At 42.7% G+C, this 144,179-nt stretch overlaps 2 protein-coding genes across 2 annotated transcripts; both read left to right on the top strand.

Moving 5' to 3' along the window:
• Positions 1-32,135: 32,135 nt before the first annotated feature.
• On the top strand, positions 32,136-95,284 carry LOC124550702. The gene is made up of 5 exons (XM_047125425.1): positions 32,136-32,245; positions 39,640-39,690; positions 64,227-65,217; positions 94,030-95,125; positions 95,244-95,284. The coding sequence occupies exons 1-5, from the start codon at positions 32,136-32,138 to the stop codon at positions 95,282-95,284; spliced, it is 2,289 nt and encodes a 762-aa protein (XP_046981381.1).
• LOC124551000 lies at positions 95,105-120,660 on the top strand. The gene is made up of 3 exons (XM_047125836.1): positions 95,105-96,087; positions 106,677-106,773; positions 119,527-120,660. The coding sequence occupies exons 1-3, from the start codon at positions 95,329-95,331 to the stop codon at positions 119,574-119,576; spliced, it is 906 nt and encodes a 301-aa protein (XP_046981792.1). The 5' UTR covers positions 95,105-95,328; the 3' UTR covers positions 119,577-120,660.
• The last annotated feature ends 23,519 nt before the right edge of the window (positions 120,661-144,179 follow it).

The following is a 144,179-nucleotide window of genomic DNA, read 5'->3' as shown; positions in this document are numbered from 1 at the left end:
CCTCGTACATTCCAGTATCCTCATTTTGCTTTTGTTGATGTTCATCTTACATCCTCCTTTCAAGACACTGTCTATTCCATTCATGTGCTCTCAAAGTCCTTTGCTGTCTCTGACAGAATTACAAAATCATCGGCAAACTTCAAAGTTTTAATTTCTTCTGCCAGAACTTTAAATGCTGCTCCAAATCTTTGTTGGGTTTCCTTTACTGCTTGCTCAGTCTACAGATTGAATAACATCGGGGACAGGCTACAACCCTGTCTCACTCCCTTCTCAAGCACTGCTTCCCTTTCATGCCCCTCGACTCTTATAACTGCCTTCTGTTTTCTGCACAAGTTGTAAACAGCATTTCGCTCCCTTTATTGTACCCCTGCTACCATCAGAATTTCATAAAGTTTTCCAGTCAACATTGCCGAAAGCTTTCTCCAAGTCTACAGATGATATAAACATAGGTCTGTTTTTCCTTAACCTATCTTCTAAGATAAGTCATTGGGTCAGTAGTGCCTCGCTTGTTCCTTACATTTCACTGAAATTCAAACCCATCTTCCTCTGAGGCCGGCTTCTACCAGTTTTTTTCCATTCTTCTGTACAGAATTCGTGTTTGTAATTTGCAACCATGACTTACTAAAATGATACTTCGAAATTTCCACGCCAGTGCTTCCTTTGGACCTGGAATTATTTTAAGAGTATACAATTAAGAATTGACGGCATGTTCAAAAATGTTCAAATGTGTGTGAAATATTATGGGACTTGACTGCTAAGGTCATCCGTCCCTAAGCTTACACACTACTTAACCTAATTTATCCTAAGGACAAACACACACACCATGCCCGAGGGAGGACTCGAACCTTCGCTGGGACCAGCCGCACAGTCCATGACGATGGCCTGTCTTGCATATAAACTCACCGAAAGCTATAAAAACACAACTGGAAACAAACATCAATTCACTTAAAACTCGCTCTCCAAATCAAGCTAAAATGGCTGTTCAGCATCCCTTCCACTCAGAGTCCCTACATGTCACTACAATAGCCTCTCCGTTTTACAAAGCAGGAAAATCCCATTGTGCCCCAGCATCCCTTTCTGCTCCAGATTCCCCTACTGTTTGCAGCAAGCCACCACGGGCCATTTGCCTGCGTACCCCTCGAGTGACGTCACAACAAGTACTCTGTATTTCTTGTTGGCTCTGAGGTAAACTTGGCTAACAAGGGTTCCATAAAGGAAGCCGGAATGCGGAATGCACCCCACCCCACCCCACCCCATCCCACCTCCCAACCCCAGCTGAATTGGAGCTGATTGCTTGTACGAAATTATTATGAGGTGTGACAATAAAGCAATGAGACTGATTTTCTTTGCAAGACGTGGCAACCCTGCACACCTGCGTAGGCACAATATCTTTGACCTTGGTCTATAAGCTGCATCTAGTCAAAGTGGCACATCGATGCAACTGCTCAGTCGCAAGTTGTGCTGTAATAAGTTAACATGTGTTTGTGTCTCTCGTCACGGAAATGGAACTACATAATTTTGCGCAACGATATAGCATCAAATTGGGTAAAAACGCGACGAAAACTTACGCTAAGCTTCAAAAGCCTTCTGGAGAGGTGGTTATGTCAAGAGCTCAAGTTTTTCGTTGGCATAAAATGTTTAGTGAAGGCAGAACGAATATTGAGGATGAAGACCGCAGTGGACGACTATGCATGCTTGTGTGCTGCTTTGATTCCAAGGGAATTGGTCATAAAGAGTGGGCAAATAGTTAACCAATATTACTACAAAGGAATTTTAGAAAGACTTTTTAAAAGAATTCTTTGTGTCCATGCCAACATTACTGATAATTGGATTCTGCATCCGATAATGTGCCATCCCATACTGCTCTGTCAGTACAGCAATTTTTCATCTCAAAACAAATTTCAGTACTGCCACAGGCACCTTATTCACCAGATATCCCTCCGTGCGACTTCTTTCTATTTCCAAGAGTCAAAATGGCGGTCAAGGGACACCATGTTCAAACAGCACAAGATGTCCAAAAAGTTGTAATGGGGGTCTTGCAGGATATTACAGAAGATGACTTCCAGAAATGTTACCATCAATGGCAGAAGTGCTGGAAAAAGTGTGTGCAATCGGAAGGGAACTAATTTGAAGGAGACAACACTAAACTTGACTAAAATGGTAAGCAACATTTTTTTTCACATAAGTCTCCTTACTTTATCGTCGCACCTCGTGTAATTCATTTTGTCTGTATAAGAAGCTTAGGTGATCGACATAGTGTTTAAGACAGATTTCCCTTTTATGGAATATGCACGGTCCAATCACATTAACATGACTGCCGCCTCTGTTCGACGTCAACGCGCAGGAACCACTCGAGCCGGCCGAGCAGTTCTAGGCGCTACAGTTTGGAACCGCGCGACCTCTACGGTCGCACGTTCGAATCCTGCCTCGGGCATGGATGTGTGTGATGTCCTTAGGTTAGCTAGGTTTAAGTAGTTCTAAGTTCTAGGGGACTGATGACCTCAGAAGTTAAGTCCCATAGTACTCAGAGCCATTTGAACCACTGGAAGATGGTAGGTGGCAGCACTAGCAGTGGAGGGTATATAAAGCATGTCTGGGAAATGTTTTCGTGGCATTTTCTGGGTTATCCCGTCATCTGTCCTTGGGGACTATGTCCACCCATACACGAAGTTTGTTTTTCCTGGACAAGGTGGCATCTACCAGCAGGACAATACAACAGCTTGTAGTGTACGTGTGTTGTTTGAAGAGCAGCAGGACGAGTTTACTGTACTCCCCTGGCAACCAAACTCCCCATATTTAAACCCACTGAGAATCTGTGGGACTACATCTATCGTGCAATGGATTCTCAACCGAGAGACCTAGCGCAGCTGGCCATGGTGCTGGAATTTGCATGGCCCCACATCCCTGTCAGTACCTTCCAGACCCCCTTTAGCTCTCTTCCCCGATGCGAAGCTTGGTTTTCCAGGTTTCTGACAGATAGTCACATTAATGTGACTGGATAGTGTAGACTTCATTAGCACTTTGAGCCATATAGACACTTTAAAGACTAAAACACAAAGTAGTAATATTACACTCTCATATTTGGTTTCTATTTCGTTGAAAAACTGCTCACAGCTTTCGAGATCATCGACAGATAATTTAAGACTGAAGATAGTCCACAATACATGAGCGTGAGAGTTTCTGTTTACAAAGCAATGTGACGATATTTTGATTTTTCCTGATCATGGAAACACCATCTTGTTGCACACCCTTAGTTCATCTGAGGTCATCAGTCCCCTAGAACTTAGAACTACTTAAACGTAACTAACCTAAGGACATCACACACCTCCATGCCCGAGGGAGGATTCGAACTGCGACCGTAGCGGTCGCGCGGTTCGAGGCTGCAGCGCCTAGAACCGCTCGGGGGCACCGAGCCGGCGGAACGGCTTCCAACTAACGCAGATCTGTACTTCCCGATCAACAGTATCCGGACACATAGTAGTATACATTAATGTTGGCTTTGTCCTCACTTCACCTTTATTACTGCTTGAAATCTACTGGAGACACATTCAGTGAGCAGTCCGAATCTTTGTGGAGGAATAGCAGTCTATTCTTCGCCAAGAGCTGAAACCAGAGAAGATAGTGATGGTGAAAGCTGTGTATAGATCGTATTAGGCGTTCTGGCCCATTCCAAAAGTGGTCCATTGAGTTCATGTCGGAGCTCTGGGCAAACCAGAATATTTCAGGAATTGTATGACAAAACAGACATCACACACTCATATAACTGATTCACCTCGATGGGCAATTAATCCACAACCTTCAGTGTGAATGTTCATTTACGTTCGACCTTCAGTGGCGATCTAAAATTAGCGAGCATGGAGGAAACGGAGACTATGTGGCAATGTGAGCGTGTAGAGGTAGTCTACACATTTGTGATAAACACTGCGTCTGAATGACGCAATGGTTAATGTAGCTGCCTAGTAAGCGAGAGATCCTGGGTTCGAGTCCTGGTCCGGCACGCGTTTTCATTCCACTCCGCTGATTCTGCATAAGGTTCTGATGCAGTTGGTATAATTAATTCCTTACCCTTATTATCATTCCCCACTCCCTCCCCAATTTACATAACATTTAAGGAATGTTATTGTCGACAATTTATTGGCTCAACGATGCAGCTTTATGACAATATGCGTTGTCGTGCTAAACAAACAGTAATCACTTCCGAACTGCTCCCCTACTGTACATAATACTGCAAAATGTCTTCACATCCTTCCGCATTTAGAGTTCCTTAAATGCAGTAAGAGGACCACATTGTCACGTATATGCAACCTGAGCTATCAGCAATAAAAAATTTAACCTGCATAACACTGTGTGCACGTTGTATGAGTGTCAGTTTCACTGTTCTTTAAGCCCTCAACAGATCGTTCTATGAAAAACTTAAAACTAACATTTGGATAAGCTACCTCACTGCGTATTTGAATATGAAAATACAAGTGATACAGAATCTGGCTTGTGCAACGGAATTTACTGGACTCGAGTACGTGACAAGTTGCGGTGTGCCAGTGTCTCTGTTTTGGCCCTACGTTTTGAACTTACCTCTTTAGATGACTGCCTTTCTCCACGTGGTTTACAGCAATTCGCAGCAGCAGTGCCTAAACCTTATTGTTACTAAGAATGAATTTAGTAAAAAGGAGCTTGCTAGGGTCCTGTTAACTACTGAACAACTTTTGAGAAGGGAGTTCATTAATTAAGTCTATTTAAAACTTCAGAATCATAGAAGTGTGATGTTTTTATGGGACAATCGTGAAGAAGTATTAATAATGACAATGACATACGTATCAATAATGACTGAGTGCCAGATTAACAAATTATTTCAATTTCAAAGTTACATTAACATTTAATAACCACAGCATATTTACTTATTAATTATATGTGGAGAATTATTATTATTATTTGGAGGATTAGGAGGCTTCTTTCACTGACAAGCAAAAAATAGGATTATTGCAAACTCGGACTAACAATCACGAATCTAACCCTGCAGTCGCTTCTGCGCTATGCTTGCGAATTTTACCTTGAATTCCATCTTCAAGCGTGGTTGAGCCATCTAAGCCTCTCCTGGCTATACAAACGAAATCCGGCCTTGAGTGTGGTAAGAGCTGCGTGACACGTCTTCTGTCCCCGAGCTCTCGACCGACACTACTACGTAGACTCTCGCAGACAGACCTCGTCCCACAACAATGCTTAGAATGGCGCTGCCATGTTTCACGCTCAGATTGTTACTATCGATATCTGGGTTCTTACACAATGCAAAGAACAGTGTTCTACATCTACATGGATACTCTGCAAATCACATTTAAGTGTCTGGCAGAGGGTTCATCGAACCACCTTCACAATTCTTTATTAGTCCTATCTCGGATAGTGCCCGGAAAGAATGAACACCTATATCTTTCCGTACGAGCTCTCATTTCCCTTATTTTATCGTGGTGATCGTTCCTCTCTATGTAGGCCGGTGTGAACAAAATATTTTCGCATTCGGAGGAGAAAGCTATTGATTGGAATTTCCTGAGAAGATTCCGTCACAACGAAAAGCCTTTCTTTTAATGATTTCCAGCCCAAATCCTGTATCATTTCTGTGACTCTCTCTCCCATATTTCGCGATAGTGCAGAACGTGCTGCCTTTCTTTGAACTTGTTCGATGTACTCCGTCAGTCCCACCTGGTAAGGATCCCACACTGCGCAGCAGTATTCTAAAACAGGACGGACAAGCGTAGTGTAGGCAGTCTTTTTAGATCTGTTACATTTCCTAAGTGTCCTGCCAATAAAATGCAGTCTTTAACCAGCCTTCCCCACAACATTTTCTGTGTGTTCCTTCCAATTTAAGTTGTTCGTGATTGTAATACCTAGGTATTTAGTTGAATTTACGGCCTTTAGATTAGACTGATTTATCGTGTAACCGAAGTTTAATGAGTTCCTTCTAGCACTCATGTGGATGACCTTACACTTTTCGTTATTTAGGGTCAACTGCCACTTTTCGTACCATTCAGATATTTTTTCTAAATCGTTTTGCAGTTTGTTTTGATCTTCTGATGACTTTATTAGTCGATAAACGACAGCGTCATCTGCAAACAACCGAAGACGGCTGCTCAGATTGTCTCCCAAATCGTTCATATAGATAAGGAACAGCAAAGAGCCTATAACACTACCTTGGGGAACGCCAGAAATCACTTCTGTTTTACTCCATGACTTTCCATCTATTACTACGAATTGTGACCTCTCACAGGAAATCACGAATCCAGTCACATAACTGAGACGATATTCCATAAGCACGCAATTTCGCTACAAGCCGCTTGTGTGGTACAGTGTCAAAAGCCTTCCGGAAATCCAGAAATACGGAATCGATCTGAAATCCCTTGTCAATAGCACTCAACACTTCATGTGAATAAAGAACTGGTTGTGTTTCACAGGAACGATGTTTTCTAAACCCATGTTGGCTGTGTGTGTCAATAGACCGTTTTCTTCGAGGTAATTCATAATGTTCGAACACAATATATGTTCCATAATCCTGCTACACATCGACGTTAATGATATGGGCCTGTAATTTAGTGGATTATTCATACTACCTTTCTTGAGTGTTGGTGTGACCTGTGCAACTTTCCAGTCTCTGGGTACGGATCTTTCGTCAAGCGACTATATTGTTTTCAATGTAACGGAGAGTTATGACACACTCCTTACAACATCCTAACCACTAAATGCTTCTCCCCTCCATACCGCAACACCACCGTACCTCACTGTTGCCACTACACATGACGGAAGGTAACGTGCTCAAGGCATTCTTCCATCGGATTTCTAGAGGGTACAGCGTGATTCATCACTCCACATCGTTTCTTTCCAGTAATCCACTGTCTAGTGTCTTCGCTCGTTTGTACCACCTCAAGCGTCGCTTAATATCGACTACAGAAATGTATGTCACATCAGCAGCTGCCCGAACATTGACCCCTTTCCTTTTTAACGCCCTACGCACAGTCACTGTGACTTCTTGACTTATGGTAGCACTTTGGAACTCGGCTGGTTTCATGCGATTTCTTACAACCAGTTTCCGCAGTACTCGACGATCGCTGTCCGTTAACACATGAGATCCGTCTGGTCTCCGCTTAGCTATAGTCGTTACTTCGCCTTTCCATTTCACAGTTACGTCGTCAGCGGTCGACTTGGGCAGCTGTTGAGGGTGAAAAGTATTTAAACCGACAAACTCTGGGAGGTTGTAGGGGACATCAAAACAAATATTTTGACCTAATGTCATTTTTTCCTATGAGGATTATTTAAACCAGCGGAGGCCGTATTAAGCTCTTCAGTTGTAGGCAACTGCTGTCCACCAGTGTAGTAGTGCATTGTCTCTGTTTACTAATGCAGCGATACACCTGGAGTGAATACACTGATATGGTTGGTGCGTACTACGTAGCGCACCACAGCGGACGAACTGCACAGCCGGTTTATCAACAACAATATCCTAATCGCCGTGTCCCGCATCATACCACCTTTGCTGCTGTGTATCAACGCCTGCGTGAGACCGGGCCATTTAGCAGATTACCTGGACAGGGACGCCGTCGCACGGTAAGAACGGTGCAATTTGAGGAAGCTGTCTTGCAGCATGTGGAGCGGAATCCTTCAATCAGCACTCGGGCAATTGCACCTAACAATGGGACCAATCAGCCGAATGTAAGAACAGTTCTTCGAGACCAGTTGTTACGTCCATTTCACATACAGCGTGTCCACAACATGGAACCAGTTGATTATCCACCCAGAGCACAGTTTTCGCAGTGGTACCTGAAACAGTGTGAAATGCATCCTACATTGCCATCCTCTGTGTTGTTTAACAGTGAAACAACGTTCGGGCGTGATGGAGTCTTCAACATATGTTTGGAGTGAGGATAACCCACATGCCACAGTTACTAGCGCTCATCAAGTGCGGTTCTTCGTTAATGTGTGGGTCGGTGTTGTTGGGGACTGCTTAACTGGGCCGTATCTGCTACCTAGGCCATTAAATGGCAGGCACTATTACAATTTTCTCGCTAGAGCATTGACAGAATTGCTGGAAGACGTCCCGCTCCCTACAAGACAACGCATGTGGTTCCAACATGACGGGACGCCGGCACATTTCAGTCGTCGTGTGCGTCGATTCCTGGACCGACGGTTCCCAGAAACGTGGATTGGCAGAGGTGGTCCTGTACCATGGCCTGCTCGATCCCCAGAAATGCCCCCTTTGGACTTTTTTGTGTGGGGAGAGATGTGCAACCTTGTTTACGCAACTCCTGTTGCATCAGAAGAGGATCTGGTTGCCCGGATAGTAGCAGCAGCAGGAACAATTCAGGATACTCCTGAGGTTTTTGCCCGTGTCAGACAGAACATGATCCGACGGTGTAACCTTCGTTTACGTGTCAATGGAGGCATTTTTGAAAATCTACTGTAATTGAAATATTGGGCTGTATTAATGTGTTGTCCCTTGGTCATAAAAAAACGGAAAAGTGTTTGTTGGTTTAATTAATTTGCCGCCAGAGAAATCTTCCTCTATCGGTTTAAATACTCCTCATAGGGAAAAATGACATTAGGGAAAATATTTGTTTTCATGTCCTCTACAACCTCCCAGAGTTTGTCGGTTTAAATACTTTTCACCCTGTAGAAGGGCTTAAACGTCTGATGGATTTGTTACTCGGGCTACATCCAATTACTACTACTCGACATTCGGGGTCAGTGAGCTCTCCAGACAGACCCATTCTGCTGTCACTGCTTCTCCACTGACAACACAACACTGCCCGCATCCTTTCATACTTACTCTTGTGACGTCTAGTGGCCGGTTCAGCATTACACAGAGTTGCCCAGATACTTTTGATCAGATAGCGTGTATCTACAGTCCTGGAAATGGAAAATAGAACACATTGACACCGGTGTGTCAGACCCACCATACTTGCTCCGGACACTGCGAGAGGGCTGTACAAGCAATGATCACACGCACGGCACAGCGGACACACCAGGAACCGCGCTGTTGGCCGTCGAATGGCGCTAGCTGCGCAGCATTTGTGCACCGCCGCCGTCAGTGTCAGCCAGTTTGCCGTGGCATACGGAGCTCCATCGCAGTCTTTAACACTGGTAGCATGCCGCGACAGCGTGGACGTGAACCGTATGTGCAGTTGACGGACTTTGAGCGAGGGCGTATAGGGGGCATGCGGGAGGCCGGGTGGACGTACCGCCGAATTGCTCAACACGTGGGGCGTGAGGTCTCCACAGTACATCGATGTTGTCGCCAGTGGTCGGCGGAAGGTGCACGTGCCCGTCGACCTGGGACCGGACCGCAGCGACGCACGGATGCACGCCAAGACCGTAGGATCCTACGCAGTGCCGTAGGGGACCGCACCGCCACTTCCCAGCAAATTAGGGACACTGTTGCTCCTGGGGTATCGGCGAGGACCATTCGCAACTGTCTCCATGAAGCTGGGCTACGTTCCCGCACACCGTTAGGCCGTCTTCCGTTCACGCCCCAACATCGTGCAGCCCGCCTCCAGTGGTGTCGCGACAGGCGTGAATGGAGGGACGAATGGAGACGTGTCGTCTTCAGCGATGAGAGTCGCTTCTGCCTTGGTGCCAATGATGGTCGTATGCGTGTTTGGCGCCGTGCAGGTGAGTGCCACAATCAGGACTGCATACGACCGAGGCACACAGGGCCAACACCCGGCATCATGGTGTGGGGAGCGATCTCCTACACTGGCCGTACACCACTGGTGATCGTCGAGGGGACACTGAATAGTGCACGGTACATCCAAACCGTCATCGAACCCATCGTTCTACCATTCCTAGACCGGCAAGGGAACTTGCTGTTCCAACAGGACAATGCACGTCCGCATGTATCCCGTGCCACCCAACGTGCTCTAGAAGGTGTAAGTCAACTACCCTGGCCAGCAAGATCTCCGGATCTGTCCCCCATTGAGCATGTTTGGGACTGGATGAAGCGTCGCCTCACGCGGTCTGCACGTCCAGCACGAACGCTGGTCCAACTGAGGCGCCAGGTGGAAATGGCATGGCAAGCCGCTCCACAGGACTACATCCAGCATCTCTACGATCGTCTCCATGGGAGAATAGCAGCCTGCATTGCTGCGAAAGGTGGATATACACTGTACTAGTGCCGACATTGTGCATGCTCTGCTGCCTGTGTCTATGTGCCTGTGGTTCTGTCAGTGTGATCATGTGATGTATCTGACCCCAGGAATGTGTCAATAAAGTTTCCCCTTCCTGGGACAATGAATTCACGGTGTTCTTATTTCAATTTCCAGGAGTGTATAAGAAAAAGATAAATCTCAGTGCTTCTCTCTCGGTCCAAACAGGCCTCGGGAGGCCCAACGGTACCGACCGGCAGCCATGTCAACCTCAGCCCACTGTCGTTACTCGACGCGGATATGGAGGGGTATGTGGTCAGCACACCGCCCTCCTGGGCGAATGTCAGTTTCAAGACCGGAGCCGCTACTCCTCAGTCAAGTAGCTCCTCACTTCGCCTCACAAGGGCTGAGTGCACCCTGCGAACAGTGCTCGGCAGACCGGATGGTCACCCATCCGAGTGCTAGCCCAGCCCGACAGCGCTTAACTTCGGTGATCTGACGGGAACGAGTGTCACCACTGCAGTGCTACAGTTTGGCAAAAAGAATAATTCGATAATTATGTACTGCATGTTTTAGACCCCAAGGATATGACTCCGGCTCTTGAGCTTTATTAACAATTTGTGTTATTCTGCTTTTCGTACAGAACAGAACGTAGTCGTAATATAGTCAAGTATGAGTCAGTTTCTAAAGAAACACTTAAAAATATTTTTTAAAAGAATTTTTGACAATTCTTTTTTGTGGTCTCTTTAATATTGAGCGGACGATTTGGATGGGAATCGGTTAATGAAAAGGGGACATACAATTCAGGGTTTATTTCCCCAAAACAATTAATTAATTGTAATAAATTACACTGTGGCTCACAAATTACAGTGACACAAACAAATCAAGCTGCTTACAATACGAGGTAATAAAAGGTTATATGCCATAGGTGAACAGAGAAACTTCAAAATTGTTTACAATTTGATACATTAACAAATAATCATTGTGCATTAAACTACATACTTTCACCTAATACAGTTAAATTTTATAATGTGAAGCACAAATGTATAATTTACAATTAAATTTTCACTCGAAGTTACTCCTTCCTATACCTTCTTTAAAAGAGTGATAAAATTTCCAAAAGGTGTCTCATTTTAAAATGCCCTAAAACCCTTAACACAACGACACGTACACATTCAAACTCTAGCCAACACGGGCCGCTTTCCGGTCAAAACATGTTGCGACTGCGGCAGCGGGCAAACTTACATAAGTAATAAAAGAAACAGGGCATCTAGCAATCTTACCAAAATCAGTTTACACGAAGGAGGAAGAAGAGGGGGGGGGGGGGCATAATAAATACCATACGCAAGTGCACTTGCCAAACCTACTACTAAACTACAGTATAAAAGGATCTCAATTAATGACAAATCCGAGATAGGCCCCCGGCAATATTGCACCTGAGCGCTAGTAGCCAAAATAAGATTGACAGATACCAAAGGTCTGATATCATCTTAGGGCTAAGTGGCACAACAAATAAATGAGTAAAAGAACAAGCAAATGGCAATGCCCAGTAATTTAAATAAAAATAAGTAAGCACAAGACTAAAAGCAATTGCTAGCAACTTAACAAGCACACATTAAAATATCAGACTGCTGCCACATCACAAAACGGAACAGGCGCGCGCGCGCAGACCGCAGCAAGCCAGAAAACCAATAACGCACACTTCAGCAACCGAGCCAGCCTGACCACAGTAATTTCCACTCAGAATCAGGGCGCGTGAGCACACCGGGTCCACGCAAAACACACACTGCCAAATAAGTCCCACCAACAGATACGGCTGCCCCCCCGGGCGGGAAAACGGAGGCGACGACCGGGTACACACCAGCAGAAAACTCGACACCTAGACTCCGGCCAAAACGGAATCACGCAGAAAATATAAAAAAACAGCTGAAGTAAGGTGAAACGAACTCCGCCACGCAGACCGGACAGCAGAGCAAACACACAGAAAGCCTGCCCTGCAGTCCTTACAACTCCCGGGTGCGGAAACCCAAGCGATATCGTGGCACCCTTTTCAGAGGCGGAGAACCTCGAGCGATCGCGTGCAGGGATCCATCAGTTGTCCACTAAAGCACGTCACCAACACGCCACACCGCCCAACGGCCAAATCGAAGAGGCCCGCCAACAACGAGACCACACCCCCGTGCCGGGGCGGGAGGCAAAACACCACCAGCTCGGTGCGAATCCAACTGGCGAGCCGAGCGCGCGCGGCCCCCCGCGAAAAACGCTCCAGAGGGCAGCAGCCGCCTGAGCGCCTGCGCGGGCCGAACCGGACGGAAACAAATAAAAGTCGCCATCGATAGTGCCGGATACGCAACGCGCCAGAGAAATGGCACAAATATGAATAACTCTAATGCTTGTAATCAAATGAAACTATACGGTTCCATAGACTTTTTAAGGTCTCAAACCATCTATGATGTATACATGCACACTAAAGTGATGAGTGAAAATTTTTACCAAGGCCTGGATTCGAACCAGGGTGTCATGCTCATTAGGCAGATGGGCCAACCACTTCGACACCCTGGCGCAGTAGCTTTGCACAACTGCACAGACTACCCTAGCATGCCTCCCTCCTCAGCCCAAATTTCCACTCATGCCTCAGCCCACTTTGTACTCCTCCTAAACTCGAACAGCTGTACTGGAATAGCACATCATCATCGAACGAAACAGGTGATCCTACCAGAAATCCAGGCATAGGTGCTTTTAATCAAACGGAACTGTGTGGGTCCAGACATGTATTAAAGTCTCAGACATCTGTGACGTACAGGGTGTCCCAAAATAATGTATACACTTTTTGATACTCAATATATCTCTAATTAAACGAGACAGAAATGCAGCTTTTGTCGGTAATTATTCAGGAGGCAATGAAAAACATAGCAAAACTTTCTTTTCTTCCAGGATTGTAAACATGCTGTTATTGTTGGCTCAAAGGAAATGCCTGCTAAAGTGTTACTGGAAAGCAGAGAATGTGAGTGAGATATGATGTTGTTGGAGGGCTGAATTTGGAACACCATCACCACCAAGGGTGACATTTGCAAGAATCTGAGATACGTTTATCAGAGGAACAGTACAAGATTTGAAGAAGGGACATCGCGGAAGAAATGGGTTTCAGCAGACAATGAAAGGGTTGATGTAGTCATCCAGGCATAGACGCAATCCCGAATTAATCTGTAAGACAATGCTCTAGTGAAACTGGGACCCGCAAATGCAGTGTTCTTAGAATTCGGTGGGCTCAGAAACTGAAGCCTTTACATTCCAAGACTTTTCTATGCTCTTAACGAGGATGATCCCAATAGGTGAAGTGAATTTCGTGAATGGTTCGTTAAGAGATTCGAAGAACAACAACATTTCCACAATCTAATTCTTCGCTCAGATGAAGTGACCTTTTTACTTAATGGAACAATTCACTACCATAATTATGTGCACTGGAACGGTGAAAATCCACACGTAACAGGGGAAAGACATGTTAATCTACCAGGAGTATGAGTCTAGTGTAGTCTGTCTGCTGGAAGGTTAACTGGGCTGTACTATTTTGGAAATAATGTCACAGGTACTTCGAAATGTTGCATATCATAGCTCCTCGTCTTAATGACTTTTCTGAAAATGAAGATTATTGCTTTCAGCAGAGTGGTGGACCACATCACTTTCACATTGATGTGAAGGTATTTGTCAGTTGTTAATTCCCTGCAAGATGGATAGGACAAAGAGGGAGTGTGGAGTTTCCAGCTTGATCCCCTGGCTTAACTCCTCTAGACTTCTGCCTGTGGGGTGCTCTCAAGAACACAGTTTACAATGCAAGGCCACAAACACTGGATAATCTTGGAGAGCAAATTGAGGAGGCCTGTGATGCTATTCCATTAGGAGCAATGCAGTTGGCATGTCACTCTAAGTCATTGTCGTTGGTGTACTGCGGCTGGAGGAGGCCATTTTGAATATTTACCACCTTCAATTGGACCTTAAGGTACACCACAAACACTGTACTGTGTTTCTATCTCCTTTAATTAAAGTGATATTCATTTTCAAAATGTGTATACATCATTTTGGGACGCCCTGTGTATGGACAGACTGCTTATGTACATCACAGATATTTGAGATTTGAAAAGGTCTCTCGAACCACGCAGATTAAAAGCACCTATGCCTGGGTTTCAGGTAGGATCCCCAGTTTCGTCCACTGCTGAGATACTATTCCAATACAGTTGGAGAGCCTCTGCGACCTGTTCGAGTTTATGAGGAATACGGGGTGGGCTGAGGCGTGAATAGGGATTTGGATTGGAGAGGGGGGGGAGGGAGGCGTGCTGGGGAATTCCATGCATCTGTGCAAAGACACTGTGCCAGGGCAGCGCATCTGCCTAGTGAGCAGGACACCCGGGCTCGAACCCCGGCCTTGGTACAAATATTCATTCATTACTTCAGTCTGCATATACGCATCATGTAATGCTCGTGATACCAGCGAAACGTAACAAACTTCTCCCATGTATGCCAAGTGGAAAGAAAAGGACCCTAAAGTAATTCCTGTGGGCTCCATTCATGATTTATCCCCCAACTCATGAAAATTTTCACTCCTTTCAACATTGTTTGGATTATTCAGCACAGGTTTTTCAATTTTTTTTTGTTATATCTGATTCAGAGCCGTTCTTTCCAATGCCATCAAGTCCATAAAACTTGCACATTTCTAGGAGAGTACCTAGATCCATACAATCAGATGCTTTGGATACTTCATAGAGGACACCAACGGATGATATTTGCTATTAAGGCTTGTAGTATTTGACAAGCAAAGATTTTGTTTTTGTTGTTGTTTTCCTTCCAAAGACTGGTTTGATGCAGCTCTCCACGCTACTGCATCCGGTGTGAGGCTCTTCATCTCCGAATAACTTCTGCAACCTACACCTTTCTGAATCAGCTTACTGTATTCACCTCTGGTGTTCCTCTACAGTTTTTACCCCGCATACTTCTCTCCAGTACTAAACTGGTAATCCCTTGATGTCTCATAAGGAACCCCTTGCGTGCGAGGAAAGGCTAACGATGTTTGCAGCATTCGACGCCCCACGTATTGTCCACCGTGCAACCACAATATTGGCTGCCAATGGTAACAGCGTGTGGGACTGGAGGTATCCAGTGGTGAGACAGCTTGGGGCTACAGACCATAGTCGAACTGCTTAATCGACGAGTAACTCACAACAGTGGTACATTGTTAGTGGTGGTGATAGAAAGCAGAGTAATAGCAACGTTAAACAAAGCAAAGATTACATTGTATCTACAACAGTTGCCGAAGGACCCTAAGGAGTGAGAAAGAAGTGGCAGATGAAATACTAGCGTTTCTGCAAGATGAGTCAGTGGAATGCGTGGTTTCGTATACGCTCCACTGTGCAGACGATGTAGGTACCCGGGATAGATTGGAAAGGACTGTTTATGGACGACCTGACCCACCAACCACTCTGAGGGCTCTACGCCGAATCGCCATTGAGGGGTGGGACAATCTGTACCAACAATACCTTGATGAACTTGTGGATAGTATGCATCAATGCAAGAGGACGTGCTACTGTATATTAGAGGTACTTGTCTGTACAACAATCTGGACTACCACCACTGAAGGTCTCGCTATATGGTGGTACAACACGCAAAGTGTGGTTTTCATGAGCAATAAAAAGGGCGGAAATGATTATGTTTATCTCTGTTCCAATTTTCTGTACAGGTTCCGGGACTCTCGGAACTGAGGTGATGCAAAACGTTTTTTGATGTGTGTATTTCAGACTGTAATGGTACTTGAATTACGTAACCATTACGGCACCTCACCTCACCTCATCCTCTCGATACCAGCAATATTGTACTGTGTTTCTGTAAAATAGTTAACATATTTCTGTGACAACATTCAGATTTGATTTCATTAATGTAGAGGTTCTTCGATACATCGATATGTATATATTGCAATGATATTATTCTTATGTGTATTCTTTCTTTTGTCACTATGATATTTGACGTACTTGTAACTCTGATTTTTGGGCGCGTAAGCGGTTGTTAGAGTAAAGCTTTGGTCGTCATGTTAAAAAGACGCAAATTTTAGTCAATTAATGAAATGTGAACTTTAACAGTGAGGAAGATATTTTCAAGTATGTTTTATGTAGTGAAGTGGTGTTTTGGGACGAGTTACGTGATATTGCAACAAAAATAATAAAAAAGAAGTGTAACTTAAATTCGGAGTGCTGATTACATTTTTACATCACCATTGTCCTAACTTGCAAAAGATTAATCTTCAAGAATGGCTTATGAAACACACCTACAAAACTTTTGAATATCGCAGAATAACACCTAGGCCTCTTTGCATCCGAGCTTGGAATCGTCACTACCTATATTTCCGACGATTGAGCCATGAGTTCACAACGAGACCAGCGTGGGAAACACGAAAAGATGAGTGCCTAGTTTATCCATTATTTCAAGAAATGACTTTATTAACTGTGCTCTAATGACACCTGCCACATAATATAACTTTGTTGTTGCCCGAAAATGCAATATTTAGCAGCGTGAGCAACTCTACAATCATAATTAATTTTTGATCTTTGTTGTGGTAGGGTTGTTAGAAGACGAGCTTAATAATTCTTGACTCCGCATTTAAACGCATGCAAGCTGTCACGAAGTTAGAATCTATAGAGGGTATCTTTTCAGTTACGTAAGGTAAGGTTACCAATTGTGGCCCCCTTTTTATTATCCACGTCTAAAGCCATCAGACTACTTGTACAAAGAAGAGGACATGTTTCGTTAAACAGCCAAGTAGTTAACAACTTGTGATAAAGGCAACTTCTGTAACACCTCTACGAAGAACGTAGAAAATGCACTGAGGAGACTATGGTCATGGGATACAGCTTAATATCGTGTCGGACCACCTTTTGCCCGACGTAGTGAACGGAAATGATCGTATGGCGTCCTTGGCCGGGAGCTCCCAGATGGGAAGTTTGGCTGCCAAGTGCAGGTCTTATTGAGAGCGAAACCACATTGGGCGACCTGCGAGTCGAGAATGGGGATGAAATGATGGTGAGGGCAGCATAACATCCAGTCCCTGAGGGGTGAAAATCTCCCTCCCCAGTCGGGAATTGAACCCGTGACCCCATGTGTAGCAATCCAATGCAGTGACCATTCAGCTAATGGGGCAGACGACCGACGTAGTGCAGCAACCCAATGTGGGATGGAGTGCCGGCCATAGTGGCCGTGCGGTTCTAGGCGCTACAGTCTGGTGCCGAGCGACCGCTACGGTCGCAGGTTCGAATCCTGCCTCGGTCATGGATGTATGTGATGTCCTTACGTTAGTTAGGTTTAAGTAGTTCTAAGTTCTAGGCGACTGATGACCTCAGAAGTTAAGTCGCTTAATGCTCAGAGCCATTTATTTGGGATGGAGTAAACAAGTTGTTGGAAGTCCCCTGCAGAAATATTCAGCTACGGTGCCTCTATAGCCGTCCATAATTGCGAAAATGTTGCCAGAACAGGATTTTGTGCACACACTGAAATCTCTATTATGTCTCGTAAATGTTCGATGGGATTCATGCTGGGCGAAGTGGGTGGTCAAATCATTCGCCCGAACAGTCCTGAATGTTCTTCGAACCAATAGTGAGCAACTGAGACCTGGTGACATTTCCCATTCTCATCCATAAAAATTCTACCTTTGTTTGGAAACGTGAAGTCTCATGGCTGTATATGGTCTCAAAGTAGCCGAATGTCGCTGAGGACGCAGTCCATTCCATGTAAACACAGCCCACAACATTATAGAGCCACCTCCAGCTCACAGAGTGCCTTGTTGACAACCCGGGTCTGTGGCTTCATGGGATCTGCACTGCACTCGAACCCTACCATCAGTTCTTACCAGCTTAAATCGGGTGTCATCTGACCAGGTCACAGTTTTCCAGTGTGTATGGTCCAACTGATATGTTCACGAACCCAGGAGGGGTACTACAGGTGATGTTCGTGCTGTTCACAGACGCACTTGCGTCGATCATGTGCTCCCATAGCCCATTAACGCCAAATTTCACTGCACTGCCTGCGGGATGCGTTTTTGTACGTCGCGCATTGATTTCTGCGGTTATTTCAGGCAGTGTTGCTTGTCTGTTACCACTGACAACTTTACGCAAACTACTCTGCTCTCGGGCGTTGAGTGTGGTGGGAGGTGATGCCTGAAATTTGGTATTCTCGGCATGCTCTTAGCACTGTGAATCTCGGAATATTGAATTCCCCAACGATTTCAATCTGTATATTGAGCAAGCAGTGAAGGAAACAAAAGAAAAATTTGGAGTAGAAATTAAAATCCATGGAGAAGAAATAAAAACTTTGAGGTTCGCCGATGGCATTGTAATTCTGTCAGAGACAGCAAAGGGCTTGGAAGAGCAGTTGAACGGAATGGATAGTGTCTTGAAAGGAGGATATAAGATGAACATCAAGAAAAGCAAAACGAGGATAATGGAATGTAGTAGATTTAATGCGGGTGATGGTGAGGGAATTAGATTAGGAAATGAGACACTTAAAGTAGTAAAGGAGTTTTGCTATTTGGGGAGCAAAATAACTAATGACGGTCGAAGTAGAGAGGATATAAAATGTAGACTGGCAATGGCAAGGTAAGCGTTTCTGAAGAAGAGAAATTTATTAACATCGAGTATTGATTTAAGTGTCAGGAAGTCGTTTCCGAAAGTATTTGTATGGAGTTTGGCCATGTATGGAAGTGAAGCATGTACGATAAATAGTTTAGACAAGAAGAGAATAGAAGCTTTGGAAATGTGGTGCTACAGAAGAATGCTGAAGATTAGATGGGTAGATCACATAACTAATGAGGAGGTATTGAATAGAATTGGGGAGAAGAGGAGTTTGTGGCACAACTAGACCAGATGTAGGGATCGGTTGGTAGGACATGTTCTGAGGCATCAGGGGATCACCAGTTTAGGATTGGAGGGCATGGTAGAGGGTAAAAATCGTAGAGGGAGACCAAGAGATGAATACACTAAGCAGATTCAGAAGGATGTAGGTTGCAGTAGGTACTGGGAGATGAAGCAGCTTGCACAGGATAGAGTAGCATGGAGAGCTGTATTAAACCAGTCTCAGGACTGAAGACGACAACAACAACGCAACGATTTCCGAAATGGAATGTCCTATGCGTCTAGCTCCACCTACCATTCCTCTTGCAGAGTCTATTGATCCCCGTCAAGCGGCCACAATCATGTCGGAAACGTTTACATATTAATCACCTGATTGCAAATGACAGCTGCGTCAAAACACTGACCTTGTGTGCGCGGTACCACCGCTCTCTTTATATGTGGATATCGCTATTCGATGACATTTGTCACCTTTTTTGTAAAATTGTTTTAGAAAGTTTGCATGGCGTGCACCTCGATGCTGCCATCGCAGCGCGTCGCCTACCGGCAGAAAGTCGGCCGACAGGGGCGGCCTCCCCTTCCGAGCCAATGAATGAACTCTCCCAGCGCTTTGGACAAAAGTTGGCCACTGCGCATCGCCCACCACATCCTGGGCGGAATCTACGTTATTGATTTCTCGTGGACCAAGCACGGAGGCGAGCTTTCGCGAAGTGTGGCAGACGAGCCGGCTAGTGCGATTTCACAAGTCCGTTGCAGGTCACGTATTTCTCGTGGGGCCCCGTAGGGCTTGCGTACAGTAAGTAGGTCCAAACGGATGTGTGTTACAGTAGTTGCGTTGATACGAAGAGCCTTACACTGAATAGACTGGCGTGAAGAGATGCTTCATTATTCGGACTGAACAAGACAACAACAATAGATAGCTGTTCAGATGCATTTTATCGTATTGGACACACCAGTTTTCGACATCATAAACACACTACAATAACGAGCAGTGTGTTTTGAACTGACGAAGTAAATCGTCGGATAATTGTTAGAGGGTAGCAGGAGCACATACACACGTAAACAGGGTTGCAGAAGTAGAACGTGGCAATTTATAAGGAAGATCAGCGTTGGCCGTAATATTGGTTTATTCACAGCAAAATCGATTTTCAATCACATAGTGATCATCTTCAGTGCTGTGGTGTACAAATTAAACTCATAGGCACTGGTGTCAAGTTATTATCAGTAACCAAAGCTAAGAAACGATCAATTATTGTGATCGTTTCTTAGCTTTGGTTACTGATGATAACTTGACACCAGTGCCTATGAGTTTAATTTGTACACCACAGCACTGGAGATAATCACTATGTGATTGAAAATCAATTTTGCTCTCAATAAACCATCAATATTACGACCAACGCTGACCTTCCTTGTATTTTCACTTATATGGTCGTTGTGCACACAGCACTCTATGGAGTCGCCAAACAGTAGAACATTCCGTAACCACACCCACACACAACAATAAGTAAACGGAGGACGTGTATGTGTACATTTTATCTATTAAGGAAAGACAGGAAGACAGCAATCAGTCGCAATCGCTCTGGTTTTTTATTATTCTTGCATATCCAGATTTCAATGCTAAAATACAATGAAACTACAAAATCAGAACTGATTTACATAAACAGTAACTAAAACACACAGCATTAGATGATTTACCATCCAACAAATTCGTAACAGTGCACATCGCCATATGACATCACTCGTGTGCAGGCAAGGGAAACTGAGTCGTTAATTTTTTGAAAACATAGTTGTGTGGAGATAACAGCAATTAATTTACTTATAATCAATTATTCAAAATACAGTCACAATGGCATTATTTACTTTGCCGCCAACCGGTTTCAACGCGCGATCGCGGGTTGAAACCGCTTGGCGGCAAAGTAAATAATGCGACTGTGACTGCCATTTTTAATGATGGAACTGAGTCTTTGTTTAAAAGTACAGCAGTCTCAGATTACGTCGTATAAGCAACGTTCTCTGTACTACAAAATAACTAACCCATTTACATCCCAATACAGTAGTTCAAAACCATTTTTTAAATAAATAAAGTCAGCAAGTGTATTGTATACCACATTTAAAACACACCAAGAAATGCCGATTTGCTATGTGTTTGTTCATATATTAGTGGTGAAGCGATCCTCCAAATCTTATGCAGATGTTCAGTAATAGATTCGTACAACTGTCCTGCATAGAGCTGTTACATCACATTAGAAATAAAAATTAAAAATGCCTTTGAAGATCGTCTTGATAAAATACAGCTACATACCAATCTGAAATTCGTCAAAAGCTAAAATTAAGCCTAGTCGCTCGTATCGTACTGGTTAAGCGGTCCACAGAACAATTCGTGTAATAGAAGCACAAAAAAAAACTTAATACAAATCGTTTTTATGAAACTCTGTTAACATTATAGTAAAATACTGGAGATCAACATAACAAGGCTAATTTAACAGAGTACATTTACTAAAAACATACAGACGTCCTCGACTGGCGTAAATTTCTTACGTAACGTAGAGCTTAGCTTCAATTGCCATACGCTGCTTGCAAAGAACAATACGAGTATAACAAGTTTCCTTATATGTAGCCATTAAGACTAATAACTGAACAGTGTTCTACTTGTTTAATGGTAAAACCTTTATAATATTGGTTAATACCTACAAAACGGAAGATGAAACGGACCGCTGATCATAATAAGCCTTATTCTCACGTACTATCGTGCCTGGTGTTGTCGTATTACAGGCAGGTCAAAATTCTCATAATAGTTTCCGCCTGGGTCGTTAAGGGCAGATTCATTGATCTCGCGGAGTAGATAGAGATATACTGTCATCTGAGGCCATCTGGCGCTCACCTGCTCAGTGAATAGGTGTTGCTACAGAGCAGCCGGTTTTGGTAGCTCTTCGACGGTCTCGTGCGTCAACTATAATACGGTTATTTTTTATTTTTAGCAGGTATGTCTCATGAGGCATTATAAACAATAATGTTCTTCATTTTAATATTGTCGGGTAGTTTAATGCATGTTCGTTTCCTTGTTTGTAGGGACTGTCTTGTCTGTACACTGTCAGTGTTGCGACGCAGATATTTTTTTTTTTTTTTTTTTTTTTGTGACATATGAGTGGAAGGTTTAGTTTGTGCCTGTTAGGCTAGTTTCAGTATTTGCGGTTTTCTCCGTGTCTGTTGTAATTCCGGACCGTACACGTCTAGCAATCGTAGGGCTTGGAGCTTTTCAAAAATGTTTTTGTCATGTCTTCCATGCAGAGTTTTCTGTGGTTCTCGTGATTCTTTTTTCCATCTACAGTGGTGGAAATATTTATTGAGTCACCTATTACACTTAACAATTTTTGTAACAATCATTGAATAACTGAGCTTAATTTGCCTGATTTGTATCAGAAATTAATATACACATAATCTTGGTCAATTTGTTTTTATTCTTAATTTTTGTTTCTATAAAAATATTTGCTTTTTATAATTTAACACCACCTTGAGAAATGAGTGTAAATGGATATGTCAGCTATTTTGTTTACTATTCTGAAGTATGAATACTAATGTTGAAAGAAACACTGCATATTAATGTTGTAACATGACACTGATGAATCTTATTGTTCGTATTGCCTCATATGAACACACTGTTGCATTTAATACTTTGTTGCTCCACCACGCGCCTTAACCACCGCTTGGGATCGTGAAGGCATTCAAAGAATTAACTTTTCAATGTATTCCTGACTCAGTTCATGAAACCACACATGCACAAGGGTCTCCAACAGATGCCATTTATTCTGTGGCTTCTTTTTGGTGATAGTATTTCCCATAACCTTCCAGCAGTTCTCAATAGGATTGAGATCGGGGCTGTTTCCAGGCTACTCTAATATTCGAACCCCATTTTGTCGAAGGAAAGACTTTACCTGAAATGTAGAAGTACATGATAATTAATCAAGAAAGGAATCTGCTTCGTGTTTGGTACAAATATTAGTCATAGGACTCACCTTCAAAGCTCTATGGCAGGGAGCGGAGTCGTCCTGAAAAATGCCATTGGAAACATCTCCAAACTGGTCTCCAACGTTGGCATAAGCTTCCTTTCAAGGATGCTTATGTAGGCATCTGCGTTGACACTGCCATTAATGAAGTCCGTAGATACTACGCCGTGACTGGAAATTATCCCCCAGATCATCTGTCCTTGTGGGTGTTTGATTGTATGCGTTATGCATGATGGCAAAAATTCTTCACCTTTTCTTTGACGCACGAACACTTTTTCATCTGAGCCATGCAGATTAAATTTGGAATCGTCTGAAAAGATTACTTCGTTCCACATCTCTGGTGTCCATGTCGCATGTGCCTTTGCCAATTGTAGTCGCTGTTTTCGCATTATCTTGGTCAATAAAGGCTTCCCTCTAGGACGACGGGCTGAGAGTCCAGCCTCCAGTAGTCTATTTCTTACAGTCCTAATGGTTACTGAGATGTCCCACATTTCCTCCCAATCTCGCTTTAGTTCGGCTGATAACAGGCGACGATCGTTGAGCGAAAGCCTTTTCAATACCCTGTCCTATTTGGCAGTAGACGCCGTTTTCCGACCTCTTCCTTCCTCACGATCAACATTTCCTTTTTCCCTGTATTTTTTCAGTTACCTCAAAATCGTGGACTGATTAAATCCTGTCTTAGAGGCTATCTCTTTGGTGCTGAGACCAACAAAAAATGGTTCTGAGCACTATGCGACTTAACTTATGAGGTCATCAATCGCCTAGAACTTAGAACCAATTAAACCTAACAAACCTAAGGACATCACACACATCCATGCCAGAGGCAGGATTCGAACCTGCGACCGTAGCGGTCGCTCGGTTCCAGGCTGTAGCGCCTAGAACCGCACGGCCACTCCGGCCGGCTGAGACCAACAGACGAATAAGCAAGTATATCAGCTTTCTTTTCTGCCGTTAATTCAACTGAGTTACCCATTTTCTCACTGCAAAGTCTCAACTCAAAATGGCAGAAGAAACACTGGTTTCATTGTGAAACCAAACTACGACAACAAAGAGTTCTGTACTGTTGGAAAACATGCGTGAAGAAGTCAGATTATTAAGGCAAGAATATGTCAACACAGTTTAGCAACAATGGGACTGGGATAACCTGAAGCAAACTGCTGCAAAAGACAAAAAGACGAAGTAATTCATGATGATGCAATAAATATTTCCACCACTGTACATCTACGTAGATACTCCGCCAGCCACCGTACCGGGCCTGGCGAAGGGTACCACATAACACCAACAGTAATTTCCTTTCCTGTTCCACTTGCGAATAGAGCGAGGGAAAAACGACTTTCTACAAGCGTCCGTAGGAGCTGCACTTTCTCTCGTCTTACCTTCGTTGCCCTTTCACGAAATGTACCTTGGCGACAGTAGAATCGATCAGTAATCTGCCTCAAATGCCGATTCTTTAAATTTCCTCAGTAGTGCCTCGAGAAAGGACCGTCGCCTTTAAAATAGTTGAAATGGCTCTGAGCACTGTGCGACTTAACATCTTTTAGGTCATCAGTCCCCTAGACTTAGAACTACTTAAACCTAAGGACATCACACACATCCATGCCCGAGGCAGGATTCGAACCTGCGACCGTAGCAGCAGCGCGGTTCCGGACTGAAGCGCCTAGAACCGCTCGGCCACAACGGCCGGCGCGTCGCCTTCCATCCATGGATTCCCATTTGGGCTCACGAAGCATTTCGGCAATGCTTGCTGATCGACTCTGCCGGTAACAAATGCAGTAACGCACCCCTGATTACTTCGGCGTCTTCCTTTGATCCGACCTGGTGGGGATCCCAGACACCCGAACAGTACTCAGGAATGGGTGACACTAGCGTCCTACACGCCGTCTCCTTTATAAATGAGCTACAATTCCACAAAATTCTCCCAATAAAAATGAATTCGATTATTCGCCTTCCCTATTACCAACCTCACGTGCTCATTCCATTTCATGTCGCTTTGCAACGTTACACCTAGATATTCACACGAAGTGATTGTGTCATGCAGTGCATTATTAATGCATTCGACGGTTAGAGGACGATTTTTCTTACGGGGTTGAACCGTCGTCCTCCTGAATGGGATTAAAGTGTGCAAACCACTGCGCCACCTCGCTCGATATGGCCTGATTGGTTAACTTCAATGATAATTAACTCGGAAACTGTGCAACGTATCGACTTTTTCTTAAGAATTATTTCTCAGCACAACGTACTCTGCGAAATCCTTACACGCTTTCTACACTTTCTGACCACACGTTGTTGTCCTTGAGTCAATGTGGCAGGATACAAAAATTGTTACGAAATTTTAACTCTGGATAGCTGATTGCTGTTGTTGTTGTTGTTGTTGTTGTTGTGGTCTTCAGTCTTGAGACTGGTTTGATGCAGCTCTCCATGCTACTCTATCCTGCGCAGGCTTCATCATCTCCCAGTACGTACTGCAGCCTACATCCTTCTGAATCTGCTTAGTGTATTCATCTCTTGGTCTCCCTCTACCACTTTTACCGTTCACACTGCCCTCCAGTACTAAATTGGTGATCCCTTGATGCCTCAGAACATGTCCTACCAACCGATCCCTTCTTCTAGTCAAGAATTCGCGTTAGTATTTTGCAGCTGTGACTTATTAAACTGATAGTTTGGTAATTTTCACATCTGTCAACACCTGCTTTCTTTGGGATTGGATTATTACGTTCTTCTTGAAGTCTGAGGGAATTTCGCCTGTCTCATACATCTTGCTCCCCAGATGGAAGAGTTAGTCAAGGCTGTCAGTAGTTCTAATGGAATATTGTCTACTCCCGGGGCCTTGTTTCGACTCAGGTCTTTCAGTGCTCTGTCAAACTCCACACGCAGTATCATATCTCCCATTTCATCTTCAGCTACCTCCTCCTTCCATTTCTAGAATATTGTCCTCAAGAACATCGCCCCTGTATAGACCCTCTATATACTCCTTCCACCTTTCTGCTTTCCCTTCTTTGCTTAGAACTGGGTTTCCATCTGACATTCATGCAAGTGGTTCTCCTTTCTCCAAAGGTCTCTCTAATTTTCCTGTAGGCAGTATCTATCTTACTCCTCGAGAGATAAGCCTCTACATCCTTACATTTGTCCTCTAGCCATATCCCTGCTTAGCCATTTTGCACTTCCTGTCGATCTCATTTTTGAGACGTTTGTATTCCTTTCTGTCTGCTTCACTTATTGCATTTTTTTTTTTTTTTTTTTTTTTTTTTTTTTTTTTTTTTTTTTTTTTTTTTTTGCTCCTTCCATCAATTAAAGTCAGTATTTCTTCTGTTACTCAAGACTTTCTACTAGCCCTCGTCTTTTTACCTACTTGATCCTCTGCTGCCTTCACTATTTCATCCCTCAAAGCTACCCATTCTTCTTCTACTGTATTTCTTTCCCCAATTCCTGTCAATTGTTCCCTTATGCTCTCCCTGAAACTCTGTACAACCTCTGGTTGTTTCAGTTTATCCAGGTCCATCTCCTTAAATTCCCACCTTTTTGCAGTTTCTCCAGTTTTAATCTACAGTTCATAACCAATAGATTGTGGTCAGAGTCCACATCTGCCCCTGGAAATGTCTTACAATTTAAAATCTGGTTCCGAAATCTCTGTCTTACCATTATATAATCTATCTGAAACCTTTTAAAATCTCCAGGGTTCTTCCATTTATACAACCTTCTTTCATGATTCTTGAACCAAGTGTTAGCTATGATTAAGTATGCTCTGTGCAAAATTCTACCAGACGGCTTCCTCTTCCATTTCTCTCCCCCAATCCATATTCACCCGCTATATTTCCTTCTCTCTCTTTTCCTACTCTCGAATTCCAGTCACCCATGACTATTAAGTTTTCGTCTCCCTTCACTACCTGAATAATTTCTTTTATCTCATCATAATTTTCCTCAATTTCTTCATCATCTGCAGAGCTAGTTGGCATATAAACTTGTACTACTGTAGTAGGCATAAGCTTCGTGTCTATCTTGGCCACAATAATGCGTTCACTATGCTGTTTGTAGTAGCTTCCCCGCACTCCTATTTTCCTATTCATTATTAAAGCTACTCCTGCATTACCCGTATTTGATTTTGTATTTATGATCCTGTATTCGCCTGACCAAAAGTCTTGTTCCTCCTGCCACCGAACTTCACTAATTCCCACTATATCTAACTTCAACCTATCCATTTCCCTTTTTAAATTTTCTAACCTACCTGCCCGATTAAGGGATCTGACATTCCACGCTCCGATCCGTAGAACGCCAGTTTTCTTTCTCTTGATAACGTCGTCCTCTTGAGTAGTCCCCGCCCGAAGATCCGAATGGGGGACTATTTTACCTCCGGAATATTTTACCCAAGAGGACGCCAGTGGTTTAAACACTGGACTCCCATTCGGGAGGACGACGGTTCAAATCCGCGTTCGGCCTTCCTGATTTAGGTTTTCCGTGATTTCCCTAAATCCCTTCAGGCAAATGCCGAGATAGTTCTTTTGAGAGGACACTGCCGACTTCCTTCCATAACCCGATGGGACCTCGCTGTGTGGTCCCCTCCTCCGAATCAACCAACCAACCAACCAACGATGCCGTACCGCCCGCAAATTAAAGCGGCTCGCCAGATACAATTAGTGTCTGTTGTTCTTGTTCTGTCGACTGCTGTGGGAGTCAGCACCGACACAAACAAGGAAGGACAGAAGTTGCGATAGCCGGTAGCTGGAATCCAAAATGATCTTATACATAGCACTTTAAGATTTACTGATAACTTTATTTCTCCAAAGAAAATGAATAAATTTAACTTCTCTTGGTTTCTGAGCATCCTACGTGCAGCTACTTATACAGACTATTACCTTGCAGAACGCAGGCTAAGTAACACCTTCCTATTACTCATAAGGAGAAGGCACGACGTTGGGATCACAGATTTAACTTCAAACTTTGTACACCATTAAGGGGAACAGGGGACTACACCGTGTTTCAGGTCGAAAAAAACCGATTTTCGGTTTTCATCATATTTCGATAGATTAAGGTTTTATTTAAGTACTCTGAAAATGATTTTGCTGAAAAAAATTTTTCGATCTTTTAAAGAGCGTTTTCCTAGCACGTTTGTTTATGTGCACGCCCACTTTTGTCACCCACTGGCAAGTTTAAACCATATAGAGATGCCATTATTAGCAAAACAGAATGTGTAGGCCATGTTCAAAAACGTTTGGGAACAAGGCTGTGAAAACTAACTGTTGATACGAGAGGAAAATAATTGTTGTTGTTGTGGTCTTCAGTCCGCAGACTGGCTTGATGCAGCTCTCCATGCTACTCAATCCTGTTAAAGTTTCTTCATCTCCCAGTACCTACTGCAGCCTACATCCTTCTGAATCTGCTTAGTGTATTCATCTCTTGGTCTCCCTCTACGATTTTTACCCTCCACGCTGCCCTCCAGTACCAAATTGGTGATCCCTTGATGCCTCAGAACATGTCCTACCAACCGATCCCTTCTTCTAGTCAAGTTGTGCCACAAACTCCTCTTCTCCCCAATTCTGTTCAGTACCTCCTCATTAGTTATATGATCTACCCATCTGGTCTTCAGCGTTCTTCTGTAGCACCATATTTCGAAAGCTTCTATTCTCTTCTTGTCTAAACTATTTATCGTCCATGCTTCACTTCCATACATAGCTACACTCCATACAAATACTTTCAGAAACGACTTCCTGACACTTAAATCAATACTCGATGTTAACAAATTTCTCTTCTTCAGAAACGCTTTCGTTGCCATTGCCAGTCTACATTTTATATCCTCTCTACTTCGACCATCATCAGTTATTTTGCTCCCCAAATAGCAAAACTCGTTTACTACTTTAAGTGTCTCATTTCCTAATCTAATTCCCTCAGCATCACCCCACTTAATTAGACTACATTCCATTATCCTCGTTTTGCTTTTGTTAATGTTCATCTTATACCCTCCTTTCAAGATACTGTCCATTCCGTTAAACTGCTCTTCCAAGTCTTTTGCTGTCTCTGACAGAATTACAATGCCATCGGCGAACCTCAAAGTTTTTATTTCTTCTCCATGGATTTTAATACCTACTCCGAATTTTTCTTTTGTTTCCTTCACTGCTTGCTCAATATACAGATTGAATAACATCGGGGAGAGGCTGCAACCCTGTCTCGCTCCCTTCCCAACCACCGCTTCCCTTTCGTGTCCCTCTGATTTCTGTACAAATTGTAAATAGGCTTTCGCTCCCTGTATTTTACCCCTGCCACCTTCAGAATTTGAAAGAGAGTATTCCAGTCAACATTATCAAACGCTTTCTCTAAGTCTACAAATGCTAGGAACGTAGGTTTGCCTTTCCTTAATCTAGCTTCTAAGATAGGTCGTAGGGTCAGTCTTGCCTCACGTGTTCCAACATTTCTACGGAATCCAAACTTATCTTCCCCAAGGTCAGCTTCTACCAGTTTTTCCATTCGTCTGTAAAGAATTCGTGTTAGTATTTTGCAGCTGTGACTTATTAAACTGATAGTTCGGTAATTTTCACATCTGTCAACACCTGCTTACTTTGGGATTGGAATTACTAAATTCTTCTTGAAGTCTGAGGGAATTTCGCCTGTCTCATACATCTTACTCACCAGATAGTAGAGTTCTGTTAGGCCTGGCTCCCCCAAGGCTGTCAGTACTTCTAATGGAATGTTGTTTACTCCTGGGGCCTTGTTTCGACTTAGGTCTTTCAGTGCTCTGTCAAACTCTTCACGCAGTATCATATCTCCTATTTCATGTTCATCTACCTCCTCTTTCATTTCCATAATATTGTCTTCAAGAACATCGCCCTTGTATAGACCTTCTATATACTCCTTCCACCTTTCTGCTTTCCCTTCTTTGCTTAGAACTGGGTTTCCATCTGAGCTCTTGATATTCATGCAAGTGGTTCTCTTTTCTCCAAAGGTCTCTTTAATTTTCCTGTAGGCAGTATCTATCTTACCCCTCGAGAGATAAGCCTCTACATCCTTACATTTGTCCTCTAGCCATCCCTGCTTAGCCATTTTGCACTTCCTGTCGATCCCATTTTTGAGACGTTTGTATTCCTTTTTGCCTGCTTCACTTACTGCATTTTTGTATTTTGTCCTTTCATCAAGTAAATTCAGTATCTCTTCTGTTACCCAAAGATTTCTACTAGCCCTCGTCTTTTTACCTACTTGATCCTCTGCTGCCTTCACTATTTCATTCCTCAAAGCTACCCATTCTTCTTCTACTGTATTTCTTTCCCCAATTCCTGTCAATTGTTCCCTTATGCTCTCCCTGAAACTCTGTACAACCTCTGGTTGTTTCAGTTTATCCAGGTCCCATCTCCTTAAATTCCCACCTTTTTGCAGTTTCTTCAGTTTTAATCTACAGTTCATAACCAATAGATTGTGGTCAGAGTCCACATCTGCCCCTGGAAATGTCTTACAATTTAAAATCTGGTTCCGAAATCTCTGTCTTACCATTATATAATCTATCTGAAACCTTTTAAAATCTCCAGGGTTCTTCCATGTATACAACCTTCTTTCATGATTCTTGAACCAAGTGTTAGCTATGATTAAGTTATGCTCTGTGCAAAATTCTACCAGACGGCTTCCTCTTCCATTTCTCTCCCCCAATCCATATTCACCCACTATGTTTCCTTCTCTCTCTTTTCCTACTCTCGAATTCCAGTCACCCATGACTATTAAGTTTTCGTCTCCCTTCACTACCTGAATAATTTCTTTTATCTCATCATATATTTCCTCAATTTCTTCATCATCTGCAGAGCTAGTTGGCATATAAACTGGTACTACTGTAGTAGGCATAAGCTTCGTGTCTATCTTGGCCACAATAATGCGTTCACTATGCTGTTTGTAGTAGCTTACCCACACTCCTATTTTCCTATTCATTATTAAAGCTACTCCTGCATTACCCGTATTTGATTTTGTATTTATGATCCTGTATTCGCCTGACCAAAAGTCTTGTTCCTCCTGCCACCGAACTTCACTAATTCCCACTATATCTAACTACAACCTATCCATTTCCCTTTTTAGATTTTCTAACCTACCTGCCCGATTAAGGGATCTGACATTCCACGCTCCGATCCGTAGAACGCCAGTTTTCTTTCTCTTGATAACGTCGTCCTCTTGAGTAGTCCCCGCCTGGAGATCCGAATGGGGGACTATTTTACCTCCGGAATATTTTACCCAAGAGGACGCCATCATCATTTAATCATACAGTAAAGCTGCATACCCTCGGGAAAAATTACGGCTGTAGTTTCCCCCTTACTTTCAGCCACTTGCAGTACGAAAACAGCAAGACCGTTTTGGTTAGTGTTACAGGGCCAGATCAGTCAATCATCCAGACTGTTGCCCCTGCAACTATTGAAAAGGCTGCTGCCCCTCTTCATGAACCACACGTTTGTCTTGCCTCTCAACAGATACCCCTCAGTTGTGGTTGCACCTACGATACGGCTATCTGTATCGTTGAGGCGCGCAAGCCTCCCCACCAATGGCAAGGTTCATGGGGGGGGGGGGGGGGGGGGGGGGGAATAATTAGAAGATGGAAAATTGTTGACCGGACAGGATCGGTTAACTGAAACTGAAACAGAAAACTTGCACGTATACTATGGGCAGGCAATTAGGAGAAATAAAGCAAATCTGGAGGCAATGAAGAGAGATGTTTTGGGCCATGTTCTTCCATAAGCCCTCTACTGAAGATAAGCCATGTCATGGATTGTGTCCAACAGGAGAAAATTCGTGGTGCAAATACAATAGGGCTCAGGCAACTAGAGAATCTTATTCTCACCAGCATTCTCTTCCTGCTGCTGTTATTACAGCAATTAAACCTATTTTCAGAGACTTGGCTCATCCTGACTTCTAAGGAAATGTCTTCATGGGCAGACACAGAAACCAAATTAATGTTTCAACAGCATAATTTGGAACTGGCTTCCTAAAACTGTATTTGTAGGCATGCATACAATGAAACTAGGAGTTCATGATGCTGTTATTACAGTCAGTTGTGGTAATATTGGAAAGTGTTGGGTACTGAAAAAGCTGGGAATTAATCATGGTGAAAATGTGAAAATATGATCACTGGGCTGCAACATTGCGATAAAATGAGGATAGCCGATGTAGACATGTCTGCATCTAATATGGCTAAGAAAGCAAAACAAACATCCAAGAAGGTGAACAAGAAGCTGGAAGACCTGCTAGAGGCCGAAGATGGGCCATCATATGCAGCAGGACAGTTTTAATTAACTGTAAGTTACAAATTTCAAAACTTTTTTCTTTAAAGTCAGTTTCCCACAAACTAAAATTTTCAGTACATATGCCCCATTATATCAGAATCTATCATAGATAAAAGAAGAAATTTTCAGAGTGTCTGCATAACATAAAAAGGCACCTCTGGTACCACATTCATTAATATTCCCCATTAGGAAGTCCACAAAAAATATCTACAGAAAAAACTTACTTTTTTAAATTTATTAACAAAAAATATTATTTCTTAAAAACTATAAAACGGATTAGGTAGATTGTAGTACAGTTGATTCTATTAGCATTATGTAACATACAGTAAAAATATTGAGGCCCTGGATCCAAGAGATTTTTCAGAAAAAGGTCAAATACTTGCTTAAATTAACATGGGTTAGATAGGCAGAGTCTGGTCCCCTTAAAATAACATAACGTGCAACCAGTAAGGTGAACTACTCTGGCAATTCCGAGAAAACAACAAGAGAAGTTTTTGGCGTCTGTTATATAACTGATCTATTTGTGCATAAATGCCGGACGTTAGGGTTCATGGTGGTCAAGTGGTCAGCATTCGAGACACGGTAAGACGAAAGTGTATGATATGACGGTTTGACCCCCGTTCAAAGCTTCATTTTTGTTGTACGAGAGTAAAAACTGTAATATTCAAAGAATTTGTACTTACGCTACGTTAGCAAAGTCTGCTACGCAGGTTGACTGCCAAATGGGGCCTGCCTATGTGTCTGGAGCTCGAAGAGTCTAGGTGCAAAGTTACAATTACCTAACCAGATTGCATGTGTAAGGAATTTCGCAAATCGGAACAGGTATACATCTTTCACAAAACTGTATGCGTGTCTTCATTTACATGTCGATATGAAACTTCCTGGCAGATTAAAACTGTGTGCCCGACCGAGACTCGAACTCGGGACCTTTGCCTTCTCGGTCGGGCACACAGTTTTAATCTGCCATGAAGTTTCATATCAGCGCACACTCCGCTGCAGAGTGAAAATCTCATTCTGGATACATGTCGATAGTTATATCTACGTTTGTTCTAATAATTAAATTTAATTGAAAATCGTAAGCAGTAAAATAACATGAAATTCACTAAAACTTCATGCAAACACACGTGCCTTTTTACCTATATTACCACTGAAAGCAGGCGTTGACAGATGTGAAAATTACCGAACTATCAGTTTAATAAGTCACGGCTGCAAAATACTAATGCGAATTCTTTACAGACCAATGGAAAGACTGGTAGAAGCCGACCTCGGGGAAGATCAGTTTGGATTCCGTAGAAATATCGGAACACATGAGGCAATACTGACCCTACGACTTATCTTAGGAGCTAGATTAGGGAAAGGCAAATCTACGTTTCTAGCATTTGTAGACTTAGAGAAAGCTTTTTACAATGTTGACTGGAATACTCTCTTTCAAATTCTGAAGGTGGCAAGGGTAAAATACAGGGAGCGAAAGGCTATTTACAATTTGTACAGAAACCAGATCGCAGTTATAAGAGACGAGGGGCATTAAAGGGAAGCAGTGGTTGGGAAGGGAGTGAGACAGGGTTGTAGTCTCTCCCAAATGTTATTCAATCTATATATTGAGTAAGCAGTGAAGGAAACAAAAGAAAAGTTCGGAGTAGGTATTAAAATCCATGGAGATTAAATAAAAACTTGGACAATAACTGGTTTGGACAAGAAGAGAATAGAAGCTTTCGAAATGTGGTGCTACAGAATAATGCTGAAGAGTAGATGCTGAAGATTAGATGGGTAGATCACATAACTAATGAGGAGGTATTGAATAAGATTGGGGAGAAGAGAAGCTTGTGGCACAACTTGACTAGAAGAAGGGATTGGTTGGTAGGACATGTTCTGAGGCATCAAGGGATCACCAATTTAGTATTGGAGGGCAGCGTGGAGGGTAAAAATCATAGAGGGAGACCATGAGAGGAATACACTAAGCAGATTCTGAAGGATGTAGGTTGCAGTATTTACTGGGAGATGAAGAAGCTTGCACAGGATATGGTAGCATGGAGAGCTGCATCAAACCAATCTCAGGACTGAAGACAACAACAACAACAACAACAACAACACTGAAATTGTAACACTTACATCGATTAGGAGTAGGTTTATTTATGTAACAAGGTATCTGCAATTTATGAAGTGTGCATTCTGTGTTCTTTGAACTCCTTGATGCATTGCAAGAAAATTAGAGTTTTCTAATGTATATAGGGAAAAAGCAAAAGTATATGTTGAAATTTTGGATTATTTTAGTATGAATATGTTTATGAAAAAAAGTATGTTCGTTAGAAGCTGGTTCATGCGTACGGCACTTGTATTTGTAACATGTAAACGCTGTTGGGAAGCCCACCGCAACGAAAGTGGCGTGGCGCGATGTAAAATGTGGGCTTGGCGGTCGAACTGAGCGGCCTTTGTGTGAACGGCACGCAGTGTGTGGCTAACCTCAGCACGGTACACCTCGACGGTGCTAAGAGAGGCAATTGGAAGCTATGTTAGAAGGGATTTCCCTCGTATGTGGATCTGGCTGTTATTTGGTATTCACGTAATAATGTTGGAGATTTTAAAGACCATTCGCACTTCATGATCCGCGAGCACAGTTAGCCACCTTTTCGCCTGCCACTAATCTTCGCCACAGCTTCACAGGCTTCATACCTTCAATTACGCAATGTACATGGGTATGGACCAGTTATTTTGTTTGTTTCTTCAATAACAGTCTCATAAAACGTCAATTCACTTTCGAAACCATAACTTCGATCCTGATCACGAACTTCTGTGGGGTCCTCATCTAGGTGCAACTAAAACCTAGTATCCTGACTTAAATGAACAGTTCTTGCATTCACGTGTCGGAAAGTGGTTTTTGTCTAAAGTAGAAGGAGTAACAAAAGTTATACTAAGAGTAACATTTGGATGCTTTATTAATGAACTACTCCAAGTGAAATTGTTAAGGTAGGAGATTTAAGTACAAAAATTCAAAGATTAATTAATAGGAAAGTGAAAACCTTAATTTTTTAAAAAGCTAAAACCACAAAAGTGAAGTTGGATAGGCTTTTGCTAAAGTATCCTTAGTTTATTATAAAATATAGTTTTGTAGGATTGTAGTGCAAGATCGTGTAAATATTGTTGCCAAGAATACCTGCTTCATAGGTGATTAAAGTTAAAGTACATATAAATCTTTAATGAACAGATATACAGTGGTACTGTTAGAAGTGAAGCTATGCATATTTTCAAAGACAGTGTGGTTTTGATACCAATCATGAATGATTCCTTTTGAAGTTAATTAAGCCTAGTGTTGTATTTTATTACCTTGCAAACTAATTTAAGTGAATGATTAGCTTTTAGAGTTAGTTTTTAGTATTGCAATAATTAAAGATCCTTGGCTAGTGAAACTATACCAGTTTATGGGTCCCCATCATACTCTCGACCTATTAGGAAGAAATTGAACTATTACTGTTACTAAGGAAAACTGCTATATGCAGAGGAGCTTAAACAGTGTATTTAAGATGTTATTCAATTTCATTTGCGTTATTTATGTTAGTCAAGATAGAAGCCCCTCATGGCCAAAATTAGTTATGTACTTCATGCAGTGATGTTTCAGTATTTTGATTAAGTAATGCTAATGAGTGTGGCGATCAGTAGTATGAGCTCAGTGCAATTTTGCTCCCCACAATTTACTGGTGTCTGTGTTGTAGGTAACTGCTCCTTCACACGGTAGAGATTGCTCTGTATCAGTTTGTATCCTGTTTGCTATTCAAAGGGAAATCTCAAGAAATGTAACTTCAATGACTAATTTCCAATTTTCTCAAATGTATATTTACAAATTAATGTGTCTAATTAGGCTGGAGACCATTCATTTTTTTCACTCATTTATGATTTTCCCACTTCTGTTAACTCCCAAGGTTAGAGCCCGTTTGGTGTTTTTGTTAACTTCACAAATTTCGAAATTATATTCTGATGATATGAGATGAACATCAACAAAAGCAAAATGAGGATAATGGAATGTAGTCAACTCGGGTGATGCTGAGGAAATTAGATTAGGAAATTACACACTTAAAGTAGTAAAGGAGTTTTGCTATTTGGGGAGCAAAACAACTGATGATGGTCGAAATAGAGAGGATATAAAATACAGACTGGCAATGGCAGGGAAAGCGTTCCTGAAGAAGAGAAATTTGTTAACATCGAGTATTGATTTAAGTGTCAGGAAGTCGTTCCTGAAAGTATTTGTATGGAGTGTAGCCATGTATGGAAGTGAAACATAGACGATAAATAGTTTGGACAAGGAGAAAATAGAAGCTTTCTAAATGTGGTGCTACAGAAGAATGCTGAAGATTTGATGGGTAGATCACATAACTAATGAGGAGGTATTGAATAGAATTGGGGAGAAGAGGAGTTTGTGGCACAACTTGACTAGAAGAAGGATCGGTTGGCAGGACATGTTCTGAGGCATCAAGGGGTCACCAATTTAATATTGGAGGGCAGTGTGGAGGGTAAATACACTAAGCAGATTCAGAATGATGTAGGCTGCAGTACGTACTGGGAGATGAAACAGCTTACACAGGATAGATTAGCATGGAGAGCTGCATCAAACCAGTCTCAGGACTGAAGACCACAACAATTACAAAAGTGGTTCAAATGGCTCTGAGTGCTATGGGACTTAACATCTGAGGTCATCATTCCCCTAGAACTTAGAAATACTTAAACCTAACCTAACCTAAGGACATCACACACATCCATGCCCAAGGCAGGATTCAAACCTGCGACCGTAACAGTCATGCGGTTCCAGACTGTAGTGCCTAGAACCGCTCGTCCATCACGGCCGACACAACAACAACAACAACAACAACAGCAACAACAACAACAGTCTGATACCCTTTTCCACTAGACACACACACACACACACACACACACACACACACACACACACACACACACACACACACAGAGTCGAACTTTGAAATCTTGTCAGAGGGTAACATTAACATGTTTCATGGCACGTTAGTGTTATAAAATGTCATATAAATTAAATAATATGATCAGTGGTGCAAAAAGATATATATTAGTAATGAGTGGGATTCAAACCATCACCATATACACGTCCATTATACGAAGCTCGATCGCTAACCACTTGGCCACTACGAAGCACCTGCGCACAGACACATCCGCTACATAACAGACATGTAGAACGTCTCTTGCGATTTTCTCGTAATTGCCGGAGTAGTGCATCTTACTTCATGCATGTTATGTTGTTTTATTGACCTACCAAAGGTGTACATAGTTTAAAGTCAATCTGTGATCCCAACGCCATGGCCTCCGCTTGCCAACACTGACGCTCTCGAAGTCTGCGACTGAACTGGGCTGACCAGCGACGGGCGGCTGGTTAAGTCACTGTTGAGAGGGGGCGCTGAGCTCTGTCTTCCCGGAGGTGTGGCACTGCCTGCTCTTTCCACTGGCGTGCGGGTCAGCGCCTTCTCGATGACGTTTCGCGGCGCTGCGCTGCTCGGTGCGCAGTTGGTGCTTTAGAACTGCGCAGTTCTCGTAGCATAGAAGACAGCACAAGGTGCGGCGGTGCGGTTCTTTCCGTCCCTTTGCGACGGACCTGCACCTACCTGTGAACATTCTCAGCAGATCATCAGTAGGAAAGCCGAGTGAAACCTGCTGTACTTCGACGTGAACCAGTCTGCAATTTAAGCCACTAATCTACGTTTCGGGAGAAAGTTTTCACACAAATGAGAGTTTGGAAATTTTGTCCTCAATTAATATATTGTGAAACTTAGGTGAACAAGTATCACTGCCAAGCCTGTGCTAGTCTTAACACAGTCACTCATAATCCCTTTCACTCACGTTAGCAAGTTTATGGTGTTGCATTTCCCGAAAACGTAATAGCTACAAAAATACTGATTGTTTTAGATCGATAATGCTCGCCAAACATTAGGTCTGTCGGTACCTAATGCAGTCACAGTTTTTAGCCACCGACCTGCTCAATACGCCACACAGAATATGTCTTTTCTCGTCACAAAATTCGCTTAAAAATTCCGGAATTTCTACACACACTTAGGAATAATTATGCTGTCACTTTCCAACACTTTTGATGTGTGAAACACTGCTAGATCCGGCAACTTATTTCTATCGGAACTACTACTACTATACACGTCCGATCTGTTTCGTGGATAGGCTTCGACTCTTCTCAAGAATACTCTGTCTTCCCTACCAGTAGAGAAAAGCGCGCGATATTGCTTTACCATTGGTCAGTTTACTCAACAGCCAATAGCAAACCAACATTCTCCCGCGTCAGTCCGCGCTTTTCATCAATAACTTTTTACCGACATAATTATCTAATATGCTGAAGTTTTGCTTATGCATAAAGTTATTTACTATTGTTATTTATACCTGAATTAACTTTCCCTTTGCCATAAACATACTTTACAAATCTATTCCACAGAAATCCCCCTTATCCATATCCATACTTCTTCGAAATATTCCCACACTAAATCCTACTACATAACTCTTTAAAAAATCATCTTCATATTAACCTTAAACCACACTCACGCATCATTCATACTGCTAAAACACATTTATAACATTTTACATACACAAAAAGACATAACAACACTTTACGAAAATACTAGAACAGTTTATGAAAAACATTCTATTACATTAGTGCTCTCTAGTGGGCACAATCGAAACTAAATCAGTCCTCTATCCAATACTGTCCTCTATCGGCTGATACATAAGCTACGTGCGCATCCAGTCTTACGTCACCATCTGTCACTATCCAATTCTGAGACACATCTCCCACTTAACCGCCTCCAAGGCAGGATCGGTATACGGCGCTACGCCTCAAAGGGACTGCTCAGCCTTTGGCCCAGGTTCAATCCTCACTATTCTGCCGTGTCCAATTCTTGCATCACTCTCTTTTACAGTTTTAGGATACCAAACAAAGCACACGTTTGGCGACATCGTCTATGACGGGCTGCTTAAATTTTGCACACGCAAGAACCCGATTGGCTAACTTCGGTGCTAATTAACTGGGAGATGGCGCAACGCATCAAACGTTTTTCCTAACAAATATTTATCAGTAGGACCTACCGTGCAACACCATTGCAAGCTATTCAGTCTGTTCCTGACCACCCTGTACAGAAAATAACGGCTGTTCTATTCACTTCACTGGGCACAGCTGACGACACCCTTGTCTCTGATTGTCTCTCTCTCCTTTTTGGGTGGTAAAACGATTTCCTATGAAGTAGTTTAGCAATAACTTGTTATAATGTGTACCTAAAATTACCTTGTCTTAGTGAGATGTTAATATGTGACCAAGGACATGACTTAGTAAGATGTAACAACTCTGTAGGAATCTAACTGCTCAATTTCTTGTTTTCAGGATGTTCTCGCTTGAGAGTGTACTGGATGCTCTTCCATTGTTTGATGAAGAGTAAGTATCATAGCTGTGCGCAGTTAATATTTAGTTGCAGAAACATCCACCACCTTGGTTAGCAGAAACAGGCTAAGCAAAACTATTTTCCTACCTTTCTTAACATTCCTTGCCATATTCGTAGTCATAGTTGCTATCACAGCCTTATGGCCACCGTCATTTTCCTCTACGTTAAGTTATTTGGCTATCTTTGGTCCGTATTTGTTTCCGCGAATCGGACTCATCAAAGTATGGCAAGGCGTCAAATCGGAGAAAAAGACTGTTCATAAGTTTCTGCATGTTGCACATATTCAAGTAAACGCGCTCATAGTGGAAGTTGCTAGTGAGGAGGATAAAGAGAAACTTTTGAATAATCAAAAATTAAATGCAGTCGTTAAGTGTGAGCCACCTAGAAAAAGAAACCCTTTAGTAATATTATACGATGTACCTACGGTTATGACCAATGAGGAGCTACATGAGACAGTCAGATCACAAAATTTCGATGACATCAATGAGCAAGAATTCAAAAACTCCTTTAAGCTGAAATTTAAAACGGGACCTCGAGATCGCGATGTGGTACACCACGTGGCCGAGGTCTCTCCGCAATTATGGAAACGAATTAGAGCAATGGGCAGACTATATGTAGGCTTTCATGCCATTAACACCAGGGACTATATCGTGGTACCTCGATGCCATAACTGCGGCGACCTGGACCACATTCTGAGGCACTGCACCAGGGGGTCGGCTTGCTCCAGGTGCGGTGAGAAGGGCCACAACCGCAAGGAATGTAAAACAACGGGGGTCTGCATTCCGTGTAAAAATCGTGGGAAGAAATCCTGCGGTGCCACGGGACGGAACTGCCCCACTTGCCGGATGCTAGAACAACGCCTGATCTCGAGAATTGACTATGGCTGAGCAGAGCGCAGCTAACAGGATGCTCAAACACAAGTCCCCGAGTAAAAGAAGGAGGGATGCTGTGAGGGCTAATAAATTTAAGGAATTTCTAAGGTCGCTTTCGGGCACCTCAAACATCATGACAGTTGAGAGGGAAATTCAAACAGATCCCTTTATGGTGGATAGATGCATGCAAACTGATTCTCCGGATAGAAACACAGCTCCCCCTTCCCCAAACCGGGGGAAAAGGCCGAACAACAACCTTCAACGGCAGAAGCATCCTGTAGTGGTGGCGGCCTCCCTGGCCCCTACACACGAAGCTGTACAAACCAAACAACCTCTCCAAGAAAGTACAGTTACTAGCACCAGTACCAACCCAACTGAGGCAGATACCCCAGTAATCAGGCTACCGCCTGTAGATCCGATGAGGGTATATCCCAACATAGAATTTACAATGCAACTGGCAAGACTGGAGCAGCCGGCTATCCTGACCACTGCCTTACGACATGTGGTCCGGGTAGGCCACGAGGACGGAAGAAAAGTCACCTTCTCAGTAATGGAGGCTGTGGACAGGATACAATTAAAGTCGGTGAACCTTCCCACCGACTTCGGGGCCCTGCGAGACTTACTTAAGAAAGTGTTTGACAGACGAGGGGAGAAATTCGACTTAAATGACATTTACACTCAAGCAGTCCTAGCTCACGGTCGAATCGCTTTTGATTGGAGCAAGACTTGGCCTGACGATAGAATGCACACTTACTTCCCATAATGACAAAATTAACTGTTGGACAGTTGAATACGCATAACAGCAGACTTGTGATGCAGGAGCTCCGAAGAGAGGTGGAGGAGAAGAGGCTTGACGTACTCTGCTTGCAGGAGCCGTACTCTCAAGCTGGAAAACTCTCATTCGCAGCCGCTACATGGCAGATAGCTAGCAGTGGGGAAGCCCCCAAAGCGGCAATTGTCATAACCAACCAGTCTCTAAGAGTAACAACACTTGCACAGTTTTCTACCACTCACTGCAACGTCGTGGAGGTACAGGCCCCCATGGGAATTATAACCTTTATAAACATGTACTTCCAATACGGGCACAACATTGAGCAACATCTGGATCACCTGACCAGAGTAGCCACGGCGTTGCGAGGTCGCAAACTGGTCATAACAGCAGATATAAACGCAAAATCCCCCCTGTGGTACAGTGGCACAAGAGATGAAAATGGTGAAAAAGTAGAGGAAATGATTATGGCTCTACAACTTGTGGTTGCAAATAGACCTGGCAACCCCCCCACTTACGCAGCGGGAGGGGGGCGCGGTACTAATATAGATGTAACGCTAGTTACGCCAAATTCTGCCAACATCATTCAGAATTGGGAAGTCAAGGAGAACGCGACAACAAGCGACCATAATCTTATAATGTTCAGCTTAGGAAATGGAGGTTGTCACTGGGCTGCAGGGTGTGAGTTGCAACTGAATTTCAAGAGAGCTGACTGGGAGAGACTAGCGGGAGAGTGCGACATTCCTCCATTGCCAGAAGGTGATGCACAACAGGACCTGGACATAGACAAGCGGGCCGAAGAACTGGTAGGTGCAGTAACCAGAGCGGTCAAGGCAGCTGTTCCAACCAGGAGGAGAGCCATGGCGGCCTCCCCGTCACCATGGTCAGCTGAACTTCAGGAAATGCGTCAGTCTGTCAGAAGGCTGAGGAGGCACTACCAGCGCAGTGTCGTCTGGTGGGAAAAACAACGATGGTTACAACTATACCGGGAGGCTAAAGATAGATTCCAGAAAGAACTAAAAGAAGTCAGACTACGTAGTTGGGAAAGATTTGTGCTAGACCAGCTGGCCCTGGATCCATGGGGAATACCCTACAAACTAGTGAGGGAAAAGATCCGGTCCCCAATGATGTTATCAACAGTCAGGTGCGGGGATGGGATGACAGAGTCCTGGCAGGAGACTGCTGAGGTTCTTCTCCGGTCCCTGCTGCCTGACGACGATGAGGCCAGCGACACGGAGGGACAGTCCCAGTTACGAAATCAAGATCTGGATAGAGTTGCTAACAACAGGGCAGTCTACCCCTTCTCTGAAGAGGAAGTGGCTGGCCACATTAAAGCATTGAAAACAGGTAAAGCCCCCGGCCCAGACGGCATTGTGGCGGAGGTGGTGCAGTTCCTGGCACCTCAACTGGTGGCACCACTAACCCAGTTATACAACGAATGCCTAAGACAGGAAAAATTCCCGAAAATCTGGAAAGAGGCAAACGTTGTTATAATCAAAAAGGGACCTAACAAGGACCCAGCGGATGTTAAGTCTTATAGGCCAATTTGCCTACTGAACATCCTCGGGAAATTATTCGAAAAATTGCTAGCTGACAGACTGACTGCACACCGAGTGCTGTGTGGGATGAGTGGCAGGCAGTTCGGCTTCAGGCCGGGGCGATCGGCAACTGATGCGATCGCTCTAGCGGCTGAGGTCTGTGACTCTACCCCACACAAGTACGTTGTTGGCATCATGGTTGACATCAGTGGCGCCTTTGACACCCTGTGGTGGCCTTCGCTCTTCTCCTGCTTGCGGGAGAAGGAGTGTCCAGGGTCGCTATATGGTTGCCTGAGGAGCTATTGTGAAGGGCGGGAGGTCTGGCTATCATCCCCTAGCGGCAGAGTAGGAAAATCCATAACTAAGGGATGTCCCCAGGGCTCCGTACTAGGTCCCCTGTTCTGGGACATCCATATGGAACCGCTTTTAGACAGTTTGGAACAGAGTGAAGAAGTGCTAGAGGTGATAGCCTACGCGGATGACCTCCTCTTGCTGGTCGGCGGCCGAAGCCGCGAGGACATTGAACCAAAAATAGACAGAGCGATGACCAAATTACAACTGCGGTGCACAAATACTAAGATGACGATCTCACCGACCAAATCGACGTACTTATTACTGAAGGGACAGCTGGCGAGGAACCCTACAGTTAGAATCGGAGGCTCACCAGTAATAAGACGACAAGAGACCCGCTACCTGGGCGTCATCATCGATGAAAGGTGGAACTTTGGAAAGCACATTGAGTCCGTATCCCAAAAAGCATTGCAATTATTAAACAATCTTACCTCAATAGGTCATAAACGATTTCATCTTCCACCACATCTAATCAAGTTGTATCACAATAGTATATTAACATCAGTAGTGGGTTACGGATCGGGAGTCTGGGCACATAGGCTCACAAGGGTGGTGCCTGCCATGGCAGTGAGAAGAGTACAAAGAAACATGCTTATAAGATCCATAGGGGCGTATAGAACTTCTCCAGGAAGTGCACTCTTAGTAATAATGGGGCTCTGTCCTTTAGACATCAAAATTCGAGAACAAGCAGCTTGGTACTGGGTCAAGAAGGGGAACAACGCGAAAACAGAGAACATCATGGGAATACTGGTAATAGATAGGAGAGAAATACGTAGGAGGGGCGAGGACCTATGGCAACGGTCTTGGGAAACAGAAGAAACTGGCAGAAGAACATTTGGGTTCTTGCCAGATGTAAAAGAAAGGCTAGGGATGAAGTACTTTGAGCCAACGCGGGATCTAATACACTTTCTCACTGGACATGGGCCCTACCCGACATACTTGTGTCGGTTTGGGAAAAAGGCTACACCCGAGTGTGACTGTGGAGCTTCGGAGGGCACTCCCGACCATGTGGTTTACGAGTGCCCCCTTTTCGATGATGTAGCAATGACACTAAGACAACAACTTCCACACAATAACACATATGACCTATTAAGACACGAAGAAACTTTCGACACTTTAAACAAATTGGCAGACGAGGTGTCACGAAAGGTATTGACGGCATACTTTACTGACTTTCATGATTAAGGCATACACCAAATGTGTCCCATTACGAGATACATAAGGGTCGTTTACGATTAGAGACACTTACCGAACGTGACCAATTACCCTCATCCTATACCGCCTGTACGTGGACTGGTCGACTTCTTAGTTGCAACCCGCCACGTGCAGGACTAGGGGGATCAGGGTACACCAATAAAGACCAAAGCACCGGAATTGACGTAGGTTTAGTAGTAGTTGTAGCTCTAGATATAGATATTAAGCTAGGAACCTGCAGCGACAAACGGTCTTGGCCAGCCCAGTGTCAGGGGCACGCTCATCGGGATTAGCTCGATGAGCAGGGCCTAAAGCAGTAGGTTTATATCTATGCTGACACACCTGTAACGCTGCAGGCAGTTAGGAATTAACTAGTAGGAAGATATTAATAATTAGTATGTAGAATTTAGCTGTAGTCTGCCTATTATCCTCTAGTATTCTGTCTGTAGCTCACAATAATTAACATAGCATAATATAATAATAAGAATAAATAGCTGCTGAAACACTTAACATATGTAGATCAGTTATGACCCATTAATCACTAAGGTAGTGGGTTCCTTTGTATAAATATTACTGTTGAATAAAGAATTAAAAAAAAAAAAAAAAAAAAAAAAAAAACGCGCTCATTGGTGATCATATCTCGTAGATTTACATAAACAACATACGAGACAATCTGAGCAGCCCTCCTAGATTGTCTGCAGATGACGCTGTCATTTACCGTGTTTTAAAGTCATAAAATGGTCAAAAGTATGTGCGAAATGATTTATACAAAATATCTGTTTGGTGAGAAAAGTGGCAATTGACTCTAAATAATGAAAAGTATGACTACATCCACATGGGTACTAAAAGTGATGGGCTAAATTTAGGTCACACGATAAATCATACAAATCTAATGGCTATAAATTCAACTATATACGAAGGTAATCCCAAAAGTAAGGTCTCCTATTTTTTTGTAAGTACATAGGCCTGTTAATTTCTACAATGGTTTACATCACTTTACAGCTTGAACATTTAGCTATTTTTCGACCTAATCTCCATTTCTGTCGATGCATTTTATAGCACTGTGACAGTTTTTGTAATCCCATGTCATACCAGCTCGCCGCCATGCTGTTAAAAAAAATTATGAACCTCTTCTTTCACCTCATCATCGGAACTGAATTGCTTTCCGGTCAAATGTTCTTTTAACCTAGGGAACAGGTGAGAGTCACGGGGCGCCAAGTCAGGATTATAGAGTAGGTGGGTGATTATGTTCCAGTGAAACTGTTGCAGGAGAGCAACGGTTTGCCGATCGATGTGTGGGCGAGCGTTGTCATGGAGAATGTGTACGCCCTTGCTCAACATTCTTCTTCTCCGGTTCTGAATTACCCGTTTGAGTTTTTTCAGAGTCTCACAGTACCTGTCAGCGTTAACTGTGGTCCCAGTGGCCATAAAGTCGACCAACAATCCCATTTCCGATCCCAAAAAACGGTTGTCATGACTTTACCGGCAGACTGTGTTTGTTTGAATTTTCGCGGTTTTGGCGAAGAAGGATGCCGCCACTGGCGTGATTGTTGCTTGGTCTCAGGTGTAAAGTGGTATGCCCACGTTTCGTCACCCGTGACAATTGAGTCCAGAAAGTTGTCCTGCTCGGGTGCAAGGCGGTGAAGAAATGCGCGGGAAGCATCAACTCGTGGCCGCGTGTGGTCCTCAGTCAGCATGCGTGGCACCCATCTTGCGCACACCTTCCGGTAGTTCAATGTTTCCGTTAAAATTCTGTGAGCGGTGCTTCGGGAAACCTCAGGAACCGACGTGCAGAGATCATCCAGGGTGATCCGCCGATCTTCACGCACGCTTTGCTCAACCTTCAACACTGTCTCCTCAGAAATTGACGGTCTCCCGCTTCTTTATTGGTCGTGAATTTCGGTCCGACCAGCTGCAAACTCTCTGCACCACTTACGAACATTTTTGACATCCATGCACGACTCACCATACACTTCCGTCAATTGGCGATGGTTTTCGATCGGTGCAATGCCCTTTGCGTTCAAAAACCGAATAACTGTGCGCAATTCGCACTTGGCGGCAACATCCAAGGGGAGCTCCATTCTCAACGGCTGCCAAGCCAAGACTGAACGCCTCAGCGCGGCATGCGGATGTTTACACACAGCGCGTGAAGCACTCTTCATAACAGTGTGACCAACTGCCACACAGAGGAGACCTTACTTTTGGTAGTACCTTCGTACTTAGTTATTACAGTTACAAATAACCTAAACTGGAATGATCACGTAGATAACGTTGTGGGGAAAACAAACCAAAGATCTCAGTTTATTGGCAGAACACTTAGAAAGTGCAGTAGCACTACTTCTGGAAAAGCTTTTCTGCCCTCTTGAAACTATTGCTGAACGCTGTTGGATCCGAATTGGATGGGACTAGTGGAGCACACAGGAAAAGTTCAAAGAAGTGCGACTCGTTTTGTATTACTGCGAAAGTGGGGGTGGAGGGGGGGGGGAGGGATAGTGCCAGGCCATGGTATGTGGTGGCAATCGTTAAAACAAAGGCGTTTCTTCCCGTGAAAATTTCAATCACCAATTTTCTCTTCCGATTACGAAAACACTATGTTGGTACCCACCTACATTGGGAGAAATGATCATCGTGATAAAATATGAGAAATCCGAACTGTCACAGAAAGATTTAAGTGGTCGTTTTTCCCGCGCGTCTTTAGAGAGTGGAACGGTAGAGAAATAGCTTCTAGATGGTTCAATGAACCCTCTGCCAGGCACTTACAGAGTAATCGCGTAGATGTAGATGTGGATGTTTGCTATGTTGCACTCACTGGTCCAAATAGTCCCAGACATTTTCTGCGGGATGAAGATCGGTTCATATAGTATGACAGTCGAAATGCGCTAGCGCGTTTGAGTGGTGGTCAAACCAGGATCGTGTGTTTGTGTGCTGCCCTGTGAACATGGATTACTTTACCTTGGCAAATGGGAGTATCCAAAGCATATATGCTATCGATCAAAAGCATTTTGCAGAGACAATAAATTCGGAAAACAAATTCTTTAGGAGAAAATTGAAATGAAAGAACTTAATTATCAAATCTTTATAATGTGTACTTTACACTTATCAGTCAGAACGTCATGACTACTTACCTAGTATCTACACTGCTGGCCATTAAAATTACTACATCAAGAAATGCAGGTGATAAACGGGTATTCATTGGATAAATATATTATACTAGAACTGACATGTGATTACATTTTCACACAATTTGGGTGCATAGATCCTCAGAAATCAGTACCCAGAACAACCACCTCTTGCCGTAATAACGGCCTTGATACGCCTGGGCATTGAGTCAAACAGAGCTTGGATGGAGTGTACAGGTACAGCTGCCCATGCAGCTTTAACACGATACCACAGTTCATCAAGAGTAGTGACTGGCGTATTGTGACGAGCCAGTTGCTCGGCCACCATTTACCAGACGTTTTCAGTTGGTGAGAGATCTGGAGAACGTGCTGGCCAGGGGAGCAGTCGAACATTTTCCGCATCCAGAAACGCCCGTACAGCTCCTGCAACATACGGTCGTGCATTATCCTGTTGAAATGTAGGGTTTCGAAGGGATCGAATGAAGGGTAGAGCCACGGGTCGTAACACATCTGAAATGTAACGTTCACTGTTCAAAGTGCCGTCAATGCGAACAAGAGGTGACCGAGACGTGTAACCAACGGCACCCCATACCATCACGCTGAGTGATACGCCAGTATGGCGATGACGAATACACGCTTCCAATGTGCGTTCACCGCGATGTCGCCAAACACGGATGCGACCATCTTGATGCTGTAAACAGAACCAGGATTCATCCGAAACAATGACGTTTTGCCACTCGTGCACCCAGGTTCGTCGTAGGCGCTCCTGTCTGTGATGCAGCGTCTAGGGTAACCGCAGCCACGGTCTCAGAGCTGATAGTCCATGCTGCTGCAAACGTCGTCGAACTGTTCGTGCAGATGGTTGTTGTCTTGCAAACGTCCCCATCTATTGACACAGAGACCGAGACGTGGCTGCACGATCCGTTACAGTCATGCGGATAAGATGACTGTCATCTCGACTGCTAGTGATACGAGGCCGTTGGGATCCAGCAGAGCGTTCCGTGTTACCCTCCTGAACCCAACGATTCCATATTCTGCTAACAGTCATTGGATCTCGACCAACGCGAGCAGCAATGTCGCGATACGATAAACCGCAATCGCGATAGGCTACAATTCGACCTTTATCAAAGTCGGAAACGCGATGGTACGCATTTCTCCTCCTTACACGAGGCATCACAACAACGTTTCGCCAGGCAACGCCAGTCAACTGCTGTTTGTGTATGAGAAATCGGTTGGAAACGTTCCTCACTTCAGCACGTTGTAGGTGTCGCCACCAGCGCCAACCTTGTGTGAATCGTCTGAAAAGCTAATTATTTATATATCATAGCATCTTCTTCCTGTCGAATAAATTTCGCGTCTGTAGCGGGTCATCTTTGTGGTGTAGCAATTTTAGTGGCCAATAGTGTACATAAACCTGTTCAAGCGATAGCAGCAACACCTGGCGAGGAATGACTGCTGGTCAGACACACACATGGTGCACGTAGTGTCCGTGTGTAGAATGGGGTAGGCCCGCTCTCTATCTGAGTCTGACCGGGTGCAGATTGAGATGGTCAGGAGGCTCGGCACGGGCATTTTGGAAACTGCACAATATGTCGGGTGTTGAAAGAGTGCTGTGGTGAGTGTCTTCAACCTGTCACGAAATGAAGGTGAAACCATGACCATACGTCGTGGGGGTCGGAAGCCCATCCCTCATTACAGATGTCTGACGCCATAGGCTGGGCAGACTGGTAAAACAAGCCAGGCGGTGAACTGTAGTGAAACTAACATCAGAATTTAATGTTGGGCAGAGTGCAAGTGTGTCTGAACACACAGAGCACCAAATACTCCTAATGACGGGCCTCTGCATCCCATGCATCAATGTTTTCCACGACATCGGCCACTTGAAATGGACACGTTACCACCGGCACTGGATGCTGGCACAGTGGCAGAGCGTTGTACGGTCTCGTGAATCTCAATACCTTCTTTAGCACGCCAATGGGACGGCGCGAATATGTGGTCTTCCAGGAGAACTGCTCTTCGACACCTGTACTGCGAGACAGAGACGAGCTGGTGGTGACTACATTATGCTCTGCAAAACATTAATATGGACATCCATGGGGTTCAGTGAAGCTCGTGCAATGCACCATGATGACCAAGGAGTATCGTACACTGGTTGCAGACCACGAACCCGCCTTCATGACGATTATGTTTCCCAATGGCAGTGGCATTTTTCAAGATAGAATGCGCCGTGTCACAAGGCCAGGAGTGTGGTGGAGTGTTCGAGGAACACAGTGGTGAGATCCAACTGATATGCTGGATCCCCAACTCGCCAGATCTGAACCCGACCGAACTCATCTGGGATGTGATTGAACGTGTCGTCAGATCTCATCGCCCCCCCCCCCCTCCCCCAGAATTTACAGGAATTGGGTGACTTGTATGTATGTCCAGATGTGGTGTTTACTTCCTCCAGCGATGTAACAAGGCCTGACTGGTTCCACGCCATGACGCCTGTCTGCTGTTATCCATGCTAAAGGTCTTCATACTTGCTATTAGGTAGCTGGTCATAATGTTCTGGCTGATCACTGCATTTCCTTAAACGTATTATACAATTCTAATCTTTGCATCAATAATAAACACAAATGAACAAATTGCATAGGGTGTTAAGTGTTTTGCTGAAAGTAAACAGAAGCAATACAATAATGATGTCTTCAGCCAGGACATTCTTCGTTGCATAGACCTTTGCTTGTATTACTGCACCTGGATGGCATAGAACCCTCGAGTTTGACCAATCATCCGAGAGGAATCTTCTTCCATTGCTCACAAAATTCATTATAGAAGACTTCCTTGTTGGCTCACCCCAAAGAGGAGTAGCAGTAGCAGCAGCAGCAGCAGCAACTTTATTCGTCCATAGATCTTTTTTCTTCTTGCAAGGATATAGGACATGTCAAAGTATTTACAAATTTAGATCAACTTAAAATAAGCTAATTCGTATACACACATATTTACAGACTTCTAGTTAGAGACAATCATTAGATTTACTCCTGGTATACAATACTTATTTTACAAATAACTTACTAAATAATGTAATGCCACATTGTTCACTTACATCTCACTATCAGTGTCACTGCACACACTATACATACATTGTTTCATAACACTTCACACACACACACACACACACACACACACACACACACACACACACACACGCGCGCGCGCGCGCGCGCGCGCGCGCGCGCGCGCGCGCGCGCGCGCGCGCGCGCGCGCGCGCGCGCTCTCGCTCTCTCTCTCTCGATCGCACACTCTCTCTCTCTCTGTGTGTGTGTGTGTGTGTGTGTGTGTGTGTGTGTGTGTGTGTGTGTGTGTGAAGTGTTATGAAACAATGTATGTATAGTGTGTGCAGTGACACTCTCGCGCTCTCTCTCTCGATCGCACACTCTCTCGCTCACACTCTCTCGCTCACACTCACACTTTCAAAAATACTGAAACCACGTATTTGCTTATTACTATCCAAGAAATCAAACACTAATTTTCATAGATGTAGCTTTAAAATGCTTTAGTAGTTCTTAAATAATGATTTATTTGAAAAAACTAATTTACCCCTTTGTGTTTGAACCTCCAAGAATGCTGAAACACGTATTTTTTTTTAAATTTCTGATTGAGAAACTAAATGCCAATTTCGTGTAGTTCTAGCTTCAAAATTGCCTTAATAGCGACATATTTTCCAAAACCCTTCCATCCCCTGTTTCACACCTTATGAGTGTAACTTCGAACAATCCCTTCTTAAACGATATCCATGTGCTCTCCAAATTTCAAGTTCCTACCCTTAGCGGTTTGAGCTGGGCGATGATGAGACAGTAAATCAGTGTGCCCCTATTTAACCTCCTTAGGAGGTTCAATTTCCAAAAATACTGAAATGCGTAATTTTTATTTCTAACAGAGAAGCCAAATTCATTTAGCTTCAAAAATACTTGCATCATGAAATATTTCAATAAAAATTCGCATCCTCTTTTTCACCCCCCTGGGGTTAAATTTCCAAAAACAGTGAAACACACGTTTTTTTATTTCTAACTGAGAAGCCAAATTCAAATTTTCATTGATTTATCTTTGAAAATGATTTCCTAATTAAATATTTTTATAAAACGTTTAGCCCCCCACTCTATTTCACCCCTTTAAAAATACGGTAGTAGTACTTTAATAATGATTCATTTGCAGAAAAAACATCCAGGCACTATTTCACCATCATTGTTGTTTAATATCCAAAACTGCTGAAACACGTGTTTCTTTATTTCCTCACCGAGAAACCAAATACAGATTTTCGTAGGTCTAGCTTCAAAATTGCGTTAATAGCGACGTATTTCAAAAAACCTCTCATCCCCTTTTGCACACCCATTGGTGTGGAATGTCGAAAAATCCCTTGTTAAACGATGCCTGTAGCACAAGACCAGCACCCTCTCCATATTTCTTTCCTTAGCTGTTTGTGTTGAGGGATGATGAGTCACTCAGCCGGGACAATGTTTTTTGTATACAGGGTGTTTCGTAATTCATATTATTCACTTCTATAGGTTGTATAGGGGACTTATTGTTAGTACATCATGTTTTACGTAGGAACCCATGTCCGTAAAAGTCATCCAATGACGCTGTAGAGCGTCAAAGTTATAAGTGGCGCCGGTGCCTGTAATTCTGTAATGATGTTACAAACCACCTGAGATGATGGGGAGGGGTAAGTGTGTCCAGCTGAGGCAAGGATCTTTGCACCGGAGTACTGTCGCTGTTGTTGCTAAGACTGTGGTGTAGGCAACTTTCAGAGGTGGTAGTATGGACTAGCGAAGATCAACAAGTGCTCATAGTTCCACAAGTATGCATTTTATGGACATTTTTGTCTGTTTTGGTCGATACTGCCACCTCTGAAAGTTGCCTGCCCTGCAATATAACGCAACAATAGTACCAGTACATGTATACCATTGTCAGAGGTCTCAGAGCAGTTTTCGCTTATAACTTTCGACTCGTTCGTTTCCGGTAGAGAAATCCTTTCCTCAAACTGATATATTTATCCTTCTCCATCATCCTAGAAAGTTTGTGACATCATAAAGGAATCACCGTGTATCTACAAGAATTTACAGGCGCCGGTGCCTATAACTTTGACCCTCTGTGGCATCGTCGGATGACGTTTCCGGACATGGGTTCCTATGTAAAACTTAATCTACTGAGTCGCCTCTACAGTATGTAGAAGTGTGTAACACTAATTTTCAAACGCCTTGTGTGTAGATCAGCATGTTAGAAGTACAGAGCATACAATTAAGGAAAGGAATTTAATCAGTATAATCGGTTTTTACATTGGTTGACCGGAAATTGGCCACATCAAGTGCATTCCGTGTCGCCCCCATCGGGTCTGTCACGGTGCATGTTGCTGGAGATGCAGAGAGTAGATGACTGTTATTCTGAGTAGCACCACACTGATTCCACAGGAATGCCCCGCTTCTGCAGTTTGGTCTTGCATCTTGTGGTACTAGCGCGAAGCCTGTTGAGAGATTTCTCTGTTGTCCGATTCTTTGAGTGACCAGGAGGGAGCCCTTCTTTCGAAACCATCGATTTCTCCAAATGTTGATGTTTCACCAGCCACTTTGAGACCCTTGGTTGCTGTGGTGTTCCTGTAAGAGCATCAACAATTGACCAAAAGTTCTTTCTTGGTTTCAGTAGAGGATGTGCTGCCGGCCGGCCATACAAAGGGTGGACTTCGGTAGTCGTAGCCTTGCTTTTCTCGCAGCTAGCAGCTATATCGACACTAATCTCAGTAGGGGCTATGCCTACGTTGTAGGTCTTAAGAGGGGGGAACCACATTAGGAGGCTGTTTCACACTAATTTTTTGGGATTTTTTTGGGTGGGAAGAATTAATTAGAATTTAAACAAATTTTGACATCATTCATTCGTATTTCGAAAAGTTTTCGTGAATTTTTTTGAATAATTTCAGCCAAAAATAACAAAGTTGCGCTGTGATGTCCGTTGAAGGTTGTGAGTATAGCTCTCCAATTGCGTGCAGTGTAGCCATTCCGATTTTCATCTGAAATCAAAAATGTTTTGATTTTAGATTAATAACTTATTTCTTAAGAATATGAACCTCAGTGCAGGTGAAAATAATGAAAATTAAAAATTTTGCAGGCGTTGGAACAACTATATTTTCACAATTTCTTTCTCTAATTATGCGAAGAAAAATACCCTTAAATCATGCTATCATCTCACAAGTTGGTTCATATAATTCGTAATTTTATAAAGAATCATACTGTCAATTTTCAAATGATCGGTTCTATACTCTTTGAGTTAGACTGCTCGCAAATGTGGAGAGAGTCATTTCGAGATAAACGCGTTTGAAAAATAAATTCTCAGAAGCTAGAAATTCAAGGAAGTTAACAATGGTGTAAAAGGCTTACCAATTAATCTGCGATTCCAGCACCGTATAGTAATCCTTCTTCCTCACAGGCTCCGTTTTGCACTTGCAGTAGTGCCTTCCGAGCTTTGCGACATTCCTTCGATTCCAATGAACTACGTCGATTCTGGCGGCTCACGCGCTGGTTTTCGATTTGTTCGGCGTAATTGAGTCTTTGCGTGCCTACTACAATTCCTGCCTCGTACATGACCATCACAAGGGGTTAATTTCCCTCACTGAATAAGCCCGCTGCTAAATATGGTGCCAATTCAACGACTTTTAGCCCGGAGTGAAAGTGTTTAGGAGCTAATCGCCAAATAGTGGAATTAAAACTTTCATTCGCATTTTGTGTTTGGTCACCTAACCATCTCTCCAGTAATTCATTCCTTGATAATTCTTCGTATATTTGAAGAATTTCGAGCTTGTACCCGATGTGCACTCGGTTCTATGCTCATAAAATCTAAACGAATGCTAATTTCGCTTTGAAATTTTGACAGAGTATTCTTGGATAGTTAAGCTAACAATTTATGCAATAAAAAAATCGTATTTTTTTTAACCTCCTGATGTGGTTTCCCCCCTTAAACAACCCGTGGTAATGCGGCAGCCCTCACTAAGGGCAACATATATGTTCCTAGCGTGGTTGGACCTGTACCGAGCTGAACATGCATATTCAGCACTGGACTAACACACTCTTTGCACAACAGTTTTTAGCATGGATAGGGACTGCAACTGCTGTGTTCGGATGCAGGCTGAGTTGGCATCCCTTCGCTCCCAGCTTCAGGCAGTGTTGGCTTCGGTCACACAGCTTGAGGCTGTTGCCAATGGGCATCACTGTGGGGGTCCGGATGGGGGTTTGTCGGGGACAGCCAGCTCGTCCCACGCATCCCCTGATCGGGCTACGACTGTGGCTGCCCGGGATACTGCCCACATTGAGGCTGATCCCTCACCTGTGGTAGAGTGGGAGGTCATCTTGAGGTGTGGCAGGGGGCGAAAGACATTCCGGAGGGCTGAATGGAAGGCCTTTCCAGTTTGTCTGACAAACCAGTTTCAGGCGCTGTCTCAGGCTGATACTGATCTTTGGCCGGACATGGCTGCTTGTCCTGTTCCAGAGGTTGCCCCTCAGTCTGCAAGATCTGGGCGGTCACAGAGGGTGGGCTTACTGGTAGTTGGGAGCTCCAACGTCAGGCGCGTAATGGGGCCCCTTAGGGATATGGCAGCAAGAGAGGGGAAGAAAACCAATGTGCACTCCGTGTGCATACTGGGGGGAGTCATTCCAGATGTCGAAAGGGTCCTTCCGGATGCCATGAAGGGTACAGGGTGCACCCATCTGCAGGTGGTCGCTCATGTCGGCACCAATGATGTGTGTCGCTATGAATCGGAGGAAATCCTCTCTGGCTTCCGGCGGCTATCTGATTTGGTGAAGACTGCCAGTCTCGCTAGCGGGATGAAAGCACAGCTCACCATCTGAAGCATCGTCGACAGGACTGACTGCAGACCTTTGGTACAGAGCCAAGCGGAGGGTCTGAATCAGAGACTGAGACGGTTCTGCGACCATGTGGGCTGCAGATTCCTCGACTTGCGCTATAGGGTGGATAGGTCAGGAGTCCACTACACGCAGCAAGCGGCTTTTTTAGGTTAGATGGCCTCGGGCAAGTACAGAATGGGCAACAGCCTCAAAGGGTGCGGGGCAAAGTCAGGAAATGCGGGGACCAAGCAGCAATCGGTATTGTAATTGTAAAATGTCGAAGCTGCGTTGGTAAAGTACCGGAACTTCAAGCGCTGATAGAAAGCACCGAAGCTGAAATCGTTATAGGTGCAGAAAGCTGGCTGAAGCCAGAGATAAATTCTGCCGAAATTTTTACAAAGGCACATGCGGTGTTTAGAAAGGATAGATTGCATGCAACCGGTGGTGGCGTGTTTGTCGCTGTTAGTAGTAGTTTATCCTGTAGTGAAGTAGAAGTGGATAGTTCCTGTGAATTATTATGGGTGGAGGTTACACTCAACAACCGAGCTAGGTTAATAATTGGCTCCTTTTACCGACCTCCCGACTCAGCAGGATTAGTGGCAGAACAACTGCGAGAAAATTTGGAATAAATTTCACATAAATGTTCTCAGCATGTTCTAGTCTTAGGTGGAGATTTCAATTTACCAGGTATAGACTGGGACACTGAGATGTTTAGGACGGGTGGTAGGGACAGAGCATCGAGTGACATTATACTGAGTGCACTATCCGAAAATTACCTTGAGCAATTAAACAGAGAACCGACTCGTGGAGATAACATCTTGGACCTACTGATAGCCGGCCGCGGTGGTCGAGTGTTTCTAGGCGCGCAGTCCAGAACTGCGGGACTGCTACGGTCGCAGGTTCGAATCCTGCCTCGGGCATGGATGTGTGTGATGTCCTTAGGTTAGTTAGGTTTAAGTAGTTCTAAGTTCTAGGAGACTGATGACCACAAAATGTAAGTTCCATAGTGCTCAGAGCCATTTGAACCATTTTAAACCTACTGATAACAAACAGACCCAAACTTTTCGACTCTGTAAGTGCAGAACAGGGAATCAGTGATCATAATATCTCTGAATATGGAAGTTAATAGGAATATAAAAAAAGGGAGAAAGGTTTATCTGTTTAGCAAGAGTAATAGAAGGCAGATTTCAGACTACCTAACAGATCAAAACGAAAATTTCTGTTCAGACACTGACAATGTTGAGTGTTTACGGAAAAAGTTCAAGGCAATTGTTAAATGCGTTTTAGACAGGTACGTGCCGAGTAAAACTGTGAGGGACGGGAGAAACCCACCGTGGTTCAACAACAAAGTTAGGAAACTACTGCGAAAGCAAAGAGAGCTTCAAGTTTAAACGCAGCCAAAACCTCTCAGACAAACAGAAGCTAAACGATGTCAAAGTTAGCGTAAGGAGGGCTATGCGTGAAGCGTTCAGTGAATTCGAAAGTAAAATTCTATGTACCGACGTGACAGAAAATCTTAGGAAGTTCTGGTCTTACGTTAAATCAGTAAGTGGCTCGAAACAGCATATCCAGACACTCCAGGATGATGATGGCATTGAAACAGAGGATGTCACGCGTAAAGCTGAAATACTAAACACCTTTTTCCAAAGCTGTTTCACAGAGGAAGACCGCACTGCAGTTCCTTCTCTAAATCCTCGCACAAACGAAAAAATGGCTGACATGGAAATAAGTGTCCAAGGAATAGAAAAGCAACTGGAATCACTCAGCAGAGGAAAGTCCACTGGACCTGACGGGATACCAATTCGATTCTACACAGAGTACGCGAAAGAACTTGCCCCCCTTCTAACAGCCGTGTACCGCAAGTCTCTAGAGGAACGGAGGGTTCGAAATCATTGGAAAAGAGCACACGTAGTCCCAGTCTTCAAGAAGAGTCGTCGAGCAGATGCGCAAAACTATAGACCTATATCTCTGACATCGATCTGTTGTAGAATTTTAGAACATGTTTTTTGCTCGAGTATCATGTCGTTTTTGGAAACCCAGAATCTACTCTGTAGGAATCAACATGGATTCCGGAAACAGCGATCGCGTGAAACCCAACTCGCTTTATTTGTTCATGAGACCCAGAAAATATTAGATGCAGGCTCCCAGGTAGATGCTTTTTTCCTTGACTTCCGGAAGGCGTTCGATACAGTTCCGCACTGTCGCCTGATAAACAAAGTAAGAGCCTACGGAATATCAGACCAGCTGTGTGGCTGGATTGAAGAATTTTTAGCAAACAGAACACAGCATGTTGTTATCAATGGAGAGATGTCTACATACGTTAAAGTAACCTCTGGCGTGCCACAGGGGAGTGTTATGGGACCATTGCTTTTCACAATATATATAAATGACCCAGTAGATAGTGTCGGACGTTCCATGCGGCTTTTCGCGGATGATGCTGTAGTATACAGAGAAGTTGCAGCATTAGAAAATTGTAGCGAAATGCAGGAAGATCTGCAGCGGATAGGCACTTGGTGCAGGGAGTGGCAACTGACAAATGTAATGTATTGCGAATACATAGAAAGAAGGATCCCTTATTGTATGATTACATGATAGCGGAACAAACACTGGTAGCAGTTACTTCTGTAAAATACCTGGGAGTATGCGTGCGGAACGATGTGAAGTGGAATGATCATATAAAATTAATTGTTGGTAAGGCGGGTACCGGGTTGAGATTCATCAGGAGAGTCCTTAGAAAATGTAGTCCATCAACAAAGGAGGTGGCTTACAAAACACTCGTTCGACCTATACTCGAGTATTGCTCATCAGTGTGGGATCCGTACCAGATCGGGTTGACGGAAGAGATAGAGAAGATCCAAAGAAGAGCTGCGCGTTTCGTCACAGGGTTATTTGGTAACCGTGATAGCGTTACGAAGATGTTTAGCAAACTCAAGTGGCAGACTCTGCAAGAGAGGCGCTCTGCTTCGCGGTGTAGCTTGCTCGCCAGGTTTCGAGAGGGTGCGTTTCTGGATGATATATCGAATATATTGCTTCCCCCTACTTATACCTCCCGAGGAGATCACGAATGTAAAATCAGAGAGATTCGAGCGCGCACGGAGGCTTTCAGACAGTCGTTCTTCCCGCGAACCATACGCGACTGGAACAGAAAAGAGAGGTAATGACAGTGGCACGTAAAGTGCCCCCCGCCACACGCCGTTGGGTGGCTTGCGGAGTATAAATGAAAATGTAGATGTAGATATAGCTTCCCATATGGTAACTGTCAGTTTCTGCACTGCGTTGTTTCTGGCAGACACTTTCTGTTTAACGTTTAATCAGTTTGTTATATGTAAGCGTACGGTCTGGAGTCACTCTCAGATATTTCGGAGTTGGACTGTATCCAAGAGCATTTCCTTCGCCAAAGATTTGAAGGGTTTTAGCTGCTTGTTTGTTCCTGATGTGGAATATACACGTCTGAGTTTTGGCAGGATTCGTTTTCAGGTGATTTTCATTATAATACGTACAGGGCGAATCACCTAAGACTTCCGCCGGAAATATTGCGGAAATAGAAGATGCTATAGATGGGCAGATTTCACAGTCATAGGCTCTTATTGTTAGCCAATCAACATACTGTTATAATGATTAGAAGGGGTATTTGTGTGTAAACATATATTTTCTAAATGGAACAATGCCTATTGACATTAATAAACTAAGAGTATGGTAAAATATGTCAGTGGTGTTTGAGATCTCGTATTTTGAAAAGCTCCCACACTGAGACTTGTAGAGTATCTGTGGCAGCAAAGAAAAACTCACGTGCATGCACGAATTACGTGGATTCTGACTAGTAACGAGGCAACTGGCCATTGCAGGTTGTACTCAAAATGACCATCGGCAGCGACAACACGCTCTTCCAATGTGGTATAGAATTACTGCTGCACACGTGATAGCATTTTAAGGGAGACATCCGAACAGGCTGCAGCAATAAGTCACTGCATATCACCGGGTGTAGTTGGTATGCCCTTGTGGATAGCGTCTTTCAGCTTCCCCATAGAAAAGTGTAAAGGCGTCAAATACAGGGCACGGGCCGACCAAGGTACAGGTCCTCTGCATCCAATCCAACGATTTAATTCCTGGAGACATGTTGTAGCAGTTGGTGCTGTACGGGCTGGACAGCCATCATGTTGGTACCACAGTTCTTCCTAATGTACAGAGGAACATCTTCTAGAACCCGTGGAAGACGGTCTTTTAGGAGGTTGTGGTACTTGTGTGCAATCAGTGTTCAGTCTACGAAAAGCGGACCTATGAGCTGATGGTTCACTATGCCATACTACACGTTTACAGTCTATGCATGCTGAAGTTCAACCTGATGAAGCCAATGGGGATTGTCAAGAGACCAGTGCTGCATGTTTCCGCAGTTTACGTTGCCATGATTGGTAAATGTGGTTTCATCAATAAGCAAGATATGTGATAATCTGGATTTGCTAACAACCTTTCCCTATTGCGTATTATATATATTAAAAAGTTCTGGTATATAGTGTATATGTCTCTAAACGTTTATTACAGTTAAGTCTAAAAATTTGAAATAAATCTGGAAAGTACATACCGAGACTTTTGGTAACAATGGTTTACTTTTATATATTAGATTACATATTTACATATTATATGTATTCAAAATATACAGATATTAAAGAAGTAGGTACCTAAAAACACGCCTGTATTATAATTCAGCGTTGTGTAAAAATTTCGAAGTAATCGCCAAGAACGTTCGGAGCGTAGCGATTTTGAACAAACCAACATTTGCACTTTTATAACGTTTCCCCTTTTATAATATATATACCAGATGGCGTTCCATTGGCTCTATAAAATGCTTGAATATTAAAGTACAATGATGTGTCAAAATTTCAGTGCAATCCATCAAAAAGTATCGGAGATCCGAGATTCTGAAGAAATGAACATCTACATTTGTACTTACATAGAAAATGTAGATGTTCTTAACCGCGAATCTCCAAAAGTGTTTGTCCAATTACTTCGAAATTTTGAGACAATGTTCCAGTGGTATACAAGTGTTTTTATTTACCTATTTTCTAAATGTAACACATGAATCCATATAAATTTAATAATAGGGATACATTGTTACAAAAGATCTGAAAAAAGTTACACATAAATATGTTGTACATCATATATTAAAGAATTAGGTGACTAGAAACACACCCATATTAGAATTTAACTTTGTGTTAAAATTCGAAAACAGCTGGTAAATTATTTGCAATGATTGATTTGCTAATGAAATTACATCGGGAAAAATAGCGTACGCTATTTAAAAATATTGTGGACAATTAAAAAAAAAAAAGTACACGGAAGGTTTGAACACGTACCGCCATCGTGGTAGCTATGAAACAGCGTCTATGCTACACTCTCTTGGTCAAGATACAATTAACGTTACGAACATAGCAGGTAGGCATAAAACTTCACCAACGATTTTTATGGCTAGAGGCCATAGCATGAAAAGTTGTTAGCCATGTACTTAGGATATGTCCCTCTACAACGAATCTAAGATTCATCAAACTCTGTGATTAACAGGATTCATGGTCCCCTTGTTAGTAATATACAGAGTGGAGCAAAAATCTGGATACACCCCTAAAAAGTCGAACAGTGTGCGGAATCATAGTGGCGTCTGGTAAGGAGTTTCTGTAAGCAGGTGCGCAACTTAAAGGAGCTATGGCGACAGTGGTGACCATCTTGGAATCGGCCATCTTGGATTTGGGTTACATGTTTCACATGGGAAGGGGGTCACGTGGCACATCATTTTCAGCTGTCTCTTTCTCAGGAATACGCATGTGAAATCTGTTTAAAGACTTCTTTATGATCTGTTGAAGTTTAGGACACCTTTAAGAATCGGTGTTACAGCTGCGGTCAATATGCCCTCAATTGCGTGGACACACAATCGGAGTTTTTTTGCCAGTCCTGCTGCACAAGTCGCAGTATCTGTGGTTCAACAGGACGTCTCCTCAATACGCTGGAAAAGATGGGCTACATTGTTGATGTTTATCTCATACACGTTTGATTTCAAATGTCGTCACAGATAAAAGCTAAAAGGTGTAAGACCAGGGGACCATGGTGGCCATTGATAGGACTCCTCCTACCTATCCAGTGACCTCGAAACTGTTCATCCACACCCAGAAACTGTTCATCCAGGAACTGTTCATCCAGGAACTGTTCATCCAGGAACTGTTCATCCAGGAACTGTTCATCCAGGAACTGTTCATCCAGGAACTGTTCATCCAGGAACTGTTCATCCAGGAACTGTTCATCCAGGAACTGTTCATCCAGAAACTGTTCATCCAGAAACTGTTCATCCAGAAACTGTGTAACATCATAGCATAGTGGGGAGGTGTACCGTCTTGTTGGAAGAAGGTTGGGAAATCACCCTGCGGATTCAACGGCGTTAGTAACACTTAATCACAGATTGTGTTAAGATACGTCTCCCCATTCAAGGTTCCATCAATGAACACCAGACACACATTCTGGTGTCCAAGATCTCACACCAAACCATCACTTTGTCACCATCAGCACCTTTACAGGGATCCACCCACCAGGGTTTGCATCTGACAAGTAACGATGATTCTGTTTTTTTACTTCTCCTTGCACATAAAAATTAGCTTTGTCATTGAACAACACCTGTCGGAAGAAGTCTGGATTCCTGTTACACTGATCCAGAGCCCATTCTGCAAACTGCGATCGCTGTTCAGGGTCATCGTCTGAGAGATGATGTTGCAGCTATAAATTGTACAGGTTCCATTGGTGTGTGTACAACACATGCAGGATTGAACACTGATACAGTGGATATTTCTGAGACAATGCCACAATTGCTGTTGCAGTCTCCTCTTCAGTGGCTGTTTTTTGGACGTCCATTGTATGTCTTGTCCGTCACAGAACATGTCACATATAATTTGTCCAATAACTTGGGTACTGTCATATGCGAAGCGTCATGTCTCTCAGGACGCCAGGCATTGAAGTTGGCAGCAATCATTCTAGTACTTCGTCCATCACCCATTAACACAATTTCAATGCATTGCTTCAGTGTGTCATTGGGGATCGCCTGCAACGGTAAACAGAACTGAATACCTCCTTGCAATTTAAATCTTTAACAGGTCATAATTCCTACAGAAATAAAGATACCTTAAAACAGATTTCGTATTGTATTCCTGAGAAAGAAGCAGTTCAAAATAATGTGCCACGTGGCCCCATTCCCATCTGAAACACGTAATCCAAATACTTATGGCGGAATTCTACACTACTGGCCATTAAAATTGCTACACCAAGAAGAAATGCAGATGATAAACGCGTATTCATCGGACAAATATATTATACTACAACTGATATGTGATTATATTTTTCACGTAATTTGCGAGCATAGATCCTGAGAAATCAGTACCCGGAACAACCACCTCTGGCCGTAATAACGGCATCGGTACGCCTGGGCATTGAGTCAAACAGAGTTTGGATGGCGTGTACAGGTACAGCTGCCCATGCAGCTTCAACACGATACCACAGTTCATCAAGAGTAGTGACTGCCATATTTTGACGAGCTAATTGCTCGTCCACCATTGGCCAGACGTTTTCAATTGGTGAGAGATCTGGAGAATGTGCTGGCCAGGGCAGCAGGCGAACATTTTCTGTATCCAGAAAGGCCTGTACAGGACCTGCTGAAATGTAGGGTTTCGTAGGGATCGAATAAAGGGTAGAGCCACGTGTCACAACACATCTGAAATGTAACGTCCACTGTTCAAAGTGGCGTCAATGCGAACAAGAGGTGACACACATGTGACCAATGGCACCCCATACCATCACGCCGAGTGATACGCCAGTATGGTGATGACGAATACACGCTTCCAATGCTGGTTCACCGCGATGTCGCCAAACACGGATGCGACCATCATCATGCTGTAAACAGAACCTAGATTCATCCGAAAAAATGACGTTTTGCCATTCGTGCACTCAGGTTCGTCGTTGAGTACAACATCGCAGACGCTCCTGTCTGTGAAGCAGCGTCAAGGGTAACCGCAGCCACGGTCTCAGAGCTGATAGTCCATGTTGCTGCAAACGTCGTCGAACTGTTCGTGCAGATGGTTGTTGTTTTGCAAACGTCCCCATCTGTTGACTCAGGGATCGAGACGTGGCTGCACGATCCCTTACAGCCATGCGGATAAGATGCTTGTTATCTCGACTGCTAGTGATACGAGGCCGTTGGGATCCAGCACGGCGTTCCGTATTACCCTCCTGAACCCACCGATTCCGTATTCTGCTAACAGTCATTGGATCTCGTCCAACGCGAGCAGCAATGTCGCGATACGATAAACCGCAATCGCGATAGGCTACAATCCGACCTTTATCAAAGTCGGAAACGTGATGGTACGCTTTTCTCCTCCTTACACGAGGCATCACAACAACGTTTCACCAGGCAACGCTGGTCAACTGCTGTTTGTGTATGAGAAATCAGTCGGAAACTTTCCTCATGTCAGCACGTTGTAGGTGTCGCCACCGGCGCCAACCTTGTGCGAATGCTGTGAAAACCTAATCATTTGCATATCACAGCATCTTCTTCCTGTCGGTTAAATTTCGCGTCTGTAGCACGTCATCTTCGTAGTGTAGCAATTTTAATGGTCAGTAGTGTAGATGGTCAGCATAGCTACTGTAGGATGCGCTCCCACCAATAGAAACCCCATACCATACGCTATTATGACTCCACACACCGTTCGACTTTTACAGGGGTGTATCCAGAAATTAACCTCCGCGTGCAGATCAGTATTATAGTGTTATCAGTTGTATTTGTCGTTTACAGGGAGACATCACTGAAGTATTCCAAAGGAGCACGAAGGAAAGGCGACGGCTTCCGCTACGAAGAGATGGTCATTGCGCTGGTCTTCCTCCGCTGCCTCAGGAAGCGGCTCCCCGACTTCGAGGTGACGTCCGACAACTGCTATGCGGGCAGGTTTGACGACATTGTCGTTACGTGGAGGGGAGACCGTCACAGGTACGCCTTGCTCGTGCAGCTGAAGCACAAAACGTCGACAGAATACGAAAAGATCAAAAAGGGCCATCTGTTTTCGACGAGTGATAACAAAAAACTCGATTTCAACATTCCGAAGTACCACGAATCTTTCAGAAGTGTTAAAAAGAATCTAAACGGCGGTCAGTACGCCCTGGTGCTCCTAACTAACGTCCCACTGCACGATAATGCCTTGGGATTCTTTACGGAGCGGCGGACGACCTCCGTCTTGGGGGCGGATCTCCTTGAGGCTGGTGGCAGAGTTTATACGCTCGACACCAGAGCAGTTGCTGGGTTTGACCCCGATTTCATGGAACATTTTTTCATGTTCTGTAATCAAAAGGGCGTCAACGAAATAACGGACGACATATGCGCAGAGCTCGTACACCTACTGGGGCCTACGGACAGCTACGAGAGATTGTGCGAAGAACTGTGCAGGTGTGTCATGGAGTGGAAAGATATGCCGAGCGAAGAGCAAGAGAGCCTTAATGGTAGCTGGACCAAATGGCGAGATATTGTTCGCCAGCACAGAGTGACCAAGATCAACGACTGCGATCGCTTGACAACGAGGCTGAAGTTCCGCAGTGTGGAAGGTGTTCGCCGGTACGTGGACAGTGCCAACCCCGCCTGCGTGAGACCTCTGTCGGCTGACACCATGGCTCTGACAGTCACTAAGGTCCACCAAGCAATACACCCGGAAACACACATCATGGTGAACGTCAAACGATTCAGGGAGTCACAATTGGGTGTTCTTCGATGGTGGGGTCCCTCCTGCAGATGGCTGGTGAGTAAAGCTGTATTGATTGATTGATTGATTGATTTTGATTGAGTTTGATTGATTTTGATTGATTGAGTTTGATTGATTTTGATTGATTGAGTTTTATTGATTGATTGATTGATTGAGATTGATTGATTGATTGATTCATTCATTCATTCATCATGTCTCAAAATGCAGCACTTAAAAACGGGATTTTTCCAGGGCTCATGCCTTGTGTTCTTTGGTGATAGAACTGTAGGGTCAAGAGTTTTGGATAGCCCTTGGACTAGGGACCATTTGTGTGCCCAATAGAAGGATAGTCTCACTGTAACTAACTTACAATACAGTGTCAGTTTTTGAATATTAGCCGGTCGTTGTGGCCGAGTGGTTCTAGGTGCATGTCTGGAACCGCGCGACCACTACGGTCGTAGGTTCGAATCCTGCCTTGGGCATGGATCTACGTGATGTCGTTAGGTTAGTTAGGTTTAAGTAGTTCTAAGTTCTAGGGGACTGATGACCTCACATGTTAAGTCCCATAGTGCTGAGAGCCATTTGAACCATTTTTTTTAAATATTACGCACTTCCTTCAGTTTTGGCAAATGGATCAAATCGTTTGCGTCTTTTTGCGTGAGATGTGGTCTGCGGTGCGCCTTATGGCGGTTGTGATGGTACCATTTAGTTCATGAGCGGTTCCTGTAAAAACCCGAAAAAGCTTTTTTTATCTTTTTTCGCTGTCAGCAGCGGATACAGTATCTAAATAACTAATCGCAGAAAATTTCTCACATTTTAACAGTATGTTCTCTAGCCATTTATGTAGAAGTACCATCTTTCCGTTTTCAAAAATCTTTATCCATTATCCACAAACATCCCATAAACATAATTTTTGAGTACCAAAACAGAGCAGTGGTTTCCAAGACAACTATGCACAGTAAATGCCAGAAATGTTTACTACATATATCCCTAAGACCCAGATCACGACCAACCTTGAAAATTTTCTTGATGCTTTTATCGGTTTCCGAGATGCGGAGATTCAAAGTTACCCTACTTGTACTCGTAAGCCACACACGAAAATCCTGAGTGAGGCGAACTCTAAGTAACAATTGCTCAAAATTTATTTACTAGGTCTACAACTTTGCTTCCTCCTTTTTTTCTCGAAGTTCGGTGCTTTATTGTGAAAAACTTACAAAAAAATTATGATTCATAGTGCTGCCCATTACTGGCCACTACATTCTCCCATCTTTCGGATAGCATACGAATCCCGTGGGGATCCATGAATCGATTCAATTTTGCACTTGTTCACATGTTAGGAAGTGCTGGTGTGCCAGACCGTATGCCACTGATCGGAAAAGGTGGGAGTCAGAGAGAGCAACGTATGGAGAATACGGCGGGAGACATACGGCTTCTCATCTCAGCGTTTCCATTTATATTTTGAGGTGTTTTGTTACATGGGGTCGAGCACTGATCTGCTGCAAAATTACCTTTACGTGTCTATCGCTGTATTGTGGCAGTTTGTGTTTCAGTGCTGGGCTCTAACGCATCAATTGCTTTCGATAATGATGTTCTATGACTGTCTTTTTCGGTTTCAGTAGCTACGAAAACGTTCTGTCTTCCACTGCCATGCCCGTCTTCGACATCAGAAACACCGTTCTTAAGGCGTTGAAAACATTATCTCCACGTTCTTGCACTAATAATTCCCTCACCATTCGTCTTACCCTGCATTGTAAGAGCCACAGCCATAGATTTCTTCATGTTAAAGCAGAAAATTAAAACTTCCCGCAAATGGTGAGAAATGAGCACGTAAGTTGACGTACTTAATCGAGAATAACCTTCTGATGCAATCACAAATCGACTAATACTTTTATGCCATTATGTTTACAGATGTCTAAGCTTATTGTATTTCACCTATGATCAACCACCAAAATCCCACTTGCCGCTACTGCCGTCTGTTGCAAAACGGCGGAAGCAAAGTTGTAGACCTAATAAAATAATTGCTCAGATTTTAACGGTACGTTTTCTAGGCATTTATCTAAAAGTTCCATGTTCCCACTTTCAAAAATCTTTATCCATTATCGAAAAACATCCTAAAACCTGGCTTTTGGGTGCCAAACCGAGCCCCAGGTTCCAATACGGCTGTACACAGAAAATGGCTGAAATGTTGACGACATGTATCCCTAAGGTCCCGGTCTCGGACAGCCATGAATATTTTCTTGATGTCTTTACCAGTTTCCGAGATACGGAGGTTCAAAGTTACCCTTCTTGTATGCGCAATATACACACGTAAAATCCGGAGTGAGGGGAAAACGTACTTTATAAAGTGGCGTAGCACGGAGAAATATGCTGTAAAGTGTTTCTATTATCATCAGAAGTATTCTAGAAATCCCATGTCGTTATAGTACTGAAGTACATGTAATGATTTTGTGCACGTAAGCTCTGGTCTGACGTGTAAAATTAGTTCTGCGTTATTTCACTTTCACGAAAGGAAACTATCAAAATTTTAATGACCCATAAAGTTCTTTTCTGAGTGAGATGCTCTGCTGTGGCAGGCAAAAGAAGGGAACCAGCGGAAAAATGACCCTATCGGAGTTCAAAGAAAGCAAATATGCTCCTGTTTGTTAAAACACTGTCTGAAAAGTTGGGTACCAGGTGCCTAATTCTACCATCCTCAACACCTTTAAAAGTTTTCCCAAAAATTTCGGCATGCGAACATATTCACACTCCTTCTAACATGTAACTCACGTACCACTCACACAAGCTCCCCCAACTGCAACTCGCTCACACCCACTAGTCCATCGCTGTAAGGCTCTCAAACCCATCCACTCCCACCTGTCCTTTCTCAGCCCAACTCACTATCATTACCTCTTTGTATCTCTTCTTGCATCTCTCTTCGGTCCCGGGTTCGATCCCCGCCACTGCCTAAATTTTGATAAATAATCAGCATTGGCGGCCGAAGTCTTCCGGCATAAGAAGTCAGCCTCATTTTGCCAACGGCCTTGTCAAAGAGGGCGGAGGAGCGGATAGAGGTTCAGGGCACTCTCTTGTCCTATGGGTGGGAAATTGCCCCTAAAGGCGGAAGAATCAGCAATGATCAACGACATGAGGATGCAGAAGGCAATGGAAACCACTGCATTAAAGACAAGTAACGTGTATCCACAGGACATGTGGCCTGTAATTGAAGAAGTGTCATGATGATCTCTCCATTGGAAAAAGATTCCGGAATAGCCCCCCATTCGGATCTCCGGGAGGGGACTGCCAAGGGGGAGGTTACCATGAGAAAAAGATTGAATAATCAACGAAAGGATAACGTTCTACGAGTCGGGGCGTGGAATGTCAGAAGCTTGAACGTGGTAGGGAAACTAGAAAATTTGAAAAGGGAAATGCAAAGGCTCAATCTAGATATAGTAGGGGTCAGTGAAGTGAAGTGGAAGGAAGACAAGGATTTCTGGTCAGATGAGTATCGGGTAATATCAACAGCAGCAGAAAATGGTATAACAGGTGTAGGATTCGTTATGAATAGGAAGGTAGGGCAGAGGGTGTGTTACTGTGAACAGTTCAGTGACCGGGTTGTTCTAATCAGAATCGACAGCAGACCAACACCGACAACGATAGTTCAGGTATACATGCCGACGTCGCAAGCTGAAGATGAACAGATAGAGAAAGTGTATCAGGATATTGAAAGGGTAGTGCAGTATGTAAAGGGGAACGAAAAACTAATAGTCATGGGCGACTGGAATGCAGTTGTAGGGGAAGGAGTAGAAGAAAAGGTTGCAGGAGAATATGGGCTTGGGACGAGGAATGAAAGAGGAGAAAGACCAATTGAGTTCTGTAACAAGTTTCAGCTAGTAATAGCGAATACCCTGCTCAAGAATCACAAGAGGAGGAGGTATACTTGGAAAAGGCCGGGAGATACGGGAAGATTTCAATTAGATTACATCATGGTCAGACAGAGATTCCGAAATCAGATACTGGATTGAAAGGCGTACCCAGGAGCAGATATAGACTCAGATCAGAATACAGTAGTGATGAAGAGTAGGCTGAAGTTCAAGACATTAGTCAGGAAGAATCAATACGCAATAAAGTGGGATACGGAAGTACTAAGGAATGACGAGATACGTTTGAAGTTCTCTAACGCTATAGATACAGCAATAAGGAATAGCGCAGTAGGCAGTACAGTTGAAGAGGAATGGACATCTCTAAAAAGGGCCATCACAGAAGTTGGGAAGGAAAACATAGGTACAAAGAAGGTAGCTGCGAAGAAACCATGGGTAACAGAAGAAATACTTCAGTTGATTGATGAAAGGAGGAAGTACAAACATGTTCCGGGAAAATCAGGAATGCAGAAATACAAGTCGCTGAGGAATGAAATAAATAGGAAGTGCAGGGAAGCTAAGACGAAATGGCTGCAGGAAAAATGTGAAGACATCGAAAAAGATATGATTGTCGGAAGGACAGACTCAGCATACAGGAAAGTCAAAACAACCTTTGGTGACATTAAAAGCAACGGTGGTAACATTAAGAGTGCAACGGGAATTCCACTGTTAAATGCAGAGGAGAGAGCAGATAGGTGGAAAGAATACATTGAAAGCCTCTATGAGGGTGAAGATTTGTCTGATGTGATAGAAGAAGAAACAGGAGTCGATTAAGAAGAGATAGGGGATCCATTATTAGAATCTGAATTTAAAAGAGCTTTGGAGGACTTACGGTCAAATAAGGCAGAAGGGATAGATAACATTCCATCAGAATTTCTAAAATCGTTGGGGAAAGTGGCAACAAAACGACTATTCACGTTGGTGTGTAGAATATATGAGTCTGGCGATATACCATCTGACTTTCGGAAAAGCATCATCCACACAATTCCGAAGACGGCAAGAGCTGACAAGTGCGAGAATTATCGCACAATCAGCTTAATAGCTCATGCATCGAAGCTGCTTACAAGAATAATATACAGAAGAATGGAAAAGAAAATTGAGAATGCGCTAGGTGACGATCAGTTTGGCTGTAGGAAAAGTAAAGGGACGAGAGAGGCAATTCTGGCGTTACGGCTAATAATGGAAGCAAGGCTAAAGAAAAATCAAGACACTTTCATAGGATTTGTCGACCTGGAAAAAGCGTTCGACAATATAAAATGGTGCAAGCTGTTAGAGATTCTGAAAAAAGTAGGAGTAAGCTATAGGGAGAGACGGGTCATATACAATATGTACAACAACCAAGAGGGAATAATAAGAGTGGACGATCAAGAACGAAGTGCTCGTATTAAGAAGGGTGTAAGACAAGGCTGTAGCCTTTCGCCCCTACTCTTCAATCTGTGCATCGAGGAAGCAATGATGGAAATAAAAGAAAGGTTCAGGAGCGGAATTAAAATACAAGGTGAAAGGATATCAATGATACCATTCGCAGATGACATTGCTATCCTGAGTGAAAGTGAAGAAGAATTAAATGATCTGCTGAACGGAATGAACAGTCTAATGAGTACATAGTATGGTTTGAGAGTAAATCGGAGAAAGACGAAGGTAATGAGAAGTAGTAGAAATGAGAACAGCGAGAAGCTTAACATCAGGATTGATGGTCACGAAGTCAATGAAGTTAAGGAATTCTGCTGCCTAGGCAGTAAAATAACCAATGACGGACGGAGCAAGGAGGACATCAAAAGCAGACTCGCTATGGCAAAAAAGGCATTTCTGGCCAAGAGAAGTCTACTAATATCAAATACCGGCCTTAATTTGAGGAAGAAATTCCTGAGGATGTACGTCTGGAGTACAGCATTGTATGATAGTGAAACATGGACTGTGGGAAAACCGGAACAGAAGAGAATCGGAGCATTTGAGATGTGGTGCTATAGACGAATGTTGAAAATTAGGTGGACTGATAAGGTAAGGAATGAGGAGGTTCTACGCAGAATCGGAGAGGAAAGGAATATGTGGAAAACACTGATAAGGAGAAGGGACAGGATGATAGGACATCTGCTAAGACATGAGGGAATGACTTCCATGGTACTAGAGGGAGCTGTAGAGGGCAAAAACTGTAGAGGAAGACAGAGATTGGAATACGTCAAGCAAATAATTGAGGACGTAGGTTGCAAGTGCTACTCTGAGATGAAGAGGTTAGCACAGGAAAGGAATTCGTGGAGGGCCGCATAAAACCAGTCAGTAGACTGATGACAAAAAAAAAAAAAACTCTGCATTACTGCCACCTATCACCTATTGCACAGCCAGTCTTTTTCGTTCTGTCCTAGTACTGCTGTCTCCTCTCACCATGTCTCCCTCTTGATCTCCCTTACTATCATTTCATACAGTCCTTCCCACTGCTCACTGCTTCTGTCCCTTTTCGTTGCCACTCTCTCTCTGTTCCTCGTTGTCACTGTCAGTCTCTCTCTCTCTCTCTCTCTCTCTCTCTCTCTCTCTCTCTCACACACACACACACACACACACACACACACACACACACACACACACACACACACACTACCTCAGCCTCTCGCCCACTTCCTCTTTCTCCTTATTCTACATCTACATCCATACTCCGCAAGCCACCTGACGGTGTGTGGCGGAGGGTACCTTGAGTACCTCTATCGGTTCTCTCTTCTATTCCAATCTCGTATTGTTCGTGGAAAGAAAGATAGTCGGTATGCATCTGTGTGGGCTCTAATCTATCTGATTTTATCCTCATGGTCTCTTCGCGAGATATATGTAGGAGGGAGCAATATACTGCTTGACTCCTCGGTGAAGGTATGTTCTCGAAACTTCAACAAAAGCCCGTACCGAGCTACTGAGCGTCTCTCTTGCATAATAGTAATCGTCCACTGGATTTTATCTATCATCTCCATAACGCTTTCGCGATTACTAAATGATCCTGTAACGAAGCGCGCTGCTCTCCTTTGGATCTTCTCTATCTCTTCTATCAACCCTATCTGGTACGGATCCCACACCGGTGAGCAGTTTCAAGCAGTGGGCGAACAACTGTACTGTAACCTACTTCCTTTGTTTTCGGACTGTATTTCCTTAGGATTCTTCCTATGAATCTGTCTGGCGTCTGATTTACAGCGACGACTAATTTTGTATGGTCATTCCATTTTAAACCACTCCTAATGCCTACTCCCAGATAATATATGGAATTAACTGCTTCCAGTTGCTGACCTGCTACACTGTAGCTAAATGATAAAGGATCTTTCTTTCTATGTATTCGCAGCACAATACACTTGTCTACACTGAGATTCAATAGCCATTCCCTGCACCATGCGTCAATTCGTTACAGATCCTCCTGCATTTCAGTTCAATTTTCCATTGCTACAACCACTCGATATACTACAGCATCATCCGCAAAAAGCCTCAGTGAACGTCCGATGTTATCCACAAGGTCATTTATATATATATTGTGAGTAGCAACGGTCCTACAACACTCCCCTGCGGCACACCTGAAATCACTCTTACTTTGGAAGGCTTCTCTCCATTGAGAATGAAATGCTGCGTTCTTTTATCTAGGAACTCTTCAATCCAATCACACAATTGGTCTGATAGTCCATATGCTCTTACTTACTTCATTAAACGACTGTGGGGAACTGTATCAAACGCCTTGCGGAAGTCAAGAAACAAGGCATCTACCTGGGAACCCGTGTCTATGGCCCTCTGAGTCTCGTCGACGAATAGCGCGAGCTGGGCTTCACACTATCGTCTTCTTCGAAATCCATGCTGATTCCTAGATTTCTAGTCTCCAGAAAAGTCATTATACTCGAACATAATACGTGTTCCTAAATTCTACAACTGATCAACGTTAGAGATATAGGTCTATACTTCTGCACATCTGTTCGACGTCCCTTCTTGGAAACGGGGATGACCTGTGCCCTTTTCCAATCCTTTGGAACGCTCCGCTCTTCTAGAGACCTACGGTACACTGCTGCAAGAAGGGAGGCAAGTTTCTTCGCGTACTCTGTGTAAAATCTAACTGATATCCCCTCAGGTCCAGCGGCCTTTCCTCTTTCGAGTGAATTTAATTGTTTTTCTATCCCTCTGTCATCTATTTCTGTATCTACCATTTTGTCATCTGTGCGACAATCTAGAGAAGGAACTACAGTGCAGTCTTTCTCTGTGAAACAGTTTTGTTAAGACATTTAGTATTTCGGCATTTAGTCTGTCATCCTCTGTTTCAGTACCAATTTTGTCACAGAGTGTCTGGACATTTTGTTTTGATCCACCTACCGCTTTGACATAAGACCAAAATTTCTTAGGATTTTCTGCCAAGTCAGTATATAGAACTTTACTTTCGAATTCGTTGAACGCCTCTTGCATAGCCCTCCGCACACTACATTTCGCTTCGCGTAATTTTTGTTTGTCTACTAGGCTTTGGCTATGTTTATGTTTCCTGTGAAGTTCCCGTTGCTTCCGTAGCAGTTTTCTAACTCGGTTGTTGTACCACGGCGGCTCTTTTCCATCTCTTACGATCTTGCTTGGCACATATTCATCTAATGCATATTGTACAATGGTTTTCAACTTCGTGCACTGTTCCTCAACACTATCTGTACTTGAGATAAAACTTTTGTGTTGAGCTTTTTGTCACTTTTGCTAAACAGAAAAAATCTTCCTATGTTTTTTAATATTTCTATTTACGGCTGAAATCACCGATGATATAACCGCTTTATGGTCGCTGATTCCCTGTACTACGTTGTTTCAAATAGTTCGGGCCTGTTCGTCACCAGAAGGTCTAATATGTTATTCCTCCCCCTTTGAGACTGTCTTCCTACACTCTTTCCCTCGCACTGTTCTTTCAGTGTCAACTATGCTCCCCTACCACTATCTTCCTTTTTTTCTGTCATATTGTCATTATCTTCTTCGCTTTTTCTATATCACAACCACTGTCTCAAATCTTCCAGTAATTAGTGATTTCCTGTCTCTTTCCCACTGCTACTGTCTCCCCTTTCAGCATAAAAAAACGCGAATATGTTCGCGGGCCAAAATTTTTGGGAAAATTTTTAAAGGTGTTGAGGAGGGTAGAATGAGGCAGCCGGTACGCCACATTTCAGCCAGAGTCTTCTAAGATGGAGTGTACTGGTCTTTTTCCTTCTGGTACCACCAAGAGAAGAATCTTGAGGGATGTGGAAGGCGAACACACATCGATTAACAAAAGACAAGCAAATCATACAAATATACTGAATATCTCATTCACAAAAATCTACTACTAGAATGCCTCATGCTTGGAATAGTTATGACAACTAAATGTAACCTAGCAAATTAGCAGAAATGCTGCTACTTTGCAAATAGATGCTCTTTTCTCAGTTGTAACTAAAATACTACTGGCTGTGTTCTATTGATACCTCAGTACACTGGCGCAAAAAGATCGCAACACCCTAAAATAATTAATGTATGGAATGAAATTTCGAGACTAAATTTGTTTAGGTAAATATATTTGATTGCAAGATCACAGGTTAACATAAGCTGAGATAAGCCATTGAAATTTTGAAATGCTGGTGGAACCGAATTTTGAATGCAAGCCTGCGAACGTGTTTGCATTGTGTTGGACAGGTGTCACGTGTTAGTTTGTGGGATGGAGTTCTAGGCCTGTTGCGGTTAGTTGGTCGATAGAGGGACGAGTAATGCTGTTTGTGGATGATGCTGGAATTGTTGTCCGATGATGTCCCATACTTGCTCGATTGAAGGCAGATCTGGTGATCGATCAGGCCAATGCAACATGTGTCGACCCTCGGTAGAGCATGTTGGATTACAACAGACGTATGTGCACGAGCGTTTCCTGTTGGAAAAGACACTCTGGAATACTGTTCATGAGTGACGCCACAACAGCTCGAATTACCAAACTGACGTACAAATTCCCAGTCAGAGTGCATGGGACAACCAAGAGAGTGCTCCTTGTGTAGGTGTAGGTCCAGAGTGTCTAGCACACAGACAGGTTGGTTGCAGCTCTGAGCTGGCCTCCTCCTAGCCAACACACGAACATCACTGGCACGGGAGGAGAACACGCTTTCATCAGCAAACACCAACAGACCTCCACTCTGCCCTCCAATGAGCTCTCACTTGACATCAGTGAAGTCGCAGATGGCAGTGGTCTGGGATCGTACGCTACAGGGCGTCTGGCTCGGAGCTGTCCTTGAAGTAACTGATTTGTAACACTTCCCTGTGTCACTGCGCACCGCTCGGATTTCTGCAGCAGGTGCAATACGATGTGCCAGAGCCATACGCTGAACACGACGGCCTTCCCTCTCGGCAGTGTCATCTGGCCGTGCGGGATCCGGTCTTCTTGCGACTGTACAATCTCGTGACCACAACTGCTAGCAATCGTGTACAGTAGTTATATTCCTGCCAAGTCTTTCTGCAATATCACGGAAAAAAATCCAGATTTTCGTAGTCCTATTACACGAACTAGTTCAAACTCTTGTGAGGTGTTGATATTGGTCTCCTTGTCACCTTGAAGATATTCTTGACTAACGTCAACTCACCATGTCCAATCTCAAAGGAAACCAACGCTCACGACAGTCACAGTATATTCTGGGTGATCAAAAAAGTCAGTATAAATTTGAAAACTTAATAAACCACAGAATAATGTAGATAGAGAGGTAAAAAGTGACACACATGCTTGGAATGACATGGGGTTTTATTAGAACAAAAAAAAAAAAAACTCCCCATATTGCTAGACGCGTGAAAGATCTCTTGCACGCGTCGTTTGGTGGTGATCGTGTGCTCAGCCGCCACTTTCGTCATGCTTGGCCTCCCAGGTCCCCAGACCTCAGTCCGTGCGATTATTGGCTTTGGGGTTACCTGAAGTCGCAAGTGTATCGTGATCGACCGACATCTCTAGGGATGCTGAAAGACAACATCCGACACCAATGCCTCACCATAACACCGGACATGCTTGACAGTGCTGTTCACAACATTATACCTCGACTACAGCTATTGTTGATGAATGATGGTGGACATATTGAGCATTCCCTGTAAAGAACATCAGCTTTGCTTTGTCTTACTTTGTTATGCTAATTATTGCTATTCTGATCAGATGAAGCGCCATCTGTCGGACATTTTTTAAACTTTTGTATTTTTTTGGTTCTAATAAAACCCCATGTCATTCCAAGCATGTGTGTCAATTTGTACCTCTCTCTCTACGTTATTCCGTGATTTATTCAGTTTTCAAGTTTATACTGACTTTTTGATCACCCGGTATTTATAGCAAACCTGATTTGCATCCTTATAGTGGCGGCACTGGCGCCACTCTTATGCGACTAACACGAAATCTGAATAGACATCACCTTCCAGATGTAGAAACAACGCCCACCAACTTTCGTTTGTGTCACACAACTCCTTGCATTTTAGGAATATTTTCCGTCATAGTATTTACTTGATAACGGTGTTAGTTTTCTGAGAACCTGTAACAACACCGGTCTGTATAAAACACACTATACCTATCAATTACTTTTACAATTTTTGTATCCCACCTGGTAGGTGGCGCGTGCGTCTGCTCCTGTAAACTGAATGGTAGGCCGAATGTAGGAAGTGAGTAGGAGCGGGTGAGGTAGAACTCTCGGTACCGCAGTTTCAATTTAAGTCACCTTTACTTTAGCAAGATGATGAATACATGACTTTACACTGAGGAGCACGTAGGTGCGACTCCGGATGTCTCAAACCTCACAGAAGTTACACAGGCAAAATCTGTAATGGCTAGCCCCCGATGAAGTATAAGCTAAGTTGCTTGGTCGTCTACTCGGAATCAGATGGGCAGAATCTGGAGCGGCGCTCGTAGAGCCGCACAGCGCCGGCTACAGGGCGCTGTCTTTGTCGGTGTCGTAGTGCCAACATACGAACTTGCACCTACACAGTGGCATCGTAGCTATCGATACCACAATAATTATCATTGCCTTTTGCCACATAGTCAATATAACTTTTCAGTCCTTTAACCTACATAATCTGAGCTGCTTATATTGCTTTTGTTCTGAATCCCTAGAGTGGTCGGTAGAAATTTTCGTTGTCCATTTTCGCTACTTTAGCAGGTCTCTTCAAATCTGAGTATATCGTCAACTTCGTATCTTGTTTTATCCACCTGATGTACTGAAGTCTCTATTCCTTGAGTATTCTTCCCAGGTATTTGACCTTCAATTAATTTCACAATGAACGATAATGTGTGTACATTGATAAGCCAAAACATTATGATCACAGCCTGCCGTGACGTTGGATGCCGCCAGGTGCCGTTGCGCGAACGTGACGCGATAACAAAACTGAGTGACTGGAGCAGACACGGATGGGGGATCACCCTACTGAAGATGTCGTTGTGCTCTTTAGTCCTGAGACTGGTTTCATGCAGCTCTCCATGCTACTCTATCCTGTACAAGCTTCTTCATCTCCAAGTACCTACTGCAGCTTACATCCTTCTGAATCTGCTTAGTGTATTCATCTCTTGGTCTCCCTCTACGATTTTTACCCTCCACGCTGCTCTCCAGTACTAAATTGGTGATCCCTTGATGCCTCAGAACATGTCCTACCAACCGATCCCTTCATCTAGTCAAGTTGTGCCACAAACCCCTCTTCTCCCCAATCCTATTCAGCACCTCCTCATTAGTTACGTGATCTACCCATCTAATCTTCAGCATTCTTCTGTAGCACCACATTTCAATAGATTCTATTCTCTTTTTGTCTAAGCTATTTACCGTTCACGTTTCACTTCCATACATGGCTACACTCCATACAAGTACTTTCAGAAACAACTTCCTGACACTTAAATCTATACTCGATGTTAACAAATTTCTCTTCTTCAGAAACGCTTACTTTGCCATTGCCAGTCTACATTCTATATCCTCTCTACTTCGACCATCATCAGTTATCTTGCTCCCCAAATAGCAAAACTCCTTCACTACTTTAATTGTCTCATTACCTAATCTAATTCCCTCGGAATCACCCGACTTAATTCGAATATATTCCATTATCCTCGTTTTGCTTTTGTTGATGTTCATCTTATATCCTCCTTTCAAGACACTGTCCCTTCCGTTCAACTGCTCTTCCAAGTCCTGTGCTGTCTCTGACAGAAGTACAATGTCATCAGCGAACCTCAAAGTTTTTATTTCTTCTCCATTGATTTTAATGCCTACTCCGAATTTTTCTTTTGTTTCCCTTACTGCTTGCTCAATATACAGATTGAATAGCATCGGGGAGAGGCTACAACCCTGTCTCACTCCCTTCACAACCGCTGCTTCCCTTTTATGTAGCTCGATTCTTATAACTGCCATCTACTGAAGATATGGTCTGCAAATGGGGAAATCCATTGAGATAAGCGACTTTGACCAAGTGCAGATTATCATTACGCAAACCTTGTGGACGAGTGTCTCGAAAACGGAGAAGCTGGTCGAATGATCACGTGCTACTGTCGTGAGCATCTACGGAAAGAGGTAGAAAGACAGAGATGCTACTACCAGGTGCTAAATGGTTGGACGTGTGCAACGCTTCACAGAGCGTCTGCTCTGTAACGTAGGATAGAGTGTGATCTGTGACATCATTGCCAAAAGAGCACAATGCTGGTGCAGGCACGAGTGTTTTGGAGCACACCGTTCATCGTACATTGTTGAACATGAAGTTCTGTGGCACACTTGATGTACAATATTTAACAATCATTTTCATTTTCTGAGCATTGCTGGTGAATTAAATAAACGTTTAGTTTCTACAGGAAATCATATAAATTAGCAAATGCCTTTCCGAGATTGACGTCTGAAATACTCCTCTGTGATACAGACAAGAGGGAGATTGAGTCAATAATTAAATCACTGAAGACATCATGGTTATGATGGAGTGTCTAGCAGAATATTAAAGAACTGTGCTGCATATGTTAGCCCTGTATTTAGCCATATTTGTAATTTTTCCTTTATGATTGGTCAGTTTCCTGAGTGATTAAAGTACGCAGTAGTGAAGCCGCTTTATAAAAAGGGAGAAAGGGATAATGTAGATAATTTTAGACCTATTTCTATGCCATCAGTGTTTGCAAACGTTATCGAAAAGGCTGTGTATGTAAGGTTAATTGATCATTTTATATCACACGATTTGCTATCAAATGTACAGTTCGGTTTTAGAAGTCGTTTGATAACTGAAAATGCTATATTCTTTTCTCTGTGAGGTACTGGATGGGCTAAACAAAAAGTTTCGAACGCTTGGCGTATTTTTTAACAAACGCATTTGACTGTGTTGATCTCACAATATTGCTCCAGAAGTTGGACCATTACGGAATAAGGGGAGTAGCTCACAATTGGTTCACCTCTTACTTTAGCAACAGGCAGCAAAAGGTCATTATTCACAGTGTTGATAAAGGCTGTGATGTGGGATCTGAGTGGGGTACTGTCAAGTGGGGGGTGCCCCAGGGATCAATGTTGGGACCACTCCTGTTCCTTATTTATATAAATGATATGCCCTCTAGTATTATGGGTAACTCTAAAATATTTCTGTTTGCTGATGACACTAGCTTGGTAGTAAAGGATTTTGTGTGCAACATTGACTCGGTTTCAAATAGTGCAGTACATGACCTCAGTTCATGGCTTGTGCAAAATAAACTAAAGTTAAATCACAGTAAGACTCAGTTTTTACAGTTTAATTCAACAAAACCTGACGTTTTAATCTCTCAGAACGGGCGTATGATTAGTGAAACTGAGCAGTTCAAATTTCTAGGTGCTCAGATAGTAAGCTTTCGTGGAAAGCCCACGTTCAAGATCTTGTTCTAAGACTCAATACTTCTATTTTCACTATTCGAACGGTATCATTAGTGAGTGATACTTCGACACGTAAATTAGTCTACTTTGCTTATTTTCATTCACTTATGTCGTATGGTATTATGTTTTGGGGTAACTCTTCACATTCTAGAAGGATATTTTTGGTTCATAAACGTGCGGTTCGGCCAATAAGTATTTAAGCTAACATTTTTTGGTATTGTAAGTTCTTCTTGTTGTTGTATCCTGTTTTAACATGTCCAATTCTACATTTACTCTCTTAGCAAGATCTACAATCCTGTATTATTCTACTATGCACGTACTTAAAACTGGAAAACCGGTGACTTGCTTCAGATTCTCTCCATCTTGAAGTAGGTTTGCTGCTACAAGTATTTCGTTTTTTTTTTTTTTTTTAATCGTATTGACCAACTAGGATCAGTTCCTCTTCTTCCTTCGTTGTTGTTTTCCTATTTTTTCCAATATTCCCTCATTTTCTCCCCATGAAGGCTCTTCCTTTCTTCCGTCCACGTTGTTCTCGATTTTTTATTTCTTCTACTTTGAAAGCCAAATTCAGTATTTTGTTTTTAAAACGGTTTCTTTCTGCTACTTCTGATTCTTTGAAGTTGTTTCTTTCAAGATCTTTTCTTAATTCTGTAATCCATGTTATTGTCGATTTCTTCTTCCAGAAATATAGGAGTATTTGTTTTGTTAGTCTATTTCCATCCATTCCGTATTATTATTATTTCTTTCCTTTCTCAGACCTTATGTCTGGTTAAAAATGGAAAGTGATGCGTACCTTGATCAAGCATGACTTCCTTTTAACTGTGTGGTATATGTTACATTACATTTAGGAACTTTGGGGTAATTGAACATGTATCAATAATTACAGATTTCTGTAGCTGTATATATACGTTTGGATGCAGCTGTATTGCGTTGATGTACTGGTGGATATTGTGTGGTATGACTACTGTAGTTGATAGTATAATTGGTATGATGTCAACTTTATCCTGATGCCACATGTCCTTGACTTCCTCAGCCAGTTGGATGTATTTTTCAATTTTTTCTCCTGTTTTCTTCTGTATATTTGTTGTATTGGGTATGGATATTTCGATTAGTTGTGTTAATTTCTTCTTTTTATTGGTGAGTATGATGTCAGGTTTGTTATGTGGTGTTGTTTTATCTGTTATAATGGTTCTGTTCCAGTATAATTTGTATTCATCATTCTCCACTACATTTTGTTGTGCACACTTGTATGTGGGAACGTGTTGTTTTATTAGTTTATGTTGTATGGCAAGCTGTTGATGTATTATTTTTGCGACCATGTCATGTCTTCTGGGGTATTCTGTATTTGCTAGTATTGTACACCCACTTGTGATTTGATCTACTGTTTCTATTTGTTGTTTGCAAAGTCTGCATTTATCTGTTGTGGTATTGGGATCTATAATAATATGCTTGCTGTAATATCTGGTGTTTATTGTTTGATCCTGTATTGCAATCATGAATCCTTCTGTCTCACTGTATATATTGCCTTTTCTTAGCCAAGTGTTGGATGCGTCTTGATTGATGTGTGGCTGTGTTAGATGATACGGGTGCTTGCCATGTAGTGTTTCCTTTTTCCAATTTACTTTCTTTGTATCTGTTGATGTTATGTGATCTAAAGGGTTATAGAAGTGGTTATGAAATTGCAATGGTGTAGCCGATGTATTTATATGAGTGATTGCTTTGTGTATTTTGCTAGTTTCTGCTCGTTCTAGAAAGAATTTTCTTAAATTGTCTACCTGTCCATAATGTAGGTTTTTTATGTCGATAAATCCCCTTCCTCCTTCCTTTCTGCTTAATGTGAATCTTTCTGTTCCTGAATGTATGTGATGTATTCTATATTTGTGGCATTGTGATTGTGTAAGTGTATTGAGCGCTTCGAGGTCTGTGTTTTTTGAAATTACTTGTCTAAAACTGAGAAATAAAACAGATGAACAGTTATTGCTAGGTGATATGGCTCATTCCATCATTATTTAGGAACATGTAGTTCTTCACTGGCCGTAAATCGTCTACTCCAGTCAATGACCATTTCAGTTGTACCAGAAGATCCAGCCCATCCCATTATTTGGGAACATGAAGTCTATAACTGGCTGAAAATCATCTACTACAGTCAATGACCAGTTCAGCTGGACCAGAAGACCCAGTCCATTCCATGCAAACATGGGCCACACTGTTATAGGGCCACCACCAGCTTACACAGTGCCTTGTTGTCAACCTGAGACCATGCCTTCGTGAGGTCTGCGCCACACTTGAACCCAACCATCAGTTGTTACCAAGAGAAAACGAGGCTCACCTCACTGGGCCAGGGTTTCAAGTCGTCTAGGGTCCTACCAATATGGTCACGAGCCATGGAGAATCACTGCAGGTGATTTCGTACTGTTAGCAAAGGCACTCGCTATGGTCGTCTGCTGCCATAGTACATCAACGCTGCACTCTCCTAACGGATACGTTCGTCGAACGCCCCACATTGATTTCTGCGGCTATTTCACGCAGTGTTGCTTGTCTGTTAGCACTGACAACTCTACAGAGACGCCACTGCTCACTGTCGTCATGCGTTTCCATGGTGAGAGGTAATACCTGACATTTGGTATTCTCAGCACTCTCTTGACACGGTGGACCTTTGGATATTGAATTCCCTAGAAATTTTCAGAATGGAATGTCCCATATACCTAGCTCCAACTACCATTCCACATCCATAGTCTGTTAATTCCTGTCGTGTGGTGATAATCACGTCGGAAAGCTTTTCACATGACTCACCTGAGCACAAATGACAGCTTCCGCCAATGCACTGTCCCTTTATACTTTGCGGTTACTTTTATTTAGAAGGAGTGACCCATGAGGAAACTCTTCAGTTTCGATTTGAAAGCGCGTGGATTACTGCTAAGATTTTTGAATTCCAGTAGCAGCTTACTGAAAGTGGGTGCAGCAGTATACTGCACACCTCCTTGCATAAGAGTTAAGGAAGTCCGATCCAAATGCAGGTTTCATTTCTGCCGAGTATTAACCGAGTGAAAGCTGCTTATTCTTGGGAATAAACTAATATTTGTAACAAGAAACGACAATAAGGAATATACATATTGAGAGGCCAATGTCAAAATACCCAGACTCGTGAACAGAGGTCGACAAGAGGTCCGTGAACTCACACCACTTATTGCCCGAACCGCACGTTTCTGAGCCAAAAATATCCTCTAGAGTTACCCCAAAACATAATACCATAAGACATAAGTGAATGAAAATAAGCAAAGTAGACTAATTTACGTGTCGAAGTATCACTCACTTTTGATACCATTCGAATAGTGAAAATGGCAGTATTAAGTCTTAGAACAAGATCCTGAACGTGGGCTTTCCACGACAGCTTACTATCTATCTGAACACCTAGAAATTGGAACTGTTCAGTTTCACCAATCACATGCCTGTTCTGTGAGATTAAAACGTCAGGTTTTGTTGAATTGTGTGTTAGAAACTGTAAAAACTGAGTTTAACTTTAGTTCATTTTGCACAAGCCATGAACTGAGGTCATGTACTGCACTATTTGAAATCGAGTCAATGTTGCACACAAAATTCTTTACTACCAAGCTAGTGTCATCAGCAAACAGAAATATTTTAGAGTTACCCATAATACTAGAGGGCATATCATTTATATAAATAAGGAACAGGAGCGGCCCCAACATTGATCCCTGGGGCACCCCCCCCCCCCCACTTGATAGTACCCCACTCAGATCCCACATCACAGCCGTTATCAACACTGTGAATAATGACCTTTTACTGCCTGTTGCTAAAGTAAGAGGTGAACCAATTGTGAGCTACTCCCCTTATTCCGTAATGGTCGAACTTCTAGAGCAATATTGTGAGATCAACACAGTCAAATGCCTTAGTTAAATCAAAGAATACGCCAAGCGTTCGAAACTTTTTGTTTAGCCCATCCAGTACCTCACAGAGAAAAGAGAATGTAGCATTTTCAGTTGTTAAATGTCTTCTAAAGCCGAACTGTACATTTGATACTACCGCCATTTTTATGTGTGCATATCGCTAGCCCATGACTTTTGGCACTCAGCGAGTTTTGAGGCAGTGTAATTCACAGTGTGTAAATTACTCAGACCATAATCTATTCTTTCAGTATTTCAGAATGAAAGCACTCTGTGACCTCCAACACACATTGCACATAATTCCATTTCTCCCATCAAGGATAGATCCCTGGCTGCACCGGTAAACAAGCCCAGGTCTTCCGCATGGCAGTTAGCTGCACTGACCACTGAGCCAACAGAGGACGACTCTAAGGGAGTCCTAACTCCAAGAAATTATTTTTTTGAGTAGGTAATAATATGTGGGGGAAAGATGATTGCAATTGCTCCCAGCCATACAGAGTTACGTCGTACATATCAACGCCTTCCTGCCATCATACACACCCCTAGTGTTAAATATCATCAAGACCACCATCAGTCGGAGTAGTGAGTGTGGAAGACTGTGGATTGGACACTAACACATTGCTCAAAAGAACTGGTGGAGCACGACACACCGTGATAGTTGTTCCATCTTCTCTCGACCTAACAGTAGAGAGAGCTGTGTCAATAGTGGTGTGACCAGCTACAACACTTGACACAGGAGAGGCACCGTGCCATCTTTTCAGATGAATACCAGTCCTGTATACACCAATACAGTGAATATATCCTTGTGTGGATGCTCCAAAGAGAAGAAAGGTTGTCAGATAGCATCTGTCATTGCTATACATGTCCAACATATGGCGTGCCTGTGTGGGATGTCATTTGATACACAAAAAGATCACCTCTGCTTTGCATAGCCAGTAATTTGAACAGCGGCGGTGGCTGTACCATATTTCTAAGGTCTCTGATCTTTCAATAAGATCAAACATAATCACATGTTGCCCATTCCATTCCAACAACTTTGATATAGGGGGAGTTCGAGTATAGTCTTCGTCAGCATGCTCTCCAGGTCTCCCACCCATTGAAAACAAATGGTCGTTAGTTACAAAGAAACTGGTACACCACCACTCACCAGTCACTATGATGGAGTAACGTACAAGAATGTATCCTCCAAACTCAATTCAAGTCAATGACCACAAGGGTTAACATCATGGGTGTTGCCAGAGATGGCAGCCCTATACAGTATATGTGGCATCCTGTATACCCTGAAATCACCTACAAACACACTCTAAGACAAATAAAAGAACGCACCACGAAGGAATTATCTGAAGAAAGAATTATCCAAATAGGACAGACTTCAGTAGATGTGATAATCAAATGACAGTTTCAGAAAATCTGGATGATAAATTCAAGAGAAAAATCTTCAGAAATTGAGCAATTAAATGATGTAGTGCACCACCTCTGATCCTTATGCAGGCAGTTATTCGGCTTGACATTGCTTGACGGAGTTGCTGCATGTCCTCCTCAAGGATATCATGCAAATTTGTATCCATTTTCCACGTTAATCAAAATGCCGAGCTGGGGCCGTGCCCATAATGCTCCAAAGTTCTCGAATAGGGAGGGATCCGGTGACCCTACTCGCCAAGGTAGGATTTGGTAACCTCAAAGAAAAGCAGTAGACACTCTCTGCGTGTGCGGGTGGACAGTTTCCTGCTGAAATGTAAGCCCAGGATAGCTGATCATGAATAGGTACAAAACGGGGAGTAGAATATCGTCGACGTACCATGTGCTGTAAGAGTGCCACAGATGTCAACCAAAGGGGTTCTGCTACGAAAAGAAATGGCACCCAAAACCATCACTCCTGGTTGTCAGACTGTATGGTGGGTGACAATCAGGTTGATATCCCACTGCTGTGTGAGGCGTCACCAGACACATCTTCACTAGTCACTGGGGCTCAATTCAAAAGGGGACTCATCAGTCAAGTGAATTCTACTCAAGTGAATGAGATTCCAGGCCGAAGACATATCTTGAGACACCCCAAACAGCGGCGGAATACCAGCCTGACTGTTGCTTGCCATATGGCCTAACAACCAGGAGTAGTGGTTAAGAGCAGGGCCCCTTTGGTTGACATTCGTGGCACCATTACTGCACATCGGTACGTCGACGATATTCTCTGCCCCATTTTGGTGCCCTTCATGGTATGCTACCTTGGGCTTACATTTCAGCAAGGTAATGCACGTCTGCCCATGGCGAAAGTATCTACTGGTTGTCTTCGTGCTTGCCAAACCCCACCTTCCCCAACAAGATCGCCGGATCTCTCTCCAATTGAGAACGTTTGGAGCATTATGTGCAGAGCTCTCCAACCAGCTCGGGATTTCGACGATGTGACACGTCCATTGGGCAGAATTAGGAACGATATCCCTCAGGTGCACATCCAACTTTTCTATCTAATCGATTACGTGCTTGCATGAGGATCAGAGATAAACCAATGCATTAGTAACTTCTCAATTTGTGAAGCTCTTTCTCTTGAATAAATCATCCAGTTTTTTCTGAAATTTTAATCATTTGTTGGTTCGTAGTGTTATATATTGATTATTCCTGGCTACTGTAGTGTTATCTTGAAGCTGTGAGAAAGGAGGACAGGCTCTCAAAGGTCAGAAGCAGAGACGATGCTGAGGGCAGACGAAACTAGGAGAGATGTTACATGAAGTAAACCGTAAGGGGAGAGCCTTGCGGAAATGCAGACGCCCCCAGACGCGGTCCCAGGGTGCTAGTTACTCTCCAAGGAATTAACATGTAACTTCATATGTCGTCTAGACGCTGTGGTAGGTTGCCACCGTACAACTTTGTAACCAACAGGCACGTACTAGCGTATAAAGCCAGCTGCATACCAGTCCTGAGAACAGCAACGTCAGTAGGCTCACGGGGGTTAGAAAGAGAGCGGGGCTAAATGACGTTTAATAATAATAATAATAATAATAATAATGTTGCAAGCCTTATTTGGCAGAGCAGTTACGTTTAGCTTTCAGCTGAACAGTGTTGATACCAAATACGAACTTAGTGCAACTGCATTAACATCTCCGCCTCAGGAGCAGTAGAGAGGACCTAACTAAACCGTGATTGGCAGGCGCCTCCAAGAGACTTGCGGGATTCGCTGGGTGGCTTTAAGTGGGAAAAACAGTGCACCCACGCGACTCTTTAAAACCCGTAGATTCCGCATTTTGGCAGAGTTCTCAGTCAGACGATCTGGGCGCCGAATCCGCGTCCGTCGACTCCAGCCTCGGTCCAGCTCAGCGTAAGTCTGCGCTCTCTCTCTCTCTCTCTCTCTCTCTCTCTCTCTCTCTCTCTCTCTCTCTCTCTGAGTGCCTCAGTGAACAGTGTCACATTCAGTATGTTTTGTTTTGCAACTCAGATGTTGCCTTAAGATGCTGCTAGTGTTTGCTACTGTGGTTAGGATCCACTCCTGGGACTTCTGCACTGGCTTCTGTTGTAACAGTGTTATTCATGCTTTTTCTAACCCTAGAACTAGCCTCCGGTGTATTAGTTAGCCCTGTTTGGAATAAACAAATATTTCAAACAAAACCCTGTTTGTCAAATAATCTCCACAACGAGTTCCCTACCAAGTCTCACCGCTTGCATTTCTAGTAAATGCCTGTACCAGTGTTGGCTCAGATAGAAGAAAACAATAAAATGCCTTCTCTTTGAATTATTGTTCTGCCTTCTGCTCTGTACCGCTCGGGAGCGCAGACTGACCAGTAACCCCTTTTCTCCCTCTCCCACATATGCCAGGACACGACATTAGATTATTCATGTACATCACATCTGCCGATTTCCGCACTGTTCGGATAATTTGCTTGTAATGCGATCTTTCTTTTTTGTCTTAGAGTGCACAGTCTCGTACTTTTCCTACTAAACGACAGCAATGTAGTTCGTATTCGATTATTTTTAGATATCGCTCCTTCGCAGTCCCATCCGACCTCTAAGGTTCAAATGGTTCAAATGGCTCTGAGCACTACAGGACTTAACTTCTGTGGTCATCAGTCCCCTAGAACTTAGAACTACTTAAACCTAACTAACCTAAGGACATCACACACATCCATGCCTGAGGCAGGATTCGAACCGGCGCCCGTAGCGGTCGCGCGATTCGAGACTGTAGCGCCTAGAACCGCTCGGCCACTCCGGCCGGCTACCTCTAAGGGTGCAAGAGGTGTCTTCCCCCTAATAATATTTTTCCACGTAAACTCACATACAGGTTTAAGAAAAAACGAGGTGTCCCATGTTCTTAAAGGAGACTGTACACGTCAAATCTAGCATAAAATATCAACAAACATATGTTCAGATAGAAATACTTCTTGAGGTACAGGCTATTCTGTTCTTTGCTAGTTAGCTATCAGTTAATACCACAGGAAATGCTCAACAGGGTTGTCACTCAGTCTTAGACATCATTCAGCTGTCTTTATCAAAGGATCATGAACTCTAGCGAACTTGTAGCTGACTTCAGATTTTGTCACGTGCTCCTCTGTAATCTTTGCGTGTTGTTGATGAATCTGAAACGCACTAATACTTTTGAATGTTTCCACGGCCAGAAAAGTAGGGTATTCTTGGTCAGGTGAACCTGGAGACCATTTTACGAGACCTTATTAACAGTCCGTTGTCCATCGAACTTTTGTGTTAAGCACCGTCTTATGACACATAGAAGATGGAGTGGTACCCCTTCCTGCGTAAACCACATATGTCGTATTTCTACAAGGATGACATTCTTCAATGGCATGGGTGATCTGTGAAGCAGAAACTGATAATAAACAGCGCCCGTTAATTCACGCAAAAAGTGTTAGTATATCTAAGACTGTCACCAGCAGTTCGTGCTAACACATTGGGCAAACCTGATACCTTGCTTCTATAAGGGGCTGTCAAATGAAAACTAGAGAGATGGAAAAAAATAAGTTAATTGTCAATTGTTTCAAAAGTGGTCGCCATAACGGTTAATACATTTTTTCCAATGTGAGACAATATGGTCAGTGCCTTCACGGCAGCCGGCCGTTGTGTCCGACCGGTTCTAGGCGCTTCAGTCCAGAACCGCGCTGCTGCTATGGTCGCAGGTTCGAATCCTGCCTCGAGCATGGATGTGTGTGATGTCCTTAGGTTAGTTAGGTTTAAGTAGTTCTAAGTCGAGGGGACTGATGACCTCCGATGTTAAGTCCCATAGTGCTTAGAGCCATTTGAACCTCCACAGGAAAATGTCTCCTTTGCCTAGGGAACCATGATTGTATCCTGGCGTCCCCCTCTTCATCCAAAGCAAATCGACGGCCGCAAATGTCTTTCTTCAGGGCTCCAAAAATATGGAAACCGCATGGTGAGGGATGGGGTCTGTATAGAGGTTGTTTAAGGGCTTCCCAGTGAGACTTCAACAGCCTAGCTGAAACAGCCTTGACAACAACTGGACAGACATTTATCCTGCAACAGAATGATGGCTGCTATCTGTCAACATTCCTAGGCATTTGGACTTGATGGCGCACTTCAGTTTCTGCAAAGTGTCGACGCACCGTTGTGCGTTGATTGTGGTGGCTTGTCCCAGAAAGGCGATGAGCAGCTAATCGATGGACGGCATTATTGTGTTGAGGGATAATTCCTGCTCACTTGTTGCAAATGATGTTTCGACTACACTGTAGACGTTTCGCTGGAAAGGCCTTATACAGCTTCCATACAGTCTGTATCTGTCTCCATACGATTTCCAAATTTTGGAGTCTTGTCAAGTTGCTTCAGACAAAGAGATGCTTGCCTGGGTATAATCATCGTTCCATAGCCAACCCCAAACATTTCTCTATGAAAGCATTGACTGCCTTGACTCACAGTGAGATTAATTATTAATAGTTATGACGATTACTTTTGAAACAGTAAACAGTTTATTCTTTTCCATCTGGCTTGTTTGTATTTGACTATTCGTTATACGAGATGTGTTCAAAAAGTATTTCAACTCATTTTTTTCTAAAACTGCTTGGTTTTATTCAGGATACCAATATACCACATTATTCCCGGATCTTTTGGCAACAAAAACCTATATTCCATCATCAAACTCGGTGTGATGCTGTGGTCTTATGCCACCTTACTGGAACATCCTGTATACCTGCATGGTACTTTTCTGTTCGTCGCCGTAGGAACCAAAGTTTTCCTGCTTCAATAACCTCTCCGTCACCATTATGCTGCTACCCATCGAGTGCACCCTTCATTTGTCCAAACAGATGGAAAATTGGAAATGAGCGTTTGGCGTCATTGCCTGGGAGGCCCCTTGTGGGGCAGGTCCGGCCGCCTTGGTGCAGGTCTTATTACATTCGACGCCATATTGGGCGACCTGCGCACTGGATGGGGATGAAATGATGACGAAGACAACACAACTGTTTGCTCAAATAAAATAGCAATTGGAAATTTAGACAGCTAAAAGATGTTTTGGTTCAAATGGCTCTGAGCACTATGGGACTCAACTGCTGAGGTCATTAGTCCCCTAGAACTTAGAACTAGTTAAACCTAACTAACCTAAGGACATCACAAACATCCATGCCCGAGGCAGGATTCGAACCTGCGACCGTAGCGGTCTTGCGGTTCCAGACTGCAGCGCCTTTAACCGCACGGCCACTTCGGCCGGCAAAGATGTTTTGATTCGATGTTCTACGGGTAGACTTTGTCTGCTTAAAAATGTACAAGAAATCGATACTTATTCACAGAGAAGAGAAGGCTGTCAATAATGGAAACTTAAAATGTGGTGTGACAATTTACTTTCAAACTTTTCCCTTCTGATGGAGAATCTTACATGTGGACAACACCAAGGGAAATGTGCAATCTTGGAATGGCTTCTTCCAGTTGATGCACAATGGTAACGTGTTACGCAACAATGGTAAACCGAGAGGCCCATATGGAGTATTGCAAACGACGTCCTCAATGCTGCATTCTAAATGAATAAATGCTCTGCAGGTCCTTACAGCTGCTTACAGACTAAGGATCATCACAAGGACAAGGGACAGTTGGTAGACCTCGCACACTTCACATGTCAGAGGTGGACAAGTGTATGTTATGACAGATGGAATATGACCCTGAAACAAGTGTGTGAAGAACTGGAGTTGTTGAAGACATCAAACACACTCCTGTGTGGCCGATTCTGGATACGCGATTTCCTTACCGATAGCTCTAACACAGCGTGTGCAAGTCCTCAGGCCACAAGACCGCCATGCCAAGCGACAGTCCTGGCAATGGACACGAAGATCACCGTTCGCAAAGAGTGTGCAATTCGTGAATGAGAAGACATTGACATACTATTAGCCAATGAATTACAACGACCTTGAATGATCAGAGGCAAATCACTGAGTGATTATACGGGGGATGTTCAGTAAGTAATGCAACACACTTTCTTCTCGGCCAATTTCGCTTGAAAAAATGCATAATTTGTTGTGGGACATCGTGGAGTATTCCCGTTCCAGTTCCTATAGTTTCACAAATTTCCGTTATGTGGCAGGACTACACGTAGCCTTCAAAATGGCGTCCGTAACGTGGGTGTGTTCCAAGCAGAAACCTGTCATTGTGTTTCGTTTGCTGGGAAACGAGAGCATCACATACAATTGTAGCACTTGCAGAATGTCTATGGAGACCAGACAGTGAACAAAAGCATGGTGAGTCGTTGGGCGAGGCATCTCTCATCATTGCAACAAGTTTGTGTAAACATTTCTGCTGTCCGACATGCCAGATGGCCACATACAGCCCCAAAAAATTGATAGAAGATCTTCAGCGTGTTCGTCGGCACAAAAATACAAACTGCTCCTCCATGACAATGTAAGGTCTCACACAAGTTTGTGCAAACTTGGACTGTTCTTCCTCAATCACCCAACTGGCCGGATCCTACACCTTTCGAATTCCACCTGTTTGTCCGCCATGATAGCTGAATGGTCAGCATGACGGACTGCCGTCCTAAGGGGCCCAGGTTCGATTCCCAGCTGGGTCGGGAATTTTCTCCATGCAGGGCGACGAACACGCTGAAGTTCTTTTATCAATTTTTTGGGGCTGTATGTGGCCATCTGGCATGTGGGACAACGGAAATGTCTCTTGTTGCAATGATGACAGATTGACAGATGCCTTGCCCAACAACTCTCCGTGTTCGTCGCCCTGCGTGGAGAAAATTCCCGACCCAGCTGGGAATCGCACCCGGGCCCCTTAGGACGGCAGTCCGTCATGCTGACCATTCAGCTATCATGGCGAGCAAACAGGTGGAATTCGAAAGGTGTAGCATCCGGCAAGTTGGGTGATTGAGGAAGAACAGTCCAAGTTTGCACAAACTTGTGTGAGACCTTACATTGTCATGGAGGAGCAGTTTGTATTTTTGTGCCGACGAACAAGCTGAAGTTCTTTTATCAATTTTTTGGGGCTGTGTGCGGCCATCTGGCATGTCGGACAGCAGAAGTGTTTACACAAACTTGTTGCAATGATGAGAGATGCATCGCCCAACGACTCACCATGCTTTTGTTCACTGTCTGGTCTCCATAGACATTCTGCAGGTGCTACAACTGTGTGTGATGCTCTGGTTTTCCACCAAATGAAACACAATGACAGCTTTCTGCTTGGAACACACCCATGTTATGGATGCCATTTTGAACGCTATGTGTAGTCCTGCCACATATCAGAAATTTGTGAAACTATAGGGACGGGAACGGGAATACTCCACAATTTCCCACAACAAACTGTGCAATTTTTTTTCAAGCGGAACTGGCTGAGAAAAAAACTGTGTTGCATTAGTTATTGAACATCCCTCGTATAATTTCTCAGTGATTTGCTTATGACCATTCACGGTCGTTGTGGTAATCCATTGCCTCACAGTACGTCAATGTCTTCTCATCCATTAATTGAACACTCTTTGTGGATGGCGATCTTTGTGTCCATTGCCAGGACTGCTGGACATGGCGCTCTTGTGGCCTGAGGACTTGAACACGCTGTGTTAGTGATATCGGTAAGGAAATCGCGTATCCAGAATCGGCCACACAGGAATGTGTTTGATGTCTTCATCAGCTCCATTTCTTCACACACTTCTTTCAGGGTCATATTCCATCTGTCATAGCATACACTTGTCCACCTCTGACACGTAAAATGTGCGAGGTCTACCAACAATTCCTTGTCCTTGTGATGATCCTTAGTCTGTAAGCAGCTGTAAGGACCTGCTCAACATTTACTCAGTTAGAATGCAGCATTGAAGATGTAGATTGCAATGCACCGTATGGGCCACTCAATTACCGGTGTTGCCTAACACGTTACTACTGCGCATCAACTGGAAGAAGCTGTGCCATTTCTCTGGCGTGTTGCGTATCCGGCACTATCGATAGCGACTTTTATTTTTGTTTCCGTCTGGCGCTATCGATAGCGCCGGATACGCAACGCGCCAGAGAAATGGCACAGAAGCCATTCCAGGATTGCATATTTCCCATGGTGTTGTCCACATGTAAGATTCCCCGTCAGAGGGGAAAAGTGTGAAAGTTTCCATTATTGACAGCCTGTGCCCTTAGAACATCGAATCAAAATATCTTTTAGCTATCTAAATTTCCAGTTCTTGTTCTATTTGAACAATCAGTTTCGGCGACATGTTACGTCATTTTCAGACCTTCTGATCAATGTGTAGGAAGATTTCAAACTCTGATCCAGTCAAAATGGGGACCAACATTGAATGACTGGTAGTTGTAGATTTAGGACACAGTTATCCCTTCGTTTGTGATGGGAATCTTCCTACACGTCACTCAGAGGGTCTGAAGATGGCGTAATATAGGCCTAGCGCCAAAACTGGTTGCTCAATAAAATAACAATTGGAGATGTAGACGTTTGAAAGGTGTTTTGATTCAACATTCTGAGCTGAACAGCTGAGGTCCCACATACATCTATATAAAGACCGACATACAAAGTTTTCAGTGCTCACTGAGTGCTGTCACGATAACAAAAGTAGTAGTCCTTGGTCTGGCTAGATATTAGGTTGTGGCATCATCTGAACGAGCACCATCAATTTTCCATTGTTGTAGGTCCATAAAATTACTCACAGCAAAAGCTCAGCCCAGCATCACTAGCGAGTTGCACTTCCTGGGGTGTTGCAATACAGGAGGAAACCAAAAGAAAATGTTAGTGTGTAGCTTACTAGTACTGAGCTTGAAGTGGTTTTACTATGGTGATGATATTATTTAGTACACTCACTGTATATGTTCTAATGATTTTTATGTCCATGTTATCTAGGTTCTCGTAGACGATGATCAAGAGGAAAGAAGACAATCCCTTAACTTGCTTAACAAGATGAGACGGCAGCTAGAAGGTGGCCGTCGTCTGATTGTTGTGTCAATGAGAGAAGAGGCATCTTTCCAGGACTCATTCCGGTGTGCTGACGTCAGCGATGAGAGCTGGGACGATCTCCTGCTTACAAAAATCAGGCTCAATGGGGCTAAGCGTAAACGCCAGCTAGGCGAGCTTGTGTCGAATACAGCAGAGCTCCAGAACCTGTTGAAACACAGGTTATCCTGCTTGATCGCACTCGCAAGGAACTCAGGCTGTGTGAAGCTGGGCCAAACATTCGAGCCCCCATCAGAAAACTATGTGCCAAGGCAGTTGGTTACACAACAGTACGTGAAGGACGAATTCTTCTCATCCCTGGCTGTGAGAGATGTATGTATTGCAGATAATAGTACCTGTCGGATACTTTTAGAGAAACTGGGCTACCTTATGAAGAATTACAAATTGTGCACCTTTGGGGAATTGGAGAAATACCTTGCTTTGCACATGTCAATGCCCATTTTGGCTAAAACTGAAAGTATTGATATTATCGCCCTTGAAAGGATATGCAGAAAATACAAAGGGCTACATATGTTTGCAGTAAAGCACACTGAACGTGGGTGGAATGTACAGTACTTCCTTGCTGGAAGTGGTAGGATCCGACACTATGTCAGAGAGCAGACAGTACAGCTCCTGGAAGCACTGGATGCTTTCAATAACAAGATAATTGTCGAAGGCAGACCTGGGATTGGCAAGTCAACAATGCTGTTGCGTCTAGCTACAGAAGTGAAACAAAGTAACCCAAGCAGCTGGGTTGTACAGATAGATCTGAGAGAATGCTACGAAAAGTTTGAGAAGCATATGAGTGCTGAGGAAGTCGGGGAACTTTTCCTGCAGAGTGTGATGTTCAATGAAGGGGAACTGGCTGAGCTGGAGTTCACCTTGCTCCAGCACTGTCTTCAGAATTACAAAAACATGGTGTGTCTGGTGGATAACTTCGAGGAAGTGGGTCCAGACTATGCAGAGGTGTTTCTTCAAGCTCTGAGGCTTGTATCACCCAACCGAGGCAAACTGGTGGTGACGACACGGCCGGCTGCTGCAAGGTTGTTGGAAGATCACCTGGGATCACTGGCGCACTTGCTCCCCGCTTTCAGTGATAGCCAACTCCAGAAATACCTTGACAGGTTTCGACCTAGAGCGCTCAGATGGAGATTCGACGGCTTAGCGACACCACTCAAGGATCTACTGAGAATCCCACTGTTTGCCGAAATGTACAGAGACCTGATGGAGGTCGGAACAGAGTCACATGACACTGTGGCCTTTTGTGAAGTCTTTTTCCACTACAAGTTTGGAAAACTGTATGTAGAAAACTTTGGGGACAAGCTGTCTGACCCTGGAAAGAGGAAGGAAGTGAAAATGTTATGGAGGTGCCACGAGGCCAAGCTCAAGCGTTTAGCAGGATTACTTCTGGTGCGAAACAAAGAAATCCTTCAGTCACTTATACAGTCATCTGGGGGTGACAGTGTTGTAAAAGCTGGAATGGTGCATCAGTTGACCGGTGAGAAACTGCTGTTCGAGCATAGGACATTTGCGGAATATTTCCTTGCAAAGTGGTGTTTCTCAGATGCTAGCCGAAAGGCGTGTGCAGCAGTGTACAGTACCGCTCAGTCGGGGAGGAACTTGGAGTTTTTTGTGGAGGTTTTTGACCGCATGGCGAGTCGGGGACGACACCTGCTAAGTTTGTTGCTAGATGGTGATGAGAGAAGAGTGAGAGCGTTGCTGCAGGCAGGTGTGGGACTGGAAGAGAGGGACATTTGGGGGCGCAATGCACTTCACATTGCAGCTGCCCAAGGAGTCAAAGCATCACTGCTGCGACTCTTGTGCCAGAAGATAAAGGCAGCTCTGGCTGAGGAGGACGGACTCCTACACTGGACACCACTGCAGTATGCAGCTAACAGGGGCCACTGGGACACAGTGGAAACCCTGCTACAGGCTGGTGCTGATCTGAACCAGTTGGTCAACATTCAGGTAAATACCATCACTGTACAAAATAAAATGCTCAAAAAGAAAATGTTTTACATTACCCTCATGATATTTATTTATTTATTTATTTTTCAAGGTTTTCAGAAATGAATGTAACCAGTCACCTTTCGATTTTTATTGTGCTATTTCTGGTTTACATTTGCTTAGTAACTCATGATTTGATGGTAGATTTCTTATAAATATTCTATAGTGTTAAGCCTTGCGCCGGTTGAGGCACAATGAGAACACTGCACAGGTAAACAGATACTGGCAGAAGTAAAGCTGTGAGTACCGGGCGTGAGTCGTGCTTCGGTAGCTCAGATGGTAGAGCACTTGACCGCGAAAGGCAAAGGTCCCAAGTTCGAGTCTCGGTCGGGCACACAGTTTTAATCTGCCAGGAAGTTTCATATCAGCGCACACTCCGCTGCAGAGTGAAACTCTCATTCTGGAATGTAGAATAGTTTTATTTACAAGTACATACATGAAAATTCACCTTCGTTGGAGAAAAATTAATCACTACAATGGTTTTGGAAAGTTCATGATTAGCAGTTAGAGTTTGTGCTGAATGTCGTAAGTCATAATGATGAAACAGTCAAGATTAAATATTCACTTGGAAGTAGAACAAAATAACATAGTGAAGTGCGATGGCTGGACAAAGTTCCTAGTCGTCACCAACACGGACATCAAGTGCTGGTGATGGTGAAGGCAGATACTGGCAGCTCTTTCAGTCGACAGTGGCTGGTGCAGCAGTTTGTTGTATGTAATGAAGGACATGATCGACTCTGATTCAAGAACTGTGGGTACGGTCAATTCCTGGTCCTGAACTCAATGTAAGATGCCTCAGAGCAGCTTTGCACCTCCTAAATGCCCAAGTTGTGTCAAGATACTATAGGAATTATTTGTGAAAATGTGGCTCACAGAGGCAAATGGGTGTACAGGCCAACAACTTCTGCTGGTGCATTCACTGCCATCTGCTGCCCTAGGCAGCATGCATGATTGAATGATTCAAGCTCTGTGATCTGCTGACTTAATCCCTTTGAGGTTAAACCGCTGGTACGCCACTGATGTGAGAACGGTTACTGGTCTGTTGGGCATACAGTCCTCCCTCCCCCCTCCTCCCCATCATGGAAGGACAAGAGGGTATGACACATGTCAGTATCTAAGGAACCTGGAGACTACATTGCCCACCCGTGGAACTGGTGAACCCTGTTGGCTGAGATAGATGTCTATTGGTGTTGGTGTCTGGACTGTGGATGGATTGTCCTTACCAGAAGCCAAAGGATATGGACCCTTTGGCTGCTGCAGTTGTGCTGTGTTGTACAAGGTCCCAGGACGGGGGATGTCCGACTCTGGAACAAAGGATCAAGACAATCCACTGCTAGGAGGCATTGCTGTTTTCCATGAGCTCGCCTGGTTGACATACTGGTGACAAATGAAGCCATTATGTAGTTGTTTGTACTTTCACCTTAGCCTGTCCTAGTAAATGGATGACAACTGCAGAGGCCCATTGGTGACGATTTTTGGAGGAACCAACTGCCAGTTGTCATCTTCAACGGAATAATGGTAGCTTTGGGACTGCAGATGGAGAGACAGAGTTCTCACAGGATGGAGGATGTAGAGTTTGGACCAGTGCTGCCATCCATGGGGCTTTTTAGCGAGACTGATGCTGTCCTAAGAGTTGGAACAGTAAGATGTGAAAAACAGAGTAAGTGTTTCATCTAAATCATTATGGCAGTTCAACTTTGTTAACTATGACTTGAATGTGTGAAAAAAAAGTTCCAATAATCCATTAGATGCTGGATCAAAAGTACTGTGTGCACTAGGGCGATGTCATTGGAAGAACAAAAACAGTAAATTTGAAACATGAGAACAGAGCTCCTTGTCAGTAACAATGATTTCTGGGAGACTTTCTCTGGAGAAGAACCATGCAAGAAGCTAGACTATCTCTGCTGAGGACATTGAAGACATCCAAAAAACATTGGGGAATCTGGTTCCTGCACCAAACAGATAAACCATGAATAACCAAAGAGGGGCCTTTAGAGTCTAAAGGGAGTCACGACCAGGGCACTGAAGCAACCGGGCAAGGGAAATATCTGCTCCTGCTTGCTTTAACATGTCTCGCATGTTGGCATCATGTTGGCATTATTGGCATTGATCCCTTGCCAATACACATTTTGATGGCCAGCCTCTACATGGGCACTATTCCCCAGTGACCCAAATGTATGGGACAGGATGCAGTGACAATGGGCAGATAGGATCTCAATGTGAGTGTGTCCCTTTCCTCCTTGCAACAAGAGGACTCCATTCATGGGTGGAGAACTCATCACACCTAAGCCAGAATGCTAGGACTTCCAGACGATCCAATTGTTTCCAATCTGGCAGCCCTCCTCATTGCACCAGATGAAGTAACCTGGAGGTAACTCAGCATTGGCATGTTGAGCTGTCGAGCAGTGTCTGATGTCATATGAGCAGCTAGACAAAAACAATGCCCATAGCTGAAGGTGATGCACCAATTTGGTCACAATATTGGAGTCTGCCATGAATAACAGTGAAAGAGGTTTATGGTCTGTCAAGAATGTGAAACATTGGACATGTGCTGTGGAATTTGTGGGTTGTGAACACAATAGCCAGGGCCTTGTTTACTGTTTGACTGGAATTATATTGAGCATGTGTCAGAGTTTCGGATATGAATGCAATTAGATGTTCCACATATCTACTGCATGTGATAACACTGTGTTCTAACTGTAATCAGTAGCATCAACTACTGCAATTAGTGGTTTTGATGGCTCTTAGGTCAGAGGCTTGTTGGCTGGAGCAGGGCTTGTTTGGCATCTCAGAAGGCTGCATCACAGGTGGGTGTCCAATTCCACTTCACATTTTTGTATAACAAACAATGGAGCAGTTCTGCTATGACACCAGCGTGTTGCGCTAATTATTAAGTTGTCCAAGCACAGATCATAGTTACACAAAGTCCTTTGAGACTGAAACTTGCTTTAAGGCTTGAACATACTGTGGTATAGGTCATATCCCTGAAGCCTGGTAATGTGACCAAGACAGGCCACCCGAGGCACAATAAAATGACATTAATCTGCGACACTTAAGACTGACTTGTTGAAGAACAACAAAAAGGTCATCAAGGTTGACCGCCAGCTCCTAGGAGCTTTTGCCAGTGATTAGAATGTCATAAAGTTACTTTGCTGTGCCAGATACATCCCATGTCAACTGTTCCAAGTACAACTGAAAAATAATTGGAGAACTGACAATGGCAAAAAGAAGCTGTTGTATTGGAATAGTCCAAACAGTGTGTTAATGACTAGAATTCTCTGTGATGCCTCATCCATTGGGTGCTGAAGGTAAACCAAGCATCCCACAAATCAATCTTGGCAAAAATACTGCTACCTGCGAGTGGTGCCATTATGTAATCTACTTTTGGAATTGGGCAGGCATTAGTGACAGGCTGTGTGTTAAGTGTAGCCTTAAGGTCACTGTAAATTTGAAGTGACCCATGTGGCTTTTCCATATGACTCATAGGAGTTGTGCAGACTGTTCATGACTGTGGTGAGAATGCCTTCCTTCTGGATGCACCGTAGTTTCAACTGTAGCTTATCCCGGAGAGTGAATGGAACATTCTGTACTTTGAAGAAGTGAGCCTCAAAATGAGTGATGCTGGTGGTAGGACTAGAAGAAACTATCTTGGAGCATAAGACACAGATTGTTGGAGCTGAATGGAACTCCACTGGGACTATGATGACTTCCACTATGAGAATCAAGAAATAATAAGACAAGGGAGTACAGCATGGATATGTAAAATGTCTGGAGCATAGATATCAGGCACCTCCTCAACTCCAGGGGAAGGGATTCCATGCGAGAGTGATCTACATTCATCTAGAAGGAAGAAGTTCACAACCTCTTGTCGACCCCTGTTCATAAGTCTGGGTATTTTGACATTGGCCTCTCAATATATACATTCCTTTCTGTCATTTCTTGTTAACAATATTAGCTTATTCCCAAGAATAAGCAACTTTCACTCAGTTAATACTCAGCAGAAGTCAAACCTGCATTTGGATCGGACTTCCTTAACTCTTGTGCAAAATGGTGCGCAGTATACTGCTGCATCTATTTTCAATAAGCTACCACTCGAATCCAAAAATCTTAGCAGTAATCCACATGCTTTCAAATCAAAACTGAAGAGTTTCCTCATGGGTCACTCCTTCTATTTTTTCGAAGAGTTCCTTGAAAAATTAAGCTGATTGTTGTTGTATTGTTGATTGTATTTACTTAAACTTATGGACTGACTTTTTTTGGGTTCATGAACATTTGTTTTTATCTGTTATTACTTTTATGTTGTCATTTCATGTACTGACATGTTCCATGAGCTTGGAGATTTGCTCCTCAATTTGGTCCTACAGAAATTGACGTGTAAATAAAAATGAAAATAACAAACGAATTAAAGTACCCAGATGACATGGTTGGATGTCAATGTAACTTTGTTTATGTCCTCACTATTGATGGGTACACAAATAATTAGAGCTGCAGTTCCCTCTGATAGATAGAACGGCCACCAGAATGCAATAGTGTTGTACACGTTTAATGTTGTTACCATTCCTGGTATGATATAGAAGGGTGTGAGCAGGTTGAGACATAATGATCTCTATGAAGAACATGGAGATGCCACTTACTCATGTGAGACAGCATTATCAGCACCTGTCAGAGTTTGAAAGGGGCCTCTTTCTGGGTCTCCATTTGGCTGAGTAGTTGAATCATGCTATATCCACTTTTGGGCATTCTTATGTGACAGTGGGCTGTACTGCATGGGAGCTTGGGAACAGGTGTACTCGTCATCCAGGTTTCAATTGAATGAGTCTGACAACCATGAGGGACGATCACCGTACTGTGCTCCGAGCACTTTGTAACTCCTTCACACCTTTGCCTGCCACCTGAGAATAAGTAATGGACTCCTTATAACATTGTGTGTCACCCCCCCCTCCCCCCCTTAAGCTAGTCTAGGGAATTGTACTACTGGTTGCTGTTAACATGAAAATTCAAATGGCTGCTTGTAGACAGTTGCATGACTGGGAAGCATGGGCAGCTGATGTGACATTGTAGGCTTTCCTGGCGTAATAAATCTTGAAAGTCTCATTGGGTTTGCTGCAGGATCCTAAAATCAACTCGATTCGGTATTTCGGTGATTCGACTGGTTGCCATCTTCAGGAGAATGCTGCTTCTGCTGATGAGTCCCGCTGAGACTCAGTGGGACTCATAAACAAAAGCAGCATTCTCCTGAAGATGGCAACCAGTTGGATTACCAAAATATCGAATTGTGTTGATTTTAGGATCCCACAGCAAACCCGAGGAGATTTTCATGGGCAGCTGATGTCTGGCACCACATTGTGTTTAGCGACGAATCACAGTTCTGCACCACCCCAGATGACTGTCATCGGTGAGTATGGTGGTCCCAGTCTTCCAGTGTTTTAGACAGGCACAGCAGTGTTGCTCCTTGTATTGCGGTGTGGTGAGACTTTGAATACGACAGCAGGTCGTGACTGACAGTGGCTATGGGAACGCTGACGTCACAACAGTACGTCACTGACACAGTGTGTCCTCACATCTTAGCTCTCGTGCAAAAGTATTGTGGTTCCATTTTTCAACAGAGCAGTGCTCATTCATGTATAGCACATGTCTCTATAAGCTGTCTGCTTGATGTTGAGCTACTCATGTGGCCAGGAAGATCCCCAGATATACATGTACATCTACATTTATACTCCGCAAGCCACCCAACGGTGTGTGGCGGAGGGCACTTTACGTGCCACTGTCATTACCTCCCTTTCCTGTTCCAGTCGCGTATGGTTCGCGCGAAGAACGACTGTCTGAAAGCCTCCATGCGCGCTCTAATCTCTCTAATTTTACATTCGTGATCTCCTCGGGAGATATAAGTAGGGGGAAGCAATATATTTGATACCTCGTCCAGAAACGCATCCTCTCGAAACCTGGCGAGCAAGCTACACCGTGATGCAGAGCGCCTCTCTTGCAGAGTCTGCCACTTGAGTTTGCTAAACATCTCCGTAACGCTATCACAGTTACCAAATAACCCTGTGACAAAACGCGCCGCTCTTCTTTGGATCTTCTCTATCTCCTCCGTCAACCCGATCTGGTACGGATCCCACACTGATGCACAATACTCAAGTATAGGTCGAACGAGTGTTTTGTAAGCCACCTCCTTTGTTGATGGACTACATTTTCTAAGGACTCTCCTGATGAATCTCAACCTGGTACCCGCCTTACCAACAATTAATTTTATATGATCATTCCACTTCAAATCATTCCGCACGCATACTCCCAGATATTTTACAGAAGTAACTGCTACCAGTGTTTGTTCCGCTATCATATAATCATACAATAAAGGATCCTTCTTTCTATGTATTCACAATACATTACATTTGTCTATGTTAAGGGTCAGTTGCCGCTCCCTGCACCAAGTGCCTATCCGCTGCAGATCTTCCTGCATTTCGCTACAATTTTCTAATGCTGCAACTTCTCTGTATACTACAGCATCATCCGCGAAAAGCCGCATGGAACTTCCGACACTATCTACTAGGTCATTTATATATATTGTGAAAAGCAATGGTCCCATAACACTTCCTGTGGCACGCCAGAGGTTACTTTAATGTCTGTAGACGTCTCTCCATTGATAACAACATGCTGTGTTCTGTTTGCTAAAAACTCTTCAATCCAGCCACACAGCTGGTCTGATATTCCATAGGCTCTTACTTTGTTTATCAGGCAAAAGTGCGAAACTGTATCGAACGCCTTCCGGAAGTCAAGGAAAATAGCATCTACCTGGGAGCTTGTATCTAATATTTTCTGGGTCTCATGAACAAATAAAGCGAGTTGGGTCTCACACGATCGCTGTTCCAGAATCCATGTTGATTCCTACATAGTAGATTGTGGGTTTCCAAAAACGACATGATACTTGAGTAATCTGCCCCCTATGGAGCTGGCACGGGACCAGCTTGGACGATTACTCCATCCCAGTATCGGTATCCAGGATATTGAGAACCAGTTACAACAGTTGTAGGCCAGTTTGCCTCAGGAGAGGATAGAGCGGCTTTGACTCCCTCCCTATACGTAATCTGTGCAAGTGTCCAAGATGGAGGGGGTGCAACATCCTACTGATAATGAGGATCGTACCACCAAGTTCTTTGTAAAATTGACTCATTTGTGTAATTAATGAAATAATGTCAGATACTCTATCAACCAAGAATTTTCATTTCATTCCTCTTGCACTGGGTGCTTCATATTCTTTGTCACATTGTGTATATCTAAATTTTTCAGCCTATGTTCTTTCTAATTACATCATCAAAGGAAGACAGTCTCCAGTAATCTGCCTGATCTATAATATCATGACATGTTCAAGCAGCCTACTATATGCCCTGTGTCAGCACTATACTTGGTGCAGGAAAATGCTGCCACTGGGTACAAGCTACCAGTTCACTGCTACCTACCAATGACCTGCTACACTTTCCACTCACATTAAAGTGATACCCTGCTAAAAGCCTGGATAAGCACATTTTACAGTGCAGACAACTGTGAGATATGCAGGAAGAGAGTTAGTGAGATTCCAGAAGTTACTGACAGGGATGTGGAGCCAAGCTGACCCTCATAAATCTACATCCATACCCTGAAAACCACTATGAAGTGCAAGGCAGAGGGTACATCCCACTGTATCAGTCATTATGGCTTCTCCCTGTTCCAGTCATGTATGGTGTGTGAGAAGAATGACTTTTTAAGTGCTTCTGTGTATGCAGTAATTAACTTATTCTTGTCCTCACATCCCTACTGAAGTGATATGTAGGGGGTTGTAACATATTCATAGTCAGCTTTTAAAGCTGGTTCTTGAAGCTTTTTAAGTAGGTTGTTTTGCATCTATCTTGAAGTGTCTGCCATTCAGTTTCTTCAGAATCTCTGTGACACTATCCCACAGGGAAAACAAACCTGTGACCATTCATGCTGCCCTTCTCTGTATGTGTTCAATATCCCTTGTTAGTCCTATTTGGTTTGAGTCCCATACACTTGAGCAAAATTCTATGATGGGTTGCACAAGTGATTTGTAAGCAGTCTCCCTGGCAAGCTGGTTGCATTTCCCTATTATTCTCCCAATGAACTGAAATTTGCCACCTTGTTAACTATGACTGAATTTATGTGGTGGTTCCATTTCATATCCCCAAAAAGTGTTACAACCAGGTATTTGTACATGATAACCATTTCCAAATGTGGCTTGATACTGTACTCATAGTACACTATGTTTTTTTCACAAAGCGAACAACTTTAAATTTTTGAACATTTAAAGCAAGTTGCAAATCTTTGCACCTCTTTGAAATCTTATCAAGATCTGACTAAACATCTGTGCAGCTTTTTTTTCAGACAGTACTTGATTACAGACAAATTAATCATCTGTGAAAAGTCTGAAGTTACTATTAGTATTGTCTGCAGGACGATTAATATACAATGTGAGTAGCAAGGGTCCTTACACACTTGCCTGGGCACACCTGAAGTTACTTCTAAATTTTTGTAATGATTCTCCATCAAAGATAACACTCTGTTCACCCCCACCAAGAAATCCCCAGTCCAGTCACATCACAAATTTTGCTCAGTATCCCATATGATAGTACTTTTCATAACAAGCACAGATGTGGTACTGAGCCAGATGCTTTTGAGAAATCGAGAAATACCACACCTATTTGACTGTCTTGATCCATGGCTTTTAGAATGTCATGTGAGAAAACATGTTATCAATATATTCAGAATCTAAGGTAGCTGGTACAGAACAGCTCATTCTCTTCAATGTACCTCATTACATTTGATCTCAGAATATGTTCTAAGATTCTACACCAACGTAAGTTAAGGAAATTGGATGGCATTTTTGTGGATCCCTTCTACTATCCAATTTTCTTCAAAATATTGTGTGTGTGGTTTTTTTGATCAGGATATCTACAGTAGATTTTTGTCAAAGAGGGGCCACCTTAGTCACAAATTTGTTAATTCTAGACTTTGTTTTACGAGGTGCAGCTAGAAAAAAACCGGACTGATGCTGGAAAAAACATTTATTTACAATTATTTACAATTTCATGTTATCTCCTTCAATGTACTCTCCTCCTCGGTCTCTACACCGCTCCATACGAATTTTCCACTGTTCATAGCAATGCTGCAGATCATTTTCGGTAAGTCCATACATTACTTCCGTCGTTTTTTCTTTTACTGCTTCAACAGTCTCAAATCTAGTTCCTTTCAAAGCTGACTTGACTTTAGGGAAAAGAAAAAAGTCACAGGGGGCCAAATCAGGTGAGTAGGGTGGATGATCTAAGATGGGAATGTTGTGTTTTGCCAAAAACGTCTTCACTGACAACGCACTGTGAGCTGGGGCATTGTCTTGGTGAAGGATCCATGACTCTTTTCTCCACAAATCGTTCCGTTTTCTCCGTACTCGCTCACGTAGGGTAGCCAGGACGCTAATGTAGTAATGCTGATTCACTGTTTGTCCCTCTGGTACCCAATCAATGTGCGCAATCCCTTTGATGTCAAAAAAAACAATCATCATTGCCTTGAATTTCGATTTTGACATTCGTGCTTTTTTTTTGTCGTGGAGAACCAGGAGTTTTCCAATGCATCGATTGGCGTTTAGTTTCGGGATCGTAAGTAAAAAACCACGATTCATCGCAAGTAATAACATTTTGTAAGAAGGTGGGATCACTTTCAATGTTTTCCAGGATGTCAGAACAAATCATTCTTCGGCGTTCCTTCTGTTCAATTGTGAGACACTTTGGAACCATTTTTGAACACACTTTGTTCATGTTGAAACTTTCATGAAGAATCTGCCTAACACTTTCCTTGTCAACTCCTGTTAACTCAGACACTGCTCTGATTGTTAAACGGCGATTTTGTCGAACAAGTTTACCGATTTTTTTCAATGTTTGCATCAGTTTTTGCTGACAATGGTCTGCCAGTGCGAGTGTCATCACTGGTGTCTTCGCGGCCATCTTTAAATCGTTTAAACCACCCAAACACTTGTGTTCGCGATAAACAATCATCGCCGTACACTTGTTGTAACATTACAAACGTTTCACTTGCAGATTTTCCTAGTTTGAAACAAAATTTGATGTTAACACGCTGTTCTTTCTGTACACTCAACATTTTCTGACGCACAGACAAAACGTCAACTACTTAAAACAGACGCCACGGGCAGACTGAGTGCAGGAGGCAGATGAAACTCGAGCAGTAGGCGGAGCGAGAGTCACGTGACAGGCCACGCGACTTTCAGCATTATTGCATTCGTTTTATTGTTTCACCAGTACTAGTCCGGTTTTTTTCTAGCCACACCTCGTATTTAATCTGTTTTGACATACAGATTTTTGAGTCACTATTATCTTTGTTCTTCCTTGAACAATGGAAACAGGTGTTGTTAATTCATTTGACACTTCAGAAAATGAAAAGATGTGTATGAGCCAATTTATTATCTATATTTAGTGGCACCATATTCAAATTGACAACCACGCTTGAGGAACTGAGCATACTGGTGACAGTGCCTTTATTCTTCACAGAACACTGTGTCACTCCTCCTCTTGAGGAACAACTACAGAGTCAATGGTCTTCTACAGAACTTGCTTGTGAGAAGCAGAGGTATACGGTCCTTTCAAGGTGAGTAGAAGTAATTATTATAACTAAGTTACTCGTAACTTATCCACACTTTCTCTGACTACCGTACCTGACAGGTGCTAAAAACTTCATTCCTTCTGCACCCATCTCCCTTCCTTATGGCTCCTATCCCTGTGAACCTTGCCATATGCACTCTCCTACCACCAACTGTACCAGCCCCGTAACTGGCAAAACATTTGCTATCAAAGGGAGACCCACCTTTGAAATGACACGTCATACACCAGCTGCTATATAAACAGTGATCGGCCTTTTACATCAGCATGACTACCACTAAGTTAGCAGTTAAGATGAATGGGCATAGGCAATAGGTGTAAACTGGCAGCACACAGTATCATCATGTGGAGCATGCTCTACAGCATGACAATCGTGACGTCAGGTGGCAACTAGTGCTACAAAATGTCCTTAGTTCTCACCCCAACTGGCCTTAATTCACATTAATTTCTTTTGTCTCAGCACTTCTTCACAGTAACCACTCCTTTCTTCACACCATTTCAGTTTCCTACATCTTTTATTTTCTGACCTGTCTTTTTTTCTCTGTCCTCCTCCCACTTGTGTTACATGCAATGCACTTAGCTTTTACCCCTTATTAACATAGTGTTTTAGCTGTAATCTCCATCTTGCATATTACCCTGTCTTCCACCTTTAAGCTCTCAGGTTTTCAAATATCATCCAGTGCATTCTCCAACAATCAGTCTTTTCATCCCATATGGTAAGTCTCCCCTGACCTGCAGTTCTGGGCGACTTTTCCAAAATCTTCCCCTTTTTCTATACTTCTCCAGTCCTTTTCCTTCACCCTTCTTCCTTCCCCTTCATCCTTTCTGCTGGAAGAAGGCGCCACTGGCTCTGAAAGCTTGCAGAAGTATAACCTTCTCTTATATGCGTGTTCTCCTGTCACCACTTGGGGAGCAATTTTTTTTAAATCTACTCAGTTACATTTTTGTGCTGTCACAGCTGGTGCATACATTTATATGAAATAGGTAATATGGAAAGGGAAGGGATGGGTGGGATTTTTTTATGGAAATCTGGCTTTGTAGCTATTCTCAAATGCATGTTGAAATGATAAAATATGTTTGACCTGTCTGTGACACGTCATCATAAAAAAAAAAGTTCTGGTTTTCTAGACCAGTTGTTGTATTACAGGAGTACATAAAGTTGATGAAAATAAGTGATGAACACAGGTCACAGGAATATATTAGCTGTTGAATATGTTGTAGTGTATGTTATTAGTTTATCATTGTGCACAATGTCAACCATACTATGTATTTTGGAATATACTCACATCGTGTAATTTGACAACTGGTTTATAAGGGTGATGAGATGTCACAGACAGGTCAGACATACATTAACATTTCAAAATGCACTTGAGAATGCCTACATAGCTGAAATCATAATTGTGTAAAATAAATGAACAATTAACAGTCAAATGGCAGAAATTTCTTTAAAAAGGTTGTATATGACTATGGTCTCCCACAAAGGAAAGATCATGGATGGATGGTAATTTGCGATCTCCAGCCACTCAGGGCATTTCAGAAAATCAATGGTGAAAGTTGAATATTTGTATCAGGCTGGGACTGGAACACAGATTTACAGCTTCTCATGAATGGTTGCCTTAACTGCTTTGGCCATCAAAAGACATCTACAGCCACCACTGCAGTACCACATTGCCTTGAACAGCTGAAAGTCACTAATTCCTGCCCATCCCTTCCCTTACTTTCTCCATTCTCCATTTTGCATAAATTCATTAAGGGCAGACGTAGACCAAACTGCATACTGATATTTAAACTTCAATATCTCCTATAACATTACAGTTATAAATTTAAAACTTGACACTATTGTGTAGTACATAATGAACTATAGTCTCTGCAGTTTTTGTTTGATCATGTTCATGGAATTTCATTTTATAAGGATTTGAATTTTTTATTACCAATGTACATGTAATGTACCTTTTCTCATAAACTACTCAAGCATTAAAGCTGAAACTTTATAGGATACTTCTTCATTAAATGCTATTAAAACATGTGCAACAGTTTTGTGTTTCAGCTTATAGTTACTTTCAAATTAATTTTTCAGTTTTGTGTTACCTGGGACTGCTCTATTTTTCTCAAATTTTAAAGGATAAATTTTCTCAGAGAAAAAATAATGGAAAATTGGTGCATAGGATTATTCAGTAAGTACTTCTTAACAATTATGCCAAATTTCAGGAGGTTAGCTCTTATAGTTCCTGAGAAAAGGTACATTAAATCTAAAAAATCACTTTATGGGAAATCTCATTTAAAGTTTTTATTTCAATTTTATAGAATATTGCCATACTTCTATGCACTAATGCTGCCCATATCCATAATCGTCACTCTCTTCCTTGTCTTGCTGGGGTATTCTCTCTCCCTGTTTCCTTTGCCTAGTCATCTTTTGGATATTTTCCTCTGCTGCCTGGGCATTGTCAAGTCGCACTTCATCGATGCTTCAGAGTATCTTCAATGTAAATTCACCTGGATGGAAGCCTAATCCATAACATTTCAGAATTATTATACATGAAACCAATAATTAACCTAATGAAATCTTCTTGGGTTACTATCCAAGAGGCAGTGAAATTTGTATGCCTCGTAATTCCATCAGATATGTCAGAGGATCAATTGATATAATTATGCATACATCCAGTGAGGTTACTATATGCAGTATGCAGTGATACATCTCCTTCTCCTGGCACCTGGTCACATGGGTAAAGGGTAGCAGCAGATTTAAGGATTGCTGTGCCATGCTGGCTCGAGAAGTTAACAGACAGCAGTGGACGGGGCTACAGCTGTCATCTTGGTGCCATAATGTTCCTTCACTCAGTATGCATCCAGCAGTGGTAACGTGTGTCTGTGTCTCTACTGCTTTGCTTTCTGTGATGTGTTAAAATGTTCACTAGAATAGGAATTCCTGCCACTTGTGAGATACATTCCATGATTAGGTTTTGCTAGCAAAAAACTGCTAACCAATTGAATTTTATCATGGGCTTTGTGATGTGTATAGAAAAGGATCAATGAGTGAAAGTTGAATGTGGCAATGGTCCACTGATTTTAAAAATGGCCATAACAATTTCATAATGAGAACTGCAGTGGTAGGCCTAGCCTTGTGTCTGAAAAACTGGTAATGAAAATCAATGACAAAATTTGTGAAAATTTTTGTTTCATGAATACAGAACTTTTGCATCATTCTCCCCAAATTTCACCAAGTTTGGTGCATGAAATTATCATGGAGAAGCTTGATTACCATAAATTTTGTGCTTGGTGGGTTCCCAAAATCCTAATAGAGGACCGGAAAAAAACAAAGACTGGCTGGAGCACTGGCATTCCTCAAAGATTACGAGAATAATGGTAACAAAGTTATCGATTGTTGAGATTTGAGTGAGCCATGTCAGTTGTGAAACAAAAAGGCAGTCAATGGAATGGGGACACACAAATTCTCCCAAGAAACCAAAGTAGTATTTGGAAACACTGTCAGCAAGGAAGATCATAGCTACTGTGTCTTGGGGCTCTAAGGGAGTGAGTCTTGTTGATTTTCTTGAACATGGCACAGCTATTAACTGAGAGAGCTGTTGTCAAATAACTGAAAAAAAACAAAACAAAACAAAACAAAACAAACCAAGTGTCAGGGAAAACTTAGCACAAAAGTTTCATTTTTTCACAGTAATGCACATCTGCTCATGGCCAATCATACCCAAGAGCTCCTGTGGGGTTTTGGATTGAAGGTGTATGATCATCGACCATACTGCCCAAATTTGATATTGAGTGATTACTACCTCTTTCCAGCAATCAAGACATGGCTCCCTGGCAGATTTATACAGAGGCAGCATTGAAAAACTTGTGCCACAGTATGATAAATGCCTCAATTTGGATGGCAATTATGTAGAAAAATGGCTTAAGAGTGTTCTTTTAAAATGTATATAATAAAATTTGGTTTTCCCGTGTTGTTAATTTTTTTTATTTCAATACATCTGTCATTTTTGGGATAGCTCTCATTCATGCTCTCTGGTGGATTTATTTATGATGAACATGGGATGCTAGGCTCTTTTTGGACACAGATTTGGACTTCGTTATTCCCTGCCATTGACATTTGTCTTCAAAAAGACACATTTATTTTCCTAATGTGGTACTGTCTCAGTTCTCCTTTTGATCACATGTAGTGTCTTCCTCGAGTGAACCATCAGCATGTGTGTGCACTGAGAGAGTGATCTGCATTTGAGTGGTTTCCAGTTGGACAAGTTTACAGTGTCCTTGAGCACTAACATTTGAGTTATTCAGTAAATCTAAATAGTAATTTAAGGGCTAAGAAGTATCCATATCCAGAAGTCCTTGTTTCTGCTGAGTGAAGAAGAGTCTGACTCTATTATATAGTGTTACTCATAAGTACCTCTGGGGTCTCAGAAATTGGCTACGCAAAAAAAAGAAAGCTACAAGGCATACACATAACAGTAGACAGAGCACCTCTTCAACTCATTAACTCACATTACAGGTGCTCACTGTAGGCATCATTTGTAATGCTGTAAACCATTCACTGAGCTGAAGAACACACATGAACAATTCATTAAAGTCTCTGTAACAGCAACTGGCACTGCATTATATTCAATGGTTTTCTACGTGCAGGAGCAAACTAATTCATTGTGACAATACTGAATGGATGATTTGTCTACATGTTGTGACAGGGCTGGCCCATATCAGTCCACTGTGCAATTGTCATGGTGTGTATTATGAATCAAAGGATGAAAGTGCATCATGTCCTTGGATATGTGTCAGTTTTTTGATATGTTGTGTAGTTCTTATGCAGTTTTCTTCTGAAACCCTGAAGGTACTTACGAATTCCCCTGTATTCTGCAATTGATTTGTACTTAATTGGCATCAAATAATGTATATGTTACTGAAGAAGCATACTTACCACACTGTGTCTTTGGCACCACATATGAGGTCTGTGCAAAAATTTCCAGAACATTCATAATTTCGTGCCAGTGGAGTGCTGGAGCAAAATGCAGTTGACATCCCTGCACATGCCTGTGTCTAACCTATTACTGCCGAAAGTGTCACTGTTTTATGTCTGTTAGTTATTGTTCAGTGCTGTATTGAGGAGCATGTCATGTTGCACAGTTTGTGAATTTCGAGATGGCAGAGTTATAGGAGCATTAAATTTTGTGTGAAACTCAATAAAACCGTTACAGAGACACACAAAATGATGCAAAAAGCCTATGGTGATGAATACTTAAGCTGTTCTTAGTATTATGAATTGTCCACATGGTTTTGAATATTGCCTGACAAAAGATAAAGCTGGCCCTTGTTCAGGACACCCTTCGACATCTACCAATGATGCTAACATCAGGAATGTCAATGAAATTGTGTACACCAATCAAAAACTGACTGTCCAAGAGATTGAAGAAGAATGTAACATTTCAGCTGGATCATGCCATGAAATCCTGACTCAGTATCTTGGAATGCATAGTGTTGCTACAAAGTTTGTCCCGCAGCTTGTGAGTCAAGACCAGAAAGACCTTCACCTCACTATCTTTGAAGAGCTTTTGGATTGCACAAATGAGAATGACACTCTCCTTAAGAGAATCATAACTGGTGATGGAGATGTGGGTCTATGGTTATGATGTTGAGATCAAGGTTCAGTCATCACAATGGGTCAGGAGAAGTTCTCCAAGATAAAAGAAAGCTCATCAGGTCAGGTCAAATGTCAAAGCGATGCTGATAGTTTCCATTGACTTTGAAGGATTATTTCATCATGAATTCATGCCACAGGGGCAAACTGTTAATCTATGGTACTGTTGGGATGTGTTGCATTGCCTGATAGAAAATTTGACTAGGAAACAGGCCTGAAATGTGGCAAGACAATTGACAGCTCTTGCACCATGATAATGCACCTGGACATTCAGCCCTGTTTGTGCATGACTATTGCACAGAAAATTAAATCACTGTGCTGTCTCATTCTCTGTACTCTCCAGACCTGGCACTTTTGGACTTCTTTTTATTTGCAAAGTTGAAAACGCCACAAAAGGGTGAAGATTTGCACTGATAGATGAGACAAAAGAAAATTCACACATGGCACTTTATGTTATACACCAAGAAGCATACCAAGGCTGCTTCCAGAAGTGGAAATAGTGTTGGGGGCAGTGTATCAATTGATGAGATTATTTCAAAGGAGACCATCACAAATGCAGGAGATAAGTATAGAAAAATTTTTTTTACAAATTTCTAGAATTTTTTGAACAGATCTCACCTGTGCAGTGTGGGGACAGGCATTATCATCTTTCTGACAGCATTCCTTAATGTTTTGACATTATGGCACTTTGCAAAAACTGCAAAGTGTCTGTACAGCATTGCACACCAATTGTGGTTCCACGCTCAAGGAACCTGATAAGCAAAGAGCTCCTGCAGTTGAGCAAGAAGGCCATCATGACCTTACCATGACTTGTGTGAACAGCCTTGGGTTTGTCTGGTGGGGGAGATGTAGGACGTTTCCACTCTTGGCTCTGCCACTTTCCTTTGGGCTGCTGGACAGAATCATTCTGTTGGACACTAGCACTTGACCCCATACTATCAACCGGACAAAGGTCGTGCTTCAGTGATTTCACACACACACACACACACACACACACACACACACACACACACACACACATATATACAAAAACACTTTTCTTCAGTACTAATCTCACAATTTCTTGTGTCTCAGAATGTGTCCAGTCAACTGATCCCTTCTTTTAGTCAAGTTGTTCCACACATTTCTTTTCTACCCAGTACTGTACAATACCTCCCCATTAGTTACGTGAACTCTCATCTGCAGCGTTCTTCTGTAGCCTCCTTTCAAAAGCTTCTATACTCTTCTGGTCTTCTGAACTGTTTATCACCCACATTTCACTTTTGTACAGATTACACACCAGACAGATGCCTTCAGAAAATGCTTCCTAACACTTATATTTATATTGAATGTTAACAATTCTCTCTTCTTGAGAAATTATTTTCTTGCCATTGCCAGCCTACATTTTATATCTTCTTTACTTCAGCCATCATCAGCTATTTTACTGCACAAATAGCAAAACTCTTTTACTACTTTCAGTGTCTTGCTTTGTAATCTAATTCCCTCAGCGTCACCTGATTTAGTTCTCACACATTCCATATCCTTGTTTTGCTTTTGTTTATATTCATCTTATACAAGGTGAAGAAAAAATTCCACCCTTGGAGGTCAGAATATAATTACTCATCTAGATTCAAGGCAAAAGTTTTTCTAGAAAAATCAGATTGAGTGCATGTATGAAAATAAGGAGCTGGAATCACTGTCACATCGTGTAGCTCATTGGAATGTGTGGAGGAACAAATATCATCTCACACTGCAGTACCAGTTGTTGAGGCTCAAAGAGTAGACTGTTGGGATATCAAACGCACACCCACCCTGGAGCTATGGTTCGAATCCTTGTCAGGTTCCTTTTTTTTATTTTTTAGACATCCATTCCCTAGTTCTCATCATTTATAAGCTAGACATTATTTTGTTACATGACAATAGCATATCACAGGACATTGAGATCCATTAAACTGCATGCATGCATCAACGCACCGCACAGTGCACAACCGTAACTGGTGCTGTCAGGTTCATGTAGGGTGGCTTCCAGATGAGGTACACAAATGATGCATACAATGACAAGCTTTTAGAGCTGGATGCATCCACTAACAAAACTGGTGCTGCTGCTCATGGGTACGCTGCATGGTACCCTCAAATGTGGCATCCCAATAAGAATGTTTTTAGTCACCTGTAGCAATGCCTTCGGGAAACTGGTAATTCTCATCCACAAGTCATGGACAGAGGTCATACAAGGTCTAGACATCCTCTACAAACAGAGAGAATGATTCCTGAATCCATTCACCAGTCTTGTTGGCAAGGTACCATGGTATTACAAGATATGTCCAGTCATCTCAAAGACTGGTTGTTGAAGATTTCCACAATGAAAAACTGCATCCATATCATTACATATTAACTCAACACCAATGGCCAGAAGTCCACATTCAATGAGTATAGTTTTCTGAACGGCTTTTGCACCAAGTGGAAGATAACAAACCTTTTATAAATAACATGATATGGACTGACAAATCTAGCTTCACTCATTGGCATAAATCTTTGAGCTGGAATCATGGAAGGACTGCTTTTGGGCCCTTACCTATTGTTAGACAAATTGAATGCACCACTGTATCATACGGTTCCTTGCAATACTTTTCCTGACACATTAGAAAACAATCCACTTGCTGTTTGGTGACAGTAATTGTTTCATTATGATGGTGCACTGGCACACTTCGAAATGAATACGCATAACTATTTAAATGAAGGATTTTCAGGGAAATGGACCAGTCATGGAGGTCCAATGTTCAGGCCTCTACATTGCCGGGACCTTAATCCACTACATTTTTATTTGTGGGACATTTACCAGAACAAGTTTATAGCACTCCACCCATGGATGTTCATGGCCTAATGGCTTGCGTGCATGCCGCACTGGTGATGGTGGATTTAGGTGTGTTGCATAGGGTCCAACAAAGTGTGTTCCATGAGTTGTAAAGTGTTTGTAAATACAAGTGTTCATGCCTCTACACTGCCAGGACCTTAATCCACTACAATTTTATTTGTGGGGACATTTACCGGAACAAGTTTATAGCATTCCACCCATGGATGTTCATGGCCTAATGGCTTGCGTGCATGCCACACTGGTGATGGTGGATTTAGGTGTGTTGCATAGGGTCCAACAAAGTGTGTTCCATGAGTTGTAAAGTGTTTGTAAATACAAGTGGGTCCCTTTAAATATCTTCTCTAAGGTGCACATTGCTTGTATGTGTATATACTGGCTCTGTGAAGACGAGCCTGGATGCCAAACATACAGAATGGAACTACTGTGCATAGCATAATGTGCAATCTAGTGCAGCCCACCTATTGTGTTTTTTGTACCTCACTGGATACAGGTGATGTTACTGTATCCACTATTATTTTCTGTTGGCTTTATTTGCATCATGGATGAAACAAAGTAGTCATTTACATCTTTAACAATTTCATGTTATGTCTTAATGTTTAAATAAAGGCAACAGTAACAGAAATAAATACACAATGTACCTCATTGTGGATGTGTAAATTTGAATATAGTTTGATGCTGTAACTGAAAAAAAAAGTTTGGTACAAATATGACTAAAACATCAGAGTCTGCATATCCATTCCCCATGGCATTGCCCCATCCAATAAGTTAATGGGACAGATCTGACACAATGCAGAATTCATGCTACCTGCATGACATAAATAGCCATACCATAGATGCAACAACTAGAGGAGTATCTATGGAGAGGCCAGACAATCATGTGGTTCCTGAAGATGAGCGACAGCATGTTCAGTAGTTGCAGGGGAACAGCCTGCATGATCGACTGATCTGGCCTTCAGGTATAACACCAGCTAACATGGTCTATCATATAGTTAAATAATGATGTAATTTTCTTTGGTAAAATATTCTGGACGCAAAACAAAATGGTCCAAATGGCTCTGAGGACTATGCGTCTTAACTTCTGAGGTCATCAGTCACCTAGAAATTAGAACTAATTAAACCTAACTAACCTAAGGACATCGCACACATCCATGCCCGAGGCAGGATTCGAACCTGCGACAAGAGCGGTCGCTTGGCTCCAGACTGTAGCGCCTAGAACCGCATGGCTAGACGCAAAACAGTCCACTATTTGGATTTCTGGGCAGGGTCTGCTCAGGAGGATCTTGTCATCAGGAAGAAATAAAACTTGTGTTTTATGGGTCAGTGTATGGAATGTTAGATACCTTGATTGGACACATAGGCTAGAAAACTTAAAAATGGGAAAAGGATTAGTTGAAGTTAGATCTTCTGGGAACTCATGAAGTCTGGTGGCAGGAGGAGGAATAAGACTTCTGGTCAAGTGAGTGCAGGATTATAGATACAAAATCAAATACAAGTAATGCAACAGTAGGTCTAATAATGAATAAGAAAATAAGGATGCATATAAGCTCTATGAACAGCTTAGTGAATGCATCATCATAGCCAAGATAGGTAAAAAGACAAATACAAACACAATAATATAATTTTATAAGCCAATAAACACAGCAGATGACAGAATTGAAACAATAATAATGAGATAAAAGAAATTATTCAGATAGTTAAGGAAGAAAAACTTTATTGCAGTGGAGGATTAGAAATTGATACTAGGAAAAGGAAGAGAAGGAAAAATAGTAGCAGAATATGTGCTCAGGGGTACACCTGGTAGACTTTTGCACAAAGCATAATTTAACCACTGCCAACACTTTGTTTACGAATCATGAAAGTGTGTTGCTTATTTGGAAGAGAACTGGAGACATTGGAAGGTTTCTAAACTGTAAGACATTTCCAGGGGCAGTTGTGGACTCTGACCACAATTTATTGGTTGTGAACTTGTTGATTAAAACTAAAGAAATTGCATAAAGGTATGAAATTAAGGAGATAGGATCTGGATAAGTTGAAAGAAGCAGAGCTTGTTGGGAGTTACAGACACCAATTGACTGATGTAAGGGAAAGGAATACATTAGAAAACAAATGGATAGCTTTGGGAGAGGAAATAAAAAAAGGTGGAAGAGGATCACATAGGTAAAATGACAAGGCCTAGCAGAAACCCTTGGATACCACAGGAGATAATGAATTTTGTTGATGAGAGGAAAACATAAAAATTCAGGAAATTAAACAGGAAAAAAGGGAATACAGACATGTAGAAAACGATATTGGTAGAAAGTACAAAATGGCTAAGTAGGAATGGATGGAGGAACATGCAAGGGTATAAAGGTACATATGACTAGGGGAAAGATGGATGCCACCTACAGGGAAATGAAAGATGTTTGGAAGAAAGAAAAGAAGCTGTACAAACATCAAAGCTCAGGTGGGGCCAGTACTAAACAAAGAAGGGAAAGCTGAAAGGTGGAAGAACTATATAGAAGTGCTGTACGGAGGAAATGAGCTTTAAGGCAATATTATAGAACAGGAAGAGAAAGTAGATGGAGTTGAGATGGAGGATATAATACTGCAAGAAGAATTTGACAGAGAGCTGAAAGTCCTAAGCTGTAACAAGGGTCTTGGAGTAAACCACATTCCCTCAGAATTACTGAGAAAACTATTTTACTTAGTGTGCAAGACATGTAGACGGGCAAATTACCCTCAGACCTCAAAAAGAGTCTAATAATTACAATTCCAAACAAGTCTGGTGCTGAAAGTGTGAATATTACTGAACTATCAGTGCAATGAGGCATGGCTGCAAAATATTGATATGAATTATTTACAGAAGAATGGTAAATCTGATAGAAGCTGACCTCATGGAAGGACAGCTTGGATTCAAGAGAAATTTAGGTACACCCTACTTCTCTTAGAAGGTAGGTTAACAAAAGGCAAACCTACATTTATAGCATTCATAGACATAGAGAAAGCTTTTGACAATGTTAGCTGGAATACTCTCTTTGAAATTTTCAATGGAGCAGGGGTAAAATATAGGGAGTAAAAGGTCATTTACAACTTGCACAGAATCCAGACAGCAATTATAAGATTTGAGGGTCATGGAGAGGAAATAGTGGTTGAGAAGTGAGTGAGACTGGGTTGTAATCCATTCTCGATGTTATTCAATTTGTACATTGAGGAAGCAGTAAAGGAAACATAGGAAAAATTTGAGAAGGAATTAAAGTTCAGGGAGAAGAAATAAAAACTTTGAGGTTTGCAAGTGACATTGTAATTCTGTCAGATACACAAAAGACCTGGATTAATAATGGAACAGAATAGACAGTATCTTGAAAGGAATATAGAGGATGAAGAACAAATGCCACCCTTTATGTTAACATTTGATTCCTGATATCAGCTCATGACAAACGTGTATCTAGAAAAACCTAGCCTCGCCAACAAGTGTAATAGATATGCAGTTTAAAAAACAGAGTTCGCCAGTGCTGTAGCTGTGTGCAACATGGCCATGGTAGCATGCAGGTAGCAATAAGTGATTTTATCAAATGTACAGTAAGATAAGCTGTCCTCGACAAATACCGTACTGCTTTACTAGGCATCATCCTATTGAATGTGGAATGTTGTTGTCTTCCTCCAATTCTGAACTGACTTATCCTGCCACTTATGGAGGAATCTGCAGTTTAATGTGGACTCCAAATTATGATGCAGCTTTCACATTAACAAACTGTTGGCACGCGTGTCAAGAGAAATAAGTGACAAAAAATTCTGTAATTGAAACTCGGATACTTAGATTTTCTGTCTGACTATATCCACTTACCCACTGAGTCACAACCATCAAACAGTGACCGAAAAACTTGCTAGGTTTGTTGTCAGTAAACTCTATCAACACACAAGTTTACAGAGGTGATTCATAAACTCAAATCGGAATCCCTGGAGAGAAGACAACATTCAGATAACATTGTTGAGAAAATTTAGAGAACAGGTATTTGCAACTGACAGTAGAATGATTCTATTGCTGCCAACATACATTTCAGGTAAGGACTATGAAGACAAGATAAGGGAAATTATAGCTCATACGAAGGTTTATAGATGGTCGTTTTTCCCTTGTTCCACTTGCTAGTGGAATAGGAAAGGAAATTACCATCAGTGATGCACACTACCCTCTGCCATATGCCATATGTTGGCTTGCAGAGTCTGTAATTAGATGTAGAGTATCAAAAATATTACAAAACATATTTCTTTTTCAGGTGCTGAATACTCTGGGAGATCTACAGTAAAGCAGAAAGGAGGAGTGTGAATGTGGATGAACAGGAGGCTAGGATTTTAAAGATTACAAGAACTAGTATACAACCAGGACAGAGCTTCACATTGCAATACAGACTGGTTGTGAAGAGAAAGTCAAAAGCTCACAATATGGAGTGCAGACTTATATGCACAAGGTGAGAGCGGGGCAACTGCACTACATTGTGCAGTGTACTTGAATGGGATAAATTGTATAGAGCTTCTTATTGGTGCAGGTATAGATATTGGAGTGCAGGATGGCAAGTGGGAGACAGCTCTGCATTATGCAGTGAAAGTGGAAGCCTCAGATGTTGTGAAGCTACTTACTGAGGCTGGTGTGTTTCTAGAGGACAGTTATACAGATACAGTTTGCACTATGCTGCAGTAGGAAAAGTGCTCAGCTACTGCTAAGTGTGGACGACATGCACCTCAGTGCAACTCTACTAAATGCTGCAGCAAAAGCAGATGATGGTGACATCATCATACTTACTTAAGTTGGTGCAAATCTTAAGACATATGATGATGATGATGGAATGTCAGCTTTGCACTATGCTGCACTGCAGGGCTGTGTAAAATGTGTTCGGTTGATTGCTAGTTCTGATGCATATGCGGATGTGCAGGATAATTTTTGTGAGATGCCCCTCCATTACATGGTAAATAAGAAAAGTTGATTATCAGTGCTGGTTCACATCTGCAGGTACATGACATACGTGGTAAAGACAGCTTTACGATATGCTGCATGTCAGGATAGAGTAGAATATGCTTCAGTGTCTGTTAGTGATGACACAGATGTGAACATGTGGGACAAAGTCAGTGTGACTCCTCTCCACTATGCAACAGAAGAAACTTCCTCACTGTTGAGTTGCTTAACGAGTCCAGTGAACTTCTACACACCTGTAACAAGGATGGAATAATGGCCTTGCCCTCTGCTGTAACCTGTGTCTGGCCACCCTGATTTACGTTTTCTGCGATCTCCCTAAATCGCTGAAAACAAGTGCCAGGATGGTTCCTTTGACAGGGCATGGCCAACTTCTTTCCCCATCTGTCCCTAAAACGATGGGACTGATACCCTCACTCTTTGGTCCATTCCCCCAAACTGACCAACCTATGCTACAGCTTGGGACAGTGCAGAAGGTGCTCAAATTGTTGTTAGTGATTTCATATACATAAATGTGCCAGACAAGGAAAGTGCAAAACTGTTGAACTACGCAGCTTATGCACGTAATGCAGAGTGTGCTTCACTCGCTGCCCTTGCTGGTGTAGATATGCATGTGCAGGACAGAGGTGACCTCACAGCTCTCACTATGCAGAATGGATTTATTTCGACAACAGTGCTAATACAGATGTGAATATTCAAGACAAAAAGATCACAATGGCAGTGCACTAAGCAGCAGAGTCAGACAACCAAATTCCCTTCAGGAAGGCCAAACTAAGGGAGGGTGCGGCAGAATGTGATGAGCTGCTGCTCACACTGGGTGCACATTCAGACACCCGAGACAAGTGAGGAACACTGGGCTTCACAATGTTGTGTCTGCTGGCTGCTGGGAATGTGGCCGAGGACAGAAATGGTGAGGCAGCACTGCTCTTTGGTGTATTAGCACACAGCTCAGTGTGCTTCACTCTGCTGCTACATTCTGTTGCCACAGGTTCAATGTCTTGAAAATAGAAGAGGGTAATAGTCCCAAAAAAATGAATAAATAATTATGAAAGTAGTTTGCAAAGCAGTTCATGTCTCTTATTTTTTCTCATTACTGCCACTGGTATTTTCTTTAGTTTCCAAGCACTATTTACTGTTTTAGCGTTCAAACAATGGAAACTCCAGGTCAAAATATCAACAATATAAGGAAAACATAGGTTGTTACTCACCATAAAGATAGCTCATTGAGTTGCATACAGGCACAACAAAAAGACATTTACACATTAGCTTTTGGCCAAAGCCTCCACTGGGAAAGGAAACACGCACATGTTATTCACACAAACCAGCACATTTCACTCATGCAGGACTGCCATCTCTGGTTGCTCAGACTGGAATTCAGCTGTCACATAGAACAGAAGCAGCAATCTGGATGGGATTGGGAAGAGAAAGGGATACAAGGGATTGGGTAGGTGGAAAGAAGAGCCCTGTCTGCCGGAGTGTGAAGCGACTAGACTGCCAACTGGCACAGTGTCACAAGACTGTGGGGCAGGATGTGGAGGGGGGGGGGGGGGGGGGGGAGGGAGGGGCAGAGTTAGAAAGGAGAGGAGCAGGGAGAGATAGATGGGTGCATTGACAGAGAGTGGCAAGCAAAGAGGGTGAGGAGATTTCAATAGCAAGGAGGCAATAGAACAGATCAGGTGGAAATTGTTAGATGGAGGGTGTGGGGACAGTAAGTTACTATAGATTGAGGCCAGGATAACTTAGGGAGCAGAGAATGTGTTGCAAGTATAACTCCCATCTGTGCAGTTCAGGAAAGACTTATGTTATCCTTATAGCACATACTCCACTCCCAAAATTACCCTAGCCTCAGCCTATGGTAACCTACTGTGCCCACAACCTCCACCCAGCAGTTCCCGCTCCCTCTGTCGTATCACTCCCCCCTCCCCCCTCACCCTCTTTGCGGGCTGCACTCTGTCAAGTCCCCACCTATCTTACCCCTTCCCCACTCTTCTCCTTTTCAGCTCTCCCCCCCCCCCCCTCCTCCTCCTCCTCCTCTAGTCTCCCTACAATGAATCCGTTGGCAGTCTAATCCCTGCTCTTCTCTCCCCCAACCCATATCCTTCTATCCATTTGCCTCCCCCTTCCCTGCCCCCTCCAGACTGCCGATTCCATTCGACACGGCAGTTGCATTCTAGTTCGATCTGCCAGCGATGGCAGTCGTGTGTGTGTGTGTGTGTGTGTGTGTGTGTGTGTGTGTGTGTGTGTGTGTGTTTGTGTGTGTGTGTGTGTGTGTGTGTGTGTGTAAATTTTTCATTGTGCCTGTCTGCAACACAATGTGTTGTCTTTGCAGTGAGTCACAATCTATCTTTTCCTTATGTTGTTGTTATTTTAGCATGCAACAGCTAAGTACAAATGATAATGATAATTTCATGTGGCTCAATGGCCTAGTACATGTCTTTCAATTGGACACCACTTTGTTGACTTTGATGTCCCAAACTTACCCTAGTAGTCCTACTATGGAAAGGCAATGTACAGTGTAATATGGAATCTCAATCACATGTCATTCCTGGCAAATCTTCACATAATTCAGAGGTTATGGCTTGGTTAAAGGTAAACTGAAGAAATCTGAGATCTGAATGGTCTTGAAGTCAAATAAGCACAACTGATGTAGCTCCACACATAGACAGTAATAAGTCAACATGTGTGGGGTCTTTGGGTTCCATCTGAATAAGTTAAATTGAGTTGACACATAGATAAACTAATAAAAATGCTCAAACATACATGTTATCTTCTTAAAAAGCATCTCTCATTGTATTGGACTGCAGGTAGGCTACCATAAAAACTGGTTTCCTAAGAAAGTAATCTGTGGAAGCAGATTAAATGCACCTAACCCTGAGTTGCAAATGGAGTCAGAATATTATGTAAAACTTAAAGAAGACCCAACTTGGCATCAAGGCATGTAGATGATGCAAGGGATAAATCAAACTACAAACTATGCTGTAAAATTTTAATTAAAGTCATCAGATCATCAAACTGTATGTACTTTTTAAGGAAAACTGAGTTCATCTAGCAACAAGATAAGAACTCATCAGGTTACCCTACTATCCAAGGCTGTTGCACGCAGTGACTGTTATATTGTAAATAATAGATTTCAGCTAGAAACTATCCATTCTCAAAGTACTATCATTTTTGATCAATGCTTGTAACGTCTGTTGGTCGGGCTTCATCCACAATTCATTGAATACTAATTAGTATTCAATGAACTGTGGATCAAGGCCGACCAACAGGTATTACATGTATTGATCAAAAATGATAGTGCATTGAGAATGAGAATGGCTAGTTTCTAGTTGAAATCTAGATCTGCCGATAAAATTTCAGAAGGACGACTGATAGCTGAAATCTATTATTTACAAGCCAAGATAAGAACTACTTGCCACATAGGAAGAAATAAGACAGGAGAAATGAACCAAGACAATGAAGACACTTCTTTAATGGTAGATAATAAACTGATCAAAGAAAGCGCCAAAATTGCAGGAACTTTTAATAACATTTTACTGTCTGGAGCAGACAGTAGTGGATAATTCATGTTGGAACACTTCCTTAGCATATAACTTACAGTTCCTGAGAAAAGGCTAACAAAGCAAGTTTCATAAAATTCAACTTCAGACTACATCTCAAAAAGATCTGTTTGAAGTTATCAGTTCTCTTAAAAAATAAATAAATTCAGAGTGGAAAATCCACGATGGAATGTAACAGTATTGGAGAAGGAAAATTGCTACTCACCATATAGCAGAAATGCTGAGTCACGATAGGCACAACAAGAAGATTCACACTATTATAGCTTTCGGCCATTAAGGCCTTTGTCAGCAATACACACACATGCACATATGCGCGTGCACACACACACACACACACACACACACACACACACACTCATGCAAATGCAACTTGCACACTCATCTGTGTTTTTGTGTGTGTGTGTGTGTGTGTGTGTGTGTGTGTGTGTGTGTGTGTGTGTGTGTGTGTGTGTGCGCGCGTGTGTTGATGACAAAGGCCTTAATAGCTGAAAGCTACAATTGTGTGAATCTTTTTGTTGTGCCTATCGTGACTCAGCATCTCTGCTATATGGTTTGCAGCAACTTTCCATCTCTAATATTGTTAAATTCCAATTGGTTATAATGAAATCAGTAGTAAAATAATGAAATGTTGTTCAGCTGAACTTAGTAATGTATTGAGTTACTTATGTAATGAATCTTTTCACAGTGTTACTTTCCCAGAGAGGCTTAAACACACCACTGTCAAGTGACTTCACAAATAAGTAGACAGAATCCTCTGTATCCTTTTCCCTGATAGTGGGATTTGCCTCCCTCAAGGGTGACCCATGTCTGGTGTTTTAGCACCAATTCAGCTGAAGTGTTTATGCTCTGACCTCTGCCTTTCTCTATCAAACACTTTTCATTGGACCAAAGGAAAGAATAGACCCCCCACATTTCCGCATTTGTTTCTTCAAGTTCTCAGTGAATTTCCTAGTTCAACAGTAATCTATACTGATATCTCTTAGGTTGTGCCTTTGCAAATTCTAGGTGTAGCATTTTTACAACAGAATTAGTGGCCATTATCCAAGCCTTCCATTACACCTGCACTCACAGCTATGAAAATGTCCTAATCTGTAGTGAATCCAAGTAGCCTGCAGGGCATAAGCCAATTCTGTCCTTAGAATTCATTAGTTTCAAACATACATGATCTTTTCTCTTGCTCCCACAATACTGGGAGCTTGATTTCATTTCTCTGGACCCCAAGTCATGTTGGGATCCTGGGAAACAATCTTGCAGACTGGTTACCAACTACTGGAGGCTTGGAACAAGGAAAGGCTTCCTGTGGCCACCAGGAACATCCCATGTACCATAAAGGGGTCTATAGCCACGTGGCGATAATTGTATGAAAGTAAATATAATTTGATACAGACATGTGAAATGCCATTTTGTTAAATGAAAAAGATTGTATACACCAATAATATTGCTAAATTTTTAGAAATAAAAATAGAATTTTACTTGTATCTGATATCATTTTTGTACTAAATTTTAAGTAATTGTAATTCAATAAAATGGGTGATATTTTTATGAAAATATTGTTTCAGTATTTGTTAAGTAACACTTCTGTTTGTTAACAACTAGCTTACAGTATTCAAGTAAAAATAAAAAGTTGCTTCTAGCTATAAAAAATGGAAAAACATAGTATCCTATGACTATAATAGTTGAAATTGGCAAACTCATACAAATACATGGGTGGAACACTTTTAGGGATATAAAATGGAATGATCACAAAGGTTCAGTCATGGGTAAAGCAGGTGGTAGGTTTCAGTTTATTGGTGGAATGCTGGGGAATCACAATCAATCTACAAAGAAGATTGCTTGGAAATCACTTGTGCAACTGGTTCTAGAATATTGTTAAAGTGTGTGGGATTCATATCAGATAGGACTAACTGGGGATATTGAATGTATACAGAGAAGGGCAGCACGAATGGTCACAGCTCTGTATAATATGCGGGAGTGTGTCACAGAGTTACTGAAGGAACTGAACTGGAAGACTCTTGAAGATAGACGTAAACCATCCCATGAAAGTCTATTAACAAAGTGTCAAGAACCAGCTTCAAATTATTACTCTAGTAATATACAACAACACCCTACATATTGCTCACATAGGTATTGTGAGGATAAGATTAGAATAATTACTACATGCACAGAGGTATTAAAACAATCTTCTTTCCGCACTCCGTACATGACTGGAACAGGAAGAAACCCTAAAAAGTGGTACAGCGGGTCATACTGTCTGAAATGCACCTCGCAGTGGTTTGCAAAGTATAGATGTAGATGCATATGTAGATTCAAATCACTCATTTTATGTTAGCAAGAATTTTAAGCTATGCACTCACTTACCAGAAAATATGAAACAATGTAGAAATGTTTTGTACTTGTAAGTGCTCAGATATCTTATAATCTTCAAAGGCAGATTTTTTGAGTTTTTATTTTACAGAAATACATCATATCCTTTATGGAAATCAATGACTGTGCACTGAAATTCAAATTCTAAAAGTATGAAAGAAAAGTCAGAGAGTCAATTCATAACACCCCTTTTTACTTTTTTTGGTAACTGTTTATTTGGGAGAGAAAAAGAATCATAACATGACATATAGTATGATGAAGCTACTTTCCATTTCTTTCTTTCTTGGGGCCTTTGTCCCGCTTCAACACAGGGACGGCTGAGTTATTATTGCTTTGGCAGTGTTAGTTGCAGAGGGTGGCTGCCGCCACCCCGAACCCCTGAGGACGGAAGTAGTGTGTCCCAGCTGTCTGCATCTAGTGTAAGCCACAGAATAGTGCAGACGTTTTCAAATGTCTGTGAGTCATGCAGCTGAGGCGGAACATGGGGACCAGCTTAGTATTCACCTAGCAGGATGTGGAAAATCGCCTAAAAACCACATCCAGGCTGGCCGGCATACCGGCCCTCATCATTAATCCAGTGGGAGGATTCGATCCGGGGCTGGCGCACCTACCAGAGTCCAGGAAGCAGCACATTAGCGCTCTCGGCTACCTTGGTGGGTTGAAGCTAAGTTCGATTAATACTGCTCAAAAGAACAGATAAACACGTTGTAACAGAACCGTATTTGCCTGTGCTAATATGACTCCAGTCACTGCACCTCTGTCAGTCTAGCTGAAAAGTGATTGTTGAAAGAAGACTATTTTAAATGATGTTATCCACACCACTCTAAAACTACACTCTGATACTGAACAACCTATGCACAGGTAAATGGCTAGCTACATACTACTCTCTGTTAGTGTCCTGTAATGAGAGTGTTCAAGTATGGTAACCTAACACTGAAATGACACAAAAGTTCACATGTGGCAAATAAACAAATAACTGATTCTTGCTGTGGAGCAAATGAATGCACTTAAGCACAGTGGCTAGTATCTACCAGCGTTCCAAACTGTAATTGCAGCATGCTCTCTGGCCAGATAAATGGTTTGCTGAGATGATGCTACCAATGACACACTAATGCATCCACCTTTTGTATCATTTCATTTCCTGAAACCCTTTACATAAAACATAGTTCAGACTCCCTATGAAGGGAAGTCTTCATAGCAGCAAGACGAAAACCTTATATCTAGCAATGTCAAAGACAAACTTATGAGGACAAACTTGGCATGAGAGGAGAGAAAGATGAGTTGTTTGTGAGTGGTGGCACAAATAAAAAGATATGAAACCATAATGGCATTGCCTGAGTTATCATTGAAGAGAGGTAGAGAAAAGTGCCTCAAGGAACAATAAAATGTAGTACTATTGGCTGAAGAACTTAATTTATCAATTGGACATTTCATCTATCTGCTAAAGTCAAGCACATCGTGTGTAGAGTATTCAGTGATACCCTAAATTTGATAGTGTGGAAAAATCATTGTCCACCTGTGGAAGAATCCTTGAGCTTATTTTCAGCACAATCATGGTCTTGCAGGAAAGGAAGACACCCTCAAAGGAATCAGGACAGGTTAAGGAGATTTCAGTTGTGTGAAAAATAGGCTTTCTGGTTTCACACGCAGTACCTAACAGAAGAAAAAAAACATGGAGGTGGAATCATATTCTGTCTTTGTAGATTTCCAAACGGCATCTGACATTGCACCATACTGTTTATGAATTATACGATCATACTGAGTATGCTCATAAATATGTGACAGGCTCACAGAAATTTCTATTGATAGCACCTATAATGCTATAAATTATGATGAGAGTTCAAAAAACATCAAAGTAACATCAGATGGCCTCCAATGAAGCATAGTAATTCCACCAATGTTCACAATAAATGTAACCACTAGGTATCAGACAACAAAGAGAGAGAATCTGATATTATTAAAACTTCTGAAGATCATTATAAGGATGATAATAAGCAGCCATATGAAATGGGTGAACACTTCAAATAAGACCTAGGAGAGGCAAATGCCAGAAAGTGCTGGCAGGGAGAAGTAACTGCATGACTGTGTTGCATGAACAGGGTTCACTGGGGGGTGTCTGTAGAAGCTAATGAAAGAGAGTGGTTTATGTGAATATCTTGGCATGGGAGGGAGAAAGATGAGTTGAAGTTTGTGAGTGGAGGCACAAATAAAAGAACAGGAAACAATGACGGCAATGCCTGGGTTATGATTGAAGAGAGACAGAGAAAAGTGCCTCAAGGAACAATAAGATGTAGTACTTTTGGCTAAAGTTGAGCTGCGGCAAGCATTAGATGTGTGTTTGTTTGATCTGAATGGTTGTGACATCACATATCTAGACTGCCCTTGCACAGACAGAAATCATTCTGCTTAGTCTGCAGAAATTCCCATGCATTATTTTGTGATACTAAACATTGTATTTCTGGTAAGTGTTATTCAGTTCTCCTTAGTTCAAAAGTAGCTCACAGAGAAACAAAAAACTTTTACCCATGAGTCCAGTTGTTGCTGCAAAAAACAGAACCTCATTTCAAATCTGCAAACTTGTTTTATCCATATCTGCTCTTGGCTAAGTCAAACTACCTTGAGATGCCCTTGAAAATATGCTCTCCTGAATAGTTCTTGAGCTTTCTCTACCATTCATGCTTACTTACAACAATGCAAACAAAGGCTTTCATGGAACTCAAAACTTTCCTAGCTGTATTTTGCATAGCAATAACTTCTGAGTTTACCTCTGCTGTAGCACTATTGAGCACATTTGATTTAGATGGTACTATTTAACCAATTTGTTCCTGGAGTTTGTTAATTTTTCTATCTGACTTTTGTTTGAAAATCTTCCACCTTTTGTGCCTATTATTTATTTATGATAGTGTTTGGAAGCCTGTTCAATTGCTAATTTTGGATCTTCCAAGACATGACCTTGCAATTGAGCATTTGACTTAACCGCTGAACTTTATCAGTCTTCCATCTTCAAACATACGGCTGAAGTTTGTAAAGAGACTGTCTACTTTAATACTACCTCTTCCAGAAACACTTAAATCTTCCATTCTTCCTTCAATATTACACTAATTTTGTTAACTTCCTCAGGAACAGTGTTAATGTTTCCTACTTCCAAAGAAATTTTGGACATTTTTGACATAACTGTGTGATGAAGCAAGCTGGGATATTTTTACTTCCCCTCTTGTTTTGCCATCTGCCTTCTTAAAATTCATTTTTGAATTAATTACCATTAACATATATGAGTATAATCTGCATTTGCATAAAAGAGAAAGTTTGGCCCTCAGTTTTAAAGAATGTAACACCAGATCTAATTTTGTGCTTAGTTTTATGTATGTAATCGATTTTCTAACGACTATTCGTAGTTAATACTGTTGTTGTAGGGTGAAATCAGTAATTGTTTCATAACTTAAATTCTATTGTTGATGTATAAACAAATATAAATTCTATACTAATTATAAACATTTGGAAGGTGAAATACTAGTAATCTTAAAGTATCTATTTGGCTCTATTCGAAAACATGTTAGCAAAGCCAATCCATAATTAATCCCAAAGTAATTAACAGTTTTGTCAAAAGTATTGTTTGCATAACAATATTTGTTAATTTCATGATTTAAACAAATAATTTGACATAACCCTCATAGTAGAAGAAACTGTTAAAAGGAATGAATTGTTCAATGAATTCAGTTAGTTTAATAAGTTTTAATTTAATTTCTGTAACTTTGACTTCGAACAATGTGTAGTTTCAGCATCTATTACTGTGACAATGCATAAGGGCCTGATTTTTGGTCATGAGAAAGTGAGTCCATGGCTGAGTTTCAGATGAGAAACCTGTGTTGATTAGAATAATGATGCTTCAAGTTAACTGTGAAATAAATGTTACACTATCAGGCCATGTGTTAAAACAATGACAGGGTCTGTTCTATATGTACCTGATTATTCCGAAAGAACTGTGAATCATGTGGTTATGTTTTATGGCTCATAGATATTAAATAGTAAACAATTGTAGCAGAACATGGATGTTCATCTGAAAACTATTAATGAGGTTTATCGAAAGTTAAACAATACTGCACTGGCCATATTAAATGTTTATATGGGAGGGTTGTGAAAAGTGAAAGTAAATAAATGTGAAATGCAAATGTGCATCTGTTGGTTACATCATTTACAGTGGACAGTACTGCACTTCCACCCCCTATTTTTTCAGCCAGTATGTCAACACCGAGGACAACAAATGAAGAAATAAAAGAGGGGGAACACCATCACAACTGGTTCATGTTGGCAACTAAGTCAACCTCTAGTGCTGTTTTAGCCAATTTCTCTTTATTTTTCTTCATTTCTAATACTCAACACATCCAAATATTTTCACTTAAAAACAGAAAATTAGAACTACCATGCTGTTGCATTCACTAATGGTACCATTTAAAGCAACAGCACACTACTCCATGCTGTGACACGGCTGACTGCCGTTACAAAAAGGTTTCTCCTCAAAATTAAAATGCTTACAATGTTGAAAATGTTCAGCAAACTCTCTGTATGCATTAACAACTGTAAGTTATAACTATATACTCATGAGGTTTTTGTTGTGACAGTGCCGTGACATTTAACAGTGCCGCCACGATAGTACGCGCAAACGGCGATAGAGGTGCTCCGCAACTCGGCTGAGCGCGGAAGCGCCACCTAGCTACGAATGGCGCCGGCCGCATGTCACGGCACGGCAGTGGAATAAGAGATACTGAGTTATCATGTAACGAGCTATTGTTTCTAAGTGAGTGTGTTTGAACATCCACACAATTATTGGTGATTAAAGGTTATAACACTTTTTGGCGACGAGGATGGGATATTTTCACTGCGTTGTGGATTTGTGTGCTCGTGATGGGGCAGACATGGAACAGCTTATGCAAGCGCTCGTTGAACAACAAACACAGCTGACGGCTGCTATTCAGGCACAACAAAGACAGCTGATGGCTGCTATTCAGGCGTTGTCGACGTCGCTTACTCATCATCTGTCTTCCTCTTCTCCGCCTCCATTCCCTCCTTATGACGAGGCCGCTGAAGACTGGGAGGATTATGAGAAGCGTTGGCGGCAACACTTCTTGGCTTTCGGCATTGTTGATGCACCTATGTGTAAGTCGTTATTTCTATCTTGGATTTCCCCACGGATCTATCAGCTGCTATCTCAGTTAGCTCCTCTGTGGGAACCTGCCTCTCTGTCCTTCCAAGAAATGTGTGACTTATTGTTTAACTATTACCGAAAAAACACCCACGTCGTTGCTGCCCGTGTGGCGTTCTACCGGTGTCTACCGGGCTTGGGCGGCGGAACTACACGGTCTGAGTAGCAAATGTCAGTTGGTCACGGACACTCATCATGAGTCTTATGCTGATTCAATGGTTAGGGATGCTATTCTACGGCTTGCTCCTGATAAAGAAGTTTGGCAACGTGCCCTACAACTGCCAAACCCGTCATTGTCGGAAGTTCTAAGCATCGCTCAATCCTTTGAAGTGTCTCACACTGCTGGCGCACAAATAGACACGTGGTGTGATGTAGGTGCTGTACAGTCAACTTTTGACATGGACAATTTGCCTGTTTCACAGGAGAACGAAGATGTGGCGGCGGTTCACTCGTATAAACGACATCGCGTTGGGCCGCAACGCTCGCAGCGAAAACAGCAACCACAGAAGCAGGTTCGTTCCGCACTTCCTTCTTGTCCATGTTGTTTCGTACAGCGTGACAGGGCGACGTGTCCAAAACGTTGGGCCACGTGTAATTCATGTAGGAAAAAAGGCCACATTGCTTCTGTGTGTCAGTCCCCTAAAGTTCCTGTCGACGAGGACGAGGCATCAGACATGGATATTCACTGTGTGCTTTCTCAAACAAATAAGTTGTTTGTTACTGTTCATGTTCTGGATAAAGACATTCGCATGCAAGTGGACACTGGCTCTGCAGTAACTCTCATTAATTCTCGCACGTATTTGGAGTTGGGCTCCCCTCCCTTGTCTCCAGTTACGCGAAATCTGAGAACTTATAATAAACAGAAAATTCCTATCGTTGGCCAGTTTGATGCTTCCACTCCCTACAAGTCTGTTGTTAGGCCCCTCACATTTTATGTGGTGGATCATGCGGGCACTGTAAACCTGTTCGGTTATGATGCTTTCCAGTTGTTCGGGTTCTCCATTGGTGATGATGTGCACCTCATCTCTGAGGATATTCCTTATCAACAGCTGGATGGATTGTGTTCAGAATTTTCGTCCGTGTTCTCTACTGGTCTGGGTCGTGCCAAGGATTTTGAAGCCCTCATTACTCTTAAACCTACAGCTCGCCCTAAGTTTTTCCGGGCATGCCCTATTCCGGTGGCGTTGCGTGCACCTGTCAAGGCTGAGATAGACAGGTTAACAGCTTCAGGGATTCTCCTTCCAGTTACCTCCAGTGAATGGGCATCGCCAATCATGGTGGTTCCTAAACCAAGCAGGAGTCTGCGATTGTGTGGTGATTTTAAAGCCACTGTCAACGCTCCAAGCCTCATTGACACTTATCCTCTTCCCCATCCTGAGGAGTTATTTACCAAGCTCGCTGGGGGCCAGTTCTTTTCCAAACTTGACTTATCGGAGGCTTACCATCAGTTGCTGTTGGATACTTCTTCCAAGGAATTTCTCGTCATCAACACTCCTTGTGGGTTGTATCAGTACCAGTGGTTACCATTTGGCATTGCTAGCACGCCGGCCATTTTTCAGTGGTTTTGGAACAGCTCACGGCTTCCGTTCCCAGCTGCATAAACTATCTGGATGACATTGTTGTCACGGGGGCCTCCACTGAGGAGCACCTTCACAATTTGCGTTCACTGTTTCGGGTTTTGCATTCAGCTGGGTTGAGGTGCAATCTGGACAAATCACAGTTCTTCCAACCCTCCATTGTGTATCTTGGTTTCCACTTGACCTGTGAGGGTATACGTCCTCTGCGTCAGCATGTTGCGGCCATTAACACTCTACCCCGGCCGTCTACGGTCAAAGAACTTCAGGCGTTTCTAGGCAAGATTGGTTATTATCACAAATTCATTCCATCTGCGGTGGCGGTAGCTCATCCTCTGCATCAGCTGTTACACAAAAACGTCCCTTTCTGTTGGTCCGAGTGTGAGCAGGCTTTTGTCCGCCTGAAGGCTCATTTGCAGTCGGCGCCTTGTCTTGCCACATTCCGTCTGGGTCAGCACTTGGTTCTGGCGACTGACGCGTCACAGCATGGCCTAGTGGCTGTTCTCGCCCATCGGTATGAGGATGGGTCGGAACGACCCATCGCATATGCTTCCAAGACCCTCAACGATGCGCAACGGAGTTACTCTCAAATCGAAAAGGAGACGCTCACTATCATTTATGCTCTAAAAAAGTTCAGCGTTTTTTTGTATGGTTCTAAGTTTCACCTCATCACCGATCACAAGCCGCTGGTCTCTCTGTTCAGCCCATCAGCGTCGCTTCCGGATAAGGCAGCTCACCACCTGCAACGTTGGGCCTTATACTTGTCTCGTTTTCACTATGAGATTAACAATCACCCCACGGCCCAGCACACCAACGCTGATGCATTGTCGCGATTGCCGATGGGCCCCAACCCGGTTTTCGATCGTGATGAAATACTCAGTTTCCACATTGATGAGGAAGAACGTTGTGCGGTCGAGGGTTTTCCACTTACAGGTTCGCAGATCATGTCGCTACTGCGCAGGACCGGTCCTGCGTCAGGTGATCAGTTTTGTTCAACGGGGTTGGCCGGACAGGACCAAGGGCCGGACATCAGATCCCCTTCGCAACTACCATGCCTTGCACCTTCGTCTGTCTGTTTGTGATGGTGTTGTTCTTCTGGCCACGGATGGCGCATCTCCACGGGCCGTGGTGCCAGCCTCTCTTCGCAAAGATGTTCTCAAACTGTTGCATGAAGGCCATTGGGGTATTTCTCGGACTAAGTGCCTGGCCCGCAGGCACGTTTATTGGCCCGGTATTGATTTGGACGTCACCCACATGGTTGCTGCGTATGGGCAGTGTGCTCAACAACTGGCTGCACCTCTTACAATGCCCTCTCCGTGGCCTGATCTGGCGCAGCCGTGGGAACGGGTACACGCTGACTTTGCCGGCCCCTTCCTCGGTACTTATTGGCTACTGTTGATTGATGCCTTCTCGAAGTTTCCATTTGTTGTTCGATGTCCGTCGCCCACCACTGTGGTGACGATGCTGGCTTTGTCCAAAATCTTTGCGCTAGAAGGTCTTCCATCCACGATCGTCACGGACAATGGCCCTCAGTTCTCTTCGCAGGCCTTCCGTGATTTTTGTACTGGACAAGGGATTCATCATGTTACAGCACCGCCCTTCCATCCACAATCGAATGGGGAGGTCGAGCGCCTTGTCCGCAGTTTCAAAAGCCAGATGAAAAAATTCCTTAGTGATTTTTCCACAGATGACACTCTGCTACAATTTCTGAGTTCTTATCGCTTCACGCCTCTGGGTGATCGCAGCCCTGCTGAACTCTTACACGGCCGCCAACCGCGCACTCTGCTGCACCTGCTTCACCCTGTCAGGCCTTGTGCTGTGTCCCCTAGTGCAGGAAAATACTTGGTGGGCGCCGACGTGTGGGCACGAGGGTATGGATCTTGCCCTAAATGGATTCCAGGGGTGGTCAAGGCTCTTCGCGGCCGCTGGCTTTGTGAAATACATACGGACGACGGCACTGTTGTTTGCCATTACGACCAGATGCGCCCACAAGTGGTGGCCACGCCGGTGCCACCACCCCTTCCATCGCCTCCACCAGCCCGAGAAGCCAGTCCTGTCACTGCTGCCGATCTACCGTACGTGTTGATGCAGCCGACGTCGCTACCGCTTCCGAGTACGCTGGAACCGGCCCCAGTCGCGACGCCACCTTCTCCGGGACCCATCTCACTGGAGCACACCCCCAGGTCCACAACACCTATGGATGCTGCTTCGGAGTTTTCACCCATCATCTTGTCCAGGAGGCACATTCCACGCACGAGCTTCCATCCTGGACATTTTCGACCATACTCTCGTGTCTCTCCGCAGGATCTTCTCAGGGCCTCAAAAGAGGCCATGGATGTCTCCGCACTGTCCATGTCTCCAAGGAAGTGAGTGTTTTTTTTTTTTCAAGGGGGGAAAGTGTTATGACAGTGCCACGACATTTAACAGTGCCGCCACAACAGTACGCGCAAACGGCGATAGAGGTGCTCCGCAACTCGGCTGAGCGCGGGAGCGCCACCTAGCTACGAACGGCGCTGGCTGCATGTCACGGCATGGCAGTGGAATAAGAGATACTGAGTTGTTATCATGTAATGAGCTATTGTTTCTAAGTGAGTGTGTTTGAATATCCACGCAATTATTGGTGATTAAAGGTTATAACAGTTTTTCTCCAGTGCTGTCAGATTTTCTCAACTCCAACTTTTCTCTCACCTTTATTCTGGTAGCTTTATTGTCTCTGTTCCTTCTGTAATGCCATGAACCATTCTTTGGACAGAAAATTACTAGTCTTTAACGAAAGTGAAGAGAAGTGGCACAGAAGCACCATAGTGTTGCGTTAGCTGCCGTGGGTCGGTAGCTGCCAGTGTGGCAACATGTGGGTCACAATAACAGACATGCTAATGGATTTCACAGTGAAGATAACAGAACTCAGTGATAAATAGTGCCATGCAGTGGTAACTGCGTAGCGAGTGGGGTTATGTCACCACACCAGGGCAAGTCTCTTGTTATGGTGATGTGATGAGGTACTGGGTTTTAGTGAAGCAAATGGGTGCTTGAGGCATATAAATTAGTCAGGATTTTATGGCAGGGATGATTTCTCATTGCCGTGACCCAGCAGTACCGCCACAATGCCAGAGTGATGCCAGACAGAAACAAAACTTATCCACGAGCCGAGTGGTGCGAAAAACAACAGAACTTTTATCAAATAGTTCTCTACCAAAGGAGGTCATCAAGAGACTGAGTCCAAACAGTTCAGTTCCACCTAGGCTTCATGGACTGCCTAAGATCCACAAGGAAAACGTGCTATTACGTCCAATTGTGAGTAACATTGGAGCAGCCACCTAGGACATAGCAAAATTCTTGGCATCTTTGCTCAAACCAATGATAGGCATCACATAAAGAATTCTGATGATTTTATCAGCCGACAACAGTCACTACAACTGCAAAGTAATGACTTATTGGTCAGTCTTGATGTGCTTTCACTTTTCACAAAGGTGCCTCTGGTGGACTCACTACACCTCATTGGCAATATGTTTGGTGCAGACATTACAGCGTTGTTTGAGCACACTCTCTCCTCTACATATTTTATATTTAACAATGAATTTTATGAACAATCTGACGGTGTTGCCATGGGTAGTCCTTTGTCTCCCCTGGTGGCCAATCTTTTTATGGAAGATTTTGAGGAGAGAGCACTCGACTCTGCCACTTTTAAACCAACAATATTTTGGCGATACATTGACGACACTTTTATAGTGTGGCCTCATGGTCTGGACAGTCTCCAAGAATTTTTACGTCACATGAACTCCATACATGAAAACATAAAGTTTTCTGTAGAGATAGAGAAAGATGGTTGTCTGCCATTTTTAGATGTTTTGGTGCGACGGAAGAGTGATGGCACACTTGGTCACTCCATGTACAGAAAGCCCACTCATACAGTCCTGTATCTACAAGTTACTAGTTGCCACAAACAATGGGCGTTCTCAAAACCTTGATCCACCATGCCCATACCATCTCTGACGCTGACAGTCTTCAAGAGGAACTGGAACACCTGCAAAAAGTATTTCTGAAGAATGGCTTTTCACCTAGGAAAGTGGACAGAGTGATGAAGACCTACAAATGACGGAACAAGGAAGAGGAAGAGGAAGAGGCCTTCAGGTCAACTGCTCATCTACCATTTATTGGGAATATTTCTTCACAGATAGGCAGAATATTGAGAAAGTATCAAGTGAGAGTCATCTTTCACCCTCCTTCCAAAATTTAATCACTGGTGAGATCCGTTTAAGATGACCTGGGCCTGCATAAATCAGGTGTTTACAAAATTCCGTGTGAATGCGGCAAATCATATATAGAGCAAACAATACGAACTGTGCAGGAATGCACTGTGGAACACCAATGGCATACTCGCCTTCTCCAACCTACCAAGTCCGCAATCGCCGAACATTGTATTTCAACAGACCATTCCATGAATTACGACGACACAAAAATTTTAGCCCATAGATCAAGCTTCTGGAGCTCGATTATCAATGAATCTGTGGAAATAAGATTATCTGATAACGTGACTCTCATCAATCAAGATAGCGATTATCAGCTAAACTCTGCTTGGAATCCTGTTGTAGAGAAACTTCGTAGTCGATGTAGTTATCTGCATATAGATGAAAATTGACCGGATATCAATACGCCAAGCTTTCACCGTGGAGGGCGCGAGGTGCAGTGCACGGAGCCGTTATGAACGCGCACGCTGAGCAGCACATGTGCAATGTCACCTCAGTAAGGCTTTAAATAGCGGAGCTCAGCAAGTACTCTCCAGTACTACTACAGTGGCACTCACATGAAGATGGTCAGAAGACTCGTGGCAAGACGGTACTGATATCCAGCAGTTCTCCCGTGTTTTTATGGAACAAAACTTACCCCCTTCTCAGCTCTCGTGTTGGTCTGGAAGAAAAGTCTTACATATTTTAAAAGTTGATGTTGAATTTCTCAGAAATCAATTGAGTTGTTCCTTCTTCTTTTCACATGACAGTTGGAAGTAAATATGTTGTACAAATATATATTACCAAAGATACAGCTTCACTGATTTACGTCACAATCAGCACACACAATGAGACCATTAAGCAAAAGTATACCATCAGACTTGAAAATCATACTCAACGTAAGGCATAGACAAAAGAGGAGATGTTACAACCAGATTTTGGCAATAACGTAATCTAGAATGTGAATTATTTAATAAGTTATTTAACATTATATGCTGGGACATCAAAACATCTATTATATGTAAGAATCCAAAGCACCCCAAATCAAAGTAAGCCTATTGTTTAATAGCAGCAATGAAGTTTTAACACCTCCACTGAAACAGTCTTAAATGTTAAGAATCATTTCCTATGTGCATGTGACAGTGATTGGGAGTAAAATAAAGCTACACAGGGAAATAAGACACACATGCACGTGCAAAAATAAGACACGTACATGCAAAAACACAAACACACACACACACACACACACACGAGTAAAATGCCACACATACACAGCAACTCTTTCACATACAGAAAAAAATACTCTCACACAGAAAAAAAGATGCATACACAGAGAAACAAACATGCGTATTCAGAAAAAGAAGTGCACACGAAAAAGAAACAGGCATACAGGCACATTTAAATGAAGGATGGGCACACACACTGAAAAGAAGATACACGCACAAAAAACAAAATGTGCACATGAAAAAACAAAAAGTCCACACAGTGAAAAAGGATACATACATGGAAAAAACTAAGGTGCCTAAGAAACTTAAAATAGCAACGAAAATAATCAGTTTCTCCATATGTAATTACCCTGTCTCCACCTTTAATCCTTCAGGCTTTCAAATCTCCTCCCATGCAGTCACCAACAAACAGTGTTTCTCTCTCAGGATGTCAATCGTAAATCATCATCATTTCATCCCCATCGAAGTGCAAGTAGCCAAAGTGGCATCAAATCGAAAGACTTGCAACTGGCGAACAGTCTAACCCGACAGGAGGCCCTAGTCACATGACATTTACATTTTATCTCATCCCGTAAGTCTCCCCTGACCTGCAATATTACTTGTCAGTCTTTGTTGGTCATCTGTCTTGTTCAAACTGTCATCTGTTTTCTACCTCATCTGCTAGTCTGATCATTCCTTTTTATGTAATTACACCATCTTCTGCCTTTGAGCTCTCAGGTTTTCAAGTCTTGTCCATTGCAGTCCCCAACAATTAGTCTTTCCCTCTCATCCCTTCTGGCAAGTCTCCCCTGACTCATTTAACAGTCTTTGTTGCCATCTGTATTGTTCAAACTGGTGTCTGTTTTCTACCTTACGTGGTAGTCTGATAACCACCTTTAAGTGTATGTTTCCCTGCTGCCACTTGTTGAGTAGATTTTTATCTATTCGGTTACATTATATTACAAAAATTAAAAGATACGCAAGTGATAAAAATAGTACACACAGAGAAATATGCACCTTAAGGCAAAAATAATCCCCACACAGAAAAAATAGACATACACATGTGCACGTGGAAAAAAAGGATGTGGACATGGTAAAAAAGAAATACAAACACAGATAAAGTAATACATGTGGTATAAGAAGATGCACGTACAGTAAAAAAGATGCATATGGCAAAAAAGACAGGTACACAGCAAAAGATGATATTTACACTAAAGATGATGTGCGTGCACATGGTAAAAAGGAAGCATACACAAAGAAAGAATGTGCACATCGAAATAAAGCTGTGCACAGAGCAAAAAAGACGCTCACAGTGAAAACAGAAGCACACTCGCAAATGCACATGGAAAAACAAGATGGTCTTATGAAAAAAAAGGATGTACTTTGAAAAAAGACCTCACTCTTGGAAGGGTGGGGAGGGGGGGGGGGGAGGGGAGGGGGGGGGGGGGAAGGTCTGCCTGAACAGATCTCAGAAGGCCCAATGATACTGACCAACTGCCTTGTCATCCTCAGCTCAAAGGCATCACTGGATGTGGTCAGCACACCGCTCACCTGGCCATTATCAATTTTTGTCACCAGATCCACAACTTCTGAACCAATTAGCTCCTCAATTGGCCTCACAATGGCTGAGTGCAACCCACTTGCTAACAGTGCTCAGCAGAACCCGACGGTCACCCATCCAGTGCTAGCCAATCAGTGATCTGACCACACACGGGAAATAATACTCCTTCCACCAAACCCCACTGAGTCCTCTTGGATCTCACCATAAAGCCCTCATCTGCCAGAATTCCTCTGATACTGCATCAAAATCAGATAAAGAGTGAGATGGCAAGCTACATAATGAATGTTTACATACGTAATGAAAATGAATGTTAAATGTGGCTAAGGTCACTTTGCTGGCAACTATGATTTCAGAGGTAGATGACGAATGAAGGCAGCAAATGAAATAGGAGTGATAGGCCACTACTCACTAAATTAACTGACTGGTCGACATGATCATACCTTGTCGGGGCAACTGTTTTGTTGAGATGGAATTCTTGACGTGCAATTTTTGTGCAGGAGTTTCACAGATATGAAGCTTCTTTACCAAACGACTATGATATCATGACTAGCTTTTACATTTGTACAATGTTTCATCTCAGCAATGGAAACATGTACTGAGTTGCTTTTATTTCATTAGCTTTTCTGAAGATATGCTATAGAAGTTCCACTTATTTTGCATGAATTCACTACTTGACATATGCATTTAATCTGCACAAATGCTTTGCTTCTGTATTTCTGAAAAGTATTGCCAATTCTCTTGGGTTCTATGGGTATACCGCTATTTATTATTTCCTTTTGGTTTGATATTCCAGGCTGTTGTATTGTAGGGTGTAGGCAGGGCATCCTTTGTTATGTCCAGCATTTACCTTTTTTGTAATAGAAGCCTTATTTACATTTATGTCTTACGTAATAGTGCTCAATTTCAACCTTTATAACTCATATCATGAATTGAAAAATTCCAGTAAATATAATCTCCTGTTTATAAATTAAAAGGAATAACATACATCACCTGCACTTGCTATCTTCCACACAGCGCTCTGTAAGATATTAGAGGGAAAGTGAGCCAGTGTAGTCAGTACCTGTAAATAATAAAATTGAAACATAGATGCAAAGGAAGAGAGTAGTTCATTCAAGTGTGAAGATATAAGTGAAGTGATAACTAAAACTGCAAGAAAAGAACATATTGTGAATGACAGAATTGATGGGGAAATAGTGTTTATGTTGGGGAACTTAAACACTAAAATTTAAAAATCTGTAAATGATCTTGACAAAGCAAAACTTGGAACTAAGTTTGAAGCATATGCTGTACCAGATGCATAAGCAAGTTGCTAACCAAGGAGCAGAACAGTGTGTGAACATTCATAGGTCATATCTGAAATGCAAAAAATACTACAAAGCTAAACTACTACTGGCAAAAAAAGCAAGCAGTAGAAAACTACATAGAAAGGGCTCCCAGTAAATGCAAGGCAGCATGGCAGATAATAAAACAAGAGAATACACCAAAATGTACAGAAACAGCTCCACGATTTGCAGGACCAATAAATAAATAAATACACAGAAGACATAGGGTTGTTGAACTGAGGTGCAAGACAGAACAATAACTACTAGATGTGAGGAAAACAACATCAGAAAAGAATATAATTAGTTCCGGCTAGGGATACAGGCAGAATATTTAACTGGGATGAAAACTGTTGACATAGAAGTTTTTAGTCAACACATTTATAAAAATGATAATGGAATTACACCAATATCACCAATAAGAAAGGAGAAATGTTTGAACCAATAATCAATGAAAGTATTGTGGAGGGGAATTGGAAGGTAAAAAAATGGCAACTTGGCACATAATTTTCTTATATTCAGACCAAATGGCCATTTGTATCCTATTATTTGCTTAACAATATTTAAACATTTGCTTACCCCATACATGGCATAGTCAAATATGCATACAATTAGTTAAAGGCCATCTTGATACCAAAGTGGCTGAATGGGGGTTCTGTATGGGAATCAGGTTAGCAATTGCAAGAAGTTCTGTAAAATATACAAAGAGAAATATACAGGTCTGGGTGCAAATACCAAAGGTTAATGCTCAAGCTGCTTGACCAGAGGCTAATCACACAAAATAAGGAGCTTCTGGAGGTGTTTTGAGATGTGTTTCACTCAACTAAATGTTTTACACGAGCTCATGATCAATGAACTTTTTTAAAAAAATATTCATGTGTAGGATGCCCATTTAACTTAAAGAAAGTGATGCATTGAGACTGAGTAAAGACTAGCTCCATCTTAATTTAAGTCCACCACAGTAGCTGAGTGGACAGCACGCTGGCTTGTCATACTGGAGGGACCGGTTTTGATTCCTGGCTGGGTTGGAGATTTTCTCTGTTCAGGAACTGGGTGTTGGTGTTACATTCACCATCATCATTTCCTCCTCATTGACACCCAAGTCACCGAAGTGGCATCACGTCAGAAGACTTGTGCCAGACGATCAGGTCTACCCGCCGGGAGGCCCGCGCCACACGACATTTCATTTTATCTTAAGTTACATGGAGTAGTTAAATATTTTCAATACGAACAACAATGTTTAACGGCCACAAAATCTACATAATGATATGAAAATAGATGCAAATCGACCCTAACAAGGAAATGGAAACAATAGGTATTCTAGAGCCAGACAGCCATATCAAAGAGGAGAAAGAAAGTATTACAATGGTAACAGCGAACAGAGAATTTCTCTGGAACAAAATATGGTTAATACCACTCATACATTAGAAACAATAGTGACTGAGTACACAGAAAATGAACTAAATCTCTCAGAAGGGGTCAGTCTGAGGGAGCAATAAGTTATGATGAAACACCCTCTGTAATTGGGATATTCAAGTTAGCACAAGACAGAGTAATAAGGAAAGGTTTGTTCATAGAAATTAACATACTTTTAAGGGCAATTTCTCAATTATACCTATAGCCAAATGTATAGTATGTAAGAATACTGCCCTGATAATACTAGACGAAGGTATTTTAGAAAGCAGGACGAAATGATTGAGATGTCCAGTGTTCCCCAGTGAATGAGATAATAATAATACAAATTATAGGACAAAACATAAGCCAGTACACCTTTTTTTAACTAAATGTGCATTTCTGACATATGCATTCATTCATAGATCAGTGTCAGTGTGGCTGCCTGACACACCGCTGTCAACTGCTGCCCACTGGTGCATGTTTGTCCACAGTTCAGTACTCAAAGAATAACAGCTCATTGTTGTATTTTTCCCATATTTGTGTTTTAACCATATACGTGTTTGTTCACAATACACAGATACGAGAAAAACATAATACCGTGATGGTCCAGCTCAGGTATCAAACCTCAAACTGACAGGTGCCCTGCACATAATTGGAAAGTGGAAGGGCCAACATATGACAAACACAGCCACTTATGAGAAAATGACACATGGAAAAGTGACAAATGTATGGCATATGACAAAGACAAGCATACTGCAGATGGCAAAGTGAAGCACGCACTGCAGATGCTAAGCAACGCACGTACGGCAGACAGCTAAGTGACACACATACACCAAATGATGCACATATACCACATGGCTAAGTAGCAAGCATATGGTTGATGCCTCAGTGACACACATACAGCACATGGCAAAGCAATACACATACAGAAGATGGCTAAGTGGTGCATGTACAGCAAATGGCTCAGTGCTGCACATTCTGCACATGGCCAGGTGATACATGAATGGCAGATAGTTAACACCCAAACCTCCAGATGTCAGACACTCAGATTGGTACCAAACGTTGTATGTTGATAGAGTATCAACCTAAACTCCGATTTATTTTGTACTATGTGCTGTCGTCCAGCAGAACAGGAGTAAAAGTTAGTTAAAAGTAACACCAGTTCTACGGAGTCCATCAAAATCATTACTGTCAATAACTAACATAAGTAGCTTCTGTGGGGAAGTTGGTAGTGTGTTAGGTTTTTCTATCGATGAACCTGGGTTCAAACCACAATGATGACAAACATTTTTACAATATTATGCATGAAAGTGTTGCATGGTACAGCATGTTTATGGCATGTTAAAGGGCTGTTCGGAGTTTACAGCAATGTTCTCTTGGCAGTCTGCTTTCACTTCATTTCTTTGAAAGCAGTAAACCTGTAGAGTACATCTGCAGTTTCACAGAATATACAATTAGAACAGAAAAAAGGAATCGACTGCATCACACATGCGAAAATAATAGTAATAATAACAATTAATAATAAACAAAGCAATAATATCGAGTACATAATGTTCAACT

Source organism: Schistocerca americana, chromosome 9 (genome assembly GCF_021461395.2).
Source record: "Schistocerca americana isolate TAMUIC-IGC-003095 chromosome 9, iqSchAmer2.1, whole genome shotgun sequence".
Lineage (NCBI taxonomy): Eukaryota > Metazoa > Arthropoda > Insecta > Orthoptera > Acrididae > Schistocerca > Schistocerca americana.
The sequence above is the reverse complement of the archived record's forward strand: the minus strand, read 5'-3'. Positions and strand labels throughout refer to the sequence as shown.

What these genes read in the sequence shown, in the direction of transcription:
- LOC124550702 (XM_047125425.1), top strand. Translation starts at nt 32,136, where the DNA reads ATGTCTGCATCTAATATGGCTAAGAAAGCAAAACAAACATCCAAGAAG. An exon ending in CCATCATATGCAGCAGGACA is followed by an intron (nt 32,246 to 39,639) that starts GTTTTAATTAAC and finishes TCTTGTTTTCAG; the next exon opens with GATGTTCTCGCTTGAGAGTG. An exon ending in CTTCCATTGTTTGATGAAGA is followed by an intron (nt 39,691 to 64,226) that starts GTAAGTATCATA and finishes TGTCGTTTACAG; the next exon opens with GGAGACATCACTGAAGTATT.
- LOC124551000 (XM_047125836.1), top strand. Translation starts at nt 95,329, where the DNA reads ATGTACAGAGACCTGATGGAGGTCGGAACAGAGTCACATGACACTGTG. An exon ending in ACCAGTTGGTCAACATTCAG is followed by an intron (nt 96,088 to 106,676) that starts GTAAATACCATC and finishes TATTCTTCACAG; the next exon opens with AACACTGTGTCACTCCTCCT. An exon ending in AGGTATACGGTCCTTTCAAG is followed by an intron (nt 106,774 to 119,526) that starts GTGAGTAGAAGT and finishes TTTCTTTTTCAG; the next exon opens with GTGCTGAATACTCTGGGAGA.